This window comes from Myotis myotis, unplaced genomic scaffold (genome assembly GCF_014108235.1).
Source record: "Myotis myotis isolate mMyoMyo1 unplaced genomic scaffold, mMyoMyo1.p scaffold_m19_p_2, whole genome shotgun sequence".
Lineage (NCBI taxonomy): Eukaryota > Metazoa > Chordata > Mammalia > Chiroptera > Vespertilionidae > Myotis > Myotis myotis.
Window position 1 is genome coordinate 72,921,980 of NW_023416324.1, and position 144,179 is coordinate 73,066,158.

Consider the following 144,179-nt stretch of genomic DNA (forward strand, 5'->3'; position numbering starts at 1 on the left):
TGTGGGAACTCCAAGGAGAAGGGCAGGACACCCTGGAATGGGTTCACCCTGAGAGAGGGGCCAGTGAGAGGGCCTGTGCCTTGGAAAGCATCATAGTCTGACAGCATCCGGTAAGCTCTCTTTGGCCTCTGCTCAGGTATTCTTAGGGGACTAAGAATCTTTGTGGAGTTGCCTGAGAAAAAATCCCCCCAGGGCATAGAGCAGTTCTATAGAGATATTCACTGACTTGGCTTGCATGTAAAGGATGGTTTTCTCTAGCAGTTTATTCACACTCTGCAGATCTCAACAATACCAAGGAAAATGATGCCTTCCAGACTGGCAAGGCCCACTACAGTCAGTCTCCCCATATATGACTAAGATGGCTGAGTTGAGGATCCTCTGATACTCCTGAATCAATCTTTTATGTGCACAATTATAGAAAGTTGGGTGTAAAATTAGACAGAGTGAGTTAAAAAATATATATTAGAAACTGTCTCAGAACTTATAAAAGGCCTTCTCTAAGCTAAAGTGAAACTATGTAAAAGGATTTACAGAAAAAAAGGAGAGATATCCAAACAATAATTTGAAAAAATATATGCATCACTATGTTCATTGCAGTGTTATTTACAATAATGATGATTTGTAAGCTGCCCAAGTGTCCATTAGTAGAGGAGTGGATATTTCATGGCACACATGTACTATGAAATATTACTTGGCCATAAAAAAAGAATGAATATTACCATTTGCAGTAGCATGGATAGCTATTGTACCCTTAATGACAAGGGAAATAAGTCATTCAGAGAAAGACAAATACCATATGATTTCACTTATATGTAGAATCTAAAGAACAAAATAATTGAACAAACAAAATAAAATCAGGCTCATAGATACAGAGAACAGACTGATTGTGGCCAGATAGAAGGGGTTTTGGGGAGACTGAGTAAAAAAGTTGAAGAGATTAAGAAGTACAGATTGGTAGTTATAAAATAGTTATGGGGATGTAAAGAATAGCATAGGGGAATATAGTCAATAATATTAAATAACTATGTACCATACCAGGTGGGTATTAGAAATATTGGGGGAAACACATTGTAAAGAATATGATTGTCTGTACACCTGAAACTAATAAAAAAATTATCTTGAATGTAAACTGTTATTGAAAAGTAAAAAAAAAAGAGAGAGAGAGAGATAAAGTATTTAGATAAACAGATCAACCTATGATGTCATTTAGGTGTCAACCCAATTCTTTGAGGTATTAAAAATGGCTGTCCTTATTTTGAAAGGAGGAAAGTCATTTGGAACTGGACTTGTTAAGGACATATATTGTAAAAGGCCTCCAAAACAGTATTTGAATCCAACTGTTTCTGCTGTGTCTGTCTGTGTGTATCTATATATATATGCTATGAATGTAAAATAATTTTCTACCTTCATGTGGTATTGTAAAATTTAATTTAAAGGCAAGTACTTATAAGAATTGGAGATTTAAATTTTTCAAAAATATAAAAAGAAGCCCAAATGTTTTTCAAGTTTATGTGATCTAAGATTAATTCTTAGTAAGTAAAAGCTAGCTTAAGATTGTTGGTTTAAGCAAAATAGACACCTCTCTATTTGCCCAGCTTTTACAAAAATAAGTCCATGTTGCCCAGCCACCATGTCTCAGTGATTGAGCATCGATCTATGAACCAGGAGGTCATGGTTTGATTCCTAGTCCGGGCACATGCCTGGGTTTCAGGTTCGATCCCCAGTGTGGGGCGTGCAGGAGGCAGCTGATCAATGATTCTCATCATTGATATTTCTATTTCTCTCTCCCTCTCCCTTCTCTAAAATCAATAAAAATATATGAAAAAAATAAGTCCATGAAATAATTGAGTTTTATGTCTATAAAAATGTTTCTAGATATTATAAAGTATCTTAAATATACTTATCAGCAAAAGTGCTTAGGTTTTTAGAGTTTATAAAATGTCATCATAAATCTGCCAAGCTAAAGAATGCAAATTACTTACTTCTTAGTTTTCAGTAGAAATTGGGGTTCCACAGGTTAAAATATCAATATATGTAGGAAAATTTTCTAGGATATATAATATGAGTAAATAATGGTTGTTAATTAATCAAATAGTTGGGGCTATGGGAAACCCAAGATGGCTGTGTGGTTCTTCCCTGCTCCCTGGATCTCCATTTTTCAGTGTCTGCATTCCTTTATGTGCCTGTGTTTTCAGCTGAATGTAGATGAAGAAACTTATGAAGTGACATTATTTTTTGTTAGAGCTTTATTGTTGAAAGTATTACATATGCCCCCGCCCCCCTTCCCCCCTTCTAGCCCTCTCCTGCTCCTCCCCTCTTCACCCCAGGCTGAAGTGGCATTATTGAAAGAAGACATCTTACACTATTGCCAAGGTTTGATAATCACTTTTTTAAAAATCTCAAAATGGTAACCATTTCTTTTCACAGCGAACTCCCATTGAATACCACCTGGAGATTTTGTGGGGTTTTTTGAAAGGACATCAAATAAGACTCTCCAATCTCATTGGAAGGGACCTTATAGGCACCTAATCATGAATGAACATCTACCCTTATCTCTGACACTCGACAACAGACATCAAAGACTCTTGCTGACTTCAGAAGTAAACAGTTACCCTTAGACATAGACAAGGCCTGCATATCTATGGATTGATATTGAACTCAGAATCCATTTTGTTTGAGTATAATTACTTGTCTGCTAATGACATTTATCATCATAATAGTTATACTTATTCTTGGAGTTTCTTTATATAGTCCAACTGTTTATGATTACTAAACATGTATAACTGTTAATACTCTTCATGGCTTATATAATTGTAATACTAGGTGCAAGACAGGAGTCAAAACTAGGATCAAGATAACTCACAAGATAGAAATTATCCAGAGTGTTTTTTCACAATGAGGGTCATAGACCTGACTCTCTTCCATTTATTTATCTGCCCTTCCCTTTTGGGGAAAAATTTGGCCTCAACTCATGGTTATGGTATTGCCTCAACCCCAATGGCTAACAAGACAACATCAATGCCGAGACTTCCTAAGAATAAGCCTTCTTAGCACTGTGAGACCTCACTATTCAATCCAAAGGTTGGATCATCAACATGATTTATGACCAAAAAGGGGAACTGTGGTGAAGAAAACAAGGAGTTCTATGGAAAGTAACCTCACAGAGTTATATGACCATAAATTCCTAAATAGCCAGGTCATGGTGGGTAATCATGTCCCAGGCATATAGTTTCTTTAGTAAAAGGTTTATCTTTGCCTTAAGCAAACAGGGCTTGCTTAAGGCAAAGATAAACCTTTTACTAAAGAAACTATATGCCTGGGACATGATTGTTTCAGTTCATCTCAGTTAATACTTTTGAACTAACCCATAACCACCCTCAAGAGAGAAAATAATCTTGTAAACTATTCTTTAATCCAGTCCCCACCTTGCTTTTTTCTACCTCCATGTAATCTTCCTTATGTTTCCTCCTGAAGTACAAATGCATAAAAGAAACTTCAAAACTGTTATTCTTCAGAGAATTTGAGATCTTGTGCCCCAGCATATGTCATAGGTTTGGCTCAAACAAACTCTTATAAAAATTTAAAAATAAAAAAAGTACTAATACTTTATATTGTGGAAGATCCCATATAACATTTTAGGGGGCTACATTAAGAAAAAAAAATATCTGGGTAAGAGCTCAAATACACATAAAAGAAAGAAAGGTACAACAAATGATGCTAGCACCATATGTGTTAGGAAGGAAAGTATTCAGTTTAAGGAGAAGGTGGAACATTCTGTTTAGCCTTTATGAAAAGAATAGGAGATCAACATTGCAAACTGAAATATAAAATTGTACCAAAAGGAAATGTTACTCAAGATAGGGATTTTCAAAAGCTAAGGAAAATCTTGAGGAGAACAAGGCAGAGTATTAATGCTTACTATAGCCCTACTGTCAGTTTTCTTAATATAATTCTCCAGCTGAAAATTATTATCCCAGAAATAAATAAACAATAAAATATATTATAATTTTATATTTTAAAATTAGCATTTCCAAATGGCAAGTAGAAGATCCCAGACACTGTCTTTCCACAAATATTGACACTGCTCAGCACTGAGAGGGAACTCCTCAACTAGAGAGAGTTCTCTCCTCTGGAAAAGGAAGAGAGGGTGAGTGACCAGCTTCCCCAGCCTTTCAGCGCACTGCATGAGGGATCTGACTGGCAGCTCTGAGATATAGAGAGATGGCTGGGAACAAAGAACAAATGCAGGGGCTACCAGTAACAGCCACACAGTTGGAATAGCCACAGTTCCCAATGACTGCTCTGCAGATAACCCCAGCAACTTTGCCACTGGAGAAACCAACGGCCAGCACAGCACCACGGACCTGCTGCAGATTTCACTGGTTTTCACACCACAGTTGTTCAAAGTGGGTGATGCCAGCTACCTAAGCCCACCCCGCTCCCTCCCACCTGACTCCTGCTGAAGCTCAGGAACCATCCTGGCACTTAGCCCTGGCCTTTGCAGTTGTGCAATTGCAAGATGCCAGCCTAGACACCCATGGCTGAGCCCACTGCCATGTGCACTGAAAGCTAGCCCCTCCAGCTGTCTCCTGCACAACCCTGGCCAAACCCCCATTACCAGCTTCCATTGCCATGCCTATGCCTAGAGGAGACTGTGCCATGGGAGAACCTGGTGACAACTAGGGCCTCTGCAGGTGCTTGTAGGCCCAGCTAAGGCCTTATTTTCTGTCACTGGCTTGCACCACTCTGCTCACCTATAGCTAGCCACTCAACTGTACACCTGCATGCCCCTGGCCTGAGCCCATAATTGACCTCTACTGCCATGTATGTGAGGTGAAACCCAGCAGCCAGGGCATTACAAACTGGCATCCACGGTTCCCATCACTGCCAGAGGGTGTTTAGTTATCCCTGGCACTTGCTGCTTGCCCTGGCTGGCATCACTACATGTGTGTTTGCATCACAGGGCACATGCAGCTGGTCCCTATAGCCAAACGTGTATATATCACAAGCTCCAGCCACTACTGCTGCTTGCTCTGGACTTTGAGGTGCTGTTGAGAATGCAACAGGCCTTGGAGCCTCTGCATGCCCCCTGAAGTGTTCGCCAAGGACCACATATATGTCAATGGAAAATTCACAAGTAAGTGAAAATTAAACAACACACTTGTGAACAATCCATAGATCAAAGATGAAATCAAAAGGAAATTTAAAAAGTATACTGTACTGAAACAAACAAAAATGGGAAAAATACAACATACCAAAGCTTATTAGATGCATCAAAAGCAGTGCTAAGAGGGTGGTTTAATAATAAATGTCTATATTAAGGAGAAAGATCTCAAATAAACAATGTAACATTATACATTGAGGATATATAGACAAAGAACAAACTAAATCCAAAGTAAGCAGAAAGAAGGAGATAAATCAAGGCAGAAATAAATGAAATAGAGAAAAAACAATTGAAAAAATTGATGAAATTCTGAGTTGGTGTTTTTGAAGAGATAACAAAATTGACAATAGGTAAGCTAGACTTACCCCCAAAAGAGGATTCAAATAAATAAAAGTATAAAAGAAAAATGAGACATTGCAACTGATATCATAGGAATATAAAGAATCATAAGAGACTGCTATGACCATTATTTTGCAACAAATTGGACAGCCTGGAAAAATAGATAGAGTTCTTGAAACACAACCAAGTCTGAGTTATGAAAAAATAGATAATCTGAAGAAACCAGTAACAAGGAGATTGAATCAGTTATCAGGAACCTCCTTAAACTAAAGTCAAAACTTTACAGAATTTTCAAGTTAAAGAATTAACTTCAATTCTTCCAAAAATTTGAACAGGTGGGATTTACCCTGATACCAAAGCAATTCTCAACAAAATACTAGCAAACCAGATTCAACAACACATTAAAAGGGTCATACACAATGACCAAGTGGGATTTTTTCCCCTTAGGATACAAGGATGGTTTAACACAGCAAATCAATAAATGTGATAAATCACATTAATACAGTGAAAGAAAAATCATATGATAATCTCAATAGATGCAGAAAAAACATTCAGAAAAATTCAACATTCTTTAATTATAAAAAACTATGTACAAATTGGGTATAGAGAAAAAAATGTACCTCAACATAATAAAGGCCATAGAGGACAAGCCCACAGATAACATCATATTCAACAGTAATTAGCTAAAAGCTTTCCCTCTAAGATCAGGAACAAGACAAAGGTGCCCACTCCCTCCAATCCTATTCAACATAGTATTGGAATTCCCATCCAGAGTAATAAGGCAAGAAAAGTAAATAAAAGGCATCCACATCAGACAGAAAGAAGTTAAATTGTCTATTTGTTGATGACATGATCTTATATATAAAAAGTCCTAAAAATACTACCAAAAACTGTTAGACCTAATAAGCAAATTCAGTAAAGTTTCAGGATACAGAATCAATAACAACAATTAATCAGCTATAAAAAGAAGGAAATCTTGTCCTTTGTGACAACATGGATTGATATTTAGGGCATTATGCTAAGTGAAATAAATCAGAGAGAGACAATAACAATATTGATCTCACTTATAGGTGGAATCTAAAAATATTGAACTCATAGAAACAAGAGGGTATAAACTTGTCAGGGGCTAATGACTGGGAGGGATGTTAGTCAGTTATAAAATGAATACGTCTGAGGATCTAATGTCCAGCATGGTAACCATAGCAACAATAATGTATTGTATACTTGAAAGTTGCTATGATAGTAGAGATTTAATGTTCTCACCATAACAACAACCAAAATTGTAGTTGTGCGAGTTAAATGATGTGTTAACTAACCTAATTGTGGTACACATTTTGCAATGTATACATTATATTGAATCACTGTGTGCCTTAAAATTACAGTGTTACACATCAATTATACCTCAATAAAGTAGAAAAATGTAAATCTGAAAGACAAATTTGAGTAGCTTCTAATACCAAAAGCCAATATTGACTCTAAACAGGTGGTTAAAATAAAATTGCATCTATATAAGAATAAAGAAAACGTAAGTGAGTACTTACCTAATCTCTGGATATAAAGACATTTTCTAAGAATATCACTAATGAAAATTCATGAAGCAAAAGAAGAAATATGTTTGACGATTTATTTATTTATTTATTTATTTATTTATTTGCCGGATAGCCTCAGGCAAAGGCTAGATTAGCACCGCCCTAGAGATCCAGCACAGAAGTTCTCCCACTGCAGACACAGCTGACTCTCATAGCCAGTTAGCCTGGAGGTCAAATCACCCCCAGTATTGCGGACAACAATCAAGGCTTAACTATAACAAGACTGCACACAAAGACCACAAGGGGGTGCACCAAGAAAGCATAAAAAATGCGGAGACAAAGAAACATGACAGAAATGGAGGATATAGAGCTAAAAACCGCACTTTTAAGGTCTTTCAATAATTTTCTAGAAACTGTCGATAAATGTAGTGAGATCCTCAAGAAATTTAATGAGATCCTCGATGTTGTGATAAAGAACCAACTAGAAATTAAGCATACACGGACTGAAATAACGAATATTATACAGACTCCCAACAGCAGACCAGAGGAGCGCAAGAATCAAGTCAAAGATTTGAAATGCGAAGAAGCAAAAAACACCCAACTGGAAAAGCAAAATGAAAAAAGAATCCGAAAATATGAAGATAGTGTAAGGAGCCTCTGGGACAGCTTCAAGCGTACCAACATCAGAATTATGGGGTGCCAGAAGATGAGAGAGAGCAAGATATTGAAAACCTATTTGAAGAAATAATGACAGAAAACATCCCCTACCTGGTGAAAGAAATAGACTTACAGGTCCAGGAAGCGCAGAGAACCCCAAACAAAAGAAATCCAAAGAGGACCACACCAAGACACATCATAATTAAAATGCCAAGAGCAAAAGACAAAGAGAGAATCTTAAAAGCAGCAAGAGAAAGAAAGCCAGTTACCTACAAGGGAGTACCCATACGACTGTCAGCTGATTTCTCAACAGAAACTTTGCAGGCCAGAAGGGAGTGGCAAGAAATATTCAAAGTGATGAATACCAAGAACCTACAACCAAGATTACTTTATCCAGCAAAGCTATCATTCAGAACTGAAGGTCAGATAAAGAGCTTCACAGATAAGGAAAAGCTAAAGGAGTTCATCACCACCAAACCAGTATTATATGAAATGCTGAAAGGTATCCTTTAAGAAGAGGAAGAAGAAGAAAAAGGTAAAGATACAAATTATGAACAACAAACATGCATCTATCAACAAGTGAATCTAAGAATCAAGTGAATAAATAATCTGATGTACAGAAAAAAAAATATGTTTGACTATATTGAAATTTTAAAATTTGTGTAAATAAAAAAAGTGAACAAAATTAATAGACAATAAACTGATAAATATATCCTAAACTTAAGAAATAAAAGATTAATATTCTAAGTGTATGAAGAATTCATTAAATAGGTAGTAAATGCACTAAGACTTTAATATAAACATTGACAAAAATATGAAGAATTTAAAACAGGAAATTAAAATGGTAAATAAGCCCTAACTGGATAGAGCGGACTGAAGGGTCCCGGGTTCGATTCTGGTCAAGGGCATGTACCTTGGTTGTGGGCACATCTCCAGTAGGGAATGTGCAGGAGGCAGCTGATTAATATTTCTCTCTCATCGATGTTTCTAACTCTCTATCCCTCTCTGTAAAAAATCAATAAAATATTTATTTTTAAAAATGGTAAATAAGCTTAGTTAATCCTCATTAGTCAAAGATTCATATATCCATATTTGCCTACTTGCTAAAATTTATTTGTATTCCCAAAATCAGTACTCATGGTGCTTTCATGGTAACGTGGTGACAAATTTGAGTGGCCTGATGCTCACACTCCCAGTGCAGGTTCAACAAGATGATTCTCTATCTTCTTGTTTCAACTGTCATATGGTAACAAGTGCCATGTTTTTTTTATTTTTTATTTTTGTGATTGTGTTTATTTAAAATGACCCCCATGGGTAGTGCTGAAGTGCTAGCTAGTGTTTCCAAGTGCAAGAAGGCTGTGCTGTGCCTTAGAGAGAAAATACAGGTGTTACATAAGCCTCATTGAGGCCTGAGGTATAGTGCTACTGGCAGTGAGCTCAATGCACATGAATCAACATACATAAGACAAGATTGTGTATTGATCAGTAGATAAAAATGTTGTGACTAGAAGTTCAGGGGCCTAAACCCTAGGAGCAATGGTTCAGTATTTGTTAACTTGTAAAAGCTTCATTGAAAATAACTATCCTGAATAATGAGTATCAGCTATGTATGAAACACTTGCTAGTTACGAAACACATATGAGCAGCATTGCTAGTTACGAAACACATATGAGCAGCATTGAGAGTCTACTTCATCCTTTAAATTAAAGTGAACCTAACGATTGTGCTCATAATGCTATGACACAGACATTTTCATACAGTGTTTCTGTTATTTTTACAATTTTCAAACTTCCTGTGTAGCAATTTGACATTATACATAAAAAAGAGTTACCCTTTGATATAATCATTCTATTTCTGGGAATCTATTCTGATGAATTAATCAGAATGATACTATCCAAGAGGGCACACCGTTAAGTATTTTAAAAGACTTACTGATTCACTGTTAAGTTTTTAAAAGGCCATATATAAAAATGCAAATGATCTCAATTACTTAAAACATATGATACGTTTGTAAAAGAGAATGCTGTCCCAATAAACTCTGGTCTTCTCTTTGGGCGCTCCTGCCTTAGTCCAAGCAGGAGAAATAAAGAAGGAATGGGCAGGTGGCCTTTTTGTAGGTGTCTGTGCCGAGGCTGTGAACCGCCCACAAGCTCTACTAATTCATGATTATTGAAATTTGGCATCTGAAGATTCTCCTGGTAGTACAACTCTACAATAGTGCTTCCCAAATTGTAGTGAGGATCTTGCTAAATGAAGATTCTGATTCAGGATGTCTGAGGTAGGTAGCAGATTGCGATGCTGTATTGTTAGCATGTGCCCTTGGTCTGAGGACCACACTGAGTACAAGGCTCCAGTCTGGACTGAGTAGCTCAGTGCAGTACCTCTGTTGTGATGCCAGGTGTCTGAACCTGGCTCACATTGTGCAGAGTAATAGGGTATCAGGTCATATTACTTGAGAACTAGAACCTTAGCACCCTCTTTTACTACTGGCTTGTTGATTAATATTTGACATATCATTATTTAAGAATTTGGGGGAGGTGTTAAGACATGTAACTCTCACTGCCCCTAGAATGGACATTAGAAAATAATCATTGCCCAGCCGGTGTGGCTCAGTGGTTGAGTGTTGACCCATGAACCAGGAGGTCATGGTTGATTCTCTCTCATCATTGATGTTTCTCTCTCTCTCTCTCCCTTTCCCTTCTTCTCTGAAATCAATACAAATATAATTTTTTAAAAAAGAAAATCAGCATTGATTTGTTTACAGAATTTAATAGTAGAGAATATGGTCCTGAGAAAATAGTAGACAAGCTCTTCCAATTTTAATAGAAAAAGAAGAGATTTTTCTGAAATCTCATATTCTGCTTGAAAGTATACATTGAAATAACCACTTCAGAAAATAATTGACAGCATTTAATAAGAATGAACATAAGTTTACCCCTATGATCAAAAAAGTAATATTTTAATATACTAATATATTTTAATAAACACATTTAGTTTTATATTTTATATACATTGCTAGAGGCCCAGTGCACGAATTCGTGCACCTTGAAAGAAACTGTGGGCTGAAAGGCTGCAGTAGGAACAGGGGCAGGTCTCGGCCCATCCTCCACGCCCCTGCCCATCCCTCCCGCCACAGCCCCTGGTCCCCTGTCTGCCAGCAGCCCTGCTCCCATCACCCTTGCTCCCATGTGCCATTGGTGCTGACCACGCTTGCACCCATTGACAGCGTGGAGCGCTTGGGGCCAGTGCCAGCAGCAGGTGTGAGAGCCAGGTAGGACTGTGGCACGCAGGAGCAAAGAATTTTTAGTAACCACCAGAGGCTCGCTCTGCTGACAGCGACCGGCACCCCGCCTTGGTCTGGCGCCCCTGCTCACCTGCCCCATCATCCTGCCACAGCCAACACCTGCATGTTCCGCATATGCCCCCGGGTGGTCAGCACATGTAATAGTTTCCAGTTGTTCGGTTGTAACATTAGGTCTAGCCTATTTGCATATCAACTTTTTATTATATAGGATATAGTTTTTGTAAAATATATTTTATTGATTTTTTTACAGAGAGGAAGGAAGAGGGATAGAGAATTAGAAACATCGATGAGAGAGAAGCATCGATCAGCTTCCTCCTGCACACCCCCTACTGGGGATGTGCCCGCAACCAAGGTACATGCCCTTGACCAGAATTGAATCTGGGACCCTTCAGTCTGCAGGCCAATGCTCTATCCACTGAGCCAAACTGGTTAGGGCTACATTATATAGTTTTATATATTATGTGAAGGTGAGGCAAAAGTAGGTTTATAGTTGTTCCTATGAAAAATAATGTAATAATCAATAAATAATAATACAGGGATAAACTCAATGCTCCATGTACTCACCACTATAAACCTACTTCTCCCACCCTGTATTGTATATAACTAAATATGCACATATGTTTACTAAAAAATGAATTAGAGTGTTCACAGCAGTGCTATCTGTAATAGCCCCAAACTGGAAGCTATCCAAATGTTCATCTGGATGAATACATTGCGGCATATTTACACAATGAGATGTGTGTTTGCAGCAATGAAAATAAACGATGTACACTCATGGCACAATCTGAATGCATGTCATTAATAAAATGTTAAGCTCGAGAAGCCAGACACAAAAGAGTACATGCTATATGATTCCATTTATACAAAGTACAGAAAAGGCAATTTATGCTGTTGGAAGCCAGGGAATTGTTTACCGCTGGTGAGTGGTATCTTCTGGAAGAAAGTACAAAGGGAGTTTCTGGGGTGCTGGTAATAGGATTCTGCTGCACAATCTAAGTGCTAGTGATATGGGAGTTTTTGGTTTGGGAAAATTTATTGAGCCAACTATGCAATTTTCTGCATGAGTGTTATACTATCATAAAGCTTGAAGAATGCACACACACAGAGTGTTCAGGGTGGGACCTTGGATTGCTGAGGGATATAGGATTATAAAAGGATGAAGTAATTGTTGGAGATAACCAAAATAAATTTTATTATCTTTTGGGCCAATTGTGTGTGTAGCAAACTCTATTTCCTGGAGGTGATTTTGTGAGCATACATGTCTAAGTCATAAGACCTTTCTTCTCTGGCATAAGTCTTAAATAATATTCAAGATTTGAAGTATTTATTTCTGCCTGGTTTTAGTTTTTACAAAGGATTTGAAACAACCTAAGAGAAGTGTGAGTCAATTACCTGGCTAGCAGGACCTATTAGAAAAGTCAAGTGAAATAATTTTGAGTAAAACACCAATAGAAATTACTTCTGATGATTTTCTAATAATTAAAGATATCTGCACTATCCAATATTCCAAATTATTGTCAGATTTTCTTTCTTTACACACTACTTTCTGTTCTTGATTCTTATTAACTAGCTGTGCATAACCTTGAGCAAGTTGTAAAATCTCTGAACAACTCTAATCCCAAGAGTAACTTGATTACCTTGAATTTTTGTTATTCTTAGAGCACTGGTTACTATCTGAGATTATCTTTATTTTTTTCTTGTTGTTTATCTTTTCCTGATTCTCTCTGTCTCTAATACTTAACTCTCTGTTTGATTCATCACTGAATTTCTAGTGCTAGAACAGTACATGGCACATGGTGGGAAAATAATTTATTTAATCAGAGAAAAAGCTGGGCTAGATCACCAGGCTCTTTCTGGCTATAATTTTCTGGAACTCTCACATTGCACAAGTGATTCTGCAGATGCAGAGGTGTCTCTTGAGTTAACAAAATTATGATTCCAGAATCAGAATAAAGGTAAAGTGTAGGATGGTTGTTCTCAACCTGGGGGAACACTTGGGGGTTCCAGCAACTCTGTCAGGGGTCCATAAGGTCAAAACTACTATTATAACAACACCAAGATGTATTTGTATTTATGAGCCTCATCATCTAATGAGTATACAGTGGTGTTTCCAGAGGCTGCATGACATGATACAACAGCAGACCACATAGAAGCAGATTTAGAATCATGTTGCCTTCTATTATGCTAGATAGTAAAGAGATTAGCAAAAACGTACACTAATGCCACTCATCTTGCTATTTTTTGTTTAGGAAAATACAGTTTTTTCCATAAATATACATTTTTATTTAGCATTGCTACTTTAAAATAAATAAGTCAATCCTATACAATAAAAGACTAATATGCAAATCAACCAAATGGCAGAATGACTGGTCTCTATGATGTGTACTGACCACCAGGGGGCAGATGCTCAATGCAGGAGCTGCCCTCTGGTGGTCAGTGCACTCCCACTGGGGGAGCACCGCTCAGCCAGAAGCTGGGCTCACAGATGGCAAGCACAGCGGTAGTGGTGGGAGCCTCTCCTGCCTCCGCAGCAGCACTAAAGATGTCCGACTCCCGGCATGGGGAGCGGGCCTAAGCCATTAGTTGGACATCCCCTGAGGGCTCCTGGACTGCGAGAGAGCACAGGCCAGGCTGAGGAATCCCCTGAGTGCACGGATTTCATGCACTGAGCCTCTAGTAAATAAATAAATTAATTAAATATTATCATTCCTAATGTTAAATGATATCACCAACATAAACCAAGGCTCTTGATGAAACTTCAGAAATGTTTAAGAGTGTCAAGGTGGCCTGAGACAGAAAGTGTGAGGGCAGCTGATGCACGAAGTGATTAACTTGAAAGGACAGGAAAGACTGGGTGGCCCAGGATAGGCAGAAGAGCTGAGAATACTTCTGACTTTCACTCTCCTCCTCTGTGCAGAGAACGTGCTCCGTAGTCTGCCCCATCAACGATGCATCCAGCCCAATTATGTTTTCTAGACATTTCCATCGCTGCTGTTTCCTGCCTTTTTGTCAGTTGCTGAGACAGCCACAGTGAGTAGGAAATTATTCCATTTCTGCCTAGCAAAAGTCCGCAGAACACATGTATCAAATGTCATTGTTTATTTGGCCAGGAGAGTCTCTCTGGCCTGGCTTTTATAGTGGTCTCCATTTTCCAGGGCTGGGAACTGTAGTTTCTCTGGAGAGTTGACTCCAACAGTTATGTTGCTTTTTAGTTGCAGTTCAGCACATTTCAGAAGTGCCAGGGCAGCATTTTCTCATCTGTCCACACCATTTCTTACCCTAATCAAGGCGCCCCAGGAAAGAATAAACAGTTGGCTGAACAACTGCTCTCAATGATCCTAGTTGGACACATGTGCCTGCTGTCCACTTCGGAGCCACAGTCCCTGCGGAGGTGCTTGCTCTGTTTAGATGTGAGCAAGGTTGGAGGGGGACCAAGATTTTAAAAAAGAAAGCCATGCCCAAATCCTCCTGCTTCTTTCCCCTCTATTCATATTCACTATGTATATTATTTTTCTCTATTAAAAGGCACACATGTTTTAAGAATTGTTAACTGATAATTGCATGCTAAAACTAAAATTGTTTTGTGATCCTTCATTTAGAAGTAACCCTGAAAAATGAATGGATGCCCCCAAGGGATCTCAGCCTCACTGAAATAGGCCAAGTTTATGTTGCATGTGTGATGACAGGTTTACCTTTGTACAATCTGTTCCATCAGAAAGTTTTACTTTATTTTCAAGACAACCCTATGAAGTCATTGAACAATCATATTTTTTCCCCTCAAGGCTATAACTTGATACCATAGAAATAGTATGATGTCTAGAGGTTATTGGGAACTTTGATTTAAGTCTCAGTCCACTATTTGATAACAATGTTAATTTTGGAGAACTCACAACCTTTTTGAGTCTGATTTTTTACCTCAGCGAACATAGTACAGACACATCTATTTCATAGAATGATTATGAACTGCATTGAATATATTTGAAATAATTTCTCAACTAGAAAACATTTATGGGTTTAGTTTTAATTTTTTTTGTCATATTGTCACTTGTGAGTTTTGAGTTAGTTATTGCTATTACTGTAATTCTACATGATACATGTTATTCTAAAGAAAACTGCTCTCAATTATAGATGTGCCTGTTCTTGGAGTGAAAATTAGCAAGCATCATCATTTCTCTTTCAAGCTCAAGTCAGCTTAGACACCCTAAATTTAAATTCATAATTAAAAAAAAAAATTCCTCTAAGATGCTGAACCATAGAAAAAGCTCACTTTTTCTGGTGTTTCACTACTTACGGAGGGCAGACAAAAGAGAGTGGAGATAAGGCTCTACTCTCAGGAGTGGGAGATATCAGCCTTAGTCATTTTGTTTCCCTTACTCCAATCAGCTCTACACACTATGGCAAGTTGGCTTCTGGGTCTTAAGTATAGTTTTTTTTTGTGATTTTGTTCTCCTAGAAACACTATAGCATAACAGTTAAAGATGAGGGTTGTGAAACTTGATGTATGTGAGTTTGAGTTCCAGTTTGGCCCTTTACTAGCTATATGATCTTGGGCAAATTTTGTAACACACATGATTTTTGGGTTTCTATTGCTGTTGTAACAAATACCACACATTTAGTGGCTTAAAACAGCACACATTTATTACCTCACAGCTATGTAAATAGGAACTGGTTTCTCAGCTCAGCTGGTTTCTCTGCTCCATATCTGAGAAAGCTAAAATCAAAATGTCAGCAGGCTGGACTCTTGTTGGCCAGCTTCATGCCCATTCAGGTTATTGGCAGGATCCTGTTTCTTGTGGTTGTAGGACTGAGGTCCTACTTCCTTGCTGGCTGTCATATAAGGGTGCACATAACTCCCAGAGACCTCTCTCTGGTCCTTTATATGGATGGGCCCCTATACCTCTATCCAGCAATGGTCTAGCAAATCCATCTCATGCCTGAAATCTCCTTGACGTCCTCTTCTGTCACAACTTAACTACTTCCAACTACAGAAAGTTGTCTGCTTTTAAGGACTCAGATGGTTAGATTGGGCCAACTTGGATAACCCAGGATCATTTCTCTATAAAATTATCTATAACCTTAATTACATTTGTAAAAATAATTACAAAGTACATTGCTATGTAACATAACAATCGCAAACCCTATGGATTAGCATGTGGACATCTTTGGGGCCTGCAATTCTGTCTGCCACACTAAGCATGTTTTTTGTATATAAAATCTTGATATTTATATCTTCCCTACAGGACATACTAAGTGAAGATTTCTAAAGTGCTGTGTGGTAATAAACCTGGTTGGCTTTCTAATAGCTACCACATCAGATTTAAATTTTCTGCCTTGATCATAATATTCTTTATTATCTAACACCACAGTGGTGATCTTAACCTGTTTCCTTTCTCTCATGTGCCACTAATCTCTTCTGATCTTGTAGGGCAAGTCTCCTCTTAGCATCTTGCGATTTTTCTCTTCTCAACTTCACTCATGTTTCACCTGCATGGGATACCTTTTCTTTTCTACCTTTATATCTTAAAAATTTTGTTCCAAACCCAACCTGTATTTTTGAGAGTTCACCATGATTATTCAAAATCTTGCTTCTCTGTCTCTGCCAGATACCTAAGGTGCTTCTGTTCTGGATCACACCATTCTATTTTAGATGGGGAAGAGTTCATTTTTCTCTCTTCTTAACTCTTGGTGTGTCCAACTTGCCTTGAGCATTCATCATAACGCCATGCTTTCCACTTATCATTGGTATTCAGAGTGACGACTTCAGGCAGTGCAAGGATACAAAATTAGACAACAAAAATTCACATAGCGAGAAAGTGATTCCCTTTTCTGTTCTCTTTCAATCCTTCTGAATACACAAATCTTTTTTGTTGTTGTTGTTTAAAGTATTACAAATAGTAGTACATATGTCTCCTTTTTCCCCCATTGACCTCCCCCTGGCCTCCCTGATTCCCTGGCCCATGTCGTCACCACCCCTCCCTCCCCTGCCAGTGTCTGTGTCCTTTGGTTATACTTATATGCATGAATAATAGTACAAGTCTTTTGGTTGATCTCTTGCCCATCCCCCCAATCCTCCCTTGCCTTCCCGCTGAAGTTTGACAGTCTGTTCGATGCTTCTTTGTCTCTGTATCTATTTTTTGTTCATCAGTTTATGATGTTCTTTATATTCCACAAATGAATGAGATAATGTGATATTTATCTTGCTCTGACTGGCTTATTTCACTTATGAATGCACAAGTCATAATTTGGTCTTCCTTTAACACCTCTAATACTTGTTTTCTCTTTAAGATAAAGAAAAATAAGAGCTTTATGGAGGCAATAATGATTAGCTAAATACGATTCATAATTAGCTTGTTTACATCATATCTATATAATAAAAGCCTAAATGACCATTACAGTGAAACTACCAGAACAACCAGTCGCTATGATGTGCACAGACCACCTGGGGGCAGACACTCAATGCAGGAGTTGCCCCCTGGTAGTTAGTGCACTCCCACAGGGGGAGCATCGCTCAGCCAGAAACCGGGCTCATGGCTTGCGAGAACAGTGGCAGTGGCGGGAACTTCTCCTGCCTCTGTAGCAGTGCTGAGGAGCAGCGAGCCAAGTGGTAAAGAGTAGCGAGCAGACAGGTGGTAAGGAGCAAGGGGTCCGGGACTGCGAGAGGGATGTCCGATTGCCAGCTTAGGTGGACATCCCCTAAGGGGTCCTGGACTGTGAGAGGGCACATGCCAGGCTGAGAGACTCCCTGCCCCCTGCAGTGCATTAATTCCCTGCACTGGGCCTCTAGTATTTATATTAATTAATTACCAATTGATTGTATATATAATTAATTATATAATTGTATATATAATTAATTGTATATATAATTAATTATATAATTGTATATATAATTAATTATAGTTACATAATATATGACACATATGCAATATATTATATACTAGTGGCCCAGTGCAGGAATTTATGCACATTGAAAGGGAATTAATTAGAATAAATATTTTAATATTGCTATTTGCCCTTTCTCTATAATGGAAGTGTCAGAGATTAAAGAGAATTTGTAAAATGTATATGAAAATAATATATAAATTTATTAATAAATAAACAACACAACATGATATAAAAACAACAAAAACAATATAAAAACAACATTGAGCCCTAACCGGTTTGGCTCAGTGGATAGAGCATTGGCCTGCGGACTAAAAGGTTCTAGGTTTGATTCCGGTCAAGGGCATGTACCTTGGTTGAGGGCACATCTCCAGTAGGAGGTGTGTAGGAGGCAGCTGATCGATGTTCTCTCTCATCGATGTTTCTAACTCTCTATCCCTCTTCCTGCCTCTCTGTAAAAAATCAATAAAATATATTTTAAAAAATTGATACAACAATGACTGATAAATGGCTGATTCCATGAGGAATGGTGTTCCTGCCTCCCTGCTGTCAGGGTCCAGAGTGCAGGTGAATGGGATTCAGGGCTGTCAGGGTGCCTACAGTAAGGTCTGGGTCAGTGAGCATCATAGCTACCAGGTGGTCATCCGGTTGTTGGTTGTTCTGGTCGTTCTGCTGTAGTGGTCGCTGGGCTTTTATTATATAGGATTTTTATGCTGTTACATTTATACTTCTCTCTATATATAGATCTGTCTTTGTACATAGATAGATAGAGCCATACAATGTACAGTTGATATAGTTTTCAGATGATAATACAGAAAAGTTTCTGGAAATGGTAAATGAATGATTGATCAAGTTGAGCATATTGACTATTGTACAAAGTTGGATCTGAGTTCCATCAAGGCAAAGGCAAGAAGAGTTTCTTTAAAAAGTTTTTGAGCCTGGCTGGTGTTGCTCAGTGGTTGAGCATGAACCTACGAATCAGGTGGCCACGGTTCAATTCCTGGTCAAGGCACATGCCTGGATTGCTGGCTCAATCCCCAGTGGGGGCACATGCAGGAGGCAACTGATCGATGATTCCCTCTCATCATATTTCTATCTCTCCTCTCACTTCTTCTGAAATCAATAAAAATGTATTAAAAATATATTTATTTAAAAACAATTTTTGAATTTCCATTTTGAAATCCAAGAATGTTTAGTAAACCCCTTGCTCCTGTTAAAAATGTAGTGCAAGGAGGTCATATTTTGGAGTCAGATTTACCTGGGTTAGAACCCAGCACTATCCTGATATCTTGAGTAGTCACTTACCTATTCTGAGGCTCAGCTTCTTTAGTTGTAAAAAAAGAGTTAGTAGTGCTTGCACTGTAGTACCTACCCACACTGTTTTAAAACATTAAATGAGATTCTAGGAGCAGAGTACTTAGCACAATATACCTAGTGAATATGAGGCTCTCAATAATTAACAGTTATTATTGCTGTTCTAATAGAAGGGGTTGACTCAATTACTGTTACATTTTGTTTATTAATGCATTAAGTTTTTCCACGGTGATGGCCCAAAAGAGTTTGCTATAGCCAAAAAAATGCAAGTTTTGTCAGAAAATGAAAGAAGACTCTCTAAGACACAGGATACTCCTTAAGGAAAGGTGTAAAGATGGACCATGGGGCCACTGGCAGAGAACCTAATATACCCTTTGTCTCCCTCCAAATGTGATTTGACCTAGCCTGAAGCTGGGTTGAGGAGAAAGTCCCAGGCCAGGGAACTTCTAACCAGTAGAATTATCTGCTTCTGAAGCAAACCATGAAGAGGAGGAGAGAGAGCTTAGAAGAGGAGGAGGATTGGGGATACTGTTCATTTTTCTTGCTGATGTGGCATCTTTGTAAATCAACTCAGTCATTCTTTTTCTCCTAGGTTTAAAAGTCAATATATTAATGCTGTTAGCATAGGGCAGATTAAATCAATGTAGGCAGAAGTATAAGTCTAAAGGAGATAATCAGTTGCAAATGTATACAGATAAATAAAAATATATTTGAACTCTTTCAATAGTTTCTTTAATTTTTAAAGTTATAATTTGACATTCAGGGAAGGACTGTGTTTGCACTAAAAATTTTTAATACTGAAATAGTTTGAATTGAAAATTGTTATAGCTTTTTATTGAAGAATGGCTACTTATAAATTGATAATATATTTAATATTAAATATATACATATATAAATTATAAGTACATACTCCTGAATAATATAATATATAATAATGTTATATAAACATATATAATATATATATACACACATATATATATCATTCTGAAGCATATATGCAATTTATGATCAAGTGAGGTCTTACATATAAATCTCTTATGAGAAGATATTATGACAACTTGTGTGATACATTTTTCTGGTTTTGATCAAAGTATATTTCCCAAAGGAATAGAGTGGTCTTTGAAGATGAGAATAATGATGTAATTGAAAAATAGAAATCTCCAATATTTTTATATGATATTGCTTTTTCTCTGGATGTGTTTAGTGTCATGGGCTTCCCAGAATGTGTTTAATTGAATCTTTCACATCGTTGTTAAATATGATGCTGTCTCTTACCACAGTTGTTTCTAAAGGAGAAGGCTCTGAAACATTGCTTCTAAATCTTAATTGAGTAAATACATGAGTTTTGATGTATACTTGATGTGCCCACAAGCATTGATTTTAAAGGGAGATAGCTGTTCAAAGACTGGCAGCTGCCAGAGGGGAGAGGGTTGAGGAGCTGGGTGAAAAAGGCAAAGGGATCAAGCAAACAAGCAAGCAAGCAAACAAACAAAAGATGTCATAGGCACAGACAACAGTATCATGATTGCCAGAGGGAAAGGAAGATGGGTGGAGGTAGAAATGGGTAAAGGGGGAGTAATGGTGATGGAAGAAGATTTGACTTGGGGTGGTGAACACACAATACAATATACAGATGGTGTATTATCGAATTGTATACTTGAAACCTATATAGTTTTATTAACCAGTGCCACTCCAATAAGTGAAAAAAATAATATCCATTTTTGTTTTGGAGAGTAACACCTGTAGCCTGATAGCACACAGGGAACTTGCCTCCTCCATAGCCCTTACCATTCTATACAGAAACTTTAAAAGAGTCTGGAGGCACAGGCTTTTATCTTTTATCTTGTTAGTCCAAACATATAGCACAGAAAAGCCAGAAAGTCAAGGCTCCATGAATGTTTGGGACCTGTTGAGTGAGATCTCCCGATGGGACATCCAAGAGGAGCATTCAGTAGGCAGTAGGATACATGGGTTTGAGCCCATAAGAAGGATTTGGACTAGAAAAATTGATTTTCAAATTTTGTATTTGAAGCCATGACTGCACCTGAAGTTATCAACTGAGAATTACTAGGACAGGAAAAGTCAAAGAAACAAATGGAATCCTGAGGGGAACATTGAAGTGTAAAGAATGGAAAAAATAAGCTAGTTCTCCCAAGCTGATTGGGTAGAAAAGCCACAGAGGAAGGGAGGACATGGAGTGTCATCAAAATCATGGGAAGAGAGCTTTTAAGGAAGGAAAGAATATACAGTATCAGTGCTACAGATAAGTAAACAAAGAGCCACAAATTGCCCATTATATATATATATATATCTCCTATCTAATAAAGAGGGAATATGCTAATTGACCTTCACGCTGTTGCAAAGATGGCGGAATCCAGTGCCAATAAGGAAGGAATATGTTAATTGACTGCCCCACACTCAAAGATGGCAGCACCGATAGCCAATAAGGAGGGAATATGCTAATTGACTGCCATGCCCTCAAAGATGGTGGCGCCCACAGCCACAAGATGGCCAGCAGGGGAGGGCAGTTGTGGGCAACCAGGCCAGCAGGGGAGGGCAGTTAGGGGTGACCAGGCCAGCAGGGGAGGGCAGTTGGGGGCAATTGAGCCAGTGGGGGAGCAGTTAGGCATTGATCAGGCTGGCAGGGGAGTGGTTAGGGCAGGGGTGGGCAAACTTTTTGACTCGAGGGTCACAATGGGTTCTTAAACTGGACTGGAGGGCTGGAACAAAAGCATGGATGGAGTGTTTGTGTGAACTAATATAAATTCAAAGTAAACATCATTACATAAAAGGGTACGGTCTTTTTTTTCAATAGTTTTATTCATTTCAAATGGGCTGGATCCGGCCCGCGGGCCGTAGTTTGCCCACGGCTGGGTTAGGGGGTGATCAGGCTGGCAGGCAGAAGTGGTTAGGGGCAATCAGGCAGGCAGGCAGGCGAGCAGTTGGGAGCTAGCAGTCCAGATTGTGAGAGGGATGTCCAACTGCCAGTTTAGGCCCGATCCCTATGGGGACCCCCAAGTGGTCCCAGATTGGAGAGGATCTAGGCTGGGCTGAGGGACACTCCCCCAGTGCATAAATTTTGTGCACTGGGCCTCTAATGTATATATATATACACTAGAGGCCCAGTGCACGAAATTTGTGTGTGTGTGTGTGTGTGTGTGTGTTGATCTAAGTCAAAGAAGCTACAGTGGGATGACATGGTAAAAGCCATTTTATGCTAAGTTAGAAGTGAAGACAATTATTCCAAGAAGCTTAATTGTAAAAGAGGAGATGAGACAAGGTGGGTGGAGAGGTGTGTGGGATGGTGGGAGGTACCTGACACAATTAGATGCTATGGTAAGAAAGCAGTTAGAAATGGACAGAGGAATGGTGTAGAAAATAACAGAATGGATGATTGATGGGCTTAGGTCCATGAGAATCTAAAAAGGAATGAGAAGCAGAGGACAGATGGAGACATCAGTAGCCTCATACAGATAGGATTTGGGTGGGGACAGTATACTATTTTCACTATCACAGGTGGAAAGGAGAAAAAGATGAGTTTACATAAAGGTCTGGTGTCAGAATTTATAAAATTCCTATCTGATTTATTTTCTTTTCTTTATGAAATAGGATGCCAGGTCAGCTACTGGGAGTCTGGGATAAGAGCTATGGAATAAGAGGCTTGGTGAACATGTGGAATGTATAGACATAGTTCTATGGAGAGTAGTAGAGGGAGCTGACCAAAGGAATCTAAGATTGCCAAGAAGCACCAATGCCCAACTGGGGTTGAAACTTGGAATTTTAGATGCAATGAATAGGTTGACTTTATGCATTTTTTTCTCTTGCTGCACTCAGCAATTTGATAGAGAAGTGGAAAGAATGAACAGTTGGGTTGATCCAGGTTTGGAATTTTCTAGAAAAGTGAAATAAAAAAATAACTGAACAATAAAGTTCAAAATAGTGTCAGTAGAGTGATTAAAATCATAGCTATCTTGTTTAGTGCTTCTATGTCTGGGGCATCATTTGTTGCAACTGTATAGAGTTTGTAAAATGTTTTCCACGTTTATTATTTTACTTTTATGGACAAGGAGCCCCATTTTTTACTTGGAGGAGAGAGCATAATGAAGTTAAGTATTTTGTTCAATATCACATCTGTATCTGGTAATATTGGGACTGGAGTTCAGGTCTTCTGATACCAGATCCATTTTCTTTCCACCACATGTCACTTTCTACATAAGATAAAAAAAAAAAAGAAATTAAAAATAAATCCCAAAATTCCAACAGATTTTGATTTAATTAAAGTTCATTTATCTTCCATCTCATCATGGATATTTGAAAGAGTGGGCTCAGGAATCAGATTACTTGGGTTCAAATTTCTCTTGCTAGCTGTGTAGCTTTGGTCAAAGTTACCCTACCTCTCTGTTTCACATTTCTTATTGGTAATGTGTGGATATAATAGTACTTTTGTTATACATAGTGAATGAGTTAATACAGGAAAAACAGAAAAATCTATGACACGGTACAAACATTCAATAAAAATTAGCTGTTATTATTGTTAAACTCATGGCAACCTTTTTAGATTCAGCCTTTCAGTAAGTTTGCCTCAGATAGATGGTGGCTATTTGTTTCTTTAACCTCAGTTTAATTTCATTATTTTTCCAGTTTCTTTATTTTATTGTAGTTGAGATAGGTGATTACCCAACATTCCATTTACTCATCCACATTTCCCAGCTCTCTTGCAGCTATATTTGGACTATACGGCTATCTTTGTCCAATGAAAGACCTGGAAGTGATGTCTTTCACTCCTGGGCCAAAAATAGAAGAACCACTATGCAATCCTCCAATTCTCTTTTTTTCTGAAGAAGCTGTGTATTCCACTCTCTGAGTTACTGCATGGACGACCATTAACCTGCAGAATCAGCAGTGTTATAGTAGACATTGTGTTCATGAGAAATAAATCCTTGTTATATGTAAATTACTGAGATTGCAGGGTTGTTACTGCAGCATAATTTAATTTAATAGGATTGATACACCTCTGATCTTTCCTGAGTCAAACTGAAAACAAAACAAAACAAAGCAAAACACCACATAGTTCACTGTTGATTCCAGTTCAGGTATGAATTTTAATTTGTAAATATAACAATGTAGCCTTAACCAGTTTGGCTCAGTGGATAGAGCTTCGGCCTGTGGACTCAAGGGTCCCAGGTTCGATTCCGGTCAAGGGCATGCATCTTGGTTGCGGGCACATCCCCAGTAGGGGATGTGCAAGAGGCAGATCGATGTGTCTCTCTCATCGATGTTTCTAACTCTCTATCCCTCTCCCTTCCTCTCTGTAAAAAAATCAAGAAAATATATTTTTTAAAAATATATAACAATGTAGCAATATGTTTAATAAAACATTCCTGGAGTGGTCCTCAATAATAAATATATGCTAAGGTATGATACATGCAATCCTTTCTAGAGGCAAAATTCTGTCCTCTACTCTTAAATGAGATTGTTAAAATGTAAAAGGTAAAGAGAAGTTTTTAATTTTCTTTGAGGAGTTTCAATTATCCACTCAGGTTATTGACAAAAGTACATGTTAATAGTTGCTTATATGCAGTGTCTGAACATGACCTTGACTTTCAATAAGAAAACTGAAGAAACAGTGATTCTTGGAGGAGAAGGAGGCTTACAGGTGTGTCTACCAAACCCATGTGTTTTCTTTTTATAAAGGGTCATTGACCTTGGATATCTCGAAAGATGGCTCACTGCAGATGGCACTATTTTAAAGACAGTTCTGATTTGAAATGAGGGATCATTTAACATGTTTTTCTTTGGGTTTTTCTGATTTCATCAAATCATCTGGTAGATCTGGCTCTATGTTTCTTTGATTTTATCTGTGCCTTTCTTTTAGGTTTCTACTATTATGTTCCCTTTTAAAAATATATTTTTATTAATTTCAGAGAGGAAGGGAGAGGTAGTGCGAGATAGAAAAAACATCAATGATGAGAGCGAGTCATTGATTGGCTGCCTCCTGCATGTCCCCAACTCCTCAGGATTGAGTCCGCAACCTAGGCATGTACCCTGACTGGGAATCAAATTGTGACTTCCTGGTTCATAGGTCGATCCTCAACCACTGAGGGTTCTTATGCTCCCCTTTAACTGGAGAGAATAGCTGATCCTGGTAGGCCTAGATTTATGTCAGCCTGCATTTTGCTTAAGGTACACCAAAAATTCCCAGGAGAACGGGGCAGTCACGCACATTCTTGCTTCTAAAATGCTCACCATTTCCATGTTAGAAGGAGAGTCCTTTGAGGTTGCGGTGAGACAAACCACGAGGAAGAAAAACAAAGATAGGGCTATTGGGGAGAAGTTGCAGAAATCCCCTTTTGCTCTACATCCCTGGCTGGATTCAGAAATTGCAGTGACATCGGTAGGGTTTTGCCACTATAGCATCACAGGGACTGACACAGAATCCTTGGGGCACCACTCAGGACCAGCGTTCAAGAGCGAGGGAGGAATGATCTATGTGCAGAGTGAGAGCGTATGATTACAATTTTTATCATACTCCATAAAAATGTACTAGCTGCATTAATGGTTATGAGCTACCTCTGTGGGGAAAAAGAAACATGTTTCTTTAAAAAAAAATTGAGGTTTTAAAAGCAGTACCATTTATGTGAGCCGGCTTTCTTTTATCAGCTTGTGAAATGTGGCGTCATTAGTTCTGGTCTCCAGGACAATTTGCAGCGCTTTGTTCATTAGTGAGCTTTTATGATTACTAGGTGACAGGCTAGCTAGTGAAATTGTAAGTGCTTTTCTGAAATCTGAATAAAAATAAATGTGAAATTCCTAAATTCAGACCAATTCTTTTAGGTAAATTACAAATGCCTAGATTTGAGTGGATCTTTATTCTTGGGCTGAATAATTGAAGTTGGGGAAACTAGTCTTTTTAATGATTTTTCTCTTGCAAAATCTGAGAATGCTTATTAGTAACTCAAATGTGATTGTTCCCTTTATTCTTTTCTTATTGAGCCATCAAACAGTTTTGCCAAAGGCTTCTCTGTTTCCCTTGCTACAATTTTTTTTCTCCTCATGAATTATAGTGTGATTCAACTGGGTCCAGGGCTTTGTCAAATTGAATAGTTTTAATTGCCTTATTAGCAATGGGAAAATCTTTTAATATTTCACTTTGCCCCTCAAGAAATTATATTTCCAGCCACATGACATTTCTCTCTCCTTCATTTATGAATAACAAGGCAAAGCTCCATGCTTAGGCCTTCAGTTATAGATCTTATTCTTCCCTCTGCACAGCCCCCTACCCTCCCCCCTCACCTCCCCTCCCCTACATCCCCACCACATCTCTTCTCCCTCTCTTGGTTTCTTTAGTTATGATTGATAAAAGGGATAGAGATTTAACTCAATGAGTTCTTTTATGTTCCCTCTTTGGTAGATTATCTTCATTATACTTTGCTAAGGGTCTTTCTGCCCTGAGAAAAGAGAGCCTGGTTAAATTGGTATCTAGTCGTTTCTTTTTGCAGCCTCAGAAACCTCTGTTAAACCAATCCAGACTTTCACCCTTTCTGCTCATTTGCCAAAGTCCACATCTCCTTCCAGGCATCTGGCCAGAGGCCATCCTCTGCTTGCCTTTTCTCTTGCATAAATGAGCATGAGATGAAGGTCCTTAGGACCTGCAGTATTAGGAGGGCAAATGTGCCAGGCTCTGCTGAGCAGGGGAATAAGGGGATGGAGACATTTCTTTGTTTCCATTGTCCATGTTCTGTTTGTTTCCTTTGAATATTGCATTTTGCCTCCTGACACACTATCCTCACACAGTTATGTTCTACTTTTTGTCTCTATAACTGGCTTCAAATAAAATTGGCTCTTTGTAATACGCTTTTATATTTTCAGGCTCACCCCTTGTTTTATTTAAATCATTAATTTTCCCCGCCAAAAAATCTTGCTGATGTTTAATATTACTGAATGGAAAAAGAAATTCTCTTTGTACAACTATGCCAAAAGCATTCTCTTTTATACTTAACATTAAACATTTGTTCAAAAGAATCTCTTGAAACTTCTAAAAATGGACATCTATATTCAAAACCTACACTATAAGCACACTCTTAACAGTACTATCTCAGTCTCCTGAAAGTGTGTCCACCCCTACCTTCTCGATCAAAGTTTTATGACTATAGTTCTTATCTTAAAATTCTCTAATGGTCTTTATTTTAATGTTTCTTCTTTTAAAACTGGTTCTTTCTCTAAGTAACCACTCACCCTAATTACATGTCTTCGCCTGAAATCTTTCTTATTTGGACTTAATTGAGGCAGAGCTTTCTGTAATAATAATAATAATAATAATAATAATAATAATAAAATACATCATTGTTACATAGGTAACATTTTCTACCTATTTAAGTCTTCTTTTACACTGTTTGATGTAGCTATTTCAAATTTAGTCTAATACTTAAAATGAACTAAAATAAAATCAAAACACCTGTATTAATTTCCTAAGGCTTCCTTAAAAAGTACCACAAATTTGAATGCTTAAGACAACAGAAATTTACTTTCCCATAGTTCTGGAGGTCAGAAGTCTGAAGTCAATGTGTCAGCACACTTCCTCTGAATGACCTAGGGGAGGTTCCTTCCAGCTTCTGGGGACTGAGTGTTGTTAGTTTGTGGCAAAACTCCAATCTCTGCCTCCACAAGACCTTCTCCCTTCTGTCTCCATGTCTCAAATATCCCTCTGCTTTTCTCTTATAAAGACATCTGTCACTGGATTTCGGGTCCACCCCAAATCCTGAATGATTATGTTTTGACATCCTTAATTTAATGATATTTGCAAAAACTCTTTTTCTAAATGAGTACACAGGCTCAAGGAATTAGGGCATGGATATATATATATATATATATATATATATATATATATATATATATATATATATGAAAGAAAGAGGAAGGGAGAGGAAGAAACATCAATGTGATAGAGAAACATCATTTGGCTGACTCCTGCACACCCGCTACTGGGGATCAAGCCTGCAACCCAGGCATGTGCCCTGACCTGAATCAAACTGGTGACCTCTAGATGCATGGGATGAGGCTCAACCAACTGAACCACACTGGTCAGGGCTGGACATACCTTTATGAGAAACACAATTCAACCCACTGCATCATGACAACACATTATCCCTTTTGCTTTCAATTTTTATGGTTTGATTAGCATCCTATGGAACACAATTATGTGTATGTATGCATGTATATGTGTACATATGTATGTATATATATGGAATGACATAAATTATATATTATCTTTTAAAGTTTCTATCAATATATTTTATATATACTTAGTGCTCAACTAAGTTAGAAGGGGCAGATGGTGCTGCTAAGATGTAGATGAATAATTTCTTGTTTTATATAGGGTGTCAAATTATATGATCTCAAATTATTTCAATCAAGTATCAACATTATTTAATAACTATACATTTTACTTACATAAACTTTTATAGTTTTCTGTAATGTGGAATTGGGCCGAGTGGACTCTCCTCCTTGTGGGTTCTTGTCCTACAAAGTTTGAAGAATAAAATTTGCAGACTAAAATATTTTAAATAAAAATGTGGAAGTTTTTAAGTGTATATAAACTACCCCTGGGGAGGGGTCCCCAAATGGGAAAAAATTGTTTTCTCTCTTGCTCCAATGAGAAAAAAATCAGTTCCTCTGCATCCCTTTGTCTCCGGGTTTATGGATGCTGGGAGCTCTTTGTCTCTTCATGACCCTTTCTAATTGGACCCTTCCTTAATTTATGTCCCCTGTGCTTTCCTAATTGGTCACTCTCCTGCAGGATATCAGTTTCAAAGTTCAAAGCCCACCTGGTACCCCCCTCTTCTTCTTCCCCTTATCTTGTACCATTTTTCTATCCTCTGTGAATGTATGTCTTCCTCTCCCATGGGACCTCCTTCCCTAAAAGTGCCTTTCCTGTCTCTAAAATTCCTTTCAATTTCTTGGTGGTTTGTGGGAAAAAATTCACACATTGGAATTGGAGTCAGAATATTGGTCCATCTATATCCATATATGAAGATGTGTATTATAGCATTGCTTGTGGTGGGAGGAAATTGGAGACACCCTAAGTATTATTTACTAGAATTCTTCTTGTTTTTCATGAAATCAATAGCAGTATTTATTAATTTTCTTGCCTTTGTTAGAATTTGTAGTGCTTTGAAGTTGGCATGGGGATCTTGTAACATATGGTTAATCCACTATTTTGGCCTAAAACCTCCCAAAGTTGTCTTTCTAATATGCAAATGTAATTATGTAACTTGGTGTTCAATTATTTCAATCAATCCTTTATGCTAGTAGGTTAAAGTTCAGACCACTTCCATAGGAGGCAGGACCAGATATCTGCTTACTTTTCTTTCCTCCCAGCCACATTTAACTGCTTGCACCTCTGAAACCTACCATAGTCTCTCAAACCATATAAATCATACCACTTTTTCTTCCAAGAACTCAGTCATTGGTGGGTATTTTCTTCCCTTAATTTGCAAATAAATATAAACACCACTTTCATTGACAGACCCATTTGCTTATAGCTCTAAAGCTAATTCACCATTTCAAAAAACTATATTTATACAAAGAAAAGTACAAGAATAAATGAATATAGCAGTAGGTAATGGACTTGTACACGGTGCAAGCTGAAGCCAACTGGAGAAACCAACATAGATAGTATAATGAATTGCATTTGGAAGGTTTCTTACAGTTACATGTACCTATTGATCTAGTTTTCTACTGCTGTGTAACGAACAGCCCTCTTAGTAGCCTCCCTGACTTGGCAGTCTCAGGGTAGTGTGACTTCTTAAGTGGTGGCTCACAGCTCCCAAAAAGTGTATTCTAAGAGTCCAAGGAAGAAACTGCAGGGGCTTTGATGATCTGACTTCAAAAGTCATGCAGGATCACTTCTCCTTCATGCTATTGGTCACACAGTTCCAGGACAAGTTCAGTATGGGACTCACAAGAGCATATATGTCAGAGGTGTTGATCTTCGGGGAACCCAATTACTCCAACCCATCATGCCTAGTAAATATATTTATGTAAAGAATCCATCAAATGAATGGAAAGAATGAAAATACCTCATAGCACCTGTTTTCTGGTCTACCTTCCTTTCCACTGGCTCTAATCACAGACAATTTGCAAATTTTTAGAAAATATTGTCAACTGCTATGATTTTTTTTATAAAATAAAAACTTTCTTTTGAAGCTTCACAATTAATTTATAAACTTTTTTCCCCTCTCAGTACAATAATATAACAACCCTTACTCAGCCTATTGTAAGGAGTATAAGAAATTCCAGTTTACTGAATTTATTTGTTTTCATTGCATCAGCCTAGACCCTTTTGGCCTCTATGTATAAATTGTAGATATGGATGTTATGGATAAATAAAGTGGGAGTTATGAATTGGCTATAAAAATTATTGTGATTACAGAGCATTTGCAGAAGGCAAAGGTTAAAACTTGGTAGGAAGCATGGAGATAATAAAGACAACTGCATCAATTGGTCTGTGCCCTAAAGATAACGTCAGCTTTAGGTGGTAAAGAAATGAGACAGGTTATGGGAGGAGGATGAAAGTTGATGAAAGCTTTCTGTTTCTCCCTTTCTTATCCCTACATGCATCACAGTTTTTAAAAAATATATATTTTTATTGATTTCAGAGAGGAAGGGAGAGGGAGAGAGAGATTGAAGCATCAATGATGGGAGAGAATCACTGGCTGCCTCCTGCATCCCTTACTGGGGATTGAGCCCACAACCTGAGCATATGCCCTTGACTGGAATTGAACCTGGGACCCTTCAGTCTTCAGGCCGACACTCTATCCACTGAACCAAACCAGCTAGGGCTGCATCACAGTTTTTATCCATCTTAAGGCCACCTTGGAATATCACATCCTAAGTAAGCATTTCCATGTTACAAATAATTCTTTACTAACTAGAATTCTGATGAATACAAAAGTTTTACATCTTGTTACACAAGCTTGAGATTGAAGAAAGTAGAAAAAATTTTTTATAAGCAACAAATAAAAATGAATGTTATAAGACTATCTTTTACTAATTTAATATACTGATATATTTAATATTATTTTTACTTAGTAAAGCCTTATTTTTTATTTTAACAAATTAATACTTTTATAATAATTTGTGGAGGGGGTTGTGGTCCTAAAACTGAAGTTGTTGTATGTTTTTTTTCAGATGTAATAACTTCCTTAGTTTTGAGTTCCGCTATAATGCCCTAGGGTTCCTGAGGACCAATTCTAATATTGGGAACAAGGGAAAAAGTAAACATGACAGGTAACTAAATAGGACAAGATAACAAAGGACAAAGATAACAAAGACAAGGGCAATGCAAAGGAAAAGAGGGTATATAGTCAGTTTTCATAATTTTTACTAGTGTTGATGTAAAAAACATCCAAACCTGTCAAGAATTTTCATAAGAGTTTGAGCCAAACTGATGACATATGCTGGGGAGCAAGATCTCAAATGCTCCTGAAAATAACAGTTTTGCAGCTTATGTTGCGCATTTGAAATAAAGGAGGGAACATAAGGAAGATTACAAGGAGCTGGGAAAAAGTAAGTTGGGAACTGGATTACAGGATCATTAACAAGATTATGTGCTATCTTGAGGGGGGTTAATTTAAAGACATGTTAACCTAGATGCACAGAAACAATGGACATTGCTTGTTTAAGACAAAGATAAACCTTTTACTAAAAAGTTATATGCCTGGGGTGTGACTATCCTCATCGCCTGCCCAGTAAGAAATTCATCATAATGCACTGCTAGGTTACTCCCCAGACCACATCTTTTCAACCACACCAGCATGCAAGCTTCTGACACACTGGAATTTGCTACTTTTTCTATTAAAGTTCAGAATGAGAGATGAAACTCCTTAATATTAGAATGCCATAGATGAAATAAGACATATCTTCAAATATTAAAAAAAAAAAAATTCTTCCAGATAATTCTTATCTTTCCTAAGATCACAAACCATTGAGTCTGGGGGAAGACTAAATCCAGTTGAAAACAGAGGTGACACTGTTTTTTTATCTGCTGTTCCCCTCCCCATATTTTTTCTCAACTTCTAGTATATGTACTTGAAATATATTTGAAATAAAATAATTTGGAAGCCAAGGTCTCCATGTGTATATCTTGTAAGATTCAGCTTTTAGTGAAAGGAAAGATATTTGGGTTCCAGTTAGCTGAACCTGGAGGTTCAGAACTCAGATTTTATAAATATTAAACCAAGAAAAGAAAAGATGGAAATATATATATATATATATATATATATATATATATATATATATATATTTAAAAATAGAGGTGATAGAAACCCATTTGGGGCCAGAAAAGGGACAGGAGAGAGAGAGACAAGAAAGCAAGAATGCTGAGTTTTGTTCTTATTGTGAAAACCTTGGGGTGGGAGAAATACTTAAGAAGATCCACATGCTCCTTCTACCTGCAAGACTTGGAGGAAATGACTTCCAATGTAGATCAGAGTATTTGAGCGGAGTGAAAGTCTGAATTATTATTACTGCTTCCCTACAGCTTACCTTTAGAGGGGAGGAGATGGAGAAATTCTGTGTACTAGTATATCCCTGTAGGATAAACATAACCCTGGTCCAACTGAGAGGCCACAAGAGTTCTGGAGATGGGACAACGTGGACATCAGATCTTTTATAGTAAGGCTCTTGAGATGCTGCCAAACCCTTTGGCGGGACCATTTATATCAGCGGTTAACTGAACTGAGTTCATTGAGGTCTCAGAGAACAGATTTGGAATTCCTTGCATCCATGGTATGAGGTAAGATTTTTCCTTCATCCCACACAACCAAGGTAGGAGAGGAAAGAGAAAGTGCTTGAGATTTGAGAGTGACCATGTTCAGGAGATTGAAATTTAAATTGACTGAGTTTAAATCATAACCGGACTGATTATTTTTTAAAAATATTGTTTTCTACTGCAAGATACTTAGTTAACTGGAAGTGGCAAAATGACGTGTTTTCAGGCTCTGAGAGCAATTGGAGTTCAGTGAAAAAATAACATTTCTGCACATCTGAATGTGAACATGTTAAGCAGCTGGAGAGATGCTATTGAATTTCTTTTTTGTTACATTTTTGAACTTTCTGTTGTCTGTTGTACTTAATTCTGATAATGCTGACATTTACACAGAGCTGGGAAAGTTGTAGGGATAGAAGAAACCTTAAAGAAAAATGCCTATGGTTCATATAATGCTGATATTTACACTGAACTGGGAAAGTTGTAGGAATAGAAGAAACCTTAAAGAAAAATGCACTAACTGTTAAAGTATAATGTTAAAAAATGAAATCATGACTTCCATAAAATATAGAGTAAACATGTGGCAAAGATTGATTTAATTCATCGTCAAGGGAACCAGTATACTGATAAGTCTGGGTCAAAACCTAATTAGAAGAAAAGTAGCTGGTGAGTCCCTCAGGAAAGATATACTGAGATACATTTACTAAGTCAGAGCCCAAACTAGTTCATGTCTTACAGGGCAATAAAACCATAACCTTTGAGAAGATCTTTTCCTACTGGAAATAAATAATTCGTATTTCCACCAGACAAAAATCTATAACTTGATATGTAACTTCATGAAATCTTGGCTCTAATAAATAATAAATGGGAAGCCAAACACTGCTATGTCCCCAGATGTAATTAAAAAATCAACAGGTGGATCTGCTGGTTCACGCTCCAGTATGACATTAAGAGAATATGAACCTTCTTTTGCCTTATTTTCAAGATATGGGCTTATAAAACCACAACAGACCTTTCATTAGGATCTTTAAAGTAGGTCCTTGTTTGTCTCATTGTTAGATTCTATTAGAATTCAGAACAAAAATAAAAGCACCACACTAGATTTTGTACTATTTAGGAGCAATGAGAGGTAAGACACTTAAGGGTAGCAGAACATGCCACCCCAAAATATGCCACTTTGACATAAAGATGATTTTGAGCCAAAGGTATTTGAGAAGAAGCAGATGTAAGAAAAACTTTATTCCATCCCCCTATTTGCCTAAAAGCAGGACACAAGTTTGTAAAGGTGTCCTCCCATCCCTCTCTACCAGGAAGGACAGAAATTAATCACTAGAAATAATTCTAGACTCGTATTAGCCCATATATGGCACCAGAGGAATCTACATAACAAACTAGCCCTTATCTACCATTAGTTTCCCATATATTTGCCTTCTCAGTTCGCCACCCCTAGAAGCTCCAAGTCCCTTGATCTTGTTACTTTCCTAAAACATTTCTTGTTCTTTTGTTAAAATGCCTAAGTTCTAGCTACCCTTTTGAGTTACTCATCAATGAGTGCTGCCATGTATATGTGTGATGCATGTCTTAATAAACGTCTGTTTTTCTCTTGCTAAACTGTCTTTCACCCATCTAGTTTACAGAGCCCTAACTGGAGAATCTGGGAGAATGAAGGGAAAAATGATTTTATTTTCCTCCCCTAAACAATCAAAGGGAAAAAAAAATTAAGGATAAACTTGGTCAAATTAAAAACTACCCTTTGATACTGCAAATAATCACTTTTAGTTCTGAATTTTTCTGAAATAGCAGTCATTCGTAATGGATATTTCACCAAATAGTTTCTGTTGAATTCTGTAATTCTCTCTTTTCTATGAGCCTTAGTTAAAACTTCAGATGTAGAAGCATTAATTTGATCTCAGGGCTTGAGGCAGAAAAAAAACAACACACTTAATCATTAAAGGTCAGGGACGTACCTATTCCTATTAATGTTTCAACTAACTCATAGGGTCCAGTATCTCAATGGTTTTCAAACATTGCTGCACAATAGCACCAACATGGAGCTTCTAAACATCCTAATGCCTAGGTCTGACCCCAGACCAATTAAGTCAGAGTCTGTGTTCTAGGAATCCAGGCATTGGGGCTTAACAAACAAACCAGCAGACAAACAAAATCATCTTTCCAAATGACATCAGTGTTTAGCCGAGTTTGAGAACCACTTCTGCATTTTAATGTTTTCTTGTGTGCATTCTTTTCTTCTACAGCCATTAGAAAGAGAGATGTATCTGGCCAATATTAGAAAGAACCCTTATTTTCATGGTGTCTCCAACCCTCCTCATCCTTTTCTCTTTCTCAAGTTTACTGAAGTAATAGGTTATATGAAGCATAACTTACAAATGATTTTGGTCATATCAGTGTCCCTGAGACAAGCTGAGCTATAGAAGCACAGATGAAACACAAATTCTTGGCAGCCTGGGACCTCTCAAAGACATATTAGAATAGACTGTTCACTGAAGCTTGTCCTGGCCTCCAAGGGAACCTGCATCCCTCCTCCAATACCATGCCCACACTGAACATCTTGAATGAAACCCACATTTTTACCCTTCGAAAGAGTTTAATAACCATTCAAAACTCAAAGGATACTTCATTTCTAGAATCTTATATAATAAAAGCCTAATATGCTGTGTCCAGTTGTCCAGTCGTCCATTCAACCAATCAAAGTGCAATATGCTAATGATATGCTAAGGCTGTTCAACTGCTCACTATGATGTGCACTGACCACCAGGGGGCAGATGCTCAATGCAGGAGCTGCCCCCTGGTGGTTAGTGCACTTGCACAAGGGGAACATCACTCAGCCAGAAGCCAGGCTCACGGCTTGTGAGCATAGCAGCAGTGGTGGGAGCCTCTCCTGCCTCTGCCGCAGCACTAAAGATGTCCGACTACTGGCACAGGGAGTGGGCCTAAGCCATCAGTTGGACATCCTCTGAGGACTCCTAGAATGCAAGAGGGCACAGACTGGGCTGAGGGACCCCTCCCTCTTGAGAGCATGAATTTCATGCACTAGGCCTCTAGTGATTATATAAATTACTATATATATCCCTGCAGGATCAGGCCTAAACCAGCAGTCAGACATCCCTCTCAGAATCCGGGACCACTGGCTCCTAAGCACTCACATGCCTGCCTGCCTGATCACCCCTAACTGCTTACTTGCCAGTCTGATCGCCCTTAACCACCTCTGCCTCAGCCCCTGCAACTGCGGCTTCATCCAGAAAGATGCCCGGAATGACTTCCAGAAAGTCGTTCGGCTGTCCGGTCTAGTTAGCATATTATGCTTTTATTATTATAGGTTATTATAGATGTTATATCAGTATGATGGAATTTTGTACTACCATTAAAATAATACTTGAAATGCATCCAGAACCACCCAGCCACTTTTGGGTATAGAGCGACTCATTAGGAGATCAGTAATTGATTGTAGAATCATGTGTGATAATAAATAAGCAGGGGAGCATAAATAAAAATAGCCTGTGTAAGTATTAACATTATGTCTCTATGCATAAGAATTAGAGAAAAACATGCAAAAGTGAAAATTATTTTATTTTTTCATCTTGAAACAGATAATAGTATTTAAGATATACCTACTACCCTCACCCAACACATTTGTTTTAGAGATGTCAATTTTCTAAATTTATTTTCATAAAGTACTTATTTTCAAAATTTATTAGCTATTATAAATATATTTTTAAAATTTATTTCTAATTTTCTAAACTTTGTTTAGAAGTGTCATTTTTTAGGACTGGCCTAGTTTACAGAGAAATATTGTTTTCTTTGGGTTTTAAGATCTGAAAATTCTCATTTCTGTCTTGTGTCCCTTCATATCCAATTTATGAATCTAGAAATTGTTAGAAAAATTTAGGTATTTTTACCTTTGCCTTGAACTATTTTGTGATATTATATATCTCCCATCTCGTATTTCTAATGACCACTTTCTTCGGTGTGTGAAATTGTCCATTTACTATGCCAAGCTTCTAAGGGAAATTGTGAAAATTTCCATGTTCTCCAGTGTTCCTTTGTTGTATAATGTCCTTTAATGCAGTCGAGCTCAAAATAGCCGGTTAATGGCAGGCAGGTACAACACTATCTTAGTAAAGATATCAACATCAAAAAAGATGTCAGCATTTTACACTCCAGAGAAATTAAACCAAATCAAAACAAATAACTCACTGCCACTCACCTTAGTAACCACTGACATTAATGAATGCAGTCCTTTCTGGGGGGAAGGATATATTATAAAACTTTTCTTAAAAGTTCATTGAAATTGGTTTCATTGCATCTTCAGCCTTGGCTTTTAGCTTTGGCCAATTTCTATAAGGACAAGAAACAACTCATTTTGCCTTTATTTATGTAGTCACCTTGGCAGAATCTGACTCTAATTTCTCTTCCATGATCTAAAGTTTTAAACTTTTTTTTTAAGGTGGGGTTTAGCAATGTGTCTTGCACCCCACCTTCCTACATGCTATCTTCTAGTAGGTCCTAATGTTATTATTCTCAGGTGCAGTAAGGCTGGATCCGGTTATTACATTATATTTAACCAGGTCAGAAATTAGGTAGCTGAAAGGTACATGAGGCAGAGATGAATTCTGACATTTTCCATTGGAAAGATAACTCAATCTGAATACTTCTGTGAAATCTCCCAGTTTGTTTATTTGTGTTTAAATCTGAGGCCAGGTCCTTCTCTGCCCGTGGCATCAGCTTCCCAAGCAATTCACTATTGGTTTCTCTTGGTATGAGCAATCTTGGTTGTGCTTTTCATACCTCAAACTATTCACTCTATATTCTTTCCTTCTCTCTGAACTCCTTTTCCTTCCTTTTAAAGTCCAGAATCCAATGGCCTTTTTGTTTTGTTTTATTTTTAATTTCTCACAAACCAGAACCACCCAGCCACTTTTGGGTATAGAATAACTCATTAGGAGACCAGTAATTAATTAACCATTTTATTTGGGGTTGGTTTATGGGAAAGAGAAGGTTCATGTAAGTAGGGCAAGAAAATCAATTTATAAAACAAAAGATATCTCCACTAATAAGAAGGTAAGAAAGAACCAATGATAGCATAGAAAAACTGTTCTTAAATGCTTACATTTACTGCAGGAGTTGTTTAGTGGGATCTACTGTGAAACTATGTCCAAGGAGCATGGGGCACAGTTGAGCACAGATAGAAATATTATGCTCTGTAAGCAAATATTATGGACCCTAGATTACTACAGTTATGAGAGTTGGACTGGGAAATGTTGGTGTATGAGTACAAAAGGCTTTGAGAATATATGGACCTGTGCAGTCCCTGAGAAAATGGGCAGTCTAACTCTTGAGGAACTCTCTGGTGAATTGCAGAGGTAAATACAGTTAATTGGATGCAAATTGAAAATATCTTGATTTTTTTGTTGTTATTAGAGGATCTAAAGATCTAAAGGGGGTTATATAATTTATAGAATGATTGCTAAGGCACTGTTATATCAGAAGCCTTCTATGCCTTACATATAATTGAGAATAAATAATGGAAGATTGAAGCACAAATTTGGTTTGCATTATTTGTGTAGAGGACCTTTTCCACCACCAGAAATCTCCCTATTACCCTTAACCGCATAGAATCTCAGTGCCCTGGAGCATTTAAAAAGAAAAAAAATATATGTATATATCTTTTTATTGGTTTCAGAGAGGAAAAGAGAGGGTGAGAGAGCTAGAAACATAAATCATGAGAGAATCATTGATCAGCTGCCTCCTGCACACCCCCTAATGGGGATGGAGCCCACAATCTGGGCATGTTCCCTGACCAGGAATTGAACTGTGAGTTCCTGGTTCAGATCGATTCTCAACCACCAAGCCACACCTGCCAGGCACAAAACATTGTTTAGAGCAGTGGTTCTCAACCTTTCTAATGCCGCGACTCTTTAATACAGTTTCTAATGTTGTGGTGACCCCCAATTTCATTGTTACAAATTGAACATAATTAAAGCATAGTGCTTAATCACAAAAACAATGTGTAATTATATATGTGTTTTCCGATGGTCTTAGGCAACCCCTGTGAAAGGGTTGTTCAACCCCAAAGGGGTCGCGACCCACAGGTTGAGAACCGCTGCTTTAGAGGAAACAGTGGTAATAACTTATTCTGTCATCGTGATACAATGGAGACTGCCTTGTATCATGGTGCTTCAGGCCATGAAAAGGCAAAATGTTCATGAATGACCCCTGCTTTTATATGTATCTATTATTACTGCTAGTTTTTGTCTGTATAAAATGCAAATGCCTAGGCATATGGAAGTAGAATTCAAAACTTTATTTTGAACATCCAGCCTCTTCACAATATCCCTATTGCACTTGTAAAATTTTCATTAAGAAGGTTTTAAAGATTTTAAAAAGAACAAGATTCTATATAATAAAAGGCTATTATGCAAATTGTCCCCTGGGGCAGGAGTTCTACCAACTGGGAGTTCCACTAGGGGGCGGGGCAGCCAGCCAACCTCCCTCGTCCCCTCTCCCCTGGCTGGCCCAGCCTGATTGCACACCGGGCTCTAGTATAAAAATAAAAAACTTGGAAAGAGAATAAAACATAAGAGGCATCTCAACAGAAAGAATGAGGAAGATTAGTGAGGTCATTCACTGGTAGCTGATCTCGACCCAGGAGCCAGCTACTAATACTGTTTCTACTTGTATTTTTAAGGCTCCAATGGCTATTTGAAAATAGGTGATGGGGAGTTTCACTTATATCAATATCCTATTTAATGATTGTGTGAAAAAGTCACTGGGTACAACTTAAACAAAATGGTAAATCTTGTGTCCAAATCTACACCTCATCCTGGGTCTTAGCTGGTCCATATTTGTGTTAATTTAGCCAAGGACATCTTCCAAAACCTAACGTTGTCACATTTTTCAACTTTGTTGTCAGCTGTCAGGCTTCTGATAAAACGGTAAGATCTGATAGTACCAATGGGAGGACTCTGTGTGTGTGTGTGTATGTGTGTGCATAAATAGACAGATGATAGCTAGATAGATAGATAATAGATAGGGAAGAAAATAGAAAGAGGTAGAGGAGGGAGCTCAATAACACAGCAGTCTTGGTGTGATAAACTGCTGCTAACAAGCATGCATGTGTCCTATAATTTTCATATAAATGTGAAATTTGACATTTTCCAGGGATTAGTGATGAAACCAATTCATTAAAATTCCGGGAGAACAGTGATCTTTATCTCAGAATTTCTTGGTTGAAAGGTTCTCCTTTTATTCAGTTTTTCTATCCCTTTGTCCTTTGTAAGCTGTTCTTTTGTACATAGTGTCCCCAAACGCCACCTCCAATAGCCTTCCACTGTGTGAGAGGGGAACAGGCTTAAGCAGCAGTGTGTTCTGTTCTCTGCAGAAGCGCACATTGTTTTGAAGAATGTAAAAGGCAAAAGGAAACAGGCACAGCCTAAAATTTGGCTCCTGAAGTCTTTCTTGTCTTCTAAGTAAAAGAAGCTGCAAGGTGTATTAGAACTGTTTCTTGCAAATCCCAGCCATGGAACAAGCCTATTGGGCTTATGTTTCTGCTTTGCCATAGCAACGTGCCCTCTTCAAACAGGAATGAGAGCCATCTTATCTCATGTGCTCTCTCCTCACCGGATATATTCTGGGCTAAAGTCTGGTTGCTGTGGGTACATAGAAAATACCCTTCGTTCCTTAAAAAAATGTGCTAGACCGGAGTACCATTATCTCATAGTCTGCCATTCAAGTAGGGGCATGCAATTTATACAATAGTTTGGTGAAGGCCTGGGAGGGGTGGGTGCAGGGTGGAGGGGGTCAATGGAAGAAAAGAACAAGGGACATCTGTAATATTTTCAACAATAAAGGTAAAATTTAAAAAATATATAAAAAATAAAATGTTCAATATTTTTTAAAAATTTTATTCTTTGAAATAATAATCTACTTTGAAAGTTTATTTGGTGAATGGACATATGAAATCAGTTATTTATGAACTCAAGAAATTGCTACAGAACAGAAAGACTGTTCACTTGGCGCTAGTAGAGCCAAACACAAAGCACTGAGAACTGCAGTGGAGAAAGATTAGCTATTTTGTTATGGATGATGCCATTGAGAAGAATGGGAAGCTAAATCTCAAAAGACTGGACTCCCTAATCTGGAGTTCAGAGTGGGTTTTTAAGGGCATAGGGGGAACAGGTATGCAGAGGCACTGGTTGGCAAATTCTAACTGGTGGACCTTGGCCATTTCAGGGTAAAGGGTGCCAGCAAAGGATCTTCCTGGACAATGAACCCTTTGCTTCTGAAAGGGTTCCAGTGCCAAATTCTAATATGTCCTGGTCCTTTACGGTTCTGGGTGCAGCTGAAGGCCAAAGTTCTTTGTGCGGGGGCAGCATGACTTGTGGTGTTGGTCTTTTGTCTCTGAAAAGCAACTCAGTATCCTGTTAAACAGAATAGGACTATTTTGAGCTGGTTCTGCAGTTACCTCTTAAGAAACTAGGTGAATAGAGGTTGATTTGAATAATAAAGATCTCTTAAGGATTACTGAGGATTAAAAAATTTTGAGCTGCAAATAGCCAGAAATATTAGACAAAAAGAGAATGTGTCAAGACCACCGAGGCAGGTAGAAAAAGTATAAGGAAGAGCCAGGGCCTCTTTTGTTTAACAGAGGAGTTGTGCTCTAATCAAGAATAGCACCGTTTGAGAATGTTAGGGGTGGGCACTTTAGTGAAGAACATTATAAGTGTTCTTATAAAGAAGGAAATTGAAGTCAAGGTTAGTAGACTGGGGGCGAGTGTGTGTGTGTGTGTGTGTGTGTGTGTGTGTGTGTAAACCACCCAAGATTGTAGGTGCATGTCAGAGATGATTCATTATAGTGTGAACTATTTTTCAATTCATTATTCCAGGTTCCTAATGAGATACCTTAATCTGGAATCAATGTGTTTAGTTCCAGGAAGTTGTTTGTTGGTACTATCTATATTTTCATCCTCTGTGATTTCTGATGTATAGATAGATGCTCAGTGGTCTCTATTGATGTACTAATATTCTTTGGGGTTTTTTTGTTCTTGTTTCTAGAAATTGTCTCAATTTTATTTATTCTATTCTACTTATTCAGAAGTAATATGAAATAGTTTGGTAAACAGATAGCCTTGAGCAAGTCAAAGTCTGCCCAAAGTTTACTAATTGTTTTACTGTTCCTCCCCCATAGACCACACTGACTTACTTTTCAAGGAAGACAGCCTCATGCACCATCAGTTTCCCACATCCGAATAAAGTTCCTCATTCCTAGGTGCCATGTGGCCCTCTTCTTCAGGTCTGAATGTGGGCCTTTAAGGTGTGACCTCAGAACTAAATTTATAGGCCATATTATGCTCAATCTCCATTATACAATGATGGAATAAGGACATAATAACCCCAATAAACATACTAACTTGGAAGGTGAAGAATAAGACATAATAATCAATAGTCTTAGCAATGCTGAAATGCTACTGGTCAGGTATTGTGAAGGTCCTCTAATTTGGGGTTGAGAAATTCTTTTGAATAGATCCTGCTATATAATCTAGGAAAAATCGTTTTGTTTATCATTCTCTGCAGTCCTCCATTCTACCCTCTGGTTGGTTCTTGCCCATCAATTATTTTCCTTAAGGGTTGGAAAGTTTTCCCTTCCTAGGAATTGTGCCACTCTTGCTGCCTGCTTGCTAGTAGAGAAACCTTGTAGGCTTGAGGTTGTTTACAGTTTATACAATTGCCAGGGCTGACCAGCAGACCCTGAACAATGGATGAGTAGATTACTCTGACACAGTTTCACTGTGAAAGAGAGGCTAAGGGATGGCCCGGTTATAGCAACCAGGCAGCCTCCATTGCCTGCCTCATTAGCCTTTTATTGTAACAGTAGTTTGAGATAAAGTTTATCTTTAAGATACAATCAGTAGGGGAAATAATCTTGGGAATACACATGTGTTTGTAGTGTCCTTTAAGCAAGAACACCCAAATATTAAGATTAAGGATTCCAGCAAACACTGTGGGGTCTACACATGCACAGACTTGTTTGGAAAGGTCAAGGCATAATCAGGGGCATCGCCTTCGATGCTCCCCTAAGTCAGAATTCTGATAAACAGGGAAGGCAGCCTTCTACACACTTCCCTTTTCACAGAATGTCCTCCTTACAACTTTCCAACCAAGTCTCTTGTGCTTCCCAACCTACAATCAAAAGCTTATTATATCTAGTAGGCAAGTGGTATCTTTGACAATGTAATATCCTCAAAATTATGGCTAGCTGTGATATCTTTATGTATAGCCAGTTACACATGATAATAACCACATCCATAGTTCTTTCAAAGACATACTTCTCAAGTCTACTTGATTTCTTTGTTGCCTTTCCCTCATGTCTCTTTCTCTCAACTAAATGGTAACTGCCTTGGGGCTGTCTAAAATAATGAGTAGGAAGAGCACACTACTAACCTGAGTTTTACCAATAGACTGAATTACTCTGTTCTACTAAAAAATCTCACTGAGAATTTTCACTTAAAGCTTTCTAAAATTTCATCTCATGGTATGAGGCCTACAACTACTCATATTTTTTTAATCATGTTTGGATTTAAATTTCTTGCTTCTATTTCCTTTCTCCTCTTAAAAAATCTATTTTTTTCAGAGGAGTTATGTTTTCTTTGAAGTATTTGCTGTATACAACCAATACTAATAAGTTACAGTTATAATTTTATTTTGTTCAGCTGCTTGACTTAGAGTTACAAGTTCAAGAGGCACATATTATGCCTTTGAAGGTATAGTAAACATTTTAACCAACATTTGTTCACATTTAATAACTTAAATAATCACATGTATGTATGTCTACAATATTACTTGTTTTGCCAGCCTGAAACCTGTGTAATAAGTCAAAGCTATGTATTTTAGGTTTAACTTATTGTGTCACTCCTCTTTAGGTATAGGTCTATATTAGTTTGGGTAGATTAATTGCTCTAACAAACACTAAACATATATTTTCTTATTTGTACAGATTTCAGTGTGCATGTTCATAATGGACTGGTTATTCTGGGTGATTATTCTTCAAGTGATGACTCAGGAATGCAGGCTTCTTCTGTCATGCAGTTAGTTCTGTCTCCCATAACAAGTGGCCATGTATTGAGTGAGGAAAGGGAAGAGAGAATATGAAAGAGTGCAGGGGATGGTTTAAGGGCTAGGACTGGAAAAGGCAAATATTTCCACCCGTATACCACTGTCTAGAACAGGTATCATTTTCTTGACCAGTGCAAGTGATAAGACTTTCAAGGGGATCATTTGTAGGGTTTGATATGTTTCTCCTAGAGTTTGGGCTTGAAGCAACAGAGCACAGATAATGTAGTAGGGAAGTGTGAGCATTCCCATGGGTTTAGGCATTTTTAAATGGAAACTGCCTGGGGTCATTTTGAAAGGGATCCTCCCCAAATGGACTACCTAGAGAGAAGAAAGCTAGTCCAACACAAAGAAGTTTGGGGTTGGTTAAGATAATCAGTTTTACCCAACTGCTAGAGGGGAAGAATCAGTAAGGTAGTCAAGGGGGCTTTTTTCAGGAGTTTCCAGGAAGGAGGAACTTTAGAGGAAAATATTCCCACCAAGAAAAACCCAGCAATTGTAAATCTGATGTGTCCAGAGGGAGCTAATGACAGATTGCAACTGTGCTCACCATTTTTGTAAGTCGCAAAATACTTTAGAAATGTAAGCTATTTTACAATGCTGCTTTCTGGATGTGTTTAGACACTTAGCTGTTCTGCTATAACTCTTTCTCGTTTGGGATTTTATACGTTTTGTTCTTAGATTTGGAGCAACCTAGGAAAGGTTTGTATGGCATGTGTAGAGAAGCATATTTGCAATTATAGGAAAATTCAGAAAAACTTACCATCTGCCAATATTTTCTAAAGAAGAGTTGTTCTCAACATCATTCCTGGCTTTATATATATATATATATTCACTAGACTAGAAAAACCATTAGTGATACTGGATTAAAGGGGTTCATTTACCTGTGAGCATCAAAGCCCAATAAAATGCAAATAGGAGTTTGTAGCAAAAAAGTAGAGATTTATTTAAGGAAATAGTATCAAACCTGGAGGCACAGGTAAATGAGTGAGCTAAAACCTGGCTCCCTGATGGTCTGCATGGGGACAGATTATATGGGGGTGGGGGGAATAATATGGTGATTAAGGGATTTGGGGTCATGGGCTCTATTGATTGGTTGAGGCCTAGGTAGGGAGTAGTTGATCATCCTGTCAGGTCCTGATGTCAGCCATGGTGTTGTATCTAGTTTGATGAGGGTGTGGTTGGTAGGGTTGTTTTGCTTTTATGGGCCTGTGGCTGAAACACAAATGAGGTCAAAATGTTATCTTAGTTTGAGCAAAATTCTTGTTTCTGTGGCCCAGAGCCCTAATGCTTTGTTTTTAAGATAGTTTGATGCTGACCAGAATCTGATGCCCTAAGGGCTTAATGATTAAGGGAGGGAGTGAATGGATAGAAAGGAGTAATTGTCATGTTAAAGAAATGGAGTTTCTATGCAGTTACATTAGCTCAGATCCAAATATAACTGTAGGCTTATTTATTAACCAAAATTCATGAAAACCTAGTAAATGAATAAAAGAACAAACCATAAATAATTGGAACTAAAGGGCAAGATGTACATACACACACACACACACACACACACACACACACACACACACATGGTGTGGAATTGGAGGGAAAAAGGAGATTAAATAAAGAAATGAGAGGGAAATATAAATAACCATAAATTAACCACAAAATTTTATCTACAGTTAGCATATTAGCTAGAATTACAACAAACTAAACATTGAATGAACAGTAGTTTGGCTTTATCTTCTTTGAATCTTGGAGTGTTTATAGAGGGTGATGGTTTGGTGATTCCATGTTTCTTAGCTGGTATGGCTCCTACAGTTTTAGAAGGACTCATCTTAATCTTTCTGTAAGTAAAGTTGTTCAGGACCTGCCAGGTACAACATACCATTGGATTTAAGAGAAAAACAACTCTAATAAAACATCACAGTATTGTGGAGAAAAACAAAGATGGTTTTAGTTCATGATCCCTTGAAAAGGCTAATTTCAAATTCCAAAAAATCTATTCTTCTCTTCCATTCTGTCTCATCTTCCACCAGTCACCAGTTGATTTTGGGTTGCTAGAGAGGAAAGTAACTACCTTAAACTTAATGTCAATTAAAATAAAAGAGGTATTTATCACAGTATAATATGGTTATGTTGATTGTAATAGGTTGAGATTTGGGTGTGTTGGAAAAGGTTAATGTATTTGCTTATGAATCTTGAAGGCCAGAGGGTAAATTGTGTTACACAGACTAATATTGTGCCCCACCCAAACCTCAAAATGCCCATGTCCTAATCCCTGGAAACTGTGAATAGGCCACATGACTAGACATGATGATCTCATGCTAGAGGATGGTGTGGGGATTCAAAATGAGTCACCCCAAAATGTGCCTCTGTTGTGTACAAATTGCTTTAAGCTAAAGGCAACTTTAGTCACAGGCTGAAGAGAAACTTCTACCTTTCCCTTTTACTACCTAGAGGAACTTGAAGTAAGGGCCTTTCCCATAATAAGCTATTATTCAAAACTAGAGACCCAGTGCATGAAATTCGTGCACTAAGTGGGGGGTGATCCATCAGCTCAGCCTGTGCCCTCTCACAGTCCAGGACCCTTCAGAGGGATGTCTGATTGCTGGCTTAAACCAGGGATCAAGTCTAAGCCAGCAGTCAGACATTTCTCATGCAGTCCGAGGCTTTCACAGTCCCTGACCCCTTGCTCCTTACCACCTGCCTACAGTGGAGGCAGGATAGGGTCCTTTCACTGCCGCTGTGCTTGCCAGCCATGAGCCTGGCTTCTGGCTGAGTGGTGCTCCCCCTGTGGGATTGCACTGACTACCAGGGGGCAGCTTCTGCATTGAGCATCTGCCCCCTGGTGGTCAGTATGCTTCATAGCGACCAGTAGTTCCACTGTTTGGTCAATTTGCATATTAGGGTTTTATTATATAGGGTAACTTCTTTTGACCTATCTATTGGACAGAGCAAACTTTGGATTGCTAAATAGCTGTTCTTTTTATTGGGCAATGAGCCTTTGAAGCCCCAAGGTGCATTACCTCCTTCCTAGCTCAAGATGTCATATACATCAATCACACTTTCTATCTCTGAACCTTTGTGCATGTGGGGTCTCTGACTTCCTCATGTATGCAGGGTTTCCATAGATATGTCTGTGTTAAACTTATTTTCTCTTGGTATCTGTCTCATGTCTATTTGATTATTAGGCCAGCCAGAAGAACCTTGAAGTTAGAGGGAAGTTTGTTCCTCCCCCACAATGGGTTATAGAATCCTGCAGTGAGAGCAATTTCATTCAATTCCTCAGGAGTCTGAATCTCATTTTAAAATCCCAAGTATTCCTCACCCAATTCTGTACCTATTCATGATTATCTTTTGAGTTTTCAATCTATTTTAGGTGATGTCCTCCAAATTGGAGAGCTCTGAGGCTCTGGGCTGTACTCTAGCTCCTTTCTATTTGAAATGTGGTTCTTGGATCAGCATCATATTACAACTGGTTGAAAATGAAGAGTTTCAGGCCTTCACACAGACTAACACATCAGATTTATATGCACATTAAGTTTTGAGAATCACTGCTTTAGGCAGTATTTCCTTGGTCAAAAAAACCTTAGGAGATGATCCTTGGCTCATTGACTAAACTAACTATGCTAAACTAACTATGGTCACTGTGATGGTGGGTATAGTGGGCACTTGTGATAATGGTGACGATGATTGTAATTGTGATGGTGGAGGTGTGGATAGTTTTGGTAATGATTATGCAGGTGAAATAGCTACAGAGAGAAGTATTTTCTCCAATGACAGACATACCACTGGCCTTGCCTACTTTTTTAAACCTAGCACTTAGCATAGTCCTTGGCCAATAGAATAGATTCAATAAGTATTTGTTGAATAAAAAGAAGGTTAAGAAAGGGACCTATCTGTACAATCAGGCATACAGTTCTGAAAAGTCCATCTATCCTTCACTCCTTTTCCAAAAAAGAAAGAAAAAAGAATTTTTACAAATTCTACAGGAATCCATTTAACCATCTGGCTACCCATCCATCCATCTACTCATTCATTCATCTACAGAATTCATTTATGTACTTATTCAACCAACATTTATTGAACATTTACTATTGTATTAGGTTCCAGGAAATTATTGATGAAAAGGACACAATTCTGCCTTCGGAGTTCAAAGTCTATTTAGAGAGACACTGACCGCTGTAATGAAATGTAAAGATTCATGACAGATATGTAAGGGTATTATAGCATTACTGAGGAAGAGGTAATTGAAACCTGGGTTTAGGTGCTGAAAGTGAAGGATTTGAAGGGTAAGTAGACTTTTAATATGCAAAACAGGGGTATAAGGGCATTCTAGGAAAATAAAAAAATTCCGAGTTATTTTCATGTGCTCAGATGCCTTTTGACATTCTGAGCCTTAGGATGTCTGATTGTCATGTTTGTGGTAAGGAGTGTAGAGTGTGACAAATGGAGTTGGCACAGAAAAAAACAACTATAATTTTGCTCTTAGTCTCTAGGTCCCAAAATTTTCTAAAAACTCAAAGAAATTTGCTACCTTCCTCTCTCTTATGGAAAAAAAAAATACAGAAATGTGCCCATTTCTGGTACTTATGACAACTGACACCTTCTATATCAACATGACTTCAATATGTGCTTCAGGAAATCTTGCCCATGAAGAAAAGGAGAAAACCAATAAATATTTTCACTGTGTGCTTTGAAAAATTAATGAAAAATTATTTTCTGAGAAAATACTTTTGTCATCAGGAAAAGAGCCCATGCACAGGACACTGGATTGCTCTCCTTGGCAAAATGGAACAAACAACTACTTACATATCAAGGCTAGTATTGATTCTTTTACCTTATTGTGACCACCAATCTTAAAACATCACATCATGAATTTAGCCCAGTCCCAGTCAGAGCTACACACTGAAAGACCCACCTTCAACTATGTAAGCCCAGATTCCAAATCTTATAAAAATCTGCCCTGACCTGAGTCTTCTGAGACATTATGAATTACAGGTGTTCTCCCTTACTTATTGCATCAGGCTTAATAAATTCAACTTTGCTTGATAAACAGGTGATTTTGGGGTGGCTTGGGGGAGCAGTTTTGGGACAGTTGACATATAAAGTGTCTGAAAATAAAGGAATAGGGAGAAAGGAAATTCTAAACTCATCCTGTGTGTTATATGTAATAGTTGGTTGGAATGGAACTGGGAGTAGACAAACCATTTCTTAGTAGATTTAGTAGATTAAGTCTACTTAAAGGACAATCTATATATATATAAAAGCCTTAAGTGACCATTACGACCGGTCGACCAAATGACCGGTTGCTATGATGCTCACTGACCACCAGGTGGCATACACTCAATGCAGGAGATGCCCCCTAGTGGTCAGTGTGCTCCCACAGCCAACCTCCTGAAGTCCCTCCCTGCTGCCAGCCTTGATTGGCCCGATTTGGACTGGGCCAGATGGGCCCCTATCAGCCCTGGTCGCCAGCCAGGCTGAGAGACCCCACCCATGCACAAATTCATGCACTGGGACTCTAGTATAAATATAAACACTATTATCCTATCCTATCTAATAAAAGAGAAACATGGTAATTAGCGTACGACCGCTACCCTTCCTATTGGCTAATCAGGGCAATATGCAAATTAACTGCCAGCCAAGATGGCAGCAGGCATCCAGGCAGCTTGAAACTCACATGAGGCTTGCTTGCTTCAGTGATGGAGGACTCCAACGTTCCCCGCCTGCCACTGCAGGCCTCTGAGCTGAAACTCTAAGCAACTATGTAACAAATATAGAAGCTAAACAAAACCCCAGAAACCTGCTTTAGTCCGCCGAGCTTCAGCCAGCTGGACTGCAACATTGTAAGCTAAAGCTGGCCCAGAATAAAAAAGAAAAAAGAAAAAAAGGAGTGGTTGGGAGCCTCAGTCACCCCCAGCCTGAAAACAGCTCTCAGCCCCTCACCCAGACTGGCCAGGCACCCCAGTGGGGACCCCCACCCTGAAGGGTGTGTGACCAGCTGCAAACAGCCATCATCCCCTCACCCAGGCTGGCCAGGCACCCCAGTGGGGACCCCCACCCTGATCCAGGACACCCTTCAGGGCAAACCAGCCGGCCCCCACCCGTGCACCAGGCCTCTACCCTATATAGTAAAAGAGTAATATGCCTCCCAGCACCGGGATCAGCGTGACAGGGGGCAGTGCCCAAACCCCCTGATTGCCCTGCAGCTCTGTGTGTGACAGGGGGCAGGGCCACAACCTCCCTATCCACCCTGCTCTGATCGTGACAGGGGAAGGCACCCCAACCCCCTGATCAGCCCTGCTCTGTGCCTGATAGGGGGGAGCTCCCCACCCCCCTGATCGCCCTTCGGCTCTGTGTGTGACAGTGTGCTGTGCCCCAACCCCCCCATCCCCCCAAAGGCCCTGCTCTGTGTGTGACGGGGTAGAGCCATAACCTCCCCATCGGCCCTGCCCTGAGTGTGAGAGTGGCGGTGCCCCAACCCCCTGATCGGCCCTGCTCTGTGGGTGATAGAGGGCGGTGCCCCAACTCCCTGATGGGCCCTGCTCTGTGCATGACAGGGGGCAGCGCCCCAACCCCCTGATTGGCCCTGCTCTGTGCGTGACAGGGGGTGGCGCCACAACCTCCCTATCGACCCTGCCTTTAGTGTGACAGGGGGCGGTGCCCCAACCCCCCAATCGGCCCTACCCTGAGCATGACTGAGGGTGGCATCGCAACCACCCAATTTGCCCTGCTCTGTGCATGACAGGGGGCGGCGCCCCAACTCCCCAATCGGCCCTGCTCTGAGCCCGACCAGGGGCTGCACCTAGGGATTGGGCCTGCCCTCTGCCACCCGGGAGCAGGCCTAAGCCAGCAGGTCGTTATCTCCCGAGGGGTCCCAGACTGCGAGAGGGCACAGGCCAGGCTGAGGGACCCCCCCCTCCCCGCCGAGTGCACAAATTTTTGTGCACCGGGCCTCTAGTATAAAAAATAAAAGGCTAATATGCAAATTGACCAAATGGCGGAATGAGTGGTTGCTATGATGCGCACTGACCACTAGGGTGCAGATACTCATTGCTGGAGCTGCCACCAGGGGGTCAGTGAGCTCCCACCCGGAGAGCACTGCTCTGCCAGAAGCTGGGCTCATGGCTGGCAAGCACAGCAGTGGTGGAAGGAGCCTCTTCTGCCTCCGAGGCAGCGCTAAGGACCCCTTGGGGGATGTCCCAGACTCTGAGAGGGCACAGGCTGGGCTGAAGGACCCCCCTCCAGTGCATGAATGCCATGCACCAGGCCTCTAGTAGGAAATAAAAGATGTTTCAAATGTTTATGACAGAATGCCAAACAGCAGATAATAGAAGTTACATCTTATAAAATATATTTATAGTGTTTCTCAAAAAATCATGTAGCTGCCACCACTATTTTTTTCAACATTGTTTGCAAAGCAGACAATTTAATTTTTCTTCTTTTTCAATATCCTGATGTAAGTTTGTGGTTAATACAATGTAATAGATATTTATTGTGAATATTGGTGTGTTAATGAAAGTGTCAATATTTTCATTTAAAAATAAATACCTGGGTGGGCAAAAGTGAGTTTACAGTTGTGAGTATGCAAAACGCAGAGTTTAATCTTGTATTATTTATTTATTTATTTATTTACTTACTTACTTATTTTTATTTCCCATATAAACAACTGTAAATCTACTTTTGCCCACACTTGTATGAAATATGAGGTCACACTCTTAATACTGTTAAACTTTGCAAGAAGTCATTTCCATTTATGGTCTGACTGAGAAACATAAAGTGCATTTGGTGTTGCTAAATATTTCTTATTTGTTTCATTTACTTTAACTGACTATCAACAAACAGCACTGAATTTGTTTTTGTACACCACCATTCATTACAAAAGGGGGCATATGGAGAACTAGGGAGAGCTGCATACCATAATTTGTTCCTAGTTTAGGGATATATATATATTTACCTACCTGGACAAAATTCTAACCTTTTCTTCTTTAAATGAAAATGTGAAGTAGAAGATTTTTTTTTTATGCGTCCTGTTATTGAGCCATATATTCATGAATTATTTGGTGGTTTTACTTAATGTGAACCAACAGTAAGGATGCTATGTTTTAAAACAACTGACTTAATTCTGGCTCTCATCATTCCTTACTTGTATTATTGCCAGGAAGGACTGGTGACTCTTTATAGTTCTTTTTATTCTAGTCTGCTGCATGTCCCCAACTTAATAATTTATGTTCTACATTTTCTTGAGTGATTTTCCCCCTAAAATGTATACATTATGATATTAACCCCTACTTAAAAATATTTTAGTGGCTCCATATCTCTTCAGGAAAAAGTGGAAGAACTGTAACAATAACAATATACATGACCCTGCCTACTTCTTTTACAACTACCTCATGAGATCACTTTACTCTAGACATTTGAACTAATTGGTACATGCACTTCTGATCAGCTAATTCTTCTTCACAAAGTTATAAGTATTAGAAGTTCTACTGGTGTGACTTACTAGCCACATGGTGTCAGGAAGGTGAATGGGGAAAAAAAGGAGACATATGTACTACTATCTGTAATACTTTAAACAATAAAATAAAATTTAAAATAATAAAATATGTGACACCTTTTAAAAGATACAAAAAAAGAAATAATATTGAATCTGTTCTGAGCCTGTGACTTCATCTATAATATAGAGATATAGTATCCCTTTTTTATTAAAAAATCATTCAAATAAAATATTCAAAATATTTTGCAAGATGCTATTTCATGATTGGACATTACTTCTACATGCAATGTACCGTGCTAGATGCAAATAAATATGTGTTAGCTATTTTCTCCACTTCCAAAGAGCTAAAGTATTTTTAAAGTTTTTTGGTAAATATTACCAAATTGCACCATAGAAATTTTATACTAGCTATATGATTGCTAGTAACAGATGAGAGTACATGTCACTCCAAACTAGGTCATATGTTTATTGCAATGTGTATTTATATATATTAAACTACTGATTTTATATTTTATAGGTAAAAATGGTATGTCTTTATGCTAATTTGCACTTATCTGATTACTAGTGGGATTGAATTTTATTCTTAACTATCTTTTGCAAATTCTTTATTCTTATTATCTACTTTTTTCTTTTATGAAAGATGTGTAACATATTCATATGTGTATATGACATATACATATGAGCACAACCATATATGTCTTCCAGGCATCTTTCTTATTTATAATTTATCTTTTAATTCTGTTCATGGCTTTTTAGATAAACATTTTTATTTTCATGTAGATAAGTCAATCAAACTTTTTCTTTGGATGTATGGTTAGGAAATGATTTCTACTTTTATACTTTTTTACACTTAATGTAATAATCCATCTGGAATTGCTTCAGCATAAGAAGTGAGGTACAACTGTATCTGGCTTCAAATGTGTAGCCATTACTGTTAATGCCATTTATTGAGTACACACACATTTCCCTTTGATTGAAAGTGCCACTCCCACTACCATTTTCCTCCTGAGTTCAATTAGCTACTCATTTCATTTCTTCAAATTGGAATGTTGTGTTTTAGTTTCTTTCATGGTTAGTTTCTTGGCAGGTGCAATGATTTGCTTCTGATTTTTTTTTGTTTTGTTTTCCTCTTCTGGCACCATTATGTGGTGAATGATGACCACTTACATCTCTGCAGTTTGTGGATGGAGTTGGTCTTCTCTCAGTTTAACAGAGTTCTGTGTTTTCAGTGGATTATTCTTTTTGGGAAATGAGGGAAGAATTATTAATTCTATTTTAAGTTTCTTTTCTTTTTCTTCATCCTCTTCCTCTTCCTCCTCCTCCTCTTGCTTCTCCTTCTCCTCCTTCTCCTTCTCCTTCTCCTTCTCCTTCTCCTTCTCCTTCTCCTTCTCCTTCTCCTTCTCCTTCTCCTTCTCCTTCTCCTTCTCCTTCTCCTTCTCCTTCTCCTTCTCCTTCTCCTTCTCCTTCTTCTTCTTCTTCTTCTTCTTCTTCTTCTTCTTCTTCTTCTTCTTCTTCTTCTTCTTCTTCTTCTTCTTCTTCTTTGCCACTTTACACATTTCCCCTCTTTTACTTACTTTTCCCTTAACCACCCAGAATCCTAAAGGCCCTTCTTTTTTATCCTTTTTCACCCTAGGAGCAGTCCTCTCTAAGCCTGTCCCCTGGAGTCCTGCACACTTTTAAGTCCCTTCCTTAAGTCAGTGCTCTGATTTACCAGGACTTTTTTCCCAGTATTTTCAGATTTAGGATGGACTTAGGATGAGAGTGATTTCAGGTTCATCTTATTTCCTTGTTCCTCTCACCACTCTTCATAGTTTGTTCAGGTTTCTCTCATTGATATACAGAGTTTCTTGGAGCATGTGTGGTGAGGATCAGATATAGGTAGCCCCTATCAAACTGGCTTGTTTGTACTTTATAATAAATTTTATACCTCTATTTTTATAATACATTTGTTCTTTCCTTTTAAAGTAACTATAGTTACTTTCTTTCTCTTATTTACCATTCCATATGAACTATGGGCCTTGTCATGTTAAAATTTTCCATTGAAAGATAATCATATTATAGTTTAACATTAAAAAATATGACTCTACAATATTACATCTGTGTATCTAGAAATATGAATGCCTTATCATTTATATAAATTTTAAAATATGTTTTTATTGATTTTAGAGAGAGAAGAAGAAGGGAGAGGGAGAGAGAGATAGAAACATCAATGAGAAACATCAATCAGCTGCCTCCTGCATGCCCTCCATTCGAACATGAAACCCTGGCATGTTCCTTGAGTGGGAATTGAACTGGTAATCTCTTGGTGCATGGGCCAGCACTCAACTAACTGAGCCTCACTGGTTGGGCTCATTAATTTTTATTTATTCCACTGTAAAGGAATATATGTGTTATTAATGGTGATAACATGTGAAATATACCATATGTGATATTTAATTTAATTTACAATGAATATTGATACCAAACATCTTTGTTTGATTTTAAAAATGATGTAGTGAGATATTAATTCACTCCCTCTCCCCAGTGCATTGCAACATAGGTGGGAGAGGTATTATTGTCATCCTGTTGGTGTTGAAATGGCACCAGGTGTTAGACCTTGGTTCAGTAACTCAGTTGAGTTTTGGCTAAGAAAGAATTCAGAGCCAAGACTCAAACTATAAGAGAAAGTTTATTTAGAAAATCACAGAGATAGAAGAAGTGAGCTGTAAAAAAAATGGGCTCAGGAAATGAGTTACAGAGGCAAAAGAAGAGCCCTTGGTGCTTGGGGGCGGGAGAGAGAGAGAGAGAGAGAGAGAGAGAGAGAGAGAGAGAGAGAGAGAATGAACACTGGGTCCTCTGTCCCAAGTGCTTTTATCTGGAGGTCTCTGGAGAATCGCAATAGAGTATTCACCAGCTTTCGAGGTGTATCTCCTCAAGGTCCTGGTCTCCACTGATCAGTCAGTGCAGCTGGTCCTAATGTCAGCCATTGTGTCATGCATCTGATTCTGCTGCTTCTCTGGATCTGGAGCTGAAACAAGAGCTTAGGCCTAGATGTCATCTGTCCGGGTTATTGGATTAATGCTGGAGGGAGTGGTCATGCAAGGGCTTGTCATTTTGCCTGTTGCTAGGCACCCGTGTGTCTCCACCCTGGTGACCCTCTGCACCTGGTCTGTAATTTCTACTCTGCTCATACCTAACTACATACTACAATACCATTTTATAATGATAAATTAATGCCAGAAAAGTTAAAAGACTTGCTTAAATCCATGTAGTTATTTGACATTACATTTGAGATCATGTTCTATATTAACTGACTTTTTGCTCAATTCTTCCTATTTACTACAGGATCATAACTTTTAATTCCTATACACTAAATAACCACAGTGATACATTTTCCACTGATGTTTTATGGTCACATTATTTCTATATATGACTTGGTCTTTTCCCAATGGACAAATTGTATATCTTATATAATAAAAGCCTAATATGCTAAGTGCCTGACCATTCGACCAGTCACTATGACATGCACTGACCACTAGGGGGCAGAGGCTCCAACCGGTAGGTTAGCTTGCTGCTGGGGTCTGGCTGATCGGGACTGGGTAAGATGGGCCGGACACGCCATGGAGCCCTCCTGTGGTCCCTCCCTGGCCCATATTGTGCACCAGTGGGGTCCCTTGGCCTGGCCTGTGCCCTCTCACAACCTGGAACTCGCTGGGTAATGTCAGAGAGCTGATTTTGGCCTGATTCCTCACAGGCCAGACCAAGGGACTCCACCAGTGCACGAATTCGTGCACCAGTACTCTAGTACATATATATTTGTCTTTCTCTATGCTTCCATAACCCAAATGCTTGCCCCAATCATTGTCTAACATTTGTTGAATTAACTAATGAAGTTTATACTTATTGAGTTACAGAGCTTGATGACTAATATATAAAAAAGAATTTAATTATACTAATGTTGAATATTTCCATTTTTGTCTAAAAATCATGTAACAATCCATCTTTATAACAATCCATCTTTTGTCTTTCTCTGCTCTATTTTTTTCTACCAATTCCTCTTTCTCTTCTTTCTCACTCCTCCTTTCCTTGGTTTTCATCTTTTCTCCTCCTGTGTCCCTTCTTTCGCTTTTTACTTTCAAACAGAAATAGCCTTAGTGATTAAAAATAAATAAATTTTGAAGTTTTAGGTAAGCTCTGGGCTCAGTAGAAATTATCAGCCACCTCAGATTATTTCATGTGTAAGTAATAAAACTTGTAATTTGAAATTTTTAGTTGAGGAATGATTATAAAATATACTGGGTATTTGGAAAATGATGCAGTTTTACTCTCCTGAAAAGCAAGAACAGTTTATACATATGCAGTAACAGCCAACAATCAAGTCTGGTTTATATTCATAGAGAATACATTTTTAAAAATCCTTATACTTACTGAATGCCTACTCTGCATTAGGTAAGGAATCAGTCATTTTCACTTATCAGATTTAATCCTTGCAATAATTCCCTGTTTTGCATGAGAAAAAGCTCAGGTCAGGAGAGATTAATCACCTTGCAGGGGGTGACCTGGGAAGTCAATAAATGATTTAGGAATTGAGAGGTGTCTCTCATACAAAACCTATTCTCTTTCCATCAAAATGTGTGGAAAGGGGTAACTATTCTGATAAGATCTCTAATTATGGTGTTTGCCTGGGAAAAAAAAAAAGAGGTCATCTGTCTATATGCATGTGTCTGTGTATATTAGAAGAAATTTCTAAGATAATGTTAGATAATATTTCATATAATCCTTCTTCCTAGTGAAAGGGGAAGCAGTCCTTTGAGTGCATCTTTATTGAAGTATTTCTTATCTTGTCAGCTGCAGGCTACAGCATCTAAGTCCCTGAAAGTCCCTGATAGATTTTAGGTCCAAATGAATAATGTTTGTCTTCTGCGTTATTACTTTTAGAAAGCAATTTGTGGAGCAAATGTGGTTGGGGACTGTGGGTAACAAGAAGTCCTACATTGAGGGAGCAGTATTGCCTGTTACTCAATTTGGTACCTTAAAGCCCAATTTTCAATAAGATCGCTTCTATGTTTTCATGCTTTTCTTTATATATCTTTCTAAGAAATTAACTATTTTTGAATGCATCACTGCTGATGAAATTTCCCACATGTAAAATATATGCACTATACATAGTTAAATGAGCTAGAAGTTACCATTTGTTGGGGAGAACCCAATCTCATTAGCAAGAAGACAAGCACATTATAAAAATAATGAACATTAGTGAGTCAGTGTCTCATAGGTAGGGGTATTTATATTTGGGCCTGTCCTTATCAACTGTGTTTAAGCTTCAATAAGATATATTGTCTATTCATTATAGCAAAATGGAAAAATTATAATAAATCATTATAGTGAATAATTAATATAAATTAGAGTTAATGGACAACATATGCATATAAATAAATGAAAATGAGTGAATATGTATGAAAGCAAATATTTTTGAACAAAGAGATTATTTCTGAGAAGTTTGTAACTCTTGGAGGTAATTATTTGGATTTGTTAGTGCTAAAGTAGTGTTAAAACTCAGTTGATCAGGTGACTTAGAAAACCTCTATTAAATTAATTTCTATTAAATTAATTTCTTGGGTTGTATCTGACATACTGATCAGTAAATATGAATGGGAAAGGAGGAAGTTTTCCAGAGGTCCCTGGTGATTCTGATGACTAAACAGGTTAGGGAGTAATTGTGATGACTTGAATTTATTGAGTGTGTACTAAGGGCCAAGCATTATAAAAACACTTTACAATACCAATTCAATTAACCTGCATAAAACCCCTGTGAAACAAATACTATTTGATAAGGCTCAATTTACAGATGTGGAAACGGAGGCACAGAGAGGTTAAGTAACATATCTAAAGTTATAAATCTAGTTGAAGGTAGTGATGGGATTTAATACCAGGAGATTTAACTCCAGACTTGAGCTGCTAACCAGCATATTCCACTGTTAAATCTCCCTTCACTTGGAGTCCACCATTTAGTCATTCTATGACCTTAGGCAAATCACCACCTACCACTGAGATTTTACTTTGCCTTGTGGAAAAGCCTATAGAAATTGTGATAGAGTCTGGGGTTTTTCAAATGAGCAACTGGTTGTTTTAGCCATGTAAATAGACCAATCCAGCCTAATAATGAAGCTCAAATTCATGATTTTTCACTTTTTTTTCCTTTGTCTTCACACATATGAAAGTTGCAGTTGATATTTCAGTATAAATTCCTATTACATCAGCTGTAATCAGATATTCACTAAGTGACAAGGTCACTGTTAAAGAGGTAGCTTTTAATTTGTTCCAATTAATAAAAAGAGCAAGTCATATATGCTGTTTTATATTTTAATTTCTGTGAGTAACAAATATCTTTTAATTTTCTCACATCTGATGATGACTGATGACACATTCTGATATCTCTCTTGACCAGGACCCAGAACTCCTGGTTTACCAACAGTAGTCACATATGCCTGATTTGTCCGATATGACTTAATTCGACTGCTTGTTTCATCAAACTGACCAGGCGATACTGTTAAAATAGATAGAACAGCTCCAAATAGTTCAGACGTCTCCTTTACTTAGATATGAACTGAAAAGGCAACAAACCTACCTATCATTCCTAAAGGAATGTAGGGAGTATTTGGAAGCACTATGAATTTTTGGAAGGCAGTCCAAGATGAAATATTTTCATAATGGGCTCATCTTATCTGACATTAAAATAATTCTGACAGTAAGAGGGCAGAATTGCCTCATTACTGGATATTTAATATAAGCCTTTAGCAGCCTATGGGTAAAAGAGCATATTAACTCAATGTGACACCAGTGGGAAATTGTTTAATTATAATAGAATGTAGCACAGAAGATATGATTATTGCCCAGGAACAATTTGAGATTCAATTCATTTTTATAGTTTTCCAAAGCTGCTTTTAGTGGCTCTACTCACAGAGGCACTGACTGTGAAATGACTAGTGAGGGTTACAGCTTATCTGACATCATTGCTAAGAGAAATGTGGCCCCAGGGGTCGCAGAGTTCCTCAAGTCTGTCACTGTGGTCTCCATGGATGCTCCCTTTGCTGTCACTACTTCATTGCACTTCCCAGCCCTTCTGGTTTCCCCTGGACCTGCTTCTGAAGCAGGTGATTTGTACCAGACCTTCTCCCTCTGATGAGAACTTTGGAGATCATCTCCTCTGGGCTTGGCTGCCGTTTAGCAATGGCCACTGCGAGATCCAGTGCTCTCCACCGATATTCTTTGGGTTATTTGAGATGATGGTGTATCAATATACTGTACTTGAGATTAAAAGGAGAAAGTGAGCATGTGGAAAAGAGTTCAGGATTAAACCAGATGAGAAGTGGGTGTTACATGTCGTGATTGCTGTTTTATCTTGGAGGGTAGCTGTTGCCAGCTCTCTACTATCACTTCCTCTAGCATGTTCATTGATGAATTAGAGCTCCTAGCTTAATAAACAATGCTTGCCATTGGGTTTTCTGTATGATACAGAGTGTATAGCAAAAGACTACCTTCATTGTCTCAGCACAATGAAATTAACTTTTAAAACAAAGGATAAGAATAAATGCTTCTCTGATAAAGTAATGATGAGGAGAGTCACTAGAAAAATGGCTATTTAGTTTTAGTAACTCTTCAGAGGAGATCATTTCTTATTTTATAAGCATATATTAAATTTCTTGCCATAATCATTTTGGCTCAGTGGATAGAGCGTTGGCCTGTGGACTGAAAGGTCCCAGGTTCGATTCTGGTCAAGAGCATGTACCTTGGTTGCGGGCACATCTCCAGTAGGGAGTGTGCAGGAGGCAGCTGATTGATGTTTTTCTCTCATCAATGTTTCTAACTCTCTATCTCTCTCCCTTTCTCTCTGTAAAAAATCAATAAAATATATTTAAAAAAAATTTCCTCCGCAATTCATGCAAATTTGGAGTCGACTTTATTTGTATTAAACATACCACTGGGTTTGCTGTCTCATTAAGAGAGAGTACTCATCACTTCCTAGCTGATAGATTATTTTCATTACATGGTTTCTTTTAAGGCTATTTAAAAACTACAGGTCATCTTCGACTAATGAGCTTCCAGTGACCAGAACAGCATCCTTTGTTAAGGTGCTTTGGAATTTGATTAATTAGGAGGCCAGCCCTGGTCTTTTCTGCAGGCATCATTCATAAATCACTCCCTATGGTCTGCAGCAAAATCATCTACCCCTGGCAAAGGCTCTGTTGCACCTTCACAACCCACTGGAAATGAATGCTATTCCCACAGATTAAATTATTTCTTCATAAATTGTGCCCACCCAGAATTAGACAAAACACGGGGCAGCCAAATGCTTTTACTTGATGCATAATGGAGATCGCTTCATCTGGTAAATAATTGGTTGGTGCGGAGAGGATAATAGGAAGAGATGATAATGACTAAACCATGTGGTTAGCCACACTGAACAGGAAGCATTGACTTGGGCAATCGAAATAGCCTTTGAAATCTTGCCTGCTGCTTTCTCTCCCCCCCCGCCCCTCTAAAATGCTTTGCAGTTTTGTCTTGTATTTTTGTTTTCAGTGAAATCAATAGGCTCAGAAGCAACTCTAAATTTTTTCATCATTGTTAGGCATCAACATTCCAGAGGGAAGGCCAACATATTGATGACAGTCCTTGAAATGCATTTTCCAATGCTATAAATATCTGATGCTATGTAACTTCTTAAGAAAGTCTTGATCAATATCTCCACCTACCCTGCTTGAGATTTACTGGCCTCTAACCTAGTCCTAATCTGTAATTGACATAGCATTTTCCTCTGCAGGGATGGAGTATAGCAATTATAACAAAAGATTTTGCACACCACTCCTGAGAGATCACCCTTGCTCCAGTTATTTTGCAGCTAGTTGAGCAGAGAGGTCAAATTCATTTCTCAGGATAAGATAGTGAGTCAGTGGCCCAGATATAAAACCTACAGTCCTAACTTAGAGTCCACAGTTAAAAACACTGCATTTAAAAAGCAAAGGAATTAACCAGTAGCGACTCCATGACATACTGAGCACCTGAGAAATAAAGTCCCCAAAAATGTCCTTATTATCCTGGACTAAGAGATCTAGGCGATCACCATATAGGGCTCTACAGAGATAGCCAGAGTTTGGCTACTGAGTTTCTCAGGATTCGAGGAGGCAGGGGTGACTGGAGCCCTCCCCTCCTCTGAATTGAGCTCCAGCCTGCCAAGGAGCCATGTTGTGGGTGTCCTGTGTTGTGTCTCCTTTCTTTCCCACTACATGCTAGTTCATCAAATGGGCAAGCTATTAACCTCGCTAAGCCTCAGTTCCTCAAATGCAAAATTAGTTCATATCACCTGCCCTTTCTGGCTCAGAAGATTGCTGGAAGGGCTCTGTGAGGCCACAGATGTCACATTGCTTTGCAAAATATTAAACATTTTCCATGACTGACATATTATTTTTAGGCCATTTAAAGTTATGTCAGACTGAAAATCTGCATTTTAAAAGGAAGATTTGGATTGTCTTTTAAAGCTTGCCAATGCAAAGATCTGAGTAAGTTGTAACAGTGGAATCAGAGAGCATTTTTATTTTTATGTGTGTGTGATTCTCAGTCATACATGCTGGAAAAATTGGAGCTGGAAAATGATGTTACACTTCTAAATTAATTGTGGAAGGGCAGCTAAAACAGTCTTTAAAATTATTTTCTTTTAGCAATCTTGACTTGGGAAACTTTATAGGGCTTTATTTCAGGTGAAACAAGTCCAAAAGGAAAAATATTCAATTGCCAATGATAATTTGAAAATTATTATTTTCTAATTTTATAAAAATAAACATGGATATGTGATGTGAGAACAATAAATTACTTCGCTGTAGGACCTCAGAGTAGAAAATAGCATTGGCACATTTGTCTTCAAATTTTCTTTTGAAGATCTATCAGAATATATCTAAACATGAAAAGGCAAATCTAAATTCCAAAAGAAAAGCGACAACAAATACATCCTTGGCAAAGCCATAATTCCCCAATTTAATGTTTTGTTTCTCAAGAGTTACCATTTTCATTTATGTGCATTTTAATCCACAGCAATTCCCCATTTAGGCACCACATTTTAAATGTTTTATTTCAGGGCATTATGAGGCTTTGAATTGTGTCAATGCATCCTTGACATCTGCATAAATGTTTCAGGAGAGAATTATGAAATGGTAGTACAATAAATTTTCTATTGAAGAAAGCCTAATGGATTGTAGAAAATGCCCAAGTTGGCATGTGTAGCTTTAATGCGTGGTTCTTGGTGTTTCCCACAAGCTGCTTGACTAATGAAAGAAGTAATATACCAAAAGCAATTTGCTTTGTTTTGTTTATTTACCCAATTCTGTTGCTTCATGCATTATGTTTATCAATGAAAACTTAGGGTCATTCTCAAGATTTAAAAAAAGAGCCTGACATGATCAAATAAGGTGATATTATTTCTTCTTAAATTCACTGTTGAAGATATTTAATATTCTTACTTGCATACCTGTCCCAGGGACTGATTTATTGCTTCTTTTCCCTTAAAATGTTAGAACTACAAGGTAAAATAGTAAATATTGATTTGAATTTTTTTAAATCTCCTGAAAATGGAAGCACTATATTCATATTAATTAACATAAATATAGGTAGTATCAAGGGGATATGAACTCAGTCATGTCACAACTGACAAGTACAACTTTATTTAGTCTGCTTATAACATAATTCTACCCCTCAGACTCCACCATCCCATACCTCCTTATGCAACTCTTTATTTATTATAGCCTTCACATTTCTGCTGCGATTTCATCACTATATCCCAGATTATTTTTGTAGAACCCAATTTCTGGGATTGCTGTATTAGGAAGAGCGAAGTCCGCTGACTGTGGATGACATTTTCAAGGCAGGAGAATTCCTTCTGCTGTAAGTACATTTTTGATCCTTCTGAAATAACACTAACCTGTGGCATTTGTTTAACGTAAGGGCATATCTAAAGGAACAGAAATTATGTAGGTCAGTAGGGCATGGTAATTTTTAAAGGTCACAATCTGAAAAGTGATAACTGTTTTTGATTATCTATCAGGTTAGTGTCAGACTTTTAACCTTGAAATCAATCTCAGAATAGAGATAGAGGCCTGGTCTCCAGAGCCTTTATGCCAGCGGTTCTCAACCTGTGGGTCGCGACCCTTTTGGGGGTCGAACGAACCTTTCACAGGGGTTGCCTAAGACCATCGGAAAACACATATATAATTACATATTGTTTTGTGATTAATCACTATGCTTTAATTATGTTCAATTTGTAACAATGAAAATACCTCCTGCATATCAGATATTTACATTATGATTCATAACAGTAGCAAAATTACAGTTATGAAGTAGCAACGAAAATAATTTTATGGTTGGGGGTCACCACAACATGAGGAACTGTATTAAAGGGTCATGGCATTAGGAAGGTTGAGAACCACTGCTTATGCACAAGTGTGCTTGTGTGCCTCCCAGGGTCCATTCTCCACTGTCTATGTTGTACCGTGTTCCTAAAGAGCTTGGTTTCTAAAGATTCTATCATCTCAGCTTCTTTGCTAAATGGTTTTAAATTGGGCCTGCAATGGAAAGCACTGGCAAAATCCGGAAGAGGGAGGAGAGAGATCAGGGTATTTTTCCTGTTCCCTTGCACTAGTGCCTTGACTTTATACAGCTACTGCTCCTCTGTCTTTTCCTTTTTTCATGGGCTCCAAAATTACTGTTTTCCTCTAGTCTTCTTTTGGTCTTTGTTTTCCTCTGTTTAGAATCTCTGTGAGCATCAGCCTCCTTTCTGTCATCCATTAACCCTGTCAACACCTCCGTGTGTCTGGGCTGAATACTATTTCCTGTTGCTAACTCTGTCTGATACAAGTTATGTGATGTCAAGATTGCAGGGATTGTTCTGTGCCCCTCCTCTGAGACTTCAGAACTGAGTAGCCCCTGTTATTGAGTGGTCCCTGCCTAAAAAATATAATTAAGGAGCACATAGGATTTAAGACCCAGTGAAAGTGAATAAGAGACTTGGCTTTGATTTTGTACAAGTAACTTTACCACTGCAATCCCTACTTTCCTCCTCAGTAAATGAGGATTACAAATTGTATTAACAGGACTGGGCTGTTGTGAAGACTAAATGAGGTAATACATATAGAACTCTTAGCACAGTCCATAGTATGTATACAGTATACAGTAGTGGTAAGCTCTCAACACATTTTAACTATAATTGTGAAGATTAGGTATTTCTTAGCTACAAATGCAGTGATACTTAGAGGGAATGTGGATAATCAGTGTATCTGTAGAATAGAGAAAATTTGCCCATCGTCACAGATAATATGGGTTTTGTTAGCAGAAAGTGCAGACAAAGAAGACCTAGGTGAGAAGTGTTAGAAATGGAGGCTGTTCTGATCATACCTATGTATCATCTTAGCCTCTCTCCCGTAGTAGCTAGTTCCACACGATTTAAGATGATCCAGAGGACATGCAGCATGCTGCTTTGTCTGTCTGTGTTAAGAGGCTACCATCTGCTTTTGTTCATCAGGATAGTTGGTACTAACAGTTGTTCTTTTATTTCTTTGATAATCAACCTTCTTCAAGGCACGCTTCCCAAATGTGAAGAACCAGGGTGCTGAGAAAGCCATGTAATTGCACACAGCAAAGCTGAAAGAAATTTTTAAATTGATAACTCTCAAAAACGTTCTTTTTAAAAATTAAATGTTTTAATTACAATTGAAATTAAATAGTACATTGGTTTCATGGGTATAGAATAGTGGTTAGACATTTATATAACTTACAAAGTGATTCCTTCAATAAGTCTTGCACCCAGTTGACGCCATATATAATTATTACAATATTATTGACTATATTCCCTAAGCTGTCTTTTCATCCCAGTGACTATTTTGTAACTGTCAATTTGAATTTCTTAATCCCCTTCACCTTTTTTTCATCAAGCCTCCCAAACCCCCTGATTCTAGCAATAATCAGTTCGTTCTCTCTGTATCTATGAGTCTGTTTCTGTTGTTCATTTTGTTTTTTAGATTCCATATATAAGTGAAATCATGTGGTGTTTGTCTTTTTCTGTCTGACTTATTTAATGCAACATTGTACCCTCTAGGTCAGGGGTCCTCAAACTACAGCCCGCGGGCCACATGCAAATACAAATATTGTATTTGTTCCCATTTTGTTTTTTTACTTCAAAATAAGGTATGTGCAGTGTGCATAGGAATTTGTTCATATTTTTTTTTTTTTTTTAACTATATTCCAGCCCTCCAATGGTCTGAGGGACAGTGAACTGGCCCCCTGTTTAAAAAGTTTGAGGACCCCTGCTCTAGGTCCATCCGTGCTGTCACAAGTGGTAAGACTTTATCCTTTTTTTTTATGGGGAAATAATATTCCATTGTATATATGTACCACTTCTTGATTCATTCATCTTTTGATTGGAGCATTTAAGCCATTTAGATTTAAAGTAATTATCAATAGGTATGTAGTTGTTGCCATTTTACTGTTTTCTGATTGTTTTTTTGGTTGTTCTCTGTACTTTTCTTATCCTTTTGCTCATTTGTAAGTTGATAACTTTCTTTATGGTTGTGTTTGGATTATTTCTCTTTATTTCTTGCAGATCTCTTGTAGATTTTTGGTTTGTGGTTAACATGTGCTTCATATATACTAAGCTATGTTTTTAGCAGTTTATTTTAAGTTGATGGTCACTTAAGTTAAAAAACATTCTAAAGCCACTATCATTTTTACTCACCTGCTCTACCTGTATAGTTTTGGCATTATTTTTTACTTTGCGTATGTGTGTGTGTGTGTGTGTGTGTGTGTGTGTGTGTGCGTATCCTTAATTTACTAAGGCAATCCGAGAGCCCTTTGTTAGTATTTTTCTCTTATACCACTATTCCTTTAATAATTGAAATTACCATCTTTCTTCAATGCTCTATATCTTATTCTCATCTTTGATCTAACATAAAATCTGATTTTTTTTCAGTTTTTCCATGAGAATAGGACAAATACTAAAAATAGAATACTATAGCATTGAAGCACCATAGTGTAATCATGTAGGCTACTAGAATTGAGCTCTGGTGTTCTTTTCCATGCTAATTATCATCACTTTCAGAGAGGTAGAAGTAAGTATTAAATTATAGGGAGGAATTAGTCCTTAGAACATAGAGATTTCATGCTTTTCTGAAAGTTTCCCCAATGACCAGGTTTGCTATAAATACACAGTAACATCTGATCTACTTGATCTAATTACATTTTTAATTAGTAAAAAAAATATATGAAAGTGAATAAAAGAGAAGTGCTCTTCAAAAAGAACCTGATAAATGCATTCAAATGGAGTCATTGGTGACCAGTTAATTGTAATGTATTATCTACATGAAAGGCTTCCTATTTTTATTTTTATTTTTATTTTTTTGGTGGTGGGGAGAGGGTAGTAGTATATGGGACAAAAGCCTAAAACTGTAGTTGTGGAATATTATACATTCATGTTAGCTTACATATTGGTACTAGTGGTGGGTTTTCTGGTAGTGTAACTCAAAAACCATCTGTGCATATTGGATTCACAAATAACTGTAGTTGGCTGTAGTCTTGGGGCTTACCTAGTTAAACTTCTCTTTTCACAGGGAATATCAAGGCACATCAAATTATGTGGCTGGCTAAAGTATAATACAGACTCGGTATTAGAAATCAGGTCTTCTGACCTAAACTCAACTTGGCAATAGGAGTGGAAATGTATTTCAACTCTGTACCACTCTGGACCATTAATCATAGTTGCCTGGCCATACTTTCTGTGGTTGTTTAGTACTGTCTGTCATAGGCAGTGAAAAAGGAACTGTTTGATGTTTATTAGGTATTTTATTAGGTATTTTGATCGACAAAAGACTGTGACCCTGAACATATTTTTAACGGTTATATTCTAGATGTCTCTAGAATGAAATGTGAAATGTATCATGTGTAGGGGGGGAAATGCAAAGTTGCTTAATTGGTGTGTGTGTGTGTGTGTGTGTGTGTGTGTTGAGATGGTAAAGAAAGCAAGCTTTTGTCAATGGATACTGTTTTTTTCCCCCTTAAATAAAAAACTCCTAAAACCTTGAAAGAATCACTTACAAAATAAAGAAAAGTGAAAGTCTCCATTTCTATGTAAGACTAGGTTTTGGAATTTTAAGGAAGCCTGTGTTTGTTTTCCTTTGCTCTTTCTAATAACTGCAGGTCTGCTGATGCCTCATTTGTGATTTAGAAAATTAAAATCCATTGCCTTCACCTTTGATTTTCTCACTACAAAAGCATACCTTTTGTCTCTGCTTACAGCCTCTGTTCATAGAATATTCTCAGGAAAAGAAAACCACACAACGCTTCTTTCAGTACCTTCCCACCTGCTTGTGAATCTGTCACTGGCTTTTCGTGATGCTTTGTACTTGGAGATTTACTATTTACTATTCCGAAAGACCTCAAAGGGCTTCATGAAATGGAATTTGTTATTTGATATGATTCCCTTTTGAATTTGGAAAACATTAAGCAACAGCGCCTCCTGTATTTTCCCTGCCGGGGCATGCTGACACACAGCAAGCAAGTATTGGGAGCTTCAGTTTTGACTATTGTGCTGTGTGCTGTTTCTCTTTATTCCTTTGCCCTCTTCTTAGTAGACCAAGGGCTCCAGCCACAGTGTGCATTTCAGTTTCCCTGAAGCTTTGGGCTTGTACCTTCAGATGAACCCCGCAGACAGGAAGAAATGAGGCATGCTCTCCCTCCGTGGGTCTATGTGCTTTATCAGAAGCTGATTTAAGGCTTCATTTCTGGAAAATGAATCTTTGGGAAATAGACCACTTTCCTCTGAAAAATCAGTTAAAAATTTTGTGAGGTTTGTTGGTTGCAGGCAAGCATTGTGTGGATTTTTTTCCCTCAGCACAGATCAGTGCTCTACCTATGAAAATGACAGCTAGCAAAATAAAATGATGTCTGGAGCAATGAAACTAACTTTTGACTGTCTTCAAGTAATAAAACATTGAAAAATGCAAGGATTCCAGTTTCTTTATGAGTGACACCAAGACTTGTCAAGTTATTCTTTTGCCTCGTGGTAAACTTAACTAAAGAATTCTATATAGAAGTTGCTTAGCCTGTAAAAAAAAATGAGAGATTTTCTTTCTTTTTCCTTTTGTCTCTCTTTTTTTAAACAATCAATCAGTGTGATAATGGAGCTGTCATTGAAAGAAGTTGACTGCTCTGCTGCTTTTTAGCAACAAATTCTTCTGTGTGTCTTTGGCAGCTCTTCTCCAAGCTCTCTCTATGGAGGGTACACATTACAGGCAGTTGCTGATGGCCTCCATGAAAAAGAAAGAAAGATTCCATTTGAAGTGGTGATAGTTCTTCAAACCTCTCTCACATGCAACTTTTAAGTACTAGAAGTTCAGTATGAAAAAAAAATATGCTTTCAGATTAATAGCACCTGGAAACAGCACACGAATTATGCTCTATATCAGCGATTTTCAACCCTTTTCATCTCATGGCACACATAAACTAATTACTAACCTTCTGCAGTGCACCAAAAAAATATATCATATTTTTTGCCGACCTGACCAAAATAAAGGAATAATTTTTTTATTCATTCACATCGTGTGGCTATTGTTGTGTTGGCTATTGGCATTTCTTATTTGACAGCCTAAGGGAAAAGAGGCCAGTGCCCCTAACTAAATAGTTAGGTATTGCATGTTTTAAAAATATTTGCAGCACACTGGTTGAAAATCACTGCTTGATATGATGTACATGATCAGTGTTACCATTTCTTCTCTTTCTGCAACATAATTATAACATGGTTATCAGTAAAAGTCTATCAGACAAATCTTACCTACACTGTACTCATTTTTACAACTCAGTAATCATTATGACTCTCCTATCAGCAGGGTAGGGGCATGGGATATTATCTTTGTTTTACTGCTTGAGAGCTCCAGATATCAAATGGAAACATTTCTTACACAAAATCTGCACTCAAGGGATTTTGTAGCATCCTCGCTGGGCTCTAAACATACCGACTTCTATCCCAAAATTTCCCTAAGAGAAATAAACAAGGTAAAAGAGAATAAAGTCAATATGAGTTGGAGAGAATTGGTTTGCATAGAACTTATAAAGCTTTTCTGTGGCTTTTCAGTGAAGCCTTGAAAGTGACTCCCCCCCCCCCCCCCGTAATAAGCAAATGCCAATATGACCTGCTATAATGAGCATATTATTTTTTGAAGGTCATTGGTAGTCACAATGCCATGGTAGGGTGAGCTTTCAAAGTCTATGAAATGTGCATTCATTTACCAGAGCTCATATTTCTCTATTACTGTGTGTCCAATTTCTGAAAACATGCTACCCGGAGACAAAATATTTCTCTACCTGATAAGCCAGGATTGAACACCCTGGTATCATTCATTTCATGATTTGGGGCAGAAACAAGGCATAATTGAGGTTGTGTCTTCACAAAACCCTTGGAATGAACTTTCTCAATGATGGATGAGTGAATGGATGGATTAATGGATTAATTCAGTCCAGCACTCTGCTAATTCAATAAATTTATTTAAAATTGTATCATTTATACTATTAAATCTAACACATAGGAAGAGAAAAAATACAATTTACTCACAAACCTGTTATCCAGTGATAAGCACTAAAGCATTTTTATATATCTTATTTCAATCTTCTTAATGTGTATATTTTAATATTAAAAAAATTATTCATAAAATAGAATCTATTTCTTCCTTAATATTATGTGAATGATATTTTTCCCATGCAATTAAACATTCTTTGACTGGCTTTATTTTCCTATTTTATCACAATTTACTTATATATGCCTATATATTTGACCATTTGGGTTATTTTCAATTTTTAATATTAGTGAGAGTAAAATTACACTTTTCTACATATATCTTTGTCTTCTCACTAGTTATATTTTTAGTTAGAAACAAAGAATTCAAGGGGAAAAAAATAATTAGCATGAGCATTTTCATGAGACATTACCAAATCATCTTCCAATGAGATCACACCATGGGGGTACCTGTCTCCCCATAACTTCATTAATTATGAATTCTCTTATATATTTGAAAAGTCAGTTTTTTATGTAAAACATAGGAGTACAGAAGAAGTGACCCAAATTTTATTTGCATGTGGTTGTGGGACAGATAAGTGTTCAAGGATGTCCTCATAGAGAGGTGACATTTGAGCTGGATATTGAAGGGGGAAAACCCCCACAAAGTCTAGGTGCATACAGGGCAAGGAGCTAGGCTGAGACACCAACCAGAATGTGCAAAGAAGTAGGGACAGGAGAAAGCATTGGATCTTTAGGGCATGTTACCAGAGTGTGTAGATTCTTGGTTGAATAGAGAGCAGGTAGAATGGCATGAAATACAGATCAGCACTAGAGAATAAAGGAGCATTGTTTCATCATAAGGTTTTCAGTTTTTTTCTTATAGATTAGTGTTTATTCTAAAGTTTTCCCCAGCTCACCAGTCATTGAAATTACCAAGGGCTTTGGGGAAGAGCTCCTGTATATTCCTACATCACTTAGCTTATGCCTCTTTTTGAAGCATTTGCTATCATGTTTCTGTTTTCATCTGTGTCGTCTCTATTTGACTACATATCTGTTTTCTCTGAATTACTCATCAAAATCTTATGAGTCAGCTCACCCATATTGGTCATGGAGGCTGGTTCCTGGAGGCTACAGCCGTGCTGGAGGGTAGACTCCGCATAGGCGCTGCTGCACAGTGAGATCAACACAGAGGGAGGAGGCTTTGTGGGAGCACAGGAACTTTCTCAATGTGGCTATGGATGACAAGGATGGAACTAGTGTCAAACTCTGGTATATTCAGCATCTATGAGTATAGAACCTAATAAGCTTCAGTATGTGTTGATTTAATAAATGTACCAATGAATGGAAGGATCTCAAGCAAAGAAGTTATATGGCATGTATTTTTCTTTTTCTTTCTTTCTTTCTTTCTTTTTTTTCCGGTTTTGAAGGAGACTGAAGACTAGTATGGAAAATAAGTTAGTGAAGGACAAATTTGGAGGATGTTTTATTGGAAAGAGAGAGAATACAAGCTGAGCTAATATGAATAGGGAAATGTAGAGAAAATGATAATAAAAAGCCTTTAAAGCATCTGTGACCCTTTGGATGTCTGTATGTGGAGGGTGGGGTGGTAGATAGAAGAAATTGTTTCTAGATTCTGGCTTGAATGGGTAGGTGGAGTTCCATAAATTAATAAAAGAATACCACAAAAGGAACAGGTTTAATGGGAAAGCTAATGGTGGTGGTTGTGTGGATTTGGGGTGCTTCTCCAGTGTAAGAGATTCTGGTGAAGAGTACCACAGGTGTTTTTCTATTAAATACTTGTTGTTTCTCTCAATATTAACATACTGGAGGCCCAGTGCATGAAAATTCATTCACTGGAGGAGGGTCCCTCAGCCTGGCCTGCCCCCTCTCACAATCCGGGAGCCCTCAGGGGTGGGAGGTGACCCGGTGATCACCTCACAAGTGGCCTGCATCACACCTCTGCTGCTGCCACTGCCAGCAGTGCAAGCCTCCGCTGGCCCTGGTTACCTGTGCTTCGGGTGGCCCTGGGCAGCTGGGCAGCCACCATCTGAGGCTTGCCTGCTCCTCGGGCCAGCCCTGGGAGGCTGGGCAGCTGCCATCCAAGGCTTGCCTATGCCTTGGGCCTGCCCTGGGGGGCTGGGGGGCTGAGGGGACTGGGGGACTCCGGAGGCAGGTGTGTGGAGCCTGCCACCATGGCAGGGCTAAGGGGACTGGGCACCACCATCTTGTGGCAGTGGGCGCCACCATCTTTTAGGGCATGGCAGTCAATTAGCATATTCCCTCCTTATTGGCTGTGGGTGTCGCCATCTTTGTGACAGTGTGAGGGTCAATTAGCATATTCCCTCTTTATTAGATAGAATGAAGTTCATCTTACTCAGAGATGGATATGGAATTTATTTTACAAGGTGAATATTATGTATTTAAAATATTTATATTTTTTTCTGATTTTTAATACAGCAATGTTATAAAAGTGTATGATTATTTGGATAATGTATTAACCAAATATACATGAATAACAAATGGGTAAAATCATTGTAAAATTTACCATTTCCTCATAAACAGGTTATTTGTTGACATTTAGCATTTTTTTCTTATGTTAAAATGGGCTAAATGTCATAAGGATAAGATATATTTAAATTCTTTCTATTTTTATTTTTAACAACTCTTTTTTATACTATAAATATAAGCATTTAAAATTTCTACAGGTATAAAATATAGAATTAAAAACAAATTAAAACTTTTAATTTTTGATAAATTGGTATGAAAATTCAGGATATTAGATGGAAATTATAAAGAAGACAGCTTTATTGATTTTTCCAATGGCCTCAAATATTATATAATTAGAAACATTATGTTGTTTCCTAAAAAATATATTATTGTATTGGTTTGCATATACTTAAAAATTACAGTAAAATAACTTAGAAGAGATCATTTACATTTAAGCCTTATTTTAATAATAAAATGTTTTGACATTTACTAGGAACATAACTCTGGATGCAAAAAATTAAGATTATGTTTATAAAATTAACAAACAAGCCTGGCTGGTGTTGCTCAGTGGTTGAGCATTTATCCATGAACCTAGAGGTCACCGGTTAGATTCCTGGTGAGGGCACATGCCTGGATTGCAGGCTTGATCCCCAATATGGGGCATGCAGGAGGCAGCTGATTCAATGATGTTTCTCTCTCATCAATGTTTCCATCTCTCTCTAAAATATCAATAAAAATATTTTAAAAACTAATAAACAACATGACATTTGAAAAATCATAAAAGGAGAGACATTTTAACTCTCTTTTAGACTGAGCTTGTCAAATATTGATTCTGAGGCTGAGTTTAAAACCCTAATAAACAGTTTAATGGGAGGTGAGTTAATTTTATTTGCTTTAAGATTTAATGCATATAGCATAGTCTCTTAATTTATTTAGAACAAAAGCATTTTATAAAATGTAAACAGTCTCTCTGCTATGAAGTCTAATGCATTCAGGACACAGAAGTTAATTAGTTACTATGGTAACTCTTAGGCCTACTAAGTAAAAATGTGGTGGAAATGCTTGACTGACAAAAGATAGCTCCATAATGTGCTTTCAGCTTTCATGAAAAATAATAAGCTAATAAGCTTTCTACAGAAGATGGTGTTCGGGGGTTCAAGATATGATGCTGAATTTACTTAGATTGGTTTTTTTTTATAAGCCTTTTTCCCCTAAAATCTCCATGTGAGTAATCAAATGGCCCAGATAAATGCTTCTCACTGAGGTGTTAAAAAGGAAAAAAAAAACCCCAACACAGATAATGAACAAAATGATAGAGGTGTTTTGGGACAGTTATGTAACAGCATAGTGTGCTGTTGCTTTGAGAAGTCTTTTATCCTCGCATAAAGCATTATAAAATAGGACTATCTAAGTAATAATTTGAATTATAGATTTACAGGTGTTTTTCAAATTTAATTTCACAAAGTTATGGGGGAAAAAAGCATCTTTTTAAGGTCTTTTTAACTGACTGGCTGTTCTAGGTGAGACTGCATACTTTTCTCAGGAGAAACAAAACAAACAAAACACTATACAATTGCTCAATTCAGGCATTGGGAAAAGCTCTTTGTTTCTAAGTAGTATTCAAAGCTTTAAAAATTATACAGCTTATTAATTCCTTTCCTCTGAAAGCACTGAAACCTTTGCTGACTTTCTATAGAAAATGCACATTTTCTCTAGGTTGGTACTTGGCTTATTAAATATTTGCATTATTTGGGTAATGCTTATATACTAGTAAATTAAACTGTACCTGAAGCTATGAGTTTGATATATTTAGAGCATCAAAAGAATTATTCTTTTGAATAGAAGCTATTTTGTTTTAGTTATATAAATTTTACTTTTTAATAAATTTTTTGAAATAATTGTACATTCACATGCAGTTGAAATATCTAATATACCCTTTACCCAGTTTCCCTTAGTAGGACACATCCCACAAAACACTATTATAATTTCACAGCTGGGATATTGACATTGATACAGTCAAGATGCAGAACATTCCCATCATCACAAGGATACTACATGCTGTTCTTTTATCACCACACCTAATTCCCTCCCACCTGGAACCCGTCCTTACCCACTGGCAACCACTAATTTGTTCTCCATTTCTCTAAGTTTTATTTTTTATTTCAAGAAAGTTATCTAAATATTATATATGGTGCAAGAATCATATAGTATGTAAAATTTTTTGAATGGATTTTTTTTTACTTATAATTCTCTGAAGATTAATCCAGGTTACTACATATAATAACAGTTTGTTTCTTTTTATTGTTGAATATTATTCTTGGAGTTGATGTATCATAATTTGTTTAACAGTTCATCCATTGAAGGACATCTGGGTTGCTTTGGTTATCCTATCTAATAATAGACAAACAGGGTAATTGACCATACCTTTGCTATGCCTCCCATTGGCTAATCAGCAAGATATGCAAATTAACCGCCAACAAAGATGGCGGTTAATCTGCATACGTAGGTGAGTGAAGACTGAAGGCGGCTCTGGCCAGAGCAGCGGGGGCTGGAAGGCGGCTCCAGCTGGAGCAAAGGCCTGGTTCCTGGGTGCCAGAGGTAAACTGGTGCCGACAGCAAGGGGGAGAGAAGGTATACTGCATAAATCTTTTTGTGCAACAGGCCTCTAGTTATGAATAATAACTATAAACTTTTATGCATAGGCTTTAGTGTGAATGTAAGTGCTCATTTCACTAGGAAAAATGCCCAGGAGTGAAATCGCTGGGTTGTAGGTGCGAGAAACACACTCACCTGTCCAAACTCAAATAATGGACTCAGAGACACAAAGTACAGCGAAAGTGAAAGTTTTAATGGTGGTCTTGCAAGATAAGGTGTCTGGTGGCCAGGCACACACGCGTGTGTTTACAACAAGCTATTTATCCCTACTGTGTGAGTCCCTCCCCACTGACGTTCCTCATTGGCTGAGTACTATGGGATGCACACTCTTCCTGGATGTTGCCTAAGTTTCCTATTGAGCTATTTAAAAAGTGGGCTGTGGGCTTTTTAGTTGTCTCCATCTCCTTTTGTCTCTTTGTGGCGGAAAGGCCTTCCTGGGGTATGTGCTTTCTGACGTGTACAGCCTTTACGGACTTCTCATTTCATCGTGATCCATCCTCCCCCTGTTGGTTAGCTCTTTCTAACAGCCTGTTTGCCCTGGAGGCTTCCCAGGGGAGTGAGCTTTGTCACATCCGCAGGCAGCTATGCAAGCAAACTACCAGTAATTTTCCATTCAGGGTTAAAAATCTTGCCTTGAAAATGGACCACCCTTGATTTTATTTCTAACTGTAGGGAGTCACACATTTAGTTTTATTTTTTAAATCATTATTGTTGAAAGTATTACATATGTCCCCTTTTATCTCTCATTGGCACCTATAGCCCACCTCGCAGTTTTTATGTTTTTATATATTAAAATAAAAACTACCATGATGTTTTCAGATTGACCTCACCAGTTTACATTCCCACAAGCAATGTACAAATTTATTCATATCCTTGCTAGCATTCAATGTTACTATTTAAGAAAAAATTTAAAGCAATTCTGATATAGCGTAATGATATTAAATCGTAGGTGTACTTTGCTAATGATGTAGAACATTTTTTTCTTGGGCTTATTTACCATCTGTATATGTTCTTCAGTGAAATGTCACTTCATGTCTTTTGCCCATGTTTTAATTGGATTGTGTGGATTGTGTTTTGAGTTTTGCTATTGAGTTTTGCGATATCTCTAGATACTAGTCATTTGTTAAATTGATGGTTTGCAAATATTTTTTCTCTGTAGTTTGTCTTTTTATTATCTTAACAGAGTCTTTTTCAGAGAAAAAAGATTTTCATTTTGATAAAGTTGAATTTATCAATTTTCCTTTTATGGGCCATGCCCTTCCTGGCAAAAGAGCCTATGAACTCACTAGTGAGCTTTAGATCCCAAGAATTTAATCCTGCATTTTGTCTTCAAAGCTTTAGAGTTTTACATTTTATATTCAATCTTGTCATCCATTTAGAGTTAATTTTTGGATGGAGTGTCTTAGATTGGGGATTTTTTGTTTGTTTAGTTGTTTTTGTTTTTTTTTTTCTGTAGATATCTAATCGCTACAACATCACTTCTTTCTGTAAAGACTATCTTTACTCCCTTGAATTGCTTTTGTATTATTGTCAAAAATAAATTGTACACAAAGTTATTTGTGTGAATGTATTTCTGAGTTCTCTATTTTGATTTACTGATCAAAATGCCTACCACTTTGCCAAAAACACATAGTGTTTTAATTATTATAGTTATGTAGTAAACCTTAAAATTAGGTAGAATGAATTTTTTTGAAAAATATTTTTTTTCAAAATTATATTAGCTCTTCTACTTCTACTATGTCATAATTTTTTTTCTATATCTACAAAAATATTATTGTTTTTCTGACAAGAATTGTATTAAACCTGTATATAAATTTGGGGAGAATTGGCATCTTTTCTATGTTGAATATTCTAATTCATGAACATAGTATGCCTCTTGATTTATTTAGACCTCAATTTCTTTCATTAATGTTACATAATTATAACTCCTGTACATCTTTTGTTAGATTTACACCAAATTATTTAATTTTTTAAATAATTAGAATGGTGTTGTATTTTAAATTTCTATATTGATATGTACATTGCTACTATATGGAAATACAACTGATTTTTGTAGCTATATCTTGTATCCTGTGACCTTGATGAACTCACTTATGAATTCTGGAAGGTTGTTTTGTAAATTCTTTGGAATTTTTCACATAGGCAATAATGCCATCTGCATATAGGACTAGTTTTATTTTTTCTGTTCCAATTTTTATGGCTTTTATTTTCTTGTCTTGCCATATTGCGGCACTAGTTAGACCTTCTAGCATTAAATAAGAGGGGGGAGAATGGACAACTTTGCCTTACTCCCAATTTGGGGAGAAACATCCAGTCTTTCTCCATTAAGAATAATGTTGCCATTAGTTGTTTTTTGTTGTTGTTTTGTTTTGTAAATGATTTTTGTTGAGTTGAAGAAATTCCTGTCTATTTCAGCTTTTCTTTGAGATTTTTTAATCATGAATGGATCCTGAATTTTGTCACATGTTTTTGATTACGCATATGATTTTTTCTTTACTTGTTTGTGGATCAAATTGATTGATTTCTAAATATTAAACCAACTTTGCATCTCTGAGATAAACATCACTTAGCCATGATGTATATTTTTCTATATAGATTACTAAAATATATTTGCTTTTATTTTTATTAAGGATTTTGTGTCAAAGTTCATGAATGATATTGGTCTATAGTTTTCTCTCTTTTAAAAAATCTGATTTGGTATAGAGTGATACTAAGTTCATAAAATGAATTGGAAAGTAATTATTTTTCTGCTAAAAGATTGTGTAGAATTGATGTTATTTATTCTTTACAAAGAATTATTCAGTGAAACCATCTGGGACTAGATATTTCTTTGGGGGGTGTTAAAATTATTAATTCCATTTTAAAAATAATTATAGGCCTATTCAAATAAACTATTTCATATTGGGAGAGTTGTGGTAGTTTGTGTTTTTTGAGGAATTGGTGCATTTTGTTAAAGCTTTCAAATTTATGTGGTATCAGTGTTAGTAGAGTTTCCTTCCTATCCCTTTGATGCTGCTACGGTCTATAGTGATATATCCTGTTTCACTCAGTAATTTGTATCTTCTCTTTTTTTTCCTTTTCTCAGTCTTACTAGAGTTTTGTTAATTGTATTCATTATTTTTTTCTCTTGGGTCCCAATTTATCTAGCTAACCTGCCTTCTTCTCTCCAACTTCCAGCATTTCTTATATTTGTTTTACATAAAATGCCCAGGGTTTATAGTTACACTAGTGGGAGGAACAGAAAAAGCATATCTACTCCATATTCCCAAAGTGAAACAGCAAATTGGATTTTATGATGCATTTATGACTCTTACAAGTCGTGTGGGATCCTGATGATTTTCTCTGCCACTGAAGCCAGGATGAACTCTGTTTTCAGGTTCAATAAAGAAAGGCCATAGGAGAAAATGCTTGTTATCAATTTTCCTGTTATTTCTGTAGCAGTTGTAAGGCTCTGATCAACTTATAAATGGGCACATTAGGGACTATTTAAAAGTGAGGCAAATGATTGAGAAGAAACAAGAGAATAGAGTGGAAAGTTATGAGGGAGATTCAGAACATAGCATCAGAAGATTAGGAGGAGCCTTCGTAACAATGAGGAATGAGTAGCTGGAAGGCTCACAGGGAGCGCAATGAAAGAGGAATAGGAAGCTCCCATGAAGACAGGACAGAATGTGGGTGGTGAGAAGTGGTGAAGAGTGAGGGACACCAACTCCCAGAGGGAGAAGTGCTTAATGAGCAGAGTACAGACATGTCAGTGGGGCAGAAATGCTTATGTCAGGGTTTCTAACGAAGAATGACAGGAATGATATTAATTTAGCAAATGCACAGGATATCTAAGCTCCTTTTTTTAATTTGTTCTTTATACCAATTGAATATGCCCTAAAAGTATTTTGTTTTACTATCAGATATCAGTCTCTCCCTCTTAACTCATAAAAACAAACACTATGTCTGTTTTTAATTCTGTCTTCATTGCTGTATCCCACACTCTTAGCTCGGCATACAGTTAGTATGAATAAAATTAATGGAATGAATAAATGCCAAAGTGAAGAGATGTTCTTATTGCAGTAAGCAATGACTAAACACTGAAAATCTTTAATGAGGGAGACAAAAAAGTTGAAAAATTAAAATTCAAGTACCTCTGAGTGACAGACATCAGATTACAAATGCAGACCCTGTTGGTTCCAGGTTATTTCTTTCCCTTTCCAGCTGGAGGCTGTTCCTCACCCCCAGCCTAAGGTGCTGTGCCCTCCCATTCATCTCAACCCCACATTTCTGCTAAGTTGGCTTAGTTAGTGTTTCTCACACTGAAGTCCAGGACTTTATGTCTGCAGATGTTTTGGGGAGTTGATAAGTTTTATGAGAATTTTAAAATTTGTGCTCCATTTTGATAGTAATCCTTACAAAATTATTTTGCTATTTCAAAATATAACATTTCTGGGGTTGTTTTTTTTCTGTGATTATTAAAATGTTAACAGATAGTTTCTTACAATAGGGCTTAAGGCCGTTAAACCAGCATTCCACAAACTGGAAGGCACAGATTTTGTTTTTCTTTATTTTTTTCCTTTATATGGGTCTCAAGATGACTGAAAGGTTGAGAAGCAATGTGTGGACAGTAGCCAAGCCTAATAGTGAGATAGTACTGTGTGAGAGTCAGTGTGAAACAATAGTGACCAATGATTGAAAAGAAAATTGTAGCATGATAAATGACTTGGATGGGCAGAATCTGAATCTTGCCAAATTATTTCTTTTTGGATAAAAAATGAAAATATGAAGACAAATACATTAATTAAAATAGAGCAAACAATGAATAAGACCATGAAAGAAAATATAGAAGTACTAAAAATAAACTGAAAAACAACTGAATTTTTTTTTTTTTTTTTAAAACTACCATAAGCTTGCTTGGTATCACCCATAAATGTCTCATTCAAAAGAAATGAGAAGAAACAGTTTTCTTATATCTTAGGAAAAAATAGCTCAGAGATGAAAATATACAAATGAAATTTTTTTAAAAAAAGGAAAACAAGCCCTATACGTGAACCCATATTTTTAGGGGGAAGCAGAGTACTATACAATGTTTCACTTACTTAAATATTAAAAATGTGTTCTCCCCACTGATGCCAGCAAGAGTGCTTGGCTTTATTTGGCCTGTAACTACCAGCTACTTCCCCTTTCTTTTCTGGTATTTTGTTGGCTGGCTTCTAGTTGGTCGGTCAACCTCCTAACTTTTCAGCTACCTTGAAAGTTTTCTAACTCTTTTGGAAACCAATGTTGAAGCTGCAGTTTCCTAGGGTTACACAGCCAAACCAGTTCCCCACTGATGAGAGCATCTACCTCCCATTATAGCTCATGCGGACTCCAGGGGGTACTTTAAAATAGAAGAGACTCCTACAGGAGCATTTGTTTCTCACCCCCTTATCCACTGAATGTCCTATTTAAGAGCAAAGTAAGGTACGCATTTTCTTTTTCCTCTCATCTCTTCAAGATCCACACCTTTTATTTTCACTTTGATAGTCTCTAAGTGAGGGTATTGGAAGAAATGAATTGCTGTCTGATTAGCAAGGGAGCAGAAAATATGGCTTTAAATTTCTTTTAACATCTTTCCTCTCAAATTGGTAAGTATTTATGCAGCTTCTGCCTCTGGAGGGCAACCCAAAACATCAATCCTCAGCGTCTCTGTAACATTAGCAGTGAGCGAGTGTTGTCAGTGTTAGAGGCTGGAAATCTGTTACTATGGTTACCACCTATAAAAAGGTCACCTTCAGGAAATTCTTTCTGTGTGCAAGATAATACAGGGATAATGAAACTTCCTTTGGAGAGGATAAAGAACAGAGTTTGTTAGCAGGTCCGTAATTACCTAGGTGGTTTTTGGAAGCCTGTATATTATAATCAGTGCTCTGTATTTCAATAAAAATAACTACATCAATCAGATATTATCTAAGGTAAGATTCCATAATAATACCAGCAATAATGTTCTGATGGGGGAGAAGCTGTGATGAATGGGGAACTGTAGTGTGTTTCTTCATTGCTAAGTTTTTCTTCACTGCAAATTACTTGATTGTTTGAAGTCAACTAATAAACATCCCAAAGGAAAGGAACTCTTCCTTAAGAAGGATTATTTGTACTGTAACTACTAAAAAGAGTGGCTGATCGGCTGTGACCGAAGTCTCTGAAGGTGTAGTGAAACTTTAACTTCTAAAATCTGGGAATCCTTTACATTTTCATCCTATCTAATATCTTCATAGTCTCTTATCTGTCGTTGGAGATTCAGCCTAATATCCCCCCCCCCCCCCCACACACACACATACACACTTACATTGGTCAGAGACCTTTATCACTTTTTAACTTCTTCCTAGCATTGCCATCAGATTTGCTGTGGGGCACACTTAAAAAAATCTGACTATGCCTAAGTTTGGTATCTATGAGTTTGTCAATCAAAGTAGAAGCTTGAGTCCCTGGTGCCTGAACACAGAACCTGTCCATTGAATTACAGTCTCTGTGCTCTCTGTAGGTGGTCTCTGCAAAATTCTCCAGAAAAGCTGCTCTCACTTAGCACCTCCACATGACATCATGAGAAGTGGCCAGAGAGGCATGAATAGGCGTCTCTGGGGGAATAAGTGATGAACATGTGTCTTTTCTTTTTGCAAGTACAGTTGAGTAAACATAAAAGTCACTTTTGGAGGGTAACTGTTCCTTGTGTAATTTCTAAAAATGTGTTTTTATTGATTTCAGAGAGGAAGGGAGAGGAAGAGAGAGATAGAAATATTAATGATGATGAGAGAGAACCATTGATTGGCTGCCTCCCGCGAGCGCCACACTGGGGATCAGGCCCGCAACCTGGGCATATGCCCTGATCTGGAATCAAATGTGATCTCCTGGTTCAGATGCTCAACCACTGAAGCACTCTGGTTGGGCTAAAAGAAATCTTAGGTTGTCAAATATGAAATATTCCATATTCATAGGCAAATTCTTTTTGTTGAGTTGGAGTAAATCAGTTATTGCCTAGAAAACAATGTAGACCTTAACATTTCTTTAAAATGAGAGACTGATAACTGAATGCAAAACTATGCACTCCAATCATTGGTCAGTGTTTCCTTTATTATGTGAACCTCTGAAGTACATGAAGCATGCATATCATTTTATTGCTGTGTGACTCTAGAATTTCAAGGAGAGCCTTTTTTTCCAGCACCAGTTCAAAGATTGCTATTTTTTAAATTTCTAATTTCCATACCTCCAGAGGTTCTACCAAAGAATATCCTTGTAATTTGATGACAGGCTAAATCCTAGGGGCCTGGATGTAATATATGGGAACAAATACATTTGCAAAGGCCTTCCACCAGCTGTCTTTTTCTTATGAACTTGGATAACAGTAGGATGATAGGATGAGAGGAAAGGAACTCAAAGGAAGGACTTTAAACCACACATCCTCAGAATGTTTGCGCCAGCCATTTCTTCCTCGAATCTTTATACAACAGCTTGGTGATACAGCGGAAGGGGCTGGTAATTTTATGCGCTCAATGCTTGACTGGAAATATTTTGCAGTTTCCAATATAAACATCATAATTCTTTACTTTCTTCTCTTTCCTCATCATCACAGTTTTATTCTAATCCAGCAATCTTTTACTTATTTAGAATAATTTAGTAATTTTAGTCATCAGGCTACTTAGAAGGCCTGCAATCTAAAACTTATAAATTGTGTATTTCTAGAATTTTCTATTGAGTATTTTCAGACCCTATTTGGCTGTGGGTAACTGAAACCACAAAAACATATCTTTTAAAATTTTATTTTAAAAGACCACACAGAGATTAACCTTATTTATCTGAAGACATTTGCTTATGTGATTACCCATTTATGGTGGGTACGTAAATTTCCTATCCCCAAAATTAGTGAGTGCTAATGAAGAACAAATTCTTTAAAATGTGTGGCACTATTAGCTTCCCCTTCCTCTCCAGTCCCTAAATAATAAAATCTACTTTGCCATATTTTTAAGATTTCAGATTTATTGTACTCAAGACCCCATGATAGAATTTGAAAAGCAATAGTATGAGTGAAATAGGGCTAAGCACTTAGAGTCTGTTCCACTTCTTACGTTTGCCTTCTAGTCCCTTTCACATGCCCATGGCAGTATTTTTTGCCATGAGAATGTATTAGAGATTAGTGAAGGCTTTTTAAATATATTATATCAGGTTGAATGTGTGGGACTGGGAACAAATGGCAGACCTGTCAGCAACTCAGAGGGAACAATCACCCGGCCCCCGGTGTCAGCATTCTTCGCGGCAGAACTTGGAAAGTTCTCCAGGCTCACAGTTCTTAGATTTCACCTGAGCTGCTTTACTCTTTTATCTTTTGTGACCACTACTAGTATTCAGAGATTAAATGGCTTTCAGTAACATTAGGTCATATTTGTCATCCCAACCTCCATCTCTGTTTTAAAAATATATTTTTATTGATTTCAGCGAGGAAGGGAGAGCGGGAGAGAGATAGAAACATCAATAATGAGAGGAATTGATTGGCTGCTTCCTGAAGGACATCCCCAGAGGGGTCCCAGATTAGAGATGGTGCAGGCTGGGCTGAGGGACGCCCCCCTCCCATGCATGAATTTCATGCACCAGGCCTCTTGTATAAAATAAATATGCACATTTTCAGAATAAAAGAGAAACAAACAAAAATCCTCTATGTTAAAACATCCTAAACAGTACATAGGTCACACTGTTCTGATACTAATTTTATATCCATTATTTCATTTAACATTCCTATATCTTTATTATTACTGTTATCATCATTCTCTTAAATGTTCCAGAAACATTTCAAAGAGAGGTTAAGTGACTTGCCCAAATTTATCCAGCTAAGTACTGAAGTCATGAATGCAACCTACTTCTGCCCAACTCTAAAACTCATGCTTCCAGTTTAATGCAGTATTGCCCCTCCTTCTGTATACTCATATAGGTTGTTTGTTTGCATATTTATTTTCTCTTTTCATACACCTATTTATGCTTTGCTAGCTAAGTATTGAGAGAAAATGCTAATTATACTTAGCTGTTTTAATATTTGAGGGAAGATAGTGGCTAAACAAATTTTGAAATTATATAGAACAGGATTTGTCTTTTTAATAAGCCTGTGTCCTCTGGAAAGATATTTAACCTCAAATATAGTTTCCTCAGGAAATGACAACACCTACCTCATAGACTTTGCAAAATAACATGCATAAAATACTTAGCTCAATCTTGGCACGAGGAAGCATTCAGTTAGTGGTAGTTATGATTGTGTTAACAAAGTTTTAAAGTGTTATTGTAATGCATAGGATACTTATGAGATTCTTTTTCACTATTTAATTTTATTAATGAGCTATTTGTTACTATAAAAATAAAGCAAGTTTATTGTGGAAAATTTTAGAAAAGATAGACAAGTATAAAAATTGTAAATCACCCATAATTTCAACACAGAGATAACTAGGGAACCTCTGTTACCATTTTGATTAGCTCCTTTACACACACACTGTCAAAGAAAAACCATAGTTGGACTATTACAACAGAGGGAACAAATTCAGTATAGAACTGGGCTCAACTTCAAATACAGCATGGCCACTGGGCACTTATAGCCAAGGAGCAGGTGGGGATTAGTGGGTGGGAAGTTACTGAGAGGAAACATCAGTCATAAAGGGGATTCTGATTTCCTTCCTGAAGACAGGCCAGGGTCATCAGCCATCACCCAAGGGATTTTTGGAGGATGAGGAGCTCAGTCAGACTTTAAGGATGATCAGAAATTGAGGGTGGGAGGTTCTATTTAAATTGACTTAGCAGGATTCTTGCTAAAACTTGATATTACAAAGGAAGTACTAGAGACCAGAAGAGCCTAGAAGAAGGTTTGCCTGGCTAAAGTTTGGTCAAGCAAAGATTTTTTGTTTTATACACACACACGACAATGTACACACATCTGTTTATAATTCATATATATATATATATATATATATATATATATATATATATACATACACAATGGTATTGTAAACGTAGTTTCCTATTTTGCTTTTACATCATGCACATTTGATATATCATTACATCATGCACATTTGATATATCATTAACTTTCAAGGACTTTCAAGGACTTTTTTATGACTGGAAAATTTAATGACTAGCCTTAATGTATTATTCTTTAATTTTAGTAATTTAGGTTGTTTTCAGGTTTACTACTTGCTTCTTTACTTGTTTTGGTTACTTATTATCAGAAAATTTACTGTCAGTGACCTTATGTGTATACTTTTGTCTTCATGTTTAATTATTTCTTAAGGATTGGATCTTAGAAGTGGAGTTGTTAAATCAAAGGGCATGCTATTGCTCATGATGCTTGCAGCATATTTAAAATCACATTTTTGGCTGGTCCGAGTGCAGTGATGTCTTACAACTAAAATCACATTTTTATAGGTCATATCACTTAATATTTCCATAATTCATGTTTAAAGTATTAAAAGCTAATACTTTTATATTCTGCATTTTGAAAGTATTATCATAGCTATTATAAAATTTTATTTTTACAAAAATTGTGTATTTTGAAGATATTTAACAATATTTTTCTCCCTGCTACAGATGAATAAATTGTTAAAAGTAATAAAAATAAACCTGAAGTTAGGTGTCTTATATAAAACAGCTGAGACAAAGCTGCAACCAAGTTTCTCAAACTTCTATAAGACACTAGGGAGACATTAAGATTTTCCATTAATATTATTTAGTGCCTAATGTTCTACCATAGGAAGATCTCATTTCACATAAAACTTAAACAACACCACCTTTGCCCTGGGTTTACTTCCAAATAGCAGCAAAAGTAAGCAAGTTTGAATAAGACTTTATCTTTTTTAAAAAAACTTGTTATTTTTAGAGGCTGGAGACTACTTGGCTGAGTTCATTGACTAGATGATAAGAGACACCTTCCCAGCCTCTATAGATACTTCTATTAATGAATAATGATCTTTATAAAAAATGTCTAACTCCTTACTGATAGTTAGAGTCTGTGCTTCACCATAAAGACTTCACAAGTATAATCCTTTCAAATACTTTTGGATTACATGGATATTAAAATTTGCATTATTAAAAAGAACTATTTCATAATGAAAGCATGTAAGCACACATAGTTCTTGTTTGTGCCTTTACTAAAATTGTTTGAGAGAGTGACTTTCTGCATGATTTGATCTGCCTTCTAGTAGTAATAATTTTAGTCATCTCAGTATGTTCACAGGGTAAAACTTCTTATGGGAAGACAACCACAGTTAATTCCCTCATACTTTGTATATTTTCTTGGTTTCTTTTTTTCTTTTTATGGATAGAAATGAGAAGGTAAATGCCACTGTACCACTTAAAAAATACATTAAAGTGTGGAACACTGTTGTTACCAGTTTTTGTTTATGAGGTAGGATAAGCTTTTCTATGCTTAAGAGAAAAGGTAGTTTAGGGATCATGGGCTGGATGCTAATTTGACTGGAGCCTGAGGCTTCGGGGTTATAAATAGCTGAATACAAACTTTCCATGTTGATAGAGAACAAAAAAAAAGGAGAGGAAGAAAGGAGCTTGTAAATTTATTCCCACTTCTATAAAATGAGTGTTTGGATGGCACACCAAGTTGTCATGCACAGATTACAAAGGTTCTAGGATATACTTAAATGAACGAAGCACTTTTTCTAACCATTCATCATCACCTCTCCAAGAGAAAGGACTGGGTAGGATTCCTAAGAATTGGATTCTGGTCCTGTTTTTGCCTCTGGACTACTTAAGTAACCAGAGGCAAAGATTACATTTTCATTTTTCTTTTTAATAAAAGTTGGGATAATTTAATCTTACATATCTATTCTTATTCTAAAATTCTACAGCTAAAACAAAATATAACTGTACATGTTTGCTAAAAAATTAGTGTAGTTGACACAAGTAGAGTAGTACCAAAAGTGTTTTAACAGTTCACTTTAAAATGCCATAATTCTAAAAAAAATTCTAAAATGTTCTAACTAGTGGATATCAGATTGGAGGGAGGAAGTAAGTACAGTTCTATTTTTAAGATTAAGCTTTTGGGGTCAGGCAGACCTGAGTTTTTGCACCCCAACTCAGTGCTTTGATAGTTGTATGACTTTGGATAGCTAAATTTTTCTAAGCTTCAGTAAGAAATGAAGATATGTAATATGTTTCTCTTAATGTAGTAAAGAATGACAAGATACACCCATTAGAGATTAAACCTAGTGACAATCCTTTCAGTGATCTTAATGAACATTAACTAAAGAGTCTTAAAAAAAAGCTATCTTCAGTTATCTAGATCAAAATCATTTCTACAAAATGGTTAGTTATATTTTTTTCAAACAGGTATGGCCATAACAATAAAAATGCTGGCAACCATTCTTCCGTTAGATTCCTTTCAAAACGTGCTGTGTGTGTCACATCAACAGGTATCAAGTGTGTTACAAGTAGGATGCTGTCAGAGTAATTGTTATTGATGGATGGCACATGGAATTGTGATTCACATAACAAGAACTATTGTCTCCATTATATTTCAGGAAAGCCTAACAAGTCTAAGTACAATTGGTTGAATGACAACATTCAGAATTGCTTTTTCCCTTTAAAAAAAGAAGAAAATAGTGTTTTCAAAAGATAGCAGTCAAGTAAACAATATTTGTCTCACTTGAAAATATGAGGTTGAAAACTATGAAGGAGGCCATCATAGCTTTACCACCAGAACAACTAAGGTTTGGGAAGAGTAGTCATCAGTACGCTTTACACTCGAATGACTAAATGGTCTATATTAAGAAATGACTAAAGGTCTGAAAGTTTTTCATATTTTTTAAGAATTTCTATTTCTTCTTTCTTTTGTACTATTTGTAAAAAGGTCAGTGGCTCTGTGGACTGTTTTAGACAAGCATTTCATTCTGTGAGAAACCTTTTTTTCATTAATTCTATTCTTAGAATGCTCCATGTGGTCAAGAAGTCCTAAATAGATGAGTTCCACTTCTCATGGAACTTTTAAATTCCAAATTATATATGCAAAAATGTTTATCTTGATATGACACTTGTGCATTGATATTTTCATTAACTTAACTTCTTGTTTTAAAGCAAGACATTTTGCGTGCTTTTCTTTCCAATCCCCTCGATTCATACTGTTTATTTTTAATCTGTTTTAAATACTTAAATAAAATACTTTGCATAATACATTTTCTTTTTGAAAAATCACTTTTAATATTTTCATTCCATTTATCCACCTGATTAAAATAATGATTTTGACTGAACTTGCTGTTTAACCAGTTTTAAGTACTCACTGTCCTGTTTCATGCTCCAACTTTCCTTTTTGAGTGCAGGTGTGCTCTTTATTCCAAAATTAAAGTACACATTCAGTTTTGCAAGTTTTCATGGCTGAATATTTTCTGAGTCTTGAAAATATCTTCCTTTGCCTTTATACATCATCAGGATGTACAGTTTATTAGTCTCAGTCCTTCCTTTAAAAACTCTATAGAAATCATTCCACCATTTGTAGACACTTTTATTTTTATTTCCTCTGTTGCTTATAGTACGTTTTCTATACCCATGTAATTTATCTAAGAGGAAACTAATTATTTGGAGTAAGAATTTGTCATCTATTTTTGCAGGTCATTTCTAAGTTCAGGAAGGATTCTTTGTATAGACCCTGGCTTTCTGAAACAGAAGGGAGAAATAAAGAGGCTTCCTATCTTTTCATAGACTTTGATGAAGAGACATGTGCTTAGGCCATGTGATTTACTTTGGATAGGTTTGCTTCTATCCAGCCCCATTTGTTTTAAGAATCTATCTGTCTATCTATCTATGTATCTATCTACTATCTATCTAAATATCTATCTATGTATATATCTATCTATCATATATCTATATATATATAATTTATTTATTAACATTAATAAATAAAGGGGATTTAGAACATTATTAATCTTGATATTCAGTGGTACTGTAAATTCACTTTGTTTGTATAAGCATTTCAATGGGTTGATGGGTGGATGTGGTTTTCGAAAAAAAACAAGCCTACAAATCTATATATATAAAAGCCTAAGAGACCGAATGACCAAAGGACCTGTCAACTGGTTGCTGTGACACCCACTGACCACCAGGGGGCAGACGGTTAACAAAGGAGTTGCCTCCTGGTGTTCAGTGCACTCCCACAGCGGGAGTGCCACTCAGCTGACTGACATCAGAGTTTGTGAGTGCTGCTGTGGCGGCGTGAGCCTCTCCCAATTGGGACTGACTGGGTGTGAGCCTGTGGCAAGCGTAGCAGGGCAGGATGAGCAGGAGCAGCAGGCAGGAGCAGCAGGTGGCATTGGACTGCCAGTTTCTGCCCAATCCCTACAGGCCATCCCAAGGGACTCTATTGGTGCACGAATCCGTGCACTGGGCCTCTAGTAATTTATATAAGTAGCCTGTAAAGAGAAGATAATCGGGATTAAACAAATAAAGTATTGCATCTTCTTATCGCAAGAAGTCACCTTTCAAATTGAAGATATAATATTTATCAAAGTTTTGAATAAGTTTAGCTTAAGTGATATAATGAGCCAGATAAACAGCTGAAAGAATGCAATTGTAGTTTATTTCTCTATCCTCCATGTATCATGAATATAATAACCATGTAGGAGACCATCCCTCTATTCATATTGCCTGTGTCAATTGAAGTTTCCACATTCCCATCAACAGCTAGTACTCCTCAAAGGTGGGATATGGCAGGGGAGGATTGTGGGGGGAAGGGGTAAGAGATCAGCTGAAGGACTTGTATGCATGCATGTAAGCATAACCAATGGACACAGGCACTGGGTGGGGGTGGGGGGGTGAAGGGCATGTGCCAGGGAGTAGGGGAGCCAGGGGGAGGTCAATGGGGGAAAAAGGAGACAAATGTACTACTATTTCTAATACTTTAAACAATAAAACAAATTTAAAAATAAAATAAAACTAAAAAACGAGTAATTTAAAAGTTAAAAATAATTGTATGTCTTGTCAATCTCAAAATGGAAAATAATGTTATTTTTATTATACATTTCTTAAAATATCATTAACTTTTAATGCAAAAACAACATCCATTTTTTTCTAGTTGGAAAATAAGTAGATGAATATTCATATTGTTATTTAGAAAGTTAGTTCTTTAGATTTACACTAATGCCAAGAATAATAAAAGAGATTGGTAAAACAAGTATCCTCACATAAATGAAAACCTGTATCCTTACTCCTGGTTAGTTCTGGCTCTTAGAATGCAGCCTATCTAAGATTTTCAGCTAAAAACCCAGGGCTTTATAGACATCCCTCCATGCTGGCTGAGTTTGAAATCCCACTTTTCTCAGGCACCATGTGGCATAGAAAACCTCTACTCAGCTCTCCAGGCTCCCAATGGTTGTTCTTTGCTGGTCTGTTGCAGTCTTGTCCTGCTCATATGCAGCTTTGATGGTGGTCTCGAACCCCAGGGTAGTTTTATGTCGACATTAACAGGTCCATTTCTGCAATTCTTAACTTTTAATACCCCATCCCTAAAATCTCAGTTTCATGGTAGCCCCTAACACTGATACACACACACACACACACACACACACACACACACACACACACTATATATATATATATATATATATATATATATATATATATATATATATATACACACACACACACACACATACACTGAGTGGCCACCTGACGTTTATGTAAACATACACACACACACACACATACACTGATTATTATGACCACCTGACATTTGTAGGCAAATTAGCTATAATTTCATGCTGAAGTTGCTAGAGGGCCAGACCATTATAAATAGGGAAGCAGGTTGTTTACCATGACAGTAGAAGTGATTTTTTTTCTGAAGATATGGGTAAACAATGCGATTTAACAGCCTTTGAAGGTGGGATATATTTGAATGTGAGTGGCCAGATTATTATGACCACCTGATGTTTGTAGGCAAATTAGCCATACACTGCATCGTATGGGATATGGAAGTCGAAGGATAGTTGAACACCTTTGCTGTCTGCAGTTACTAAAATAAAACATCTCCAATTCGCACAGGAACACAAGGATTGGACAGTCGAACATTGGGAAAAAGTTATGTGGTCTGATGAATCACGTTTCCAGTTGCATCATGCAGATGACAGAGTGAGAATTTGGCAGAAACAGCATGAAAGCATGCACCCAACATGCATGAGTACAACCCTTCAAGCTGCTGGGGACAGTGTTATGGTTTGAGGCATGTTTTCCTGGCATGATTTGGGCCCTTTAATTCGTGTGGTACAATGTCTGAATAGCACAACATACCTAAGTATCATTGCTGATGAGGTTCATCCTATCATGTTGATGGCGTATCCCAATGGAGATGGCTTCTTCCAACGAGACAATGCGCCATGCCACTGTGCTCATATTGTGCAGGAGTGGTTTCAAGAACATGAGGGAGACTTTACCTTGCTTAGGTGGCCCCCACAATCACCAGATCTCAATCCAATTGAGCATTTGTGGGACGAAGTTAAAAGAACCATCAGGCAGCTGGTTCCACAACCATCAAACCTCACAGAACTGGACAGTGCTATTCATCAGGCATGGTGTCAGATTCCTCACATCACCTTTCAACATCTCATGGAGTCAATGCCAAGAGGAATCACTGCAGTATTGATGGCAAAAGGTGGCCCAAAGAAGTACTGATGGGGTGGTCATAATAATCTGGCCACTCAGTGTCTATACATCTATATATCCCACATTCAAGGCTGTTAAATTGTGTTGTTAACCCATATCTTCAGAAAAAAATCACTTCTACTATCATGGTAAACAACCTGCTTCTCTATTTATAATGGTCTGGACCTCTAGCAACTTCAGCGCAAAATTATAGCTAATTTGCCTACAAACGTCAGGTGGTCATAATAATCTGGCCACTCAGTGTATATATGAGAGAGAGAGTCCAATTTTTATGGTCTATATCAGCTATTTCTGAAGGACTTTCTTTGAACATGGATTTATAATATTCTCATAATACTGCGCACCATCTTTCATCATTCTCTTATTATATTATTCTGCTGTATTATCTTAATAAACCACACCACTATCTGAAATTACCTAAATTATTTATTTGTGTTTTTGTTGTTGTTATTGTTGTTTCCTTATTCATGATGTGTCTTCCCTACTGGAATGTAAGTTCCTGAACTCCATCTACATGGCTTTTGAGATCACATCTGGCATGTTACATACTATAGCTCTAGCAGTTAATAGAGACCTGGCAGGAAAAAGTCATAAAATAAATACTTACTTGTTAAATGAATGATTGTTCATTATTTTATTTTGATTACTAAAGTACTATCCAAAATTGCATAGGATAAATGTGATAAAATTGGATAAATGCCTAACTTTAAGATTTGTCATATTCATGTATTGAAGACAAAGATAAAACATTGTTTTCATCTCTTTCCCAATCCATACTAAAGCATAACATTTTATCTGATGGGTTAAATCTTCTTGAATACATGTTTATTCTTTTAAAAAATTGAGTAAAGGTTATTTTCTTGCAGAGCTTGTCTGTATCTTGTTTACAATATGAAGTACTAGTATCTCTTTAACTTAAGAACTAATAGTTTGTATTTTAGTTTTTCTTACTCCCTTAGGATTTTAAGGGACATGAAAGTCTCTTTGTAAAGACAATTTGGAAATCCACTATCATTATACCCCCCTGTACTGTGTTTGTTGTTTCTCTGCACATGTGTAAGGATTTGTAGATGGAAAAGTGTATAGAGAGTTTGGCTGAAAACATAAACCTCACTGGCAGGCAGAGGGAAATAATAAATCAATGATATTAAAATTTTCTTACAATGAATTTCTTATGTTGGAAAGATAAGAGGCAGATATTTTCCATTGAGGGAATGCTCCTAGATCCATATTCAGCTAGAAAATTCAATAGGGAACATGCATATTTTGGTAATGACAGTTGTTAATAATAATAATAATAATAATAATAATAATAATATTAATAATAAAATATAACACAGATTGGTTTGTTCTGTTCTTTTTCTGGTAGAAAAATTTCCTGGAATAGAGTCCCTAAAAATAGACTACGTGGAATTACTAACAAAAGCTGGATAAGATAAGTGCAAATGAATGAGAATGAGTACAAACCTTTCTTCTAGAGGAGCAATTCATTAAATTGAGGGGGTGGGGCATGGATACTGAATGGAGAACAAGGTATTGGGATAGCATGCAGTGATTATAAATTATAGACCATGGTATGAAACGGATGATTTTTAGTGGCACTAAAAAAAACTAAACGAGAAAAAATGGCTTACGATCTTGAACTTCCAACTCAAGAGAACGGTAGAGGTGAAAAAACACCTTACAGTGATCCTAAAAAAAAGAGCAGACATGAGATCAGAAAGATTGTTGTTAATTTTTCTGTTAACCATCTGATAAATTAGGTCATTGGTTGAGAAGAATGGGACCCTGAACATTATGCTGGGGATACATAGAAATAAACAGAAAAAATTGAGGCATCTTAGCCTTTAACTCTATCTGAAAACAATTTGCTAGTGGAAGTATCACTTCCTTACTCCTCCTGGAGCCAACGATTCCTTATGTAAAATACTCAGACACTTCACTTGTAAGCAAAGTGACGCCTATTCTACTAAGAATCCTCAGACTCAATCATATTTCCCCTAAAATGTAAGTTTTTGTAGCTCCCTGAGAATTGTATTAAAAGCCATAATGTTTGGGATAAAAAATCTTATAATAGTCATTTTTCTACAGCTTTTAAAAGGCCAAAAATGCAAGCATGAAGACAGTAACCTTCTAATTACTATAAAGTTATTTTTCTTTAAAAATATTTTGGCATTTGTCAAATGGGAAATCCTATCTAATAATAGACAAACATGGTAATTAACCATACCTCCTCTATGCTTCCCATTGGCTAATCACCAGGATATGCAAATTAACTGCCAACAAAGATGGTGGCCAGCAGCCACTCAGCTGAAGCGAACAGGAGGTTTGCTTGCTCCAGTGCTGGAGGAAGCCAAGGTTCTCTGCCTGCTGCGGCCCAGCTCTGAGCTCTGGAAGCAACAATGTTGCAATTATAAAAGCTAAACAAACCCCAGATACCTGCTTTCAGCCAGCCGCAGCTCTCAGCTCCAGTGACAGCTATAGAAGGTAAATAAATCCAAGAAAAAAAAAAAAAAAGAGGCTGGGAGCTTCAGTCGCCCGCCAGCCTGAAAATGGCCCTCAGCCCCTCACCCAGACTGGCCAGGCACCCCAGTGGGGACCCCCACCCTGAAGGGGGTGTGACCAGCTGCAAACAGCCATCAGCCTGTCATCCAGGCTGGCCAGGCACCCCAGTGGGGACTCCCACCCTGAAAGGGGTGTGACCAGCTGCAAACAGCCATCAGCCTGTCATCCAGGCTGGCCAGGCACCCAAGTGGGACCCCCACCCTGAAGGGCATGTGGCCAGCCTGAAAACAGACATCAGCCCCTCATCCAGGCTGGCCAGGCACCCCAGTGGGGACCCCCACCCTGAAGGGAGTGTGACCAGCTGCAAACAGCCATCATCCCCTCATCCAGGCTGGCCAGGCACCCAAGTGGGACCCCCATCCTGATCCGGGACACCCTTCAGGGCAAACCAGGCAGCCCCCACCTGTGCACCAGGCCTCTATTCTATATAGTAAGAGGGTAATATGCAAACTGACCCTAACAGCAGAAAAACTGGGAATGACTGGTCACTATGACACACATTGACCACCAGGGGGCAGATGCTCAATGCAGGAGCTGCCCTCTGGTGGTCAGGGTGCTCTCACATGGGAGGAGCTCTGCTCAGCCACAAGCCAGGCTGATGGCTGCCAGTACAGCAGTGGTGGTGGGAGCCTCTCCTGCCTCCTCAGCAGCGCTAAGGATGTCTGACTGAAGCTTAGGTCTGCTCCCCGCTGGCAAGTGGACATCCCCCGAGGGCTGCCGGGCTGCCAGAGGGATGCCTGATTGCCATCTTAGGCCCAATCCCCCGGGAAGCAGGCCTAAGCCAACAAGTGGTCACCCCCGAGGGGTCCCAGACTGCGAAAGGGCACAAGCCGGGCTGAGGGACCCCTTACCCCCGAGTGCACAAAGTTTTGTGCACCAAGCCTCTAGTTATATGATAATGATCATAATCTCAACTCTGACCCCAGAAAGATATCTTATGTTCTCTTGATTTCAAAGCATTCATTTTAGTTTAAAATTCAACTTCTTTTGAATGACTGTGAATAACCTAAACTGAGGCAAATTTCCAGAAGGAGCAGAAGGTAGCAGTCACTTGCTGCTCCTTCTGATCTGCATTTGGGGATTCCCTTGGTTTGTCTTGTGGGTTGTTTCAACCACACACTGTAAGCACATAGAATAGAATTTCCTTATGAAATGCTTATGAGGTATTTTGTATATTATAAATAAGTTGAAGAGACCAAATTTATAAAATTATAAATTATAGTAGATGATTTTGTACAAGGAACTTTTATGTTGATTAAATTTATTGTTGAAATATCTAAGTGTAATGTCAGTTCTTAGTTTAAAATTATTTTTTTCTGATGTGTACAAGAAATAGAATTTTTTGACCATATGTAAACAAGAAGGAATATATTAGAATTAAGAAACTTACACTACATTAAGCTCTTTTGAAAAGCCTCTGTAAAGCTGATAGAGTATGTATTTATTTCATTTATTTATTTTAAAAACATGTTTTTATTGATTTTAGAGAAAGAGGAAGGGAGATGGAGAGAAAAGAGAAATATGGATGAGAGAGAGAAGCATTGATCGGCTACCTCCTACACAACCCCTACTGGGATCAACGCCATAACCTGGGTATATGCCCTGACCTGGAATCATACTGGCAACCTCTTGGTGCATGGGATGATGCTCAACCAACTGAGCCACACTGGCCAGGTCAGATGTGTTTATGAATTTATATTTTTTTTCATTTAACAAAACATGTATTGAGCCCTTTCAATTTGTTTTGGGGATATTTAGAAATGAATAACATTTAGGCTCAACCCTCAAGGACTTCTATGCTAGTAAGAAAGATAAGATGTGTGGATAAGTAGAAAATGGGTAGAAGTGTTAGGTGCTAGAAAAGAAGTACAAAAACTACTTATCCTATTTTTGAACTTGCATTAACACTTTACCCATTGTTGAAGGAGTTAGGCTAGTACTCCATAGATGAGAAGAAAATGAATTTCAAGAAGATAGGTATACAGATTTAACTATGTAAAAACTTTTATAAATCAAATATCAAAGAAACAGAAGGTAAATAAAAAAACTTGGAAACTACTTACAGTGACTCTTAAGAAGAGTTTATAACAATAATATCTAAAGATCTTTTACAATTTCTAAGCAAACACTTAAAACCAGTAAAAGTTAAAAAAGGAGGATAAATATTCACTGATAAATTTCACACTATAAAATAAATGAACTAGTGAATTAATACAGCAGAAAAATATAGTTTTTTTTGCTTATGAAATCAATAAACATTTTTTTATAAAAGGTTGCACTCAATGTTGACCAAGATGGGATAAGATGAGTACCTCTGAGGGAGTATAAATTTCTATAACATTTAAAAATTCCAATACCCAGTGAGAGTATAAATTTTTCATATCCAGCACTTAAGCTTTTCCCACATATTCCAAGGAATTAATCATGAATATGGTCAGATTTATACACAAACATGTTTAATGCAGAAGTGTTTATAATAAGGACTGATTAGAGGAAACATGTTCAACAATAGATGAAGTAGTTCATCAAGGCATTGAAAAGTTGAGTAGTAGTCATTCATAATGCATGTGTGTACACTTGTGTTTTCATTTATACAGATAGATTGCAAGGGGTAAACCATACATAGTTAATACAGCCTCATTTCAGCATCTGATCATGAGGCCCTAGAATATGCTTACAGATTCTTCTTCCACTACCAAGTTTAGGGGGTTTTTTTTACCCTCAAATAAGGACCTTAGCTAATTGGAAATACGAGTTGGGTGACTCAGATTTCATTTCCGAAGGATCTGAATCCTCATATGGCAAAATTACATTTTGGGGAAAAGATGTTATAATTTTCCATTAACTATGACTCTTGACATGGAAGTACTAAGAGGTACTCCAGAGAAAACCCTGGCTTCTCATATATAGTTCTCTTACCCAGTTTTCTTGGTTAGTAGGCTCAATCATTCTAGCTAGTCATGTATTCCCCTCTTTATAGGTTCAGTGGCATGTGGTGCCCAAATGAGCAGGTAGTGGCCATAACTTTCAATTGGACAATGTCTTGCTGTCCATGGAGGGCTGCCCTGCTGGAAGAATAGACATCCAAAGCAGAAGAGTTTAAAATCCCAAAGAGAGGAATTGGAACTCTGTGAATGGTTTTTAGGTTAAGGGTGAGAGGAGCCACTCCCATTCCTTGATTGTTGGACCCATTTATTCCAGCAATGGAAGAGATAGCATTCTTCTAATTAGGGTAGTTTTTAAAGAATAAATCAGTCTATTTGGAGTATGTGGTCACAGCTCTGCTCACAACACTCATGCCACCTGAAGCTCCTACATATGGAGAGGTGGCCATCTCTGTGTGCAGAGCAATATGAAGGGTTTTGATAGGACAGAGGAAATACATTTTCTTAGGAATACACAATTAGGGAGAAGCTTTCATTTTCATCAAAGTGATTTTTTTAATATTCTTCTAGTATAGATATAGAAACCTCTATTACTGTTCTAAATTCACTTTTTCTTTCTTCTCTCTTCTAAATATTAAACATGCCCTTTTTCTAATATGTGGACTACCATTCAGAGTTGCTAGAAGTAGGTCTAATGTCAACAGACCAGGTCATTTTTGTGTCATAGATGAGCATAATCTCTGGGACCAAGTACCACTTTTCCTCCTGACTCCTTCCAGCCTGTAAAATGATGCTATATCTAAGATGAAAATCCTGCTTCTGTTTCCACTCTATGGTTAAGTGTACCTGATTTGGTACCTCAGTCTTTCTCTTGTGGGTGAACTCAATTCTGAACCTAGTTACGATATAGCATAGCAATTGTCAGGCCTTTACCCAAATTTTTGGATCCAATACTCCATTTCTCTCCAGCTGGAATAATGCCATAAATGAAAAGGTCTCTCTCCCCAAATCTGTTCATAACCCACTTAACCTCCAGCAGTGGTCATAACCTGGAGTCTCACTCGGCTGTCTGTATCGGCTAAATATGTCTCTCTGGGATCAGTGTTTGCCTTAACTGTATGTGAGCTTAGCTCCTCAACAAGACTCTTTACATGAGAAATGTACCTTCTGCAACACCACTTGCTTCACTGGTCTTAGGTTTCTTCCCAAATAAAGGCAAACCACTATTAACCAAAGAAATACCTAATGTACAAGATAATTGTCTCCTAGTTCTGCTTGTTAAATAGTCCTTCTTTTTAAAAAATTAAAGAATCCCAGTTGCTGTCATATGCCTGCCCAAGTCTTAAGTTCTAGCTCTTAAATTTGCTCAACTATTTTAAGGTTCCCCTTTGCCCAAGTATAGTTATACACTATGACTTCACATTCTGTTTCTTTGCAGCAGAAGCTATGGGATTATACTTTCTGGATGTTTTTTCGCTATCATTTATGAAATATAGTATGGAGCTGCTAAAACTAATTATCTGTTAGGTGATGTCTCACTGCCTACCCAAAAAGTGCAAAAAGATTAGCATGTTTAAATTAAACTAGATCTACTCATAGAAGATTAATTATTTGGCTTGCCAACAAGAAGTTATCACATTATTAATTTAATGAACAAAGAAAATTGCTTCTATAAGAAGGAATAATAACGAATGATACTTTGCCAAAATATCGGAATATAGTAGAGGTGAGTGATGACAATATTCATAGATGTTATCCAGATATAATTTTTTAGAAGAGTTGGTCTCAATTATTATTCCATTATCCAGCTATTATTTGTAATAATTCTGGAAATAACTCATATTCAGATATCATTGATATATGTAAATGATGTCAGAAAACTAAGTCTACATTGAGAGTACTCCAGACACTTGTCATCCCTGTCATTAGGATACTGTACAGGCTGTCAGTTGTCATGACCCCAAAGGTAAGGTGCTTGTAACCTTTCCAAGAGCTTAAATATTCATCCTGAGTTCATTCTTGTAGTCATACTCAGAGATATGAAAAGATATAAGATGAATCAGAACCAATCCCTCTACAGAAAATGCTATCACAAGCTGAAAGCCATGAAAACAAATACGTCAGTAACACAGATGAGAGCAAAAGGAGAAAGAGCATCACAAGTGTAATGGAGAAAGGGATAGTGGGACAAATTGCTTTTCTGTCACGCACACAAAAACAATTAACAAAGTCACTATTTTCTTTAGTTAAAATTCACTTACTTTTTCACTTAAATTATGATTGATTACTAAATTTTTTGGTGCAAATATTTTAGGAAAGTATAAAATTAAAATTACCTCTATTCTCACATCTTTGAGGATGTTTTCTTTTTCCTCTTTTGGAATGTATTATCAATAAATATTTTATTTTATAAAGTAGTTAGATAAACTTTATTTATACTAAAATTATATTTGATATTTACTTGTAAACACTTTTATTCGGTTATAAAACATTTGAAAAACATCAGAATGACTACTTGATATTTCAACAAATTGTTGCAACTTCTTGAGTGTTGAACACTTAGGTTTTCTCCAAATATTTTATAGTAGAGGTCCAGGATAGGAAATCTGTGCACTCAGGAGGGTCCCCCAGCCAGGCCTATGCCCTCTTGCAGTTCAGGAGCCCTCGGGGGATGTCTGAATGATGGCAGTCGAACATCCTTAGTGGTGCCGGGGAGGTGGGAGAGACTCCCGCCACTGCTGCTGCACTTGCCAGCCATGGGCCTGGCTTCTGGCTGAGCAACAGTCCCCCTGTGGGAGTGCACTGACCACCAGGGGTCAGTTCCTGAGTGAGTGTCTTCCCCTGGGTGGTCATTCTGCCACTCAGTCAATTTGCATATTAGCCTTTTATTATAAAGGATTAGCTATTATTTTGCTTTGGACATGTTTGTGTGTAAATCTATTCATATTCAGATTATTTCCTTGGCATATAAGCCCAGAAGTATAATTATTAGATATTAAAATACAGTGGGGCCTTGACTTACGAGTGTCCCAACTAATGAGTTTTTCATGATATGAGCCATCTCTTGGTCGATTTTTTGTTTTGAGCTGTGAGCTAAAATTCAGGTTACGAGCCAGCTTCAGATACCCCACCGCTAGTTGGCACAGCGAACGTCACAATGAACGCCACAACATCAGCCCAGCATCACGTGTCTCACTCATTCACTTTTTGATTTGACATACGAGTAATTTGAGTTACGAGCTCCATCACAGAATGAATTAAACTCGTGAGTCAAGCCCCCATTGTACTATGGCTCTTGATAAATATGAGTTACTAGGCCAAGATCCAGAGCAGATATGAACCTAGGAATCTGAATGCTATACTTGGTGGTGTACATTTACTGGGAATATTTATTAAATATTGAAGAGAGAATAGAGAACCAAGATGGCGGCATAGGTAAACACCGGAGATTGCTGTCTCGCACAACCACTTCAAAAATACAACTAAAAGACGGAACGGACATCACCCAGAACCATAGGAAGGCTGGCTGAGGGGAAATTCTTCAACTAGAAGGAAAGAGAACAGCATACCGAGACTCAGAGGAGGCGCAGTGCGGATAATACAAAGGAGCGGAGGTGCGTGCAGAGCAGGCTGGCAGCTGAGGGTGTGGTTGTCTGTTTCAATCGGGAGGGAGTCTCAGGTTCTGAACTCCAGTTCTGGGTGAGTCTCTAGGGACCCAGACTTAAACAGGAGAAGCGGGACTGTCTGGCATAGGTCGGAACTCGAGGGCAGCTTTCTCTCTGAGGTTTGCTGTGGATGCTGGGACTCTGAGAGGCAGAGCCTCTGGGGACAGGACTGAGAGCAGCCATAACTGCTCCCTCCACCCACACTGTTGATCCCGAGCGAACCACCCCACCCAAGCCCTGCACAGAGGCATTTGCCGGATAGCCTCAGGCAAAGGCTAGATTAGCACCTCCCCAGAGGACAGAAGTTCTCTCACTGCAGACACAGCTGATTCTCACAGCCAGTTGGCCTCGAGGCCAAATCCCCCCCCACCCCCCCCAGTAATACCTACAACAATCAAGGCTTAACTACAACAAGACTGAGCACAAAGACCACTATGGGGTGCACCAAGAAAGCATAAAAAACGTTGAGACAAAGAAACAGGACAGAAATGACAGAAATGGAGGATATAGAGCTCAAAATCACACTTTTAAGGTCTCTCAAGAACTGTCTAGAAGCCGCTGATAAACTTAATGAGACCCTCAAGAAATCTAATGAGACCCTCGATGTTGTGATAAAGAACCAACTAGAAATTAAGCATACACTGACTGAAATAAAGAATATTATACAGACTCCCAACAGCAGACCAGAGGAGCGCAAGAATCAAGTCAAAGATTTGAAATGCGAAGAAGCGAAAAACACCCAACCGGAAAAGCAAAATGAAAAAAGAATCTGAAAATATGAACACAGTGTAAGGAGCCTCTGGGACAGCTTCAAGCATACCAACATCAGAATTATAGGGATGCCAGAAGATGAGAGAGAGAAAGATATTGAAAACCTATTTGAAGAAATAATGACAGAAAACTTCCCCCACCTGGTGAAAGAAATAGACTTACAGGTCCAAGAAGCACTGAGAACCCCAAACAAAAGGAATCCAAAGAGGACCACACCAAGACACATCATAATTAAAATGCCAAGAGCAAAAGACAAAGAGAGAATCTTAAAAGCAGCAAGAGAAAGAAACTCAGTTACCTACAAGGGAGTACCCATACAACTGTCAGCTGATTTCTCAACAGAAACTTTGCAGGCCAGAAGGGAGTGGCAAGAAATATTCAAAGTGATGAATGCCAAGAACCTACAACCAAGATTACTTTATCCAGCAAAGCTATCATTCAGAATTCAGAATTCAGAATAAGGTCAGATAAAGAGCTTCACAGATAAGGAAAAGCTAAAGGAGTTCATCACCACCAAACCAGTATTATATGAAATGCTGAAAGGTATCCTTTAAGAAGAGGAAGAAGAAGAAAAAGGTAAAGATACAAATTATGAACAACAAATATGCATCTATCAACAAGTGAATCTAAGAATCAAGTGAATAAATAATCTGATGAACAGAATGAACTGGTGATTATAATAGAATCAGGGACATAGAAAGGGAATGTACTGACTATTCTTGGGGGGGAAAGGGGTGTGGGAGATGCGGGAAGAGACTGGACAAAAATCGTGCACCTATGGATGAGGACAGTGGGTGGGGAGTGAGGGCGGAGGGTGGGGCGGGAACTGGGAGGAGGGGAGTTATGGGGGGAAAAAAGAGGAACAAATGTAATAATCTGAACAATAAAGATTTAATAAAAAAAATATATTGAAGAGATAATTGAAAGCTAGAGGAGTAGAATAGTTTCTAATAACCTCCGAGGGATAGGGAAAGACAAAAGACAAGACTCAGAAATAGTATCTACCCTAATAAAAGCCTAGGTGGCCCTTGCACCCTCACCTCATCCCAAGATGGCCACCCCCACATCGTAACAAGATGGCCACCACAAGATGGCCGCCCCCCACGTCATCACAAGATGTCCACCCCCAGTTCGTCACAAGATGGCCACCACAAAATGACTTACACAAGGTGGCCACCACAAGCTGGCCGGCAGGGGAGTGCAGTTGTGGGCGATCAGGTCGACAGGGGAGAGCAGTTAGGGTCCTGAGGAGCTGGCCTAAGCCATAGTCAGACATCCCCGAGGGCTCCCAGGCTGCCAGAGGGATGTCTGACTGCCAGCTTAGGCCCGATACCCTGAGGAGCAGGCCTAAGCTGGCAGGTGGATATCCCCCGAGGGATCCTAGACTACAAGAGGGCACAGCCTGGGCTATGGGACCCCCACAAGTGCACAAATTTTTGTGCACCAGGCCTCTAGTGTTTAATAAAATATAAAATATCAATAAAAAGATAGGAATTAAAAAAAACACAGTAGAAATTCTGCAGTTGAAGAGAACAGTAACTAAAATGAAAATGCACTATGTAGAGAAAATGTGTTGCCAGTAACCTACTCTATGAGAATACTAAAAATAGTCCTTAAAGTTAAAAATATAAGGATACTTGACAGTAATTTGAATCCACATGAAGAAAAAACTGGTAAAGAAAATTGCATAGGTAAGTATAAAAGACATTATAAAGATATTTTCATTTGTAGTTTTTTCTTTCTCATTAAAAAATGCAACTACATAGAGTAATAATTAAATATCCATGTTTATGTGCTTATAATGTATAAAGATGTAATTTGTATAATAAAACCACTAGAATGAATAAAGGAATCAAGTTTTATTGATGCAAAACTTGTATACTATGAATTTAGGTTGATATTAATTCAAGATAAATTATTTTTTTCTGAGGTAAAATTGGTATATAACATTATATTAGTATCAGGTATGCAACATCATAATTTGATCTTTGTATACACTACAAAGTGATCATTACCACAATTAGTCTAGTAACTATGTGTCCCTTACAATTGATCACCTTCAACTATTTCTGCCATCCTCCAACCACCTTTATATTTCACAGAAATGTGGAATCATATGGTATTTGTCTTTTTCTGTCTGACTCATTTTACTTAGTGTAATACCCTCATCTTATTGTAAGACCCATACATCTTATTGTAAATGGCAATATTTTCTTTTTCTTTATGGCTGAATATATATATATATATATATATATATATTAGAGGCCCGGTGCACAAAAATTTGTGCACTCGGGGGGGAGGGGGGTCCCTCAGCACGGCCTGTGCCCTCTCGCAGTCTGGGACCCCTTGGGAGATAACGACCTGCTGTCTTAGGCCTGCTCCCGAGTGGCAGAAGGCAGGCCCAATCCCTAGGTGCAGCCCCTGGTCGGGCTCAGAGCAGGGTCGATCAGGGGGTTGGGGAGCTCTCCCCTGTCACTCACAGAGTAGGGCCAATAGGGGAGTTGGGGCACCACCCCCTGTCAAACACAGAGCAGGGCGGATCAGGGGGTTGGGGCACCGCACCCTGTCACACTCAGGGCAGGGATGATGGGGAGGTTATGGCTCTACCCCGTCACACACAGAGCAGGGCCCTTGGGGTGGGGGGGTTGGGGCACCGCCCTCTATCACCCACAGAGCAGGGCCGATCAGGGGGTTTGGGCGCCACCACTGTCACACTCAGGGCAAGGCCAATGGGGAGGTTATGGCTCTACCCCATCACACACAACAGGGCCGATCAGGGGGTTTAGGCACCACAGCCTGTCACACACAGAGCCACAGGGAAATCAGGGGGTTTGGAAGCTTCCCCCATCAGGCACAGAGCAGGGCTGATCAGGGGCTTGGGGAGCCTTCCCATGTCACAAACAGAGCAGGGTGGATAGGGAGGTTGTGGCCTCGCCCCCTGTCACACACAGAGCCGCAGGGCGATCAGGGGGTTTGGGCACTGCCCTCTGTCACGCTGATCCTGGTGCCAGGAGGCCTCGTGGCTCCGATGATCCCAGTGCTGGGAGGCATATTACCCTTTTACTATATAGGATAGAGGCCTGGTGCACGGGTGGGGGCCGATGGTATGCCCTGAAGGGTGTCCTGGATCAGGGTGGGGGTCCCCACTGGGGTGCCTCGCCAGCCTGGATGAAGGGATGATGGCTGTTTGCAGCTGGTCACACACCCTTCAGGGTGAGGGTCCCCACTGGGGTTCCTGGCCAGTCTGGGTGAGGGGCTGAGGGCTGTTTTCAGGCTGGCGGGAGACTGAAACTCTCAACTGCTCCTTTTTTTCTTTTTTTTTCTTTTTTTATTCTGGGCCAGCTTTAGCTCTGAGACTTGGCTCCAGCTCTTAGGCCTCTGCTGCTGAAAGCAGGTATCTGGTTTGTTTGGGTTCTATAATCGAAACACTGTTTCAACTCCATCTCTGAGATCCTGGCTGGCTGAAAGCAGGTTTCTGGGGTTTTGTTTAGCTTCTATATTTGTAACAATGTTTCAAACTACAAGCTCAGAGGCCGGCAGCGGCAGGCAGGGAACATTGGAGTCCTCCGTCACTGAAGCAAGCAAACCTCATGTTCTCTTCAAGCTGCCTGGCTGCTGGCCACTATCTTGGCTGGCAGTTAATTTGCATATCGTCCTGATTAGCCAATGGGTAGGGTAGCGAAAGTACAGCTAATTACCATGTTTCTCTTTTATTAGATAAGATATATAATTTATGATATGCCATGCTCCTCTCATGAATTGGGATAATTACCAGTGTTAAGATGGCCACACTTCCCAAACTATCTACAGATTTAATGCATCATCATCAAAGTTCTAGTTTTCTTTTAATATTAAATTTGCATTAAATGTAATATAAAAATACAAATAACTCAGAATATCCAAAACAATCTTAAGTTAAGAGATCCATAGTTTGGCATTTCAAAAGTTACTACAAAACTATAGTAATCAGGATATGTAGTACTGGCAAAAGATCAATGGAATAAAATTGAGAATACAGAAATATATGTCTAACATTAGAGCTAATTGATTTTTGACAAGAGTTTCAAGACAATTCAATGTGGAAAAATTGTCTTTGAACAAACCATGCTGGGATAACTAAATAGACATATGCAAAAAATATAATGTTGAATCCATTCCTCTTATAATATACAGACATTAGCTGAAAATGGATCATAGGCTTAAATTCAAAGCTAAACTATAAAACTGCTAGAAAAAAATGATATTCATGACTTTAAAGATGGCAATGATTTATTTGATATAATACTGATGCACAAGCAACAAAAGTAGATAAATTGGATTTGATCAAAATTAAAAGCTTTTGCGCTTCAAAGGAAACCATGAAGAAAGTGAAAAGACAACCTACTGAATAGAAAAAAAGTATTTGCAAATCATATGTGTGATAAAAGAATGTATTCAGAATATATAAATAATTCTTACTACTCAACAAAAAGACAAATGACCCAATAATAATAAAGCCTGTGAATAGACATTTCTCTTAAGGTGATATGAAAATAGCCAATAAGCACATGAAAAGATGCTCAACATTATTATTAGGAATGAAAATCTAAACTACAATGAAATACCTTTTTACATTCATTTGGATAGCTAAAAGAAAAAAGACAATAATACATGTTGGTAAAAATATAGAGAAATTTTCCCTTCATACATTGGTGGTAGGATTGTAATCCTATATAATAAAAGGGTAATATGCAAATTGACCCTAACAGCAGAACAACTGGGAACGATCAGTCGCTGTGATGCACACTGACCACCAGGAGGCAAATGCTCAATGCAGGAGCTGCCCCCTGATGGTCAGTGTGCTACCACAGGGGAGCTCTGCTCAGCCACAAGCTGGGCTGACGGCTGCGAGAGCAATGGCACTGGCAGGTGTCTCTCGCACCTCTGTGGCAGCACTAATGATGTCTGACTGTGGCTTAGGCCCACCCCCGCACTGCCAGAGGAATGTATGACTGCCAGCTTAGGCCTGGTCCCCTGGGGATTGGGCCTAAGCTGGCATGTGGACATCCCCCGAGGGCTCCTGGACTGTGAGAGGGTGCAGGCCAGGCTGAGGGACCCCCGCCTCCCCCCCAAACCCCTCTCCCCCCACCGAGTACATGAATTTTTGTGCACTGGGCCTCTAGTGTAATATAATCACTTTGAAAAACAGTTTAGCAGTTCCTCAGAAATTTAACATAGAGTTATCCTATGACTCAGTAATTCTTCTCTTCAGCATATACACAAGACAATTGAAAGGATATGTTTACACAAAATAATGCACACATATGCTCATAGCTGCATAATTCATAATGGTCAAAAAGTGGTTATAACCCAAATGTCCATCAGCTAAAGATAGTTAAATAAAACGCAATAATAAAAAGAAATTATATATTCACTAGAGGCCTGGTGCACAAATTCGTTCATGGGTGGCATCCCTCTGGGTGACTTGCAGGGATCGGGCTGAAACCCACAGGCCAATGCCGCCTGCAGCTCCTACCTGCCGCTCCCACTCATCCCGTCCCCACTGTGCCTGCCACAGGCTTAAGCCCAATCAGTCCCCTTTTGGAGAGGCTTGTGCTGCCGCAACAGTGCTCACCAGCCATGAATCCTCCAACTGGAGGAGAGTTGCCTACAGGATCAAGCTAAAACCAGCTCTCTGACATCCCAATAGGGGTTCTGGATTTCGAGAGGGTGCAGGCCAGGCTGAGGGACACCACTGGTGCACAATCTGGCTGGAGAGCAGCTGCGGGAGGGCTCCAGGGCATGTCTGGCCCATCTCACTCAGTCCTGATCAGACAGACCCCAGCAGCAAGCTAACCAACCTACCAGTTGGAGCATCTGCTCCCTGGTGGTCGGTGCACATCAACTGGTTGACCAGTTGACTGTCTGTCTCCTGGTGGTCATTGCACGTCATAGCAAGCAGTTGAAAAGCCTTAGCATATCATTAGCATATTATACTTTGATTGGTTGCTTGGTTGTTCTGCCGTTCGGTCTATTTGCATATTACCCTTTTATTATATAAGATAGATACTATAACATGAACTCTTGAACCTTGAAAACATTTTGGTAAGTGAAAGAAGCTAGGCACAAAAAAGCCATTATACGTATAATTTATTTATATAAAACTAGAGGCCCGGTGCACAAAAATTTGTGCACTCGGGGGGCAGGGGGGGTCCCTCAGCCCGGCCTGTGCCTTCTTGCAGTCTGGGACCGCTCGGGAGATAACGACCTGCTGGCTTAGGCCTGCTCCCGGGTGGCAGAGGGCAGGCCCAATCCCTAGGTGCAGCCCCTGGTCAGGCTCAGAGCAGGGCCGATTGGGGAGTTGGGGCGCTGCCCCCTGTCATGCACAGAGCAGGGCGGATTGGGAGGTTGTGATGCCACCCTCAGTCACGCTCAGGGTAGGGCCAATTGGGGGGTTGGGGCACCTCCTCCTGTCACACTCAAGGCAGGGTCGATGGGGAGGTTGCGGCACCACCCCCTGTCACACACAGAGCAGAGCCCATCAGGGGGTTGGGGAGCTCCCCCCTGTCACCCACAGAGCAGGGCCAATCTGGGGGTTGGGGCGCTTCCCCCTGTCATACACAGAGCAGGGCCAATCAGGGGTTTGGGGCACCACACCCTGTCACACACAGAGCCACAGGGTGATCAGGGTGTTTGGGCGCTGCCCCCTGTCACACTGATACTGGTGCTGGGAGGCCTCTCGGCTCTGCTGATCCCGGTGCTGGGAGGCATATTACCCTTTTACTATATAGGATAGGGGCCTGGTGCATGGGTTGGGACTGGCTGGTTTTCCCTGAATGGTGTCCTGGATCAGGGTGGGGGTCCCCACTGGGGTGCCTGGCCAGCCTGGGTGAGGAGATGATGGCTGTTTGCAGCTGGTCACACACCCTTCAGGGTTGGGGTCCCCACTGGTGTGCCTGGCCAGTCTGGGTGAGGGGCTGAGGGCTGTTTTCCGGCTGGCAAGTGACTGAACCTCCCAACCGCTCCTTTTTTCCTTTTTTTAATTCTGGGCCAGCTTTAGCTTTGAGGCTTGGCTCCAGCTCTTAGGCTTCAGTTGCTGAAAGCAGGTTTCTGGCCTTTGTTTACCTTCTGTATTTGAAACAATGTTGTGATCCTGCTGGCTGAAGCCCTACGGACTAAAGCAGATTTCTGGGGTTTTGTTTAGCTTCTATATTTGTAACATAGTTGCTTAGAGTTGCAGCTCAGAGGCCTGCAGCAGCAGGCGGGGAACTTTGGAGTCCTCTGTCACTGAAGCAAACAAGCCTCATGTTACCTTCCAGCTGCCTGGCTGCCGGCTGCCATCTTGGCTGGCACTTAATTTGCATATCTTCCTGATTAGCCAATGGGAAGGGTAGCGGTCGTACACTAATTACCATGTTTCTCTTTTATTAGTTAGGATATCAGAATTAGAAAATCCACAGAGACAGGAAAAAAAGGGATTGCGGAGAGGGGAAAATGAGAAGTGAGTACTAATAGGTAAGTAATTGAAATACAATATCTGGCTTCATTTTTTATATTTGATTCCTGACAGCTTTCAAGTCCCCTATTCCTTTTTTCACTTCTGTCCCATAGCTAGGCAAGCTGATAAGAAAGCCTGGTGTCCTCTCTTTTGGTGCTAATGGCAAACTCAAACTACATAAGCCTCAGCTCATGCTTGTGGGAACCCTCACTCTAGTCCTATTCCTTAACCATATAAAAAACCAAGCCAGTCTTCTCTTCTGACTTACACTCAAGGCATTTCTGGACCTGCCTTGGATCCTGTCCTGCATTCCCAAGAGTCTCATATGTGAGGAATAAACCCTTTAATACTCCCTTGGTACATGTAGTCTCAATATCTGAACCCAAACTTGGATTTGTGTATGTGTGGCTGGTATACATCCAATTTCTAGGGGAAGATTACAACAGGAATATATGCTTTGTATTAGGATATTTCATCTTTTATCTTTGAATCCAGGCAAGAAATAAATATATAGAAGACCTAAACTAAACAGTGTAAGTAGGGATATCTAAATTAAATGCATATACATCTATTTGCTTATATATTTATATTTTTATAGATTCAGTCACAAATAGATATAAACATGTACATACATATCCAACACATGGATATGTAATGTATATGCTCATAGATACTTATGTGTGTTTATGTATAAGTGTGTCAACATACACATATATATGCAAACAATACTGAATCTTATAGAGAGTATACTGTCTTTCAATCATGCAGGGAACACTTTAACAAGACTATACAGTAGGGAATACTCACAAAACTAGAAAAAATTCAAGAATAGAAAAATAGACCTCATTATTTGATTGTTTAAAAAATAGAAATTGATGAAAAGTATAAAAACAGGAAACCACAAATCACTGGGAAATTGACTTAATTTCTCTTTCTCCTGCCTTTATTATTTTCTGAGTTGGACTGTGATTGACTTTGAGGAGGAGCAATTCCATACCCAAGAACTACTGAGATGTTTGCACCTCCTTGTTTTGAGGAGAATGTGAAATGTTCCAGCACAGGTATACATGTTTTTGTTGTTGCTGAGTGAACATGCCACAATTTGTAGAAGAGCAAGTATTAATTTTGAGTTATCAAATGGGTGAACTGTGCTGGTTATTGAATTTTGGTCTCTCAATTCCAAATCCACTCTTCTGTATCCTGTTTTTTTACTCTTTGACTAGTACTTACCAAACCACAGTTCTTTGCCAGTTGGTTTTCCCTTAGGCTCTGCCAACAGGGGTCACTAAGGGCCAACCACATGATTGGAGAGGGAGGGGACTTGTTACTTCCTGTTGTGTCAGTGTCATCACATTAATGATTCTTCACCTTGGCAGCGACAGTTTATTCCAATAATGGCAGTTGACTTGGGGTTGCTGTTTTTACCACCTGTCAGAACCAGCCTTACTGAGCCCCCTGTGAGATGCAGTGCCACTTGACAGAAGCTCCTTTCGTGGAGGTCTGTGTCCCACTCCATGCTATCCATCTCCTGAGGTGCCAGTTAATTACCAGACAGCATCTCTTCCTCAGGGGTACAGTCCTATTCCTCATCACCCTCCATTCATGACCCCAGCTTTAGGGGTTATAGCTTCATCCTATAGTAACTACTTCTGTGATTCCTCAATATCTCTAATTACTATTATTAGTGATATAGTCCATTTTCTGTTCTCTGATACCTGGTGGAGACTTTTTAATATTCAATTCTCTGTTAAAATATTTCCAAGTTTCTATCTCCGGATAAGACCCTGACTGATAAAGAAATCCATCCTTGCTCTTCTGGAAACTTAATCCCCTAATCATGAAAGGGCCAGTTTCCTAAGTCTGTATCAAGCAACCACTGCTCCCAGCTGCTTAGATTTTACATGCAAATCACTCCACAGCCTATAATCATGGAGTTTCCAATCACTTTCCCCAGAGAGGCTTCTTATTTAATCATGTCGTTGTCTCCTATTGTAAAAGTCAGAGCTCTTGTGCCATGCCTTACGTAGTTAGATAATTTCTCAATACCAACATAAATTTGATTAACCAAGTGCCCTTTCCCTGATTATGGTAGATGACAGAGAGCTGTAAGTTCCTGAAACCACTTCCACTGAAAGTAATCCTCATTCCTGTGGTTTATTTGGGCCCAAATAGCTACTTATGGAAGATAAAAAGGATGCCTTTGTGGTTAAGGATCATTGCTTATATTTTCTTTTTCTTTTTGTGTCTATCTGAAGGCAATCACAGGTTTTGAAAAATCTCGGAAAAATACTTACCGTGTACATTTTGAAAAGCAAGATTCTCTACCACTCTCAATAATATTAAAGCAAAATGCAGGCATGTGTAACTGAACAGTTTAGCATGTTAATATTGGCTTCCATTGTCTTCTAAGTATTGCCATCTTGTACTACCAATTTTGAAATAAAAAACAGTTTAGTATGTGGGTTTTAAATAGTTGCATGTGTCTTTTGAAGATACCTATGCATCACATAATAATTTGGCCAAAGTTTGAGAATTAGAGTTTAAGATCCTCAAAATTTCATCTTTGAAGTGGTATCATATATCATAGGTGGAAAATTCCCTAAACTTTTTATGATTGACACAAATTGTATATAATTAATCCTAGACATTTTCAAAGGAAAGAGTAGGTATATCTCAGGCTCCAGTTAATTTTCAACTGATTGGTAGCGAAGTGGGACAATTTTATTCTACTTTAATATATACACCCCAACTTTAAACATAGATTTTTTTTTTTTAATGGAACTTGATGTAATCATCCTGGGAGTGAAATTGCATAGGCCTTTGTGGTCAGTCTTTTAATCTTCCCAGTTTTTGTTGCTGAAAAGGCCCTGAAGAATTGCACTTTGTGGCTTGCCAGAAACATGATAAACATCTCTGGATTTTAAATTTACCCATGGTTCACCATGTGTTCTATTTTTTTCAGAAACAGGAAATGCTACCTGTTGGAGTTGAATCACTTACAAAATATAAGAAATATAGAAGCCTCTCTATATACTTAACTTTTAAGAGGAAATACATAGAATTTAATGCCATGTATGATGATCTTAAATAGAAAAACTAGTCATAAAATGAAAATATATGCTTACAGAATATATTGTATGTGCTTACAAAAGCAGAAGAAATTTGACCTTTAGAAAATGTCTCACTTCAAGAGAGTGAGACCCATGTCTATAAAACTCTAAAATGTGTATTTTTAATTACTGTGTAGTAATTAAACAGAATTTCTATGAGTTTTTCCCTCTCATTTATCTAGTGATCTATATTTCAGAATAGAACACTAATTTGATAAATTAACTTTATATGTGCTTGCATTATAAAAGTGACACAAATTATGGTGCGGTATTTTGCATATCTACACTAATAAAAGACAAACACGTAAATTGACCGTACCTTTGCTACACCTTAAGCCACGCCCACCAGCCAATCAGAACAACTATATGCAAATTAACCCAACAAAAATGGTGGCTGGCAGCCACGGAGCTGGAGCAAGAAGTAGGCTTGGTTGCCCCAATGGTGGAGGAAGTCAAGCTTCCCGCCTGCTGTGGCGGCTCTAAGCTCCACTCAAAGCAACAAAGTTTCAATTATAGAAGATAAATAAACCCCAGATACCTGCTTTCAGCCAGCTATGGCCACGGAGCTGGAGCGAGCAGGAGGCTGGGTTGCCCCTGGCAATGGAGGAAGCCAAGCTTCCCTTCCGCCTGCCATGGCCCACTCTGAGTTCCTCTCAAAGCTACAAAGTTTCAATTATAGAAGATAAATAAATCCAAGAATAGAAAAATAAAAATAAGAAAAGGAGAGGCTGGGAGCTTCAGTTGCATGCCAGCCTGAAAATGGCCCCAGCTCCTCACCCAGATTGGCCAGACACCCGAGTGGGGACCCCCCCACCCTAAAGGGGATGTGGCCAGCCTGAAAACAGCCATCAGCCCCTCACCCAGGCTGGCCAAACCTCCATGCGGTGAGGGTCCCCACTGGGGTGGGCTTGACCAGCCTGCAAACAGCCATCAGCTCCTCACCCAGGCTGGCCAGACACCCCAGTGGGGACCCCCACCCTGAAGGGAGTGTGACTAGTCTGCAAACACCCATCAGCCCCTCACCCAGGCTGACCAGGCACCCCAGCGGGACTCCCGCCCTGTTCCAGAACACCCTTCAGGGCAAACCAGCCGGCCCCCACCCATGCACCAGGCCTCTATCCTATATAATAAAAGGGTGATATGCAAACTGACCCTAACAGCAGAATGACTGGTCACTATGACACACACTGACCACCAGGGGGCAGATGCTCAATGCAGGAGCTGTCCCCTGGTGGTCAGTGCACTCCCACATGGGGAGCTCTGCTCAGCCACAAGCCAGGCTGACTGCTGCCACTACAGCACTGGTGGTAGGAGCCTCTCCTGCCTCCTCAGCAGCGCTAAGGATGTCTGACCGCAGCTTAGGTCTGTTCCCTGTTGGCAAGTGGACATCCCCTGAGGGCTGCCGGGCTGTCAGAGGGATGTCTGATTGCCAGCTTAGGCCCAATCTCCTGGGGAGCGGGTCTAAGCCAGCAGGTGGTCATCCCTGAGGGGTCCCAGACTGAGAGTGGGCACAGGCCAAGCTGAGGGACCCCCCCTGCCCGAGTGCACAAATTTTTGTGCACTGGGCCTCTAGTGTGTGTGTATATATATATATATATATATATATATATATATATATATATATATTCTACATTGAAATTATTAGGTCATTATTTTAAATTATGTAGATTGCTACAGCATTCTATAAAATTAATTAATGTCTTCATCTATGCAAATTGTATGACAATCCATCAGTTTAGTGAGTGTTTTTCAGTTACAAAACATTGGGGTTTAAAGAAATTAGAAAATATTTCCCCAAAACTCATTTACTTTTTAAATTTGTTAATGATGTTTTCACCATAAGTTTTCCATTTTATTATTTTATAAGCTTTAAACACCATTTTTTGCTTTAAAACATCATTTTTATTCAAAACTTTTAGTTTTAAATATCCTCCCCAGACTCTTTCTGGAATTTTAATGATTTCTATTTTAACAACTAGAGCTTGACACATTTGAAATTGATTTTGTATAAAACATAAATATTTTAAATGACTGGATGGTCATTCCTAAAGAGTGCATTTAAATGATATATTTGTCTAACTGATTTGAAATTTCATCTTTATTATATACTAGATTCCCTATATCGTTAAGACTATTTTTGCTTTTGTGTTATTGATCTCCTTACTTATTTCTCTGCCAGTATTACACTGTTTGTATTAGATTGCTTTGTAATGTATATTTACAAAAGTATTTCATTGTTTTCAAGGCAGTCCTTCCTTATTATTTTTCATTTTCAAAATTTAATACTTCAAAGCTTATTTTTCCATAAAAATATCCTTTCCCCCTCTGATATTGAGTAGTTTGAATAACACCAGAAATACATGATATTTGAAAGTTGAAAATTATTAGCTTTGAATTCATCTAGGTCTGGTGCTATTCTTGGGTGAAGCTCTTTAGAATACTTGTTTCTTTGTGTGTTTTAAAATAAATTGGTAATTTATAACTTTCATAGACATATCCAATTCATCCAGAATTTCAAAAAGAAGTGTATAGAGTTGAGACAAATATTCTGATATTTTCATATTATTGGCTTTGATTATTAACTCATTTTAAATTTATTTTATTAATTTTGTTATTTGACTTTATTCTCTCTATCTTGATTTGCTAATCCCTTTATATTGAAGGCATTTCAGAGACTTGTTTTTTTAGTTTAATTGTTAAACCAATTATTTTCTAAACATTTATACAAAATATATTTTTCTACTCCACTTTTTTATGTTAACATTTTTTCCTAATTTCTTGAGTCTATTTATAATTCACTTTATTTTTAATTTTAGAAAATTTGAATCAATATTCCATGTGCTCTTGAAAAAAAACATGTAATGGCTATTGTAGTGGGTATGGTTCTATAAATGTCTCATAGGTAAATTTGGTTGCAAGTGTTACTTGAGTCTCTATATTCTTACTAATTTTTTGCTTACTTTAAAAAATTGTTCCAATTATAATTGTGTATTATTATATTTCTTTAGTCAAGTCTATCTGTTTTTTATGTCTGGGAATTTTTAAAATGCTGGAGTAGTGACTTTTACTTGGATTACTGGAATTTGACATATGTTATGGGTTGAATGTGGGTTTCTTCCTCCAAATTCATACATTGAAGTTCTAACCTCCCAGCATCTAAGAATGTGACTTTAATTGCAAATAAGATGATGTCATCCTGGAGTAGGATGTATCCCTAATTCAGTATGACTCTTGCCCTTATAAGAGGGGGGAATTTGGATACAGGATACAGGAGAACATCATGCGAACATGCAGATAGCCATTTACAAGCCTAAGAAAGAGTCCTGAAACAGATCCTTCCCACACAGCTCTCAGAAGGAACCAAGCTTCCTGGCATCTTGATCTAGGACTTACAGATTCAAGAACTACACATTATTCATTTCCTAGTCAAAGTTTCTTGTGGGAAATTTTGATTGGTGGAATTCCCCCACCCCTCTAACCCCCCAAAAGACAGAGTATTTGAATTCTAATTTTAAGAAGTAGAACTCAAAATGTGGGATTTTAGCAATATAGAAGGGTTAATTAAAAAATTATTGGCTACCATAAATGTGACATATGAACTCCGTATCCAGTGTCTTTTAGGTCTGCCTTAGCTGCACATCTGTCTGCTTATACTGAAAAGAGGGGATCAGTGACCTTCTAAATGTGCCTGTGAAACTATCTACACTAATAAAAGAGAAACATGGTAATAGGCGTACGACAGCTACCCTTTTCATTGGCTAATCAGCGAGATATGCAAATTAATGGTCAGCCAAGATGGCGGCCTGCAGCCAGGCAGCTTGAAACTAACATGAGGCTTGCTTGCCTCAGTGACGGAGGATCGTTGGAGGAAACCAACGTTCCCCGCCTGCGGCTGCAGGACTCTGAGTTGGCAGTTTAAGAAACATTGTAACAAATACTGCCGGACTTCAGCCAGCAGATTCGCAACATTGTAAGCAAAGGCCAGAAACCTACTTTCAGGAGCAACGGCCTAAGAGCTGGAGCCAAGCCTCAAGCTAAAGCTGGCCCAGAATGAAAAAAAAAAAAAAAAAGGAAAAAAGGAGCGTTTGGGAGTTCAGTCACCCCCAGCCTGAAAACAGCCCTCAGCCCCTCACCCAGACTGGCCAGGCACCCAAGTGGGGACACCCACGCTGAAGGGTGTGTGACCAGCTGCAAACAGCCATCATCTCCTCACCCAGGCTGGCCAGGCACCCCAGTAGGGACCCCCACCCTGATCCAGGACACCCTTCAGGGCAAACCAGCCGGCCCCACCCATGCACCAGGCCTCTACCTTATATAGTAAAAGGGTAATATGCCTCCCAGCACTGGAATCAGCGGAGCCGCGAGGCCTCCCGGCACCGGGATCAGCATGACAGGGGGCAGCACCCAAACACCCTGATTGGCCCTGCTCTGTGTGTGACAGGGTGTGGAACCCCAACCCCCTCAGCCCCACCACAGGCCCTGCTCTGTGTGTGACGAGGTAGAGCCATAACCTCCCCATCGGCCCTGCCCTGAGTGTGAGAGTGGCGGCGCCCCAACCCCCTGATCAGCCCTGCTCTGTGGGTGATAGAGGGCAGCGCCCCAGCCCACTGATCCGCCCTGCTCTGTGTGTGACAGGGGACGGTGCCCCAACTCCCCTATCGGACCTACTCTGTGAGTGACAGGGGGGAGCTCCTCAACCCCCTGATGGGCCCTACTCTGTGTGTGACAGGGGGCAGTGCCCCAACCCCCAGAATGGCCCTGCTCTGTGCGTGACAGGGGGTGGCGCCGCAACCTCCCCATCAACCCTGCCTTGAGTGTGACAGGGGGTGGTGCCCCAACCCCCCAATCAGCCCTGCTCTGAGCCTGACCAGGGGCTGCACCTAGGGATTGGGCCTGCCCTCTGCCACCCGGGAGCAGGCCTAAGCCAGCAGGTCGTTATCTCCCGAGGGGTCCCAGACTGCGAGAGGGCACAGGCCGGGCTGAGGGACCCTCCCTTGCCCCCGAGTGCACAAATTTTTGTGCACCGGACCTCTAGTATATATAATAACCTAAGCAACCGTTATAACTGAATGACTGGAACGACTGGTCGACCAGTTGCTATGACACACACTGACCACTAGGTGGCAGACACGGAATGCAGGAGCTGCCCCATGGTGGTCAGTGCACTCCCACAGCCAACCTCCTGCAACCCTACCCCCGGCCAGCCAACCTCCCGCAGACCCTACCACCAACTGGCCAACCTCCCATAGCTCCCCCTCCCCGGCCAGCAGCACAACCTCCTGTGGTTCCTCCCCCATGTTGGCTGCCTCTTCTCCCCCGCCACTGACAGGCCTCGATTGTTGGCCAGGCCAAGGAACCCCACAAATGCATGAATTCGTGCACCAGGCCTCTAGTATTTTCATAATCACCTAGGAGTTATTCTGTTTTACAATATTCTTTGAGGTGCTAAATGATCAGTTCAAAGATCCATTAAGGATCTAAATTTTTTTAGCTGATTTTCTTTTTAGTTTCATGTTTAATCTCCAAAAGACAAAGTTAAATTCATTGTTCCTACTCAATTCTAGGGAATTAGTTTTAACTAGTGATGGTTTGATCCAAGTTTCATTTCCTGGAGTTTTAAATTTTTCTTTATTCAACCTCATGAGAATATAACTCAACTTTTGCAGCTGTAATTGAGGTTTTTGAATCCAAACTTAAAGAGTTGATGAATGGAAGCAACCTGGCACAGAGCATGATGGGTGATTAAGAGACAAACTTGTTGGAATGGCTGTCAAAGCTTAGGAGTAGGAGATAAGGAAGAGCATGTTAAAGTGTGTACAAATCTAGGAATTTGAGGGGCTATATAGAACCATGGAAGGAAATAAAACAAAACATACCAGGTTGAGACTAAGAAAGATGTAAATTTGCATAGAAAATCCCATGGGCCACAGAGAAATGTTTTGATCTAAAGATTTGCAAGTGAAACAGGTGCACACATGAATGGATAAAGCAAAGAACAAATAAATATGAATTATTACTTATAATAATAAGTAATTATTATTATTAAAGATAGGCTTGTGAAATCTTGAAGGATTGGGTGGCATAGTTAAGGCTCAGTCATTATTTTATTACTAACCAGGAGGGATGTGATGTGATATCTTGCATATGAACAGACAAATCTCCCAAATTCATTTCGCTTTTGGACTATGATAGCAAAGCCACAGAACCTTTAAATTTCCAAATCAATCTGCTTGTGTTCTATTAGGAGAAAATCTTTTTAAACTTTTGCTTGAGTAATTGCTAAGGACTATTTTAAGATTGTTATATTATTTTTATTAATCTGTAGACATAGATGGTGACTATAAAAATTCACATTTATTATAACTTTGTTAACTAGCTTATGAAGTAATGAAGTATCTCTAGTTTAGAAATTGTACTTTGAGGATTACCTCTCTAATACCTAGGGCTTAGTTTTGTTTTCTCTATATTTGTTATAGAGATGGTAGGATTATAGCGTGAAGACCATAGAAATCACCTACTTACTAGAAAATCTTATTCCATAATTTAACAAATTAAAAAAAGAAAAGAAAATAGAGGCCACTTGGTAACAGCCACATAACTAGCATAAGGCAGGACCAGGCTCACGCCCAATTCAACTAACCTCCAGTTACTTCCAATAAACTCTGCTGCCAGGACATATAGTTTTATTAACCAAAGATCAAGGATTCTGATTGCACATAGTGTAGCTATTGGTATTCCAGTGCAAAGGCATGACTAAATTTGCTGATGCCTGACAGATTTCTTCATACTGTAAGTTAGAGTGGACGTGTAACAATTGCCATTGTTGCTGTAGATACTGCCTGCCTGATTTCTGAGTGTGCTATTTATTATCAGAATCATTTCTTCAGAATCATTTCTTCAAGTGGAAAAAAACCTTTTCTGAATTGGTGCACCCGAGTGCAGCATTTGGTTTTGCGTTTTTCCATAAGAACCACAGAGGAGACCCAGCCTTTCTCTCACTACCCTCCCACGTCAGCCTTTTCTTGGAATAAATATTGCTTAAGTATAATGCTCTTATTTATTCCCTGCACTTGTCCAATTTTGATGAACTGTTTTTTATTCAAAAGCATTACTTTGGGTGTATAGAATGATTGGTTTTCATTACTACTTTTCATAAATCTTATCTCATCGCTTATGCGATATGATTTTCAATTATGTTGATGTAACTGCCGGAAAATTGGATGCAGAATGTTGAGGCAGAGCCAGTACAAAGCCAGTGTTTGGTTCCAGACTTTTAGTGAAATATCTTTGATTTTAGGGAGGATTTTGAAAATCAGCAAGGTTATCTGGGCTCCTACATTCCAGTGTGAAGTTTGTAAAAATATTCATCATTTTAGTGATAGTTTTTGCCCATTTTATCCAAACTGGCTTCTCATTTCACAAAATCCAATATGGAAAAGCAAATGTAATTATGAAACACATAAATTAAGGAATAATTATTTGCCTGACAAACTCATTCTTAGCATCATAGGTTCATCTATGACAGAGGGATTATTTTATATAAATATTTATGAAGGATTTATGAACTTATTTACAGGTTATGAATTATTTGATAGGGTGATTATTTGATTATCTGTGAAATTATTGCAAACTTGGGAAAGCTTAAAGTAAAACTTTAATACTAAAATTATGAAAAAATAATTAGAAACAAAAAAGGACTCTGAAATTTTAACGTCAGTAGGAAAATAATATGGTCACTGGAAATTATTTAATGGGTCATAATGTGTTCAGTGAGTATGCTTAGAACAGTATCACAAAAAAACCATAAACCTTGACAAGCTACTGGGGAATGAGATATAGTGGGGAAAGGCATAGGCAAAAATACTCCAGAGAATTGAATAAATATATATTAAAAAGAAGAAAAATTAAAAACAATATTCTTCATTTAGTGAGTACTGCCCTAAAAAGCAAATGAATGAAGATTGGGATATTGGATATACACTCTGTTATTTGGGAAATGGTGGGTTCTGCTAATCTTTTAAGTACCATCCCTATAATAGCAATCTTCCTTACACTAGGTCCCTTTCTAAGTCACTTGAGTTATTGGTATATTTTCATGTTGCTACTTAGGAAAAAGTGTTTCCTTCTTATGCCTATTTCTTCAATATAGTGAAAACAAATGGATAAATTGGCTCTGAATATAGACAGAAAGCACTGATTTACATATACTAAATGGTTTCATATCTACACAGCATAGTGGTATATAACAAATGCTCACTTTATCATATTTTCAGAAAATATATTTACATTAACTAGGTAAAGTCTTAAAGTGAATAATTTATGAAAATGAATTTATTCAGTTTGACTGCTTACCTAGATACTTGCTTCTTTTAGAGTGGAGGCCTCCATAGGACAGTACAAAAAACAAGGGTTGGTGAGCAGTAAACATGTGGATGGCAACTTTTTTTTGTAACTTATTTTGCTTATCTGTAAAACAGAGGTGATTTACCTGTTTTTGCACATGTTCCATGATTTTTTTAATAGTGCATTATGATACTTAACACATTTAGAGTTGGCACTCAATGGTGACTGGTTACATTATTATGTTATACTGGTGATAACAGTTATTACATTTATAAAGTGGTTCTCAACCTTATCCTCTCCAAGGTGTCACTGAAATACTTTATCCTGGACTCCAAGACTTAAGGATTTTGTCATTAAAAACTACTTTTATGATATAACTAGAGGCCTGATGTATGAAAATCAAGCAAGGGTAGGCCTTCCTTCCCCCAGCTGCCGGCACCAGCTTCCCTCAGGCACCCAGGACCCGGGCTTCCCTCTCAGCCCTGGCTTTGTCTGGAAGGATGGAAGGATGTCCAGAAAGACGTCCAGTCTAATTAGCATATAACACTTTTATTATTATAGATGTTTGATTAGTTTTTAGTATTTAAAAGTCAATGATGCTACAACTGTTATTCAGAGATTCCAATAAGCAGTCGTTAATCAGGTTATCAGAGTGACTTAACATAATCCTAGTAAAATCAAAGAAATTCAGTGCTGTGTGGAGCCGCTACAGCTTTATCTTTTCTAAAAATACTATTTCCCTAACTCTTTTGAATTTTGGAATTAAAGCCCCCAAAATCCTTTTGGTATCTGGAAGAATTTCTAGTGGCCCAGAGACACCATACTGGGAACTAGTGAATAAGGTAAAATGCCTTTGGGTTACTGTAAGGATTTTTGAGAATACATAAGAGTTCAGGAAACTCATCAGTATGTATTAAAACTACACAGGGGAAACTGTCAGGCTTCTAGAAGCCAATAACATATCAAAGAGACAAACTATCTGCTGCTAGGGTACAGGCTGACATGAATAAATTTCAGACTGTGGGAAATATGACCAGACCTAACAGTAAGAAGGGTGCTGAGCATACACAATGCATGACTGATTACAGCAGCCGATTGGTGCCCTCCTGATAGCCAAGGCAGTGGGTCCCAGGACATCAGCATATGTAATAAATCTGACTTCTTTCAAGAACATAAAATGCCTGATCTCATTCTTATACTAAAAAGAGTAAATCTTTAAAAATCATTTGCATTCTAGTGAAAACCCTGAGGATCTCTCGAAGGTGTTTTTTAGAGAACGGCATGTAGCGTAGACATTGTTTTGTGCTGTCAGTATCAGAGAAAAGAAGAGAAAATGGCCCAGAAGAGAAAAGAGATGAGCCTGCTTAGAGAGGTGATAAGACTAAAATTTCCAATAGTGGAGGGTTAGGAGAGCTTATTATGGAAATCCACAGCAGTAATCCATTTGCTAGGTCTAAATTCAATTTAGTTTAAATCCTTCTGTTACCAGCTTAAATAGATAATATCAGTACTATCTGTGTGTACTTGGGCAATTTACTTACCTTAGTTTTCTCAGCATAAACTTAGTATTAAAATACACTTAGAGAGTGGCCATCGGTATTGAATTAAGTGATTGTTATTACAGAGGCAAGAAGGATGCTTAATACATGATGATGATGATTATGAAGCTTATTTGCATATAATCAAACCAGCAGGTTGTAACCAGTCTCTTGCTACACATTGGAACAATGATCTAATATTAGACTTTTTATTTCTTTTGCTGACATACTTTATCTCCTTCACTCCCATATTACCTATTTCTAGTTCTGTAGAAAATTTGGGAAAAAAATTATCTCTTTTGGGGTGATTTTTCTGTTAGTCTGAGAGATGAATGGTTTATTTCCAGTATTGAGGGATAGATAAATTTAGGAGAGCAAATTAAGGAAAGTATGCAGTTTCCAATTCTGATCCCAGTAATATATTATCAATGCATGACTTGATTATTTCTCATATGCATTTTTCAGAATTACAGATACTCTTAAGCATCATTTAGGTGTTGGGATTTAACTGGTAGTATTTAATATTATCCTCATCTTTGTTCCTTTCCATTAGTGCAAATAATTAGGAATTTACTGTATACAACTTATAAATGAAAGATCAATATTTTACATGTTATTAAAAATCCTTGCAAAATTGCAGCAATGCAACATTTTACCTATGACGGCTGTAAATTGCAAGTTACAGCAATATGTCAGGGGAAAAAACTCAGCAGTACACTATTAGCAAATGGAATAAAAAGAACTTTCACATAATATAAATAGCTCTAGTGCTTTTATTACAAAAGATGGTTATTATTTTTCAAGAAAAGAAAAATCAGGGTTGGCTTTGGTAATGAGAAGCTACTTAAATCAGCACAATAAAAAATGAACCTGTTATTCTCTTCACTACAAAGACTGTAGACTTCAAATCCGTATGATCAAAGAAAACTAGAGATTATGGTGTGTTGTAGAAAAATGTGTTAAACTCCGTGGGTCTACAGGATTGTCTTTAGGAATATGCCACATAAAAACTTAGATGATTGACTATCTTTGAGAAGATAGATCACAAAGAGAAGTAACTAATAGGGTTTTCCATAAGAATTCTAGGAGATTTATAGCTTAAGAAACATATAGAGTGGAAACAGTAGGAAAAGAAGAACAAATACGTATTCAATAAGTACATCATGTGATATTGGTAAAAGTAGAAAATATAAAAGTAAATGAAAATTAGAATAATATAAAGATAAAATATTTATATAAAGTTTCAAAGCTTTTTTTATACTTTTAAAAATGGATGCTATTTCCATCAATATACTGAGGGGAAAATGTGTTGTGAAGAAAATGTGCTTATGGTTAAATAAGTTGTTATATAAAACCTGTCATACATAAAAAAAGGCATGAAAAGAATCTTAATCAGAATTATCAAAAGCAAGCAAAATAGGAAACATACAAATTATAATTGTTATGAAATTTGGAGAAGCTAAATATCTAGGCAGCACATCTTTATAATTGTATGACTGCCAACAAGTACATGCAATCATTGTTTGATAGTTTGAGGAAATAATAATATGATGTAAGTGAAATCTTAATAAAAATTCTAATTTTGCTTGAAGAAAAAGCAAAAATGTGAAAAAGTCTTTATTATGGCCAAGATGCTATTATTGCTAATCCTCTTTTGCAATACCATCAACTCAATGGAAATGAATCATTGTGGGTAAAGAGAAAATTTCTCCAAATGCCTTTTCAGTTTAAACTGAAAAGTTGATTTTGCTGAGCCTCACTAACAATTTAATTAATTGTACTTACTAGTAAGAAGGTAAGAGTAGCATAAAGGATCATTTTAAGTAGGGTATAGTATAAATGTCCATAACATTTAATGGACTGTCATTGGATTTATCAGACTTTATCACTAACTAGTTTATGTCCTTAGAAAGAATATTCGTTTTTAGCTCTCAGTTAAAGCCCTTTAATTCTAAAATTTAGTGATTACATTTCAGTGCCTATTATGTGCAAGGTCAGTTAATGTGACTCACCTTGTGTAATGTAAATTTCCAGTCACATTTAGGGGAAAATGTCTGCTTATGTGTTTAGTCTGCAAAGTCTTAAATATGAGTAAAAATACATTTTCTCTTTTTTTCCCACCAGGAGGTATATAGATGGTGACATCATTAAAAAAATCTTTATTTCTTGTTTAATATCAGTTCATACTAGTTGAGGCTAGGTAGATGGTCTAGTCTTTTGCCTCTGATCATTGCACAGCTACCCAGAAGTAATTATATGTATTAACCAATGGGTATGTGCTTTTATTTGCAGTGATAAAATATGGAATCTGAAAATCATTTTAACGGAGATACAAGATATCTGGAAATATATCCAGTACATTAGATCAAGATGGGTGCCTAAGCACGCCAACCTGTCCACCCCCACCCCTGACCAGCATGTTCAAAAACAAAAAGGAGAGAATCTAATGATCGCCCAACAGAACAGCAAGAGTCATTTAAGAATGTTGCTGACTTTTAAAACGTATCTAGCGACTCCATTAGACACCATATCGGGCTCTAAGGAGATGTTAATGTGACCCAAACTGCATATGAAACTTTCTTCTCTGTAAAAGAACTTTCTGAGTACATCCAAAGGCAAGGCATTTCCCCCCATCAAATGAAATAGCTTGATTTAGTCAAAAAGAGAAAAGAAAGCTCTCAGAAGCAGCCAAACATTTCTAGAAAAGTTCTTTCAGGTCACACTGAGATGGAGATGGCAGAGCAAAGGAAGAGAGAAACCTTAACACAATATGGTGATGGCCAGGAGCCAGGAAACACGCTTGCCACCCTTATTCATGATTGCTTTCCTACACACACCAGATGGGGAGGCTTCATCAATGTCAAACCTGCTGTTATCATCAGAGAATTTCCTTATCAGTGGGTTTGGAACTGACACCTCAGCCCCCTCCGAGTGGAGGATGAGCAGATTCATCTATTTCAAGTTTCACTGGCATCACACATTGGAAAGGAGTGCTCCCCTTAGGACCAGGCGGGAGGTCAGCAGGCTCGCATGGGTGGGGGTGGGGGGCTCTATGTTCATCTGAGGGTCCTCTGCCTCCTTTGCAAACATTTGCTACAGGAAGACTTATCTGCGGACATACGCACATCACCTAAAGAATATCTGCACATATACGCTGTCATGCGTAGAAGTGTAGCAGTAGATTTATTTGGGGGAGAAACCATGACGAACCATCTTATTTGGGGACTGTAAAAAGGGTATTCAGGATTATATTCTATCTAGAGTAGAATTGCGTCATTAAACATATGTGCATTTTTTAGGTTAAGTTTTCTGTAAAAATATTAAAGGATCATTAATTGTAACTTTGTACCTTATATTGGTTCATTCAGATGGGTTCATGTATTTATTAAATACATATGCATGTGCCGGGACTGCTTTAGTTGCTGAAGACACATGATGAAAAGACAAAAGAGATCCTGTCCTCATAGTCGAGAGCATCCCAGTGCAGGATACTTTGGAACTGACCACAGGGAAACCTCAGATGTTCAAGAAACTTCCTAGGGAAATGAATTTCACTATGATACCCTGCAGCATGAAGTTGTGCTGGGGAAAGCATTCCAGGCCCCCCATAACCACCCCCCAAAGAAACCAACAACAGCAACAACAAAAAACACAGTAAGTTTGTGGGTCTCAAAGTGACAATAATATTTTAATTTGCAAAATAGAAATTTAAGACCCTCATATTTGAAAGGTAGAATGGTAGAGTTATGCTGCTTGAGTTATGCTATGTGTTATGCTATGTGTAGGTAGGGGCCAGATTAAGGTTGAGATTAAGGTTTTAGAGATGTTATTCCAAGATGCTAAGTAACTGAAGCATTAAATTATTCTTTGCTTATAAACAATACAATAGAAGCATTTGATTCCATATTACTATGGTGGCATTTGATTATATTTTCTACCACCTTATTGCAAATATTGGTTAATTTCTGGCATTCTTTGGCTGTTTCATTAGTGACATATATTACTTGACATCTCATTCAAATATGCACAAGGATTCCAGATTGTCTTGGAGACTGTACGGTAGGGCTCTCTGTTCCACAGTTTCATCAAAAACATTGCTAGGTGCAATCCTCACAGGATCTAGGCAATATATCAAACATATGTCAAATACATATGTATTTGAGTGTGTGCCTGACGGGCACTGATGAAGGGACAGGGAGAGAATGGGCTGGGATGTGCTGAGCTTCAGGAGCAGCCCAGTGAATGGAAGAATCAGGCCAGAGGCTCTACTTCTGTGACCACTCCTCCCAGAGGAAGCCCAACCCTGGAGAGATCTCAGAGGGGAGTCCTGGGACAAGAAATACCTGGCGCCCTGGTTGCCAGGGCCATCCCAGACTCACCTGTAAGAAGTCTGTATCATAACACCTATTAAGAAATCCTGGTCCTCTTCTCATTCAGAGTTGTTTTACTGCAGCACCTCAACCAGGTCCTCAGCCAGGTGCTAGGGAGCCAGGTCTAACCCAAAGGCCATGCAGGGTGGGTCTTCCTTAGGCCAGAATGAGGGATTAAACTGTGTATATGGGGGCAATGTATCTACAGCCTTCCCAGAAGCCAAGACCCTGGGACAGTGGGTGGAGGGTGAAGAGGGGGACAATCTGTCCTCCGCCAAGTCCCACTGCAGCAGCAACCCAACCCGCTGCTCACTGCACATCTTGGGGCAAGTCCTTCCTCCTAGCAGCTGTGAGTTGTCCAGAATTTGTCCCAGGAGACCCTCACTTCCAACTCCTGAGTCTTTACTTTAAAGAACAGCCCCAGGCAACTTGATATATTACTCTGAGTGTTTAAAGAAAAAAAATTAAGAGGAAAATTCCAGTTTGTGCATCTGTCAGTGCTGTATTTTCCAAACCCACGTTGAAAGTGAACTCTCTTGATCACTTAAGGCCCAAGGGTCTGGCAAAAGCCAGTGGGTCAGGTAAGTGGCATAGGGTGGCCACCTGGTCTAAAGGCAGACTTGTTGTCCTCCTTATGGACTTCAGCTTCAAAGGTTGATCCTTTGTGACCAACCAAAGGAAGTATGATCCTTCTTTTCCCAAGGTACACTTCTTAGTTCCTTGACTAATGATAGTCCCTGATCAAGGGCAAGGAAGACTATAAAATCACTGAAGGGTTTGTAGCATCAGTGGGGATTTGGGTGGTGAATAAAGACCAGTCTTCAATGGGGCTTACTAGTCCTGCCTCAAAAAGAAAGGAGAAATTCCCATTTGAAACTCTTCAGGCTTTTCAGAGATTTCCGAAACCCATTTGGTAAATTGCCACTTTCATGTAGTAATTGGTACCAGAGTTAGCTGAAAAAGTTAATTGAATATCTATGTACGCTAATCTAGGGCTCATTCAGAAAGTATAGATACACTATAAAGCAAATTGGGTTTTTGTTATTTTTAACAATCAGCTTGCCTACTGCTCTTCCTAGTCTAAGATCTACTTATGCAGTGTGGCCTATCTTGAGAATAGTTTTTAGGAATAGAGAAGTAAAATATGACCAAAGACAAATAGAATGTTAACTGCAAGAGTAATTTAGATCAGAATAACAGAAAGAATTTATTGCTAAGTCAAATAATAGGTGATATCCTGAAAGACATTTATCTCAAATGCCTAATAATAGTCTTACTGATCTTAACAGTGACATAAGTCTCAATAAATTCAGGTAGTTGTTATATTACGTATTTCTTAGTATCTTCTCCCATTACCTTTTCTCTCTAGTGACTTTAAATACTTAAAACAAGATTTATCAGTCTATTCATTCATACATTAAGTCATTCACCAACACATTGAATGCGTATCTTTATAATTTTATATGTTTTAATGCAGTAAAACTTACATATCTAAATGTACAGAAATTATAAAATATGGCTCAGTCAATTATCATAAAATAAATATACTATTGAATTGTTCATGAACCAGGTCAGGAAGCAGAAAATTTCAGCATCCCCAAATCCCCTTTGTGCATACTTCTAGTCACGATCTCCTTCTAAAAATGTTCTATCCTGACTTCTATCCTGTTTTAGACTATAAATACATGGAATCATCCTGGTGTATTTTTCTGTGTGTGGATCATCAATCTATGCTATCTTTAGAGATTTATGCAAGTTGTCTAAAATAGCATGTCATGGGTTTGTATTGCTGCATTATTCCATTATCTGAATAAACCACAATGTATAAAACAATTTTATAGAGGATATTTCCATTTGGGGAATGTTAAAAATAATGCTACTTTGAATATTCTTATATATGTATGTTTGAAATATATATATATAAACTAGAAGCCCAATGCATGAAATTTGTGCATAGGTAGGGTCCCTAGTCCTGGCCAGCAATCAGGGCCAATCTGTGGGTGACTGGCAGGGTGATCAGGGGGCCCTTGCTGGCACCCACCTTGGCTGGCTTGGTGCCGTCTGCTCACCAGCCAGCCCGCCCCCCTGCCAGCAGGGTAATAAGCAAATTGACCCTAACGGCAGAACAACCTCTCAACCAGTCACTATGAAGTGCACTGACCACCTATCAGTCCTTTCCCTGGCTGGCAGGCCCCCATCACCCGATGGTGAACTGGGAACCTGGAATGGGTGATGGGAGATGTGGGCAGCATCAGGCCAAGGCCCTTTCCCTATCAGTCGCCCCACACACAGGGGTAGGGGTGGGGCTGGTGAGCGGACCAGAATGGCTGACCTCTTGGTCCCTCCCCCTGGCCATCAGGCTCCGTTCGCCCGATTGCGAGTAGGGAACCTGGGGTTTGTGGCGGCAGGGGGTGGGGCTGGCTGCTGGCAGGCAGAGAAGATGGTCCTGTTCACAGGCCAGGCCTAGGGACCATACCCGCCCACGAATTTTGTGTGCTGGGCCTCTAGTATATGTATATTTTTGTTGAATTTATATCTATAAAAGATTACTGTAAAAATAGACAGCTTAAATAAATAGCCCATTGAATTTCTCCTATGATCTTTCCATATGCTAAAACTCTTTTTAATAGTTTCTAGTTGTCTACCATATTGTGCCTCATAATTTCTTAAACATATCAATCACAGGTATTTTAAAGTCCTTGCCTGACAATTCTATTTTATTCACTGTCTAAGACCCTAAACTATTGTCTGTTCTCTTTACTTTTTTATAATTTTTTTATATTCACATATACCTGGTTATTTTTATTGAGAGATAAGCATTGTAAATGGAAATGCATAGAAATAATTGAGGCTCTCTTCTTCCAGAAACGACTAACTTTTCATTCACAGGCAGCTCTGCTGTTGATACATTACTATAACTCAGTCAGAATGAGTTGTAAACAGGTTTCAGACCTTATGAGAGCTATTTCTTTTCAGTTCATTCTTACTCCTAGGATATATTCCTGCTGCTTTCTAACCCAAAGCTGGGATGGTTACCTAGCCTTCTTGCCCTCAGGAGGCCATGAATTCAAGTCTCATTCCCTAGTCTCTCCACACATGGTGACAACCTGGATGGATTCTGTGCTCGGCCCACCTTTCTGGACTTCCCACTCTTTTCAATCCTGGCCTGTGAACATTCTCACTGGTTCAGTACTCCAGTACTTTCTACCATGAAAAAAAATTTGGTATACTTTTTATAGTTGTTTTCTGAGGAACATTTGGTCTAAAGCAAATTAGCCTGCTTTTGCCAGAGCCCAACTCCTTGAGTGCTTTCTTTAATGCAGGCTCTTTATAAGGGATTACAGACACACAATTCAATAAGAAAAATATCCCTGCCCTCAAGCCACTCTCCATGCTTGAGGAGAGACAGGGATATAGAAAACTGTATGTACTTCTATTCCTTATACCATCATGTGATTAATGCTATGATAGAGGTAAGTATTGGGGACAGCAGTGGCACAAGGAAGCAATAATTAAGTTTGTGCTGAGTGTCTGAGAGGTCTTTGCAAACTAGGAAATTTCAGGATTAGGAATGAAAAAAATAAAAGGCGTTTTCTTGTCAGACAGTGTGGGATACATGGAAGACACTGGAAAGAGTGCTTTTTGTCAACCAGAAAGTAACCCTTGAGTTGAGATTTAGAGTGAGTAGGAATTTTCTTGAGGATCAGGAAAGGAATAAGGGTAGGACATTTCAGAAAAAATACAGTGGGGCCTTAACTTACGAGTGTCCTGACCAACGAGTTTTTTGAGATACGAGCAGTCTCTTGGCCAATTTTTTGCTTTGAATTGTGAGCTAAAATTCGGGTCACGAGCCAGCTTTAGATACCCCACCGCTAGTTGGCACAGCGAATGTCACAGTGAACGCCACAACATCAGCCCAGCATCACGTGTCTCACTCGTTCACTTTAAGATTTGACATAGGAGTAATTTGAGTTACGAGCTCTGTCACGGAACGAATTAAACTCGTAAGTCAAGGCCCCACTGTCTACAGAAAGTCTAGGCTGACTTTTAGGTCTCTCTCCCTCAGTTCTTCCTCCCACGTGACTATTTCCTTTTCTTTTTATTTTTTTTTAACTTTCAGAAACTAATTTTCGTCAACCTCATTTCCATTTTGTGTAAGAGTTTGGGGAAGAACAGCTTAAGAGCACTCAGCAGTGTTGCTTCCCACTCAGTGGCCTGATCAGTGAGGGCTGCAGACCAGTCTTCAGTGGTTGGATGGGCGCTCCAGCCTTCACTATTTTCCAATCGTGGGAGTGCTGAGAGGGGGTGGCCACAAACTCTTAGCTGCCTGAGGAGATGTTGCCAAATATTTATTTTTTCCCCTATGGTCACTTAGAAGCTATAGGTTCCTGGAACTAAAGCCAGGAAGAAATCCAAAGCATCAAAGCATCTCCATTTCTAACAAACCTAACATCTTTGCATCTTTGTCTTCTTTTCCAAAGGCTATATTTATAAGCACAACTGGTTTGGCTTTTAAAATGAATGTCAATTCAACAAAAAACAAACAATGGAAGATAACTCCTTCATATATATATTTATATATGAAACTTAGTCAGATCTAGAAATATAAGCAGAAAACCCAGAGCACATAAGGGCAGAACTTTGGCCATGTGTTTCATATAAACTGACTTCTACATTATGCTGCGTGATTGGGCGGGATCTATATAAACATCTGGTTCAACCTTTACAATAGTCAAGTTTTTTCTTTTGGCTTGACTTATTTTTACTGAACTTGGCCTTCATAATGGGCTCATCAGTTTAGTTTGCAGACATAGTCTGTGTAGGTTATTTTTTCAAACAATGTGGCATGATTCAGGAGCTAGTTTATGAGAAACAGACTGATAACCCAGGGCACATTGGGACAAGGCTTTTTTCTGCTTACATCTATGGATATTTTCTCCAGCTTTTCTGGAATCTTACTTGAGACAATAGATGGAGGGTTTCCAAGAAGTTGTTATGTTTTGCTATTATTGTCAGAGTAAGGATTTCATTAAAACAGCTTAGTCAAAGAAAGCATACAGACGGGGATTCCAGGCAAAACAATTTGTTACTTTAGCAGTCTACTCCTATCAGAAATCTCCTTGAGCAAACTAGAGTAGAAATCTGGTTCTTATGTGCTCTTTCTTTTTTTCTCACATTGACCCTATTCTACTTTGTGTTTCCTTCTCCAGGGAAGAACCATTCTCAATCATATTAACTAATGTCTGGGGCTCTTAACAAGCCATAGATTTCAATTATATCTTCAGAATGCTTTTTACTATAGTTGGCCTTATGTGAAATTCATTCAAGGCATGATTAATTATCACACAAGCCAAAATCGCCTTTCTTTCATCTGCCTGAATCTGTAGGTGAGGGCTTTTGGGAGTCTGGTCCCCCTCTCTCCCTACCCCCCCAAACCAGCAGTAGTGGTGTGGCCTCTGGGAGAAGGCATGAGAGGAGTGAGGTTAGGGTTTCAGGCTTAGACAAAAAAAGGAGGGGTTGAAAGGCTGGATTAGATGGCAGTTTTGCTATTTTTGCAAGCTTATCCTCCCATAGGATTATATTCTCTTTTGATGCATTATATTCCAAGTCTGAAGAATATTTTTCTTTTCCATTTTTAGTATGATAACTCAGGGAATTATTATACTCCTACACATTTCTCAAGGAAATCATATCTAAACTTCTCTCATGGTTGAAAAATTTGCTCTCTGTTCCACAAGATAAGTCCAATAGTATTTTTTCATGGCTTGTCAGCCAAAAAAACATATCACAAACAACATTGCATATATTTATATAGAGAGAAGAAACCATGTCTTATCAGTTTATACTCAGCATCCAGCTTGATCTTGAGATACAGCAAATGAAGACCAACTCTGCTATGTGCTTTACAGAAAGTATTTTCTTTTTAAAAATATGTTTTTATTGATTTTTAGAGAGGGATAGAGAGATAGAAACATTGATGAGAGAGAAACATAATTGATTGGCTGCCTCCTGCACACACCCCTACTGAGGATCCTGTGCCCTGACAGGGAATCTAAACAGTGACCACTGGGTTCCTGGGTCAAAGCTCAAACACTGAGCCACACCCACCGGGCAGAAAGTATTTTATTCAATACTGATAATTACCCTTGTAAAGAAGATAACACTTTAAAGCTGAGAACAGAGTCTGATCTGTAAGCAACAATTCTTTGTTTTTAAGAATTGGCAACCAAAGAGCTTGTATACATATATGCATAACCCATGGACAAAGACTATGGGGTGGTGATGGTCTGGGGTGGGGGTGGGGGGTGGCTAGAGGAGGTCAATGAGGGGGAACAGGAGACATCTGAAGTACTTTCCACAATAAAGACGTTTTTTTAAAAAGGGGTTAGTTGAAAAGAGATTAACTGGAAAATTTATATGCATAAATGCATAACCCATGGACACAGACAATATCGTGGTGAAGGCCTGGGAAAGGTGGGTGCAGGATGGAGGAGGTCAATGTGGGGGGGATAGCTGTAATACTTTCAACATAAAGATAAATTTTAAAAAAGAGTTTTATAACCTAAGTTTTTATTTAATTGTCTAAGACAAGTACAAAGCATTTTTATATCTTGGAGCCATTTTTTTCTTGGTACTTGGTACAATTTTCTAGGCTAAAAAAAGAGTAGGAAACCTGACTTTCCAACTATGTTGATTATCTTTAAAGAGAAAAGGGTGTTGCTCCTTTAATCTCAAAACTAAATATTTACTTTACCAATGAAAACCATTGAAATGTCATGTGCATGTTACTGAATGTGTCTTATCATACTCATTGAACATTTTAGCTATTCCAAATTTTGAAGATACTTTGGGGCAAATAAGTATATGTGTTCTAAAATACCAGTGTAATGAATTAAAATTGAAATATTTTCTCTTTATTTTTTATTTTATCATTTCACTCTATCAGAATGCTTGCTTATACTAGTATCCATATTTTACTTTTGGGAAGTTATGGCTTTAAGATGGGTGCTATGCTTTCATCTGAACTTTAGGTCCCTGTAATTTTTGAGGCAGAACTGATCACTATTTATCAATGTGGCTGACTCTCTTATTATTTTATGCCCATTCCAGGCATTTAAGTCAATGATTCCCTTTAGTATATCTTTGTATTCAAGTGCTCTTTACAAGAGGAATTCACAGAGCTGTTAAAGGAAAGGGAAAGGGGCAATGTTTCTTAGGCATCTATTTGTACCAGGAATAGAGTTGCCAGATTTAGCAAATGAAAACACAGGAAATCTAATTAAATTTGAACTTCAGAGAAACAAATATTGTATGGGACGAACACATTGGAGACGACTCATTGTTTATTTGGCAACTTTAGTCAATCACTAAGCTACCCTTTAAAATTTGCAACTAAATATCACTTCTTTACAGATAAGAAAACTGAGACTCAGATCACATGTGTGAAGATTCCTACTAATAACATCTTAGCTGGGATTTTGAAGTTCAGATGTCTCTGATTCCAATGTCCACTCACTTTATCCTTCCCTATGTTGACTCCAAGGGTGTTTCCATTCATTTCAAAAGGGCAAGCAAAATGCTAAAATAAATAAAAAATAGAAACAAGAAAACAACTCCTCAGAATAAAGTCAATTTTGTTTCATTCCTTCAATTACATCTTACCATTCTGAATTCCTAAAATTAATTGATTATGACAAATTCAATATATAATAAGTCATTACAACTCTTACCTCCAATGCTGCTTGAGAGCCTGACCCTTAAAGTCTTTATAATTTATTGGGACAAAAGCAATCTCCACAGAACCCTTGCTAGAGCTCCTCCAAGTGTATATATAGGTGCTTTGATTTTCAGAATTTGAGACTTTAGAATTGATCTTTCAATTTTTATAAAGGATTTGTACCTTTCATTTAAAAGGGGAATTTAAAAAATACACTAAATGGAAGATAACTGTTATGCCCAGATTTCAGGATCCCCAAAAGACCACACCAGGGAGCCAGCCGAGTCCGATGCAAAAGCAGAGAGTCTTTATTCGAACTAGTTCAGCTCCCCGACCATACTCACCGACCCAATGGTAAGCCACGTGGCAGAGAGCGGGCTAGCCCGGTGGAAGGAGTTTTATAGGGGGGGTGGAGTAAGGGGAGGAGAGGTGACCGTGGGCCCTGCTGATTGGCCAGGCACAAGTCGGGTCCCACCACACAGGATGTGGTCATATCCATGGTGCACACCTCCCTTGCCTGTCACTGGCTAGTTTAAAGAAGTCCTGGGTGTGGCTAGCAGAGTAGCAGAGGCTTGGGCTTCCGGGAAGAAGCCTTTGCCGAGCACACCGCCAAGGTAAGATGGAGGGCGTAGCCCTTACCCTGGGGCAAGATGGAGGGTGTAGCCCTTGCCCTTTCAATAACCCTTTCAGAAAACAGAATACCTAATGTTCATTCTTAGCTCCATTTGTCTTTAATTTTCTTCTTTACAAGTGAAAGGTACTATTAATGTTATAGGATCAGGAAGCAAAGACAAAAATAGTTATTCAAAATTAAAGTTCCTAGTAAACAGATAATATTCTGTTATTCCCCACTCTGCTATACTTTAGATAGTAATAGCTTCTTATTTTGCTTGACATAAAGTAAGGGCTAGATCAACTCTTGATCATTTCAGCATATATGAGATGTTAATTTAATGTCTGAATGGATGCAGAAGGCCTCTAAAGAAAATTCAAACTATAACATTGGCTTTGTCTTCCTGGTGACCCAAAGTATTAAGCTTTTTTTCTCTCCATTCATTTTAAATAATGACTATTCTTTCTCCAAAATCACTATTTTTTGACATCTGTTTTCAATATGCTTCTGTTTGTTCCAAAGTCTTATATATACTCTACAGATCTTCAGTCTGACCTGGGATGACACTATCTACCCATTTATAGTTCCTGCCATACAGTTAAATTTTGAGGTTTCTTTCTTTCAGCCTTATGATATGTCTCTAAATCTTCCTTCCCAATTCATTTGTTTTATATAAATCTCTTTTCTTTTTCTCAGAATTAATTAAATTTATTATTTTAAAATTTGTGTTGGATGGGATAAACATCCTGAACATGCTCTTCTGAGGAATAGCCACTGGTCCATATCCCTTAAAATATTTCCTTGCACTGAATCAGGATTGTTTTCCCTGGAGCAACATCTGACATTTTAATTTGTTGTTGTTCCCTTCCTTGTTTTACTTTTAGACATATAAAAATGTGTTCACTTTGGGGAGGTATTTTTAATAATTTGTTTCCACAAATGTTTGAGTATTCGTTAAACATGTTTCCACAATTTTATTTATAATTTTAAAAAACTTTTAATTAGAAGTAATTTCATAATTTTAGGGTAATAGTAATTTCATGATTTAATATCTTAGTTGCTAAGATAATAACACAAGGAACTTCTGAGAATCATGTACTCAATCGGATTCATTAATTCTTACTGTTATCTCCCTCCTCTCTCTCTCTTTCTCTCTCTCTTTCTCTCTCTCTCTCTCTCTCTCTCTCTCTCTCTCTCTCTCTCTCTCTCTCTCGTGTGTGTGTGTGTATGTGTGTGTGTGTGTTTATCTATTACCTATATATCTAAATTTTATAATGTAGGTGTATGGGAGGTGGTCATGCTAACAAAAAATGTTCCCATACCAGCTAGGAGTCCTACAATTCAACTTAATTATGACACCATTTGCCTGAAGATTTTATCAGATCCCAAAGGTTAAGGGCTCAGTCCCACAGACACTCCACCACTACCACTTCAGACACCAATTAAAAGCCCAGATTTACCTTGTGTTTCTGAGCAATGGCTATAAGATTGCAGGTTTCAATTTTGTGGCAATAAATCGATCCCCACCTTTTGTTTGGAGCATTTGCTAGACTGACTCACAGAACTCACGAAACATATTACTTACTAGATAACCAGCTTATCATAAAAATATAAATCAGGAACAGATACATATAGGCATGGGGAAAGAGCATTGAGTTTCCTTGCCTCTCTGTGTGCACCACTATCCCCAAATATCGATATGTGAATCAACCCGAAAGCTCAACTAATCTCATCCTTCAGGTCTTTATGGAGGCTGCATTATTGAGGCATGATCAGTTAAATCTTGGTCCTTCTTCCTTCATAGGAGGGTTGGGTGGGGTGAGGTGGAAGGACTGAAAGTTCCAATCCTCCAATCAAGTGTTTGGCTCCCTGCAAATAGCCTGAAGGGGCTGTCACCTCTGTAACATAGCAAAAGACACCTTGGTTTCATCACTTAGGAAGTTCCAAGGGTTTTAGGAGCTCTGTGCTAGAAATGGGGATGAAGACTAATATGTGTTTCTTATTAAAATCAAGATATCATGTAAAGTATCCAGCTTAATCATATAATTTTATTTTTTTTGTATTGTACTGAGAATAGAAAATAAAGTTTTTAAAAACGAAAAACTTGAATGTTATACTTTCTCCTATTTTCTTCACAATTCCATTTGTTTGTTTTTTTCCAACAACCACATGTTGTTATTACTTGTTTTCAATTCACTTAAACATGCATGAGAAAACAGCTTTCTAGACTTAGTGTATGGCAATAAACAGAGTATGTGGTTGTTTTGTTCCACATCGTGTTGGTCAAATTCATACAATAGGCTAAATTGTATAGCTTCATCTAATCCCTAGCTTCCAAAACCTCCCATCAAGTGAAGTTCCCTAAAGTTTAAGTTGGATTATTTCATTCCATTGTTGGAATGTCTGACAGTGATCCAACAAGGGACTTGTAATACTATAATTCTTAGTGTGCTATGCTACCACAACTTTTCCTGTTCTGTTCCCATGAGAGCACTTTATCTTGGGAGATGACACTTCTCAGATTGAAATACACCACAGTTGACCTCCCAAATTTCTTCCCTAATTGTTTTTCTGAGCACAGATGTTTCCAAATCAATAAAGAAATGGATTGATGATGTGGGAACTCTATTCTGGCTGCCACAAAAAGTAATGGTCATGTATTTTAGGGACAGAGTTTAATGTTTTGGTGAGTGCCTTCCTAAGAATGTGATAAAGAGATTTTCTACCTACTTTCAGATGCACTGTTTTTGTTGTTGTTTGTTTTCTGTTTGTGGTGATATAGCAGGAATACTGCATTTATTGACCTTTGCCACAATTTCATAAACTTTGAATTTTGTGGCAATAAATCCAAAATTCTTAGATAGTTGAGTCTCAGTTCTACTTCACAGCATGAGAACAAAAATAGTGTTGCTATTTCTGGGTTGAACCATTCGTGACTCATAACATTTCAAATGTTTTTATGCTGTTGTAATTAGTTATTAATAACAGGAAAGGAGAAAAGAGAAGTCCAAATATTATAGGCATGTCATTTGGGCAACTTCACCAGGAAGTTAAAGCTTTATACTCCCCAGAGAGCCATCGGGCTATTCCCTGCAGATCACCAGGGGAAGGCTCTGGACAGGGAGGAGTATAGATACATGCCCAGTCAAGTTAGAGTGCTGTTGGAATGGCACCTGCTTGTCAGTCACACCTGGGAACAGGTCATTGGCCAGAATGGGTGTGGCCACTGCAAGGGTGCGAAATTTGGGATATTTAATTGCTGGGGTCCAACCCCAGCAGGTCCAGGGGTCCCCAAAGGTGTGGACAGAGTCGACGAAGAAGGAATGACATGGAGACAGCTTTCAGTTGATCAGCAGCCTAGCCAGGATCTCTAGCCAAGTTCTGGTCAGGATCTCCAGCGAAGTTCTGGTTAGGATCTCCAGCCAGGTTCTGTGTCCATGTTCCCTCACTAGGTTCTCCAGCCAGGTTCTGTCCAGGTTCTCCAGCCAGGTTCAGTCACCAGGTTCTAGTCAGGTTCTCTTGCCATGTTCTATCCAGGTTCTGTAGCCAGGTTCTGTCTCTAGGTTCTTCAGCCAGGTTCTCTCGCTAGGTTCTGTCTCTAGGTTCTGTGGCCAGTTTCTGTCCAGGATCTTTTGCCATGTTCTCTCCAGCGAAGTTCTTCTGTCTCTAGGTTCTGTGTAGGTTCTGTGTCTAGGTTCTGTATGTAGGTCTGTCTCCTGTTGTCTTGTTACATCTGCATTTATACCAGTTGATTCAAATCCTATCAATCTCTATTCCAAAGGTTAGGGCGTTTCTTATCTCCATTCCAGGGAGTAAAGATTATGTAGCTTAAGCATGATTGTTCGTAGTTAAAGTGATTAATTACCCGCCCGGCACTTAGTTAAGGGGTTTTATTCCCTCCCTAACTTCAGGGGAAAATCCCTACCTGGGGAAACAACCTTTCTCAGAGAGGTGACCTTGGTTAAAACACATAGTGCCAAGAAGGTGAGCAAACATATTAAGAACAGTATGCCATATATGCCAGGTCCCTTGAAACAGCAAGGATGGACCGGCTCCCGGCATTTAATCCCCTAAACAAAGGAGTGTGCTCTCTTGTGCTCTTGTGAGCCCAGTTCCTCTAATGCTCTTGGGACTCTTATTGCTCAGGGTGAGCTCTCCTGAATTTGCCCACATGGCCCACTGCCATGTGGACCCCTACACACAACTGACTAATGGGCTGCTGCTAGGCTGCTGCTGACCTGGACCTAGGCCCAACATGAGAAAAACACACCTCTGGACATTGGTTTTGCTCTAGCTCTACTGAAACCCCAGCTACGCATCTTCTATAACTGGACTAAGGAAAATGATACTTTGGAAATGTAAAGATATAATTCCATGAAAATAAAAATCAGGTATCCTCCTGTAAAAGTCTCAGAAAATTCTTTTTCTCAGATATCGTAAGCAACCCACTCCCAGCACCCAGTGGGGAAGAAGACATCCAAATTTCTCTGATAACATTTTTAGTTATTGACCAGGCAATAATCATTAATGTAATAGTTACATTAAAGACACAATTTATTTGTTCTGTCTCTAATTTAAACTTCATTTAGATTATATAAGGTATAAGGCATTTAGTAGAGATTAATATGTAATAGATATTACTTATTCTTTTATTCATTCATTTTGAAGAACTGGGGAACATAGAATTTGAGTGTCAACTTTATATTTTAAACATAAGATTCGGTTCAAATCTTTGGCCTAATTCTGTTGGTTTTATGACCGCCAAAAGTTTTTTCATTTTTCTAAGTCCAATAAGCTAGCTCTAAAGTAGGAATACTACCAATTTCAAAGGTAGCTATAAGGATTAAAATTATATTGAATCTAAATTCGGTGGCATTGTATATGACTCACAACAGGTATTCCATTTATAAAAGTTAGTATTGTTTTTGTATTATACAATTCTTGTCCCTAGGAAATACGGAGTCTTGGTCTATGCAGCAGAGCTAGATGGCAGTCTACTGATGGCAACTACCGCATTTAGCGGTAAAGGATCTTTGGCATGCAAACCTAACCCATAAAAGGACATCATAAAAAGTCTACAAGCCCTCATATTTTATAGGAAGTGACTATTTCAGTTTACTGTATAGATCTAAATAAAAATTTTTTTATCAGGCCTAAATTATGCGTATTAATAAGTACCAGGCTCTTTTTATCCTGGTCCACTCCACTCCCATGATAGCAAAGCCACTCAACTTTGAATTGTCCCAATCCGCAGGGTTAATTCCAATCTTATATGAGAACAATTTTAATTTTCCACTGTAGGATGCAACATAAAAACACCTTTTACAGCTGCTGTAGTTCCAACTTAGGTTTTAGGCTCACTCTGTACCCTGGATCACATAACTGCATGTTTAGCTTGCAAACTCTGCCTCTGTGCTTCTCTCGGTCATGCTAGTAAATTACATTTCCAAGACGAAGTCAGTGCTAATGGCAGGTGTGCTGGCATTTGTTTGATCTGCGCTTGTATTGTTCAGCTTTGATGCTTCTACATGCACATGCCTACCGCATTGGTAACTACCTGGCTTTATGTGAGATTTCCTGACCTTCATTGCACTCCACAATCACTGGTGAACGTATTTCTTCCTGCCGGAGTGGGTTTCCTCTCAGTATCTGTAGTGAGATTCTCTCCTTAGACTCTGCCCCTCCCCAGTGAGTTGACCTAGTCCTGGTGCTGGCTTTTTTCAGACTACCTCATGCTGTGACACTTAACGTAGTCAAGTTCAAGCTATGCCTAATCCATTTATAGTATTTAGACAATGGAAAATTGTTCTAAGTTATTGTAGGTTATATTGGGGATAAAGTACTTATTCTTATTCAATTGCTTTATTTGAGAAAAGTACAATGCTTATTTTTCTTAAATACTGTTCCATATGAAATTTTAGTTTCTTAAGGAGAATAAGAAAACCATTTCATTTTTTGTTGTTGTTCATATTCACAATGGAAAGCCAGATTAAATTCTATAATAGAAATAAATAAAAACTATGTTTAATGGCCTGTCACCTTAAATGACATGGCAAATGTAAAATTAAATTTTAATGCATTTTTGAAACATGAGGAAAGGATAACCATACAAAAAGTTATGAGTCCAGAAAGCATTAACCATTTTTATAAGAATATTAATAATTTACCATTAGGAAAAAGTGAAATGAAAAATCATTACAAATACATTGAAGCAAATATTAAAAAACATAGAGATTTGTAAGTAGGCTGTCAAATAGGTCTTATAATTTTATTTGAAAATACATTTTATTTTTAGAGGTAGTTAGTTTGTACAATATATTTTTAAAGGATGAAAGAATTTGGTAAAAATAAATAATAATATGTTTGTGGCAATGAATGACATTCACTAAAAAAAGCCAAAAGGTCTGCACATTCCTTAATTCTTCTCTCCAGTCTTCACCCCAATAAGACTGGAATGTGGCCACTGATGTGTTTATTTTCTCAGACAGAACATGTGGCACAACAAGAAGGACACTCGAGTACTTCTTAAACAAATGAATACAGTGTTCACTTTGTTATGTGAAATGCAACTATGCCATTTCTCTATGAACACTCAGACTCCTGCTTTTGCCAGGGGTAGACATGGAGAAATTGCCATGTTGTACAGGTTTTTTGCAAACCTTGCTAGTTACCACATGAGCTTTGCAAGAGAAATTTTAAATTATGTGCCTTCTGGGCAAAATGAATTTTATTCCTGGAATTTAATGCTGCTTAATGAAGTTCCTGTTTTCTCTGATACCAGATGGAGACCATATTTCAAGGGTAAACTCTTCAGAAAACTTCAAAATTGCTATCTTATTTTCTTTAATTTGATTAGACAGATTTATTAGCTAGTTTTTTTCCAACTTTAATTTGTTTAGAAGACTGAATCATTGGCTGTGGTTATAAAGTTATTAATATATATATTTTAAAAAAGGTGTATCATGCTTTTCTATATTCTCCAAACCCTTATACTTTTCTTGCACAAAACAATAGCTATCTGTCACAGTCACTGCCAGCCAGGTTGGAGCAATTGGTATCATTGACACAATCTTCCTGCCATAAACCACTAGAAAATTGAGCTAACTATATAAGCTAGCTATTGTCAGACACTAGAAACCAGGCCGTTTCACTTGAAGAGGTTGAGGTGGGGCAGAATATTGAAGGGAAGGGAACTATTAAGAGAAAATGTTCCAGATTATCAAACTGCACATTTGTACCTGCAACCTCACAAAGTCATGTGGAAAAAAAAAAAAAAAAAAAAAACTACTAGAAAGGTATCAGTTGAAACAATCCTAAGACTTACATAGTGTTGAAGATTCTTGAGTTCAACTAGCCAGAATAGAGAGCTAGCTGAACACTTGGGGCAGTCAGCAAACACAGCAGAAGGTCACACCTTGGTCATAGGACCAAACTACCCTTAGAGTAAAGGTTTCTCTTACCTTATTCTAGCCAATTTTAAATATTAACCATCATGACAAAGTACAGTACTCTTTTTAAGAAGAAAACAAAGTCCAAACACTTAACAACATAATGTCCACAATTTCTAGTATCCAAGGAAAATTCATAAACATGCAAAGAAGCAGGAAACAGTGTCCATTAACCAAGAGAAAAAACAGCCAATGGAAACAGACATGGAAATGACAGAGAAAATATCATTAGTATTAGAATAGTTATTATAATAATTAAGTATAAATACATAGAGCCAAACATAAACATAATGAAGAGAAAAGTTAAAAATATTAAAAAAAACACCCAATTGAAATTATAGACATAAAAACAATATATTTAAAATAAATAATTCATTGGATGGTCTTAAAAGATTAAATATTAAAGAAAAATATCAGTCTATTTGAGGACACCATTATTCAGAATATGCAAAACGAGGCACGGGCAGAACACTAGGGTGAAAAAATAGACCTCAGTGCCATATGGGGAAATATGAAAGAAGTCCAAATACATATACTTGGAATTGCAGAAGGAGAAGAGGGTTTAATTTTTTTTTTTAAAGGCTAATTGTTCCCAAAACAACAAAACTATAGTGATGGAGAATAGATCAGTGGTTTCTGGGGATTGGAGGTTGGAGTGTGTGTGTATTAGTCAGGATTCTCCAGAGAAATGGAATCAACAGGAGATAAGTATCTTAACATTAGCTCACATGATAATGGAGACCTACAGGCTCTGGGATCTGCAGGGTTAGTTGGCAAGCTGGAGACTCAGGGAAGCTGATGGTACAGTTCCAGCAGGCCTGAGACCCCACGGGAATCCAACATCAGGAAAAAGCTGATGTCCCAGTTCAAAGGCAGAGACCTTTAGGCAGACAAAATTCGCTTTTACTAAAATGAAGGTCAGTCTTTTTGTCCTATTCAGGCTTTCACCCGATAAGATGAAGTTCACCCACATTAGGGAGGGTAATCTACTATACTCAGTCTATTAATTTAAATGTTAATCTCCTCCAAAAACAACTTCACAGCAACTCATAGAATAATTTTGATTAAATCTCTGGGTATTTCATGTCTCAGTCCAGTTTACACATACAATTAACCATCACAGATGCATCTACAAATTGGTAGCACAGGGAATTTGAGGAAAATTTGGAATGTAACTGATGGTTTGCCTTAGCCAGTCTGGCTCAGTGGATAGTAGATAGAGTGTTGGCCTGTGGACCAAAGGGTCCAGGGTTCGAGTCCAGTCAAGGGCACTTACCTGGGTTGCAGGCCTCTCCCTGGCCCAGTACAATGAGAGCAGAGAACATTCTTATCAAGTAATATGGAGCTAGTTTCTTTCTGTCTTTCCCTCTCTCTACTACTCTCCCTAAAAATCAATGGAAAAAATATCCTCGGGTGAGGATTAACAACAATAACAATAACAAAAATACTTGGAGGTGGTTTACACAAATATATACATATATTAAAAGCCAAAGAACTATACACAAAAATTAAACTAGATTCAATTCTACTACATGATAATTTACAAAGTAAAAAGATTAAAATAAAGATAATATACTATGAAGTTTGTAGCATATGTTGAAGTAAAACACCACAAGAAAAGCACAAAATCTGGAAGAGGGCAAATTGAAGTGTATTGTTTTTACATTCTCCATGAAGTGGCATGACTCATGGATACTGCTGTAGCAAACATCAAAAATAAAAATAAACAAATAAGTATAATAATATA